This window comes from Cervus canadensis, chromosome 15 (genome assembly GCF_019320065.1).
Source record: "Cervus canadensis isolate Bull #8, Minnesota chromosome 15, ASM1932006v1, whole genome shotgun sequence".
Lineage (NCBI taxonomy): Eukaryota > Metazoa > Chordata > Mammalia > Artiodactyla > Cervidae > Cervus > Cervus canadensis.
In genome coordinates this window covers 37,707,321-37,821,189 of record NC_057400.1, presented here as the reverse complement: position 1 = coordinate 37,821,189, position 113,869 = coordinate 37,707,321, and the positions used below count along the sequence as shown (strand labels likewise).

Genomic DNA, 113,869 nt, shown 5'->3' with positions numbered 1-113,869 from the left:
CATCCCATTTGTGCTTTCATGTGCAGAGTAAACCCATGTTTAATTCATCACCTTACCAGTTTCAGGAAGTGTTATATTGATGTTTTGTAGGAAATTCAGCTTCAACAAAGTTGTAGTACTAGTTGTTGAACATACAAAGGAATCTCTCTATATAGGAAGTTTGCAAGCTTTAGTTACATATTTATGTAAATAGATACATAACAAGCTAGTGGTGTGAAAGTTGGGGAAGCAGTAACTAGAAATACACGATCTTAAAAAATGAACAATTTTCCAGGTGGGCAGAGCTCATTACGTATGTATTGGAGGGAGTGGGGAGCAGCCTTCAAGGCAGTGTTGCAGGTAAGTATGATATACTGAAAATTATGAATGTTTATGCTGCAGTGAGAATAATAGGGAGATAAACCTGAGGCTGGACTGGTAGTTTGGGGCCCAGTGTAGAGGCTACTTAGTTAATAAGATAAGGAGTTTGAATTTCATGGGGTATATGTATCAAATAATACACTTAATAACAGATCAATTTTATTTCTCTGTTACATTCCTTTTAAAAATATTTATTTATTTGTTTGGTTGCACTGGGTGTTAGTTGTGGCTTGTGGGCTCAATTGTAGCAAGGAAACTCTTAGTTGTGGCATGTGGGATCTAGTTCCCCAACCAGAGATTGAACCTGGGCACCCTGCACTGGCATTGTGGAGTCTTAGCTACTGAACCACCAGGGAAGTCCATCTTCTGTTATATTCTGTTTAGTCAGAGAAGAGTTTATGAGGGAGGGAAGTTGAGTTTTAAGTGGTATTATAATTCCCTCTGACTTTCAACATTTGTGTAAGTTGCTGAATAAGGACTGAAATGATCTCTAAGTTCCATCCAAACTGGGTTAGAGACTTCCAGAACAGACTAGAATTGTTATCTTGCATTTTTAAAACACAACAGCTTAAATCCCTTTTGATTCATCAGAAAGTCACACATTTTTAAAAAACAGCCTCTTTGGTCCAGTTAGTCATAGATAACCATATAACTTAAAATATCTAGTCTGCTGTCTAAGGAGGAATATTTAGAAATGTCATAAGTCACTTTCTATTTCTGACTTGCTGTTTTGTCACATAAAACAAAAAAGAGGTCAGAAAAAGCCTCTCCACTTCAGCAAATAGGCTTGCTCATCTGATTAATCATTTTTTAAAGTCAAATTACTTATATAAACTGCTTGGAATAATATTACTGATCTTAACTCTTTTTGTCTGCCTATAGTAATTCCATAAACATTGCAAGAGACAGGACTACTCACAATAAAGCTTTGTTTATGGCTTCTTAAAATAAGCATTTTGAATTGATACTCCCCAACTCTGGTCATCATAATGAGATTTACAGGTAATCTTTTTTGTGTGTGTTTCCTCAGCATTTAGCACATTACAGGCATTCTGATGGAGAAGGAACTGGCAACCCACTCCAGTACTCTTGCCTGGAAAATCCCATGGACGGAGGAGCCTGGTGGGCTGCAGTCCATGGGGTTGTGAAGACTCAGACAGGGCTTCACTTTCACTTTTCACTTTCATGCATTGGAGAAAGAAATGGCAACCCACTCCAGTGTTCTTGCCTGGAGAATCCCAGGGATGGGGGAGCCTGGTGGGCTGCCGTCTGTGGGGTCGCACAGAGTCGGACACGACTGAAGCGACTTAGCAGCAGCAGCAGCAGGCATTCTGAAGGATGGAGCACATTCCATTAAACAATTTGGGCAAAAATAAAAGTGTAAATAAGTGTAACACGAAGTGTAGCCAGGTGCTTTGTAGCCTGACTGGGCAAACAAAGGCTGGGACTAGCGTAAGAGCCTGGAGGAGCACAGATCTTGGCTATCTTCCTCGTTTCTGTTGCCTTCAGCGCCGCACACATAGTAGGTACTCAATAAATATCTGAGGTCTAGTGAAACAATGAATAGACTCCCTTTCCTCATGACTTTGCTTGCAGTGGTTACTTTAACGGCATAATAGATTAATAATTTCTGCATGACTACTTGGGCTCCTGAGTTAATGTTTGCAAAGCTCTTTGAACTTCTTGGGAAAAAGAATGGTGTTTTTTTTGGCACCCTTTCACGTTTGCAGCGGCACACAAATTCCTCCTCCTCTTCTTCCTTCGGCTCTGCCTTCCCCCAGCTCTGTGCCGGGCCAGGATCTCCCCGAAGGCAGCCACACCGCTCTCCGGCCGTCCTCCTGCCACCTCCAGCCCTGCCGCACAGGTAGGAGCAGAGCAAACGCCAGAAAGATTTAAGACTTTGCAAGAGACTCTGGTAAAATGGAATTTGGGTTGATCCTAATAACACTTAGAGCAACTGGTGTATAGAAGGATGCAGATTCTTCGTCAGCCATGGAAGAAACTATTGGGACAGGCGGGTTGATCTGTGAGGATACATTGATTTAGATCCTGAAGGGAGATAGGGGGTGTCATAGAGGCAATCGGGAGCACGCGCCGAAGCAGCTGATTTCTAAAGTGTGTATGATTTTAGACACACAATACAAAACCTTATCTAGTGACTGGTAGAAAATACTGTAGTTTTATAAGAAGGAACTCAATAAGACAAGATGTGTTTCTTCTCTATGGGTAGAAACTTCAACTTTTATGATTACTTTCCCTACAAGTTTTTTTTTTTAAATATTTGATGATGAAAAAAAGAGATTCTATCTCACAATAGATAATCATAGGCTGCAATGTTTTCCGAGGTGTTTATTGCTATAAAAATTGTCTTGATATATAGAAACTCAATAATTAAACAGGTCAAATGTGATTTGGGAAACAAAACTGTTTTCTATTAAGAATAGCAGTCCTTTATGAACAAATTCAAGAAAAAAGAGTTTTTTTTCTTTTTGAGGTTACAATATATGAGCTTGCAATTGATCACACACCATGAATATCTCAAGGTAATTCAGGGAAAACTGGTTACAAGCACAGAATAACTAAAATGACTATCAGTGGCAGATCTTGCCTAAAGACAGGAACAGATCTTATTTTCCACAACTTATAAAATGACTTGTTTTCCAAACCAAATCATGATGTTTTCTCTGTGTGTGGAAAATTTTTCATGATGCATATTTATATGCTACTTGCTGTATGTGTGGCAAATTTGCTCTCTCTAGAAATTGTTTCTAGGGATTGGAAATGAATGTTATGTGGATAAAAAACTAACATGGTTTTCTGTTGAAAAGACAGACCACATGAATGGTGTCTGCTTTGCTTTAAAGGGAAAACTCAGGTAAGTCTGACTTTAGTTGAACAGCATGGAGTAAACCAAAGGTCTTAAATTTTGTTTAGAATAAATTATGGAAGTTCCTTCCAATTAAACTGAACTCATTAATCTGAAAACAAAAGCAAGGGGAATAAAATTTAGAGTTAGTTTATAGTAAGTAACATTTGAAACTCTGAAACCTTAGTGTCCCCATAAAATCCACATGTGAAACATTTAGATGGGAGTGACTTCAGATAAGAAATGGTTTCTTTCTCCACTTAATTCAGTATAGAATGAAGAGCCTTGATTTTCCACTTGTACAGGGCTCAAGGATCAATAGGCATTACTGAATTTTTGCTGTTTCTTTTTGTGAGGTATTTGATACTAAACAGTTTGCCCATGTCCTGAAATAAATAAATGGGAACCCCCTTCAGGAAGAAGGAGAAGGGCAGCATGAATTAGGGTGAGATAGAATTTCCTTTTTGGAATGTCAGTGTCTTGTTGCATTGCAGGGGGTTGTAAATTCATTTAGAGCAGACCAGATTATACCTCTTACAGCTCTGGTGTGGCAACCAGGAGGGATCTCTGGCTGAGATCTACCAGCTGAACTTCTATGGTAAGTTCAACTTTGAAATATGTGCTTGACTTTCATTATGTTCTCGTCTTTGATGTGGGGGGAGGGGAGGAAGTGAACAAATTCTAGTGAAGTGTTTTATAATAAGGTAAATAAAATATGGATGGAATTATTGTTGGGAATTCTTTATTCAAAGTGTTTAATGAATAAGCTGCTTGGTTCTTTCTGGTTTAGTTCCTAAATATTTTCAGCTTCTACTTGTTTACTAGGTCTCTTTTTGGTTGATATTCTTGTAACTATGTCTCTTCTACTTTCTCTGATAGCATATGGTAAGTAGATTTGATCATAGGGATGTCTTCTTTCAGACAAATGTTGAATTTGTGACATCCAGACAATTTTGGGTGACAGTTAGAAAGGTCCAATAAAAACAGGAGTGTGATGTTACTGCAAGAAAGGAAAAATACCAATAAAATAGGCTGATTTAGAAAGTTGAAGGTTCTTGTTAAGAGAAAAGGAAAGAGGAAATTGGTGAGAAGCCAAGTTTAAATGGACTGAGCACTAGAGCTCAAATATGATATTCAAATGACGAAGACAGGATAAGGCAGCTAATGGAAATTTACTGTGTGTGTGTGTGTAAGAAAAAAGGTAGAGAAGACATTATTTTCTTATCTATATCCACATTAGCCTTTCTGAGGACAGGGACTCTGTTCTTAGCTCTGTACAATCTGCAAAGAATAGACAATCAAAAAAACGTACTGATCAAAAAAGATATTTCTTTTTGTAGCTGCTACAAAAAAAGATCACCAAATTAGGTGCTTTATGTACTTTCTGTGAGACAGGCCTGAATAAGGTAATCAGAGCTCAGCCAGAGGCAGTTGGAACTTACTCAAAAAGTTGCAGCCAGAAGGTGAGTTGGGAGCAGATCACAGTGTTCCCTCACATGCTCATCAAGGCAATCACACTTTTGGTTCAACCACCAGCGGTCAGGACATCGTCTCCAAGAAAACTTTATTAAAGGACAGTTTTGGTGTCAAAGAAGAAAGACAGAGCAGTGGATCTCAAACTTTTAGGATGCAAAGCGTTCTAGGACTAGTTCTGTAACTTCTAGTGATTGTCGTTGTTACTTCTAGTGATTCTGATTCAGGAAGTCAACAGTTTGGGGTGGGAATATGTATCCCTGGGAATCTTTACTTTGTAAAAGAGGTAGTTATTGGAGGACATCACTCTTGAGAAAGAATGTACAGAGTTTCTCTAGCTTGTTGATCTCATCAGAGGACTGTTGGTTCGGAAGCCACCAGCCACCTGGTGCTGAGAGGGACTGAGCAACCCTGATGAAGAAGCAGTGCCTGTGGCACCCAGACTTGGGTTCGAATACCCCTGTGGCTTTTTCGCAAAGTGCTTTTCCTTCTGAAATTCATATTCTTCTTTTTTGAAAGAGGAGAACCTTGTTATCTACCTCATGGATTTAAAGAAATAATACAAAGCACCTAGCAGAGTGACTGGCATATAGTAAAGCAACTAGTAAACATTTCCTCTTGTGGTGGGGAGAGAAAGAAATGTCAATGATAATTCCTCTGAAGCCAGGAAAATAGTTTGCAGCAGATACAAGGCAGGATCAACCAGGAGGCTAGTTCCTGGATCCTGGGGGTCCAGGGGCAGCGTCTGAAGATAGATCCTAGACCGGAAGATGAATAAACATGAGCTTGGGAGACACAATTTCTCACCATTGTGAATGTTTCTTGGGAATAGTAATGAACAACACAGATGGTACAGTTAATTGGAATTATAATTGATCCCCAAATAGTATTTAAGTCAATAGTTTAATGGATTTTCCTTGGGAAAACCATTATAAGAACGTCTAAAAAGGAACAAAGTGAAATGCATCAAATTCAGTGATTTGTTCATCTCTGCCACCCACCCTACATCAAAGGAATAATGAATGAAGAGAGAAACAGTCAAAGGGAGGAAGGAAACAGGAACCACAAATCAAATAGACTGTCATTAAATGAAATCGTTTTCTGGTAATTCAGTGTGATGTCAGGTTGTACTGAACTGGCTGGCTGGCTTGACGAAGGCTGCTGCCAGGTTCTCTCCCAAGGTGACACATGAAGAGAAGAGGAAATGGGACTGATCCCTTAGTTAGGTGCCTTTTTTTTAAAAAAAAAAAAAAAAAGTTTATTTCTTTGGCTATACCAGGTCTTAGTTGCAGCATGAGAACTCTTAGTTGCAGTATGTGGGATCCAGTTCCCTGACCAGGGATCGAACCCCGGCCCCATGAATTAGGAGCATGGAGACTTAGCCACTGAACCACTAGGGAAGTCCCAGTTAGGTGCTTTTCTTAAAAGACAAAGATGACATTTATCAGCACTTGAAGGTAAGCTATGGCTGAACCAGCCAACAAGTTAATAGATGAGGTGTGATATGAACAGGAAAGGGTTAGGTAGGCTCAAAGTATCTGCAGGCAAGTCATTTTGCTTCTTTGGGCCTTACTCTCCTCTCTAAATGTCCTTCTAGGCCTGATACATGGTGATAAGGCATAGATGGTAGGGCCAAATCCCAACACTTTAAACATTTCATTTTATATTTCTCTCATCTGGAAAGTAGTCCCTAACTACAGTGCCTAAGTTATCGCCAGATGAGAGCTATTTTCAGGAATTTTGTTTACCCTGAACTAGGAAATTTTTTGGCAATCCATTCCAGTATTCTTGCCTAGAGAATCCTGTGGATGGAGGAGCCTGGTGGGCTGCTGTCCATAGGGTCGCACAGAGTTGGACATGACTGCAGCGACTTAGCATGCATGCATGCATTGGAGAAGGAAATGGCAACCCACTCCAGTATTCTTGCCTGGAGAATCCCAGGGACAGAGGAACCTGGTAGGTTGCTGTCTGTGGGGTCGCACAGAGTCGGACACGACTGAAGCGACTTAGCAGCAGCAGCATGAAATTTTTAGTGTTACCCCCCCAAATTCAAATTTCAACTTAAATATGTTTTTAACAAATGCTGTTAGTTCTCTGGATAAGCAACTGTGAAATTGATAGTAATGATAAATAGTGAAGGAAATAGTGATAACAGAAGCCATTATTTTTTTGAATACCTATCAACTGACAGCTATTATGGGCTTCCCTTGTGGCTTAGCTGCTAAAGAATCCACCTGCAATGTGAGAGACCTGGACTTGATCCCTGGGTTAGGAAAATCCCCTGGAGAAGGGAAAGGCTACCCACTCCAGTCATCACATTTCATCTTTCATCCTTATGTTAACCTTGTTAAGTTAACGAGGTTAACCTTGTGGCCATTTTCCAGGAGGATTATGAGAGGTCACAGAGACAGCAAACAGCACAATCAGGATTTGAACCTAGGTCTTCCTAATTCCAAAACCCATGTTTCTACTCCTTTTGTGCCATTGTGCCAAGTTGCTTCAGCTGTGTCTGACTCTTTGCGATCTCATGGACTGTAGCCCACCAGGCTCCTCTGTCCATGGGATTCTCCGCGCAAGAATACTGGAGTGGATTGCTTTGCCTTTCTCCAGGGGATCTTCCCAACCTAGGGATCGAACCCGAATCTCTTAAATCTTCTGCATTGGCAGGCAGGTCCTTTACCACCAGCACCACCTGGATGCTAGTAATATACCTTAATCTGCTGTACAACTGCATTCATAATAATCCCATACAGTTTTTCTTTGTTTCCTAATTATTATTCATAAATATAATGCAAAGTATATTAGTGTCCTATTCTTTCACTTTCCACTTATGATCATTTTAATAGAGCACTTCTGTTCTTAATGGTAATATTATATTATTTTGTTTACTTTGAGTAATGAGTTTACTGAGAAGTCTGAACTGGCCTAGGGCATATGCATGAGAGTAACAATTTTTTTCTTCTCTAATTACTTAAGCTTTGTCAAATCTCCCTTTTTTTTGAGCAGATACCACGATGGCTTGGTCAGTTTTATTTTTCTGTAAAACAAAAACAAAACCAATTCTGTGCTGTAAAATCTCAATCTCATTCAATTGAAAACGGTGGCCTCCCATATCACAGGACCGAAGTAAGGTTTGGCGATCAGGACAGGGCTGGGTTATGTCTCTGGGATACCATCCGCTCTCACATTTCTAGGCTACTACAGTTTCATGATACCTGGGGTAGGGAGGAAGGAGAAGAAAAGAGGACAAGTCTTTCACATTTAATAGTGTACCTGTAGTTCTTCTGTGTAAGCTTTGGGCTCTTTTTCTGGTTAATGTGCATTGGCCAGCTCATCTGGCTGGTAGGCATCCATAGGAGGGTTTTCAGTGGACAGTCAGTGATATAGGAAACCCTGCTACAGGAAGGCCTGTAAGCCACTCAGCCTCCTGCTACTGAGGTCTGCTTCTTCAGCAGCCAGCCCTCACACATGGAACATGGTAAGAGAACACAAACCTGGCTCCTTCTCCTGAGTTCACTTGGCCCATGGCCACATGCTCCAGGACTGTGCCTTCTCTCTTCTCTACATCTCGATTTTTCCTTCTGTTTAAATAGGTACAGGGCGGGGTGTGGATTAGCAAGGCCACCACCTATACAGATGTCAAAGCTAGAAATGAAACGGCAGTATTCCCTTACTGTAGGCACTCCTCTCTGGTTTTAAGAGTGGCTCTCTTGGCAGCTGCTACACTTGTTCAGTGGTGAGAGGTGTAGATGAAAGACTGGCAACATCACTCCCTTCCCACCCTTACCAAGGCTACCTCACAGCTTTGACGATTTTTCTGCTTCTCTTTTCCATTTCAGTCTTCCTTTTAGACCCAGCTGGGGAAGGAAGAATCTTAAATGCATAGTACTAAGTGAAAGAAGGCTACCTGAATGACAGAGGAGAGCATCAGAGTGTTTCACCTGTGCCTTAGTGCAGGAGACACCGTTTGATTCCTGGGATGGGAAGATCCATTGGAGAAGGGATAGGCTACCCACTCCAGTATTCTTGGGCTTCCCTGGTGGCTCAGCTGGTAAAGTAAAGAATCCACCTGCAATGCAGGGGACCTGGGTTCGATCCCTGGGTTGGGAAGATCCCCTGGAGAGGGAATGGCTACCCACTCCAGTATTCTAGCCTGGAGAATTCCATGGACTGTATAGTCCATGGGGTCAGAAAGAGCCGGATATGACTAAGCGACTTTCACTTTCACTTTAGTGAGCCTTGAAGGAGATGGTGGCTTCAGTCATTAGTTATCCATCTTCTTTATCTCACTATTGGGGCTCTACAGGTCACATCTCGGGTAGGAGGAAAACTTGCCGTCCATAGCCTGTTACATTGTGCACTCTTGGGGGGCAAAAATTAATTGATATAAATTATATAACTTACCTGTGAAAGATATTGTCAAGAAAATGAAATGGCCAGACATATTGGGAGAAAATACTTATCAAAGACATATCTGATAAAAGACAGCTATACAAAATATACAAAGAAACTTGAAACTCAATGATAAAAAAACCAAACTGATTAATGAATGTACAAAAGATCCAAAATGGACACTTCTTCAAAGAAGATATACAGATAGCAGATAAACATTTATAAAGATGCCTAGCATCATCTCATTACAGAATTGCAAACTGAAATGACAATAAGATACCAGTACACACCTATTTGAATGGTGAAAATATAAAATACTGACAACACTAAATGCTAGTCAAGATGGGGAGCAACAGGAACTCTTATTAATTGCTAATGGGAATTTGAAATGATACAGTCACTCTGGAAGACAGTTTGATAGTTTCTTATAAAACTGAACATGTACTTACCATAGAATCCAGCAACTGCACTCCTTAGTATTTACCCAAATGAGCTGAAAATTTACATCCACGTTATTACCTTCACATGAATGTTTAAGCAGCTTTATTCATAATTGACCAAACTAGAAAGCAGCCAAAATGTTCTTTAGTAGGTAAATAAACTGTGTATGTCCAGACCATGGAATATTATTCAGTACTAAAAAATGAGGTAGCTATCAAGCCATGAAAGAACATGGAAGAATCTTAAATGCATAGTACTAAGTGAAAGAAGGCTACCTGAAAAGGCTACAAAATTTTTGATTCCAAAGTTCATCTATATGATATCAGGAAAAGGCAAAACTTGGAGACAACGAAAAGACCACTGATTGCTAGGGAGTGGGTTAACAGAGAGATGAACCAGTGGAGAACAAAGGATTTTGGAGCAGTGAGATTTGTCTATATGATACTACAATGGTGGATACATGTCATTATATACTTACCCAAACCCACAGAATGTACAACACACAAAGTGAACCCTAATATGAACTCTGGACTATGGGTGATAATAATATATTAGTGTAGGTTCATTAGTGGTAACAAATCCCCTGGAGTGGAATGTTGATGGTGGGGGTGGCTGTGTGTGTATGAGGACAAGGGGCATATGAGAACTCTGTACTTTCTATTCCATTTTGCTGTGATCCTAAAACTACTCTAAAAGATAGTCTACTTAAAATTAATTTATATTGAAATATTATTACATTATTATAAGCAGTCAAAATAGAGAAATCTGCTTTCTAAATAGATAATAGATTTTCCACTTTTGTATGGGACCGAATGATGTTTTGCTAATGACTCCCCTTTGACAGTGAATGGCTCCCAAATGATAGTCACAGTCTTCTGCCTCCTCTGTATTTTATAATCATTGATACTGATCCTGAGATGACTGAGCAGCAGCACAGGTGGGTAAGTAGATACACCTCTTCCTGGAAGCCTTCTCTTTGATAGTACAGTCAGCTCAAGGCCACAGAAAACTCTGCACCACAGTTACTGTTCTTAATGATGTAAGTCTACAGTGACTCATTATTACCTGAAAAAACCAAGCACTCCCCAAAAGCTGGGATCTGTTTTCCTAGAACATTCTTTTATGTTCACAATTTTTGTTGGTCTTTAAACCAGGTTAAAAGATGCAGAGAAAGACAAAATCGAAGCTGGTAAATTCAATGTAGGATGGTTCTGAGAAATATAGCCCCTTGGGCAAAACTTGCATTTGCTTATTACGTTACTCTTTCATATTTAGCTGTAGACGTCCATTCTTTGTGTGCCTTGGTCTCTCAAACAACCTTCTATCAAAATAAGAGGTTGTACCCAACTAATAAAGAGTCAATGTTTGAAAATTTCCTAGCTAAGTATTAAGAACATGTATTTTGGGTGGTGGGTGTTAAGTGATTTAAAATTATATTTATGCAATTTCTGAAAAATGTTCTTATACTGGACATACATTTTTTATTATCAGAAAATTAAAAGAAATCTATTTTCATTTGAAAATAAAGGTTATTTAAAAAAAGAAACAGATAAAGGTGGTATGAAAATTTTGAAAGATCAGGGTTGCAAGAAAGATTTGCCTTGCTAACACAGAAGGACAACACTAATAGCCAACACTGCGGTGCCTTCTATGTGCCAAACATTGTTCTAAGTTCTTTATTTTATTAATCAATGTTCTCTTCATGACAGTGTCATGATGGTAGTAATACTGATATGCCTCTTTTACAGGTAAGGAAATTGAGTCATAGAGGCCATAACTAGTCTACTGCTAGATAACTAGTAAGGGGTAGAGCTGAAATCCGAGAATAAGAACCAGTACTAGCTAAAGATCAGAGCTTTTAATTTAATAAAAATAAATAGGATAGAATAACAGAAAAGCTTAATAGGATAAATTAAGTACCATAAATCAGTGAGACAGGGCATGGGTAATTTAAAATGCTATTTGGGGAAACAGAGTATTTAGATTTAAAAAATTCAGTTTAGTGAATCCCCATAAAAATACCCATTTTATTCCAAATAGATTAAAAAGCTAAGTGTAAATAGTTAAACCAAAATAATTTGGAAGAAATACATCTGAGTATTTATCTGATCATTAGATGGAAAAATTTCTAAACTTAAAAGCAATTAAGGAAATGACAGAGGAAATGATCGATGAATAAAAAGTTAAAAGAATTTTCTGTATGTTATAAGCCAAATGAAAAGATAAACAGCTATTAACACATTAAGGAAATTGTGATTTTTTTTCATACATATCTATAAGCAAATCACGAAAGAGGAAACAGAATGACTAATAAAATGTGAAAAATCCTAACCTTCTCTTCGGAGAAGGCGATGGCACCCCACTCCAATACTCTTGTCTGGAAAATTCCATGGATGGAGGAGCCTGGTAGGCTGCAGTCCATCGGGTCGCGAAGAGTCATTTTCACTTTTCACTTTCATGCATTGGAGAAGGAAATGGCAACCCACTCCAGTGTCCTTGCCTGGAGAATCCCAGGGATGGGGGAGCCTGGTGGGCTGCCGTCTGTGGGGTCGCACAGAGTCAGACACGACTGAAGCGACTTAGCAGCAGCAGCAGCAACCTTCTCTTGTATTAAAAGAAGGGCAAATTTTCAAAAATTCAAATTAAAACAAAAATTTGATAGCAGTTTTCACAGAGCACCTTTTAGCAAAGATTTTTAACTGATAATAATCAAGTTTGTCAGGAATTCTGCAGGAGGGATGAACGATTTAATGTGCAAGCTTTCTGCCATTAATTTAGCAATATCCATTAAGAGCCTGGGCTTCCCTCATAGCTCAGTCAGTAAAGAATTTGCCTGCAGTGGTGGAGACCTGGGTTCGATTCTTGGGTCGGGAAGATCCCCTGGAGAAGTAAATGGCACTCTACTCCAGTATTCTTGACTGAAAAATCCCATGGACAGAGGCGCCTGGCGGGCTATAGTCCGTGGGGTCACAAGAGTCGGACATAACTTAGCAACTAAACCACTACCATCAAGAGCCTTAAAACCAGCCATATTTTTCAAACCAATATTTTCTCATATAAGGATTTTGTTCTACAAAAATGACTGTGTGGACAGAATTATGTTCACATTTTTGTAGCAGTCATTATTTCTAATAATGAATTATTAGAAACAATGTTTAATAAAATTGAATTAATTGGTAATAACTGGAAACTGTGGTATAGCTGGAGAAGGAAATGGCAACCCACTCCAGTATTCTTGCCTGGAAAATCCCAGGGATGGAGGAGCCTGGTGGGCTGACATCTGTGGGTTCGCACAGAGTCAGACACGACTGAAACGACTTAGCAGCAGCAGTAGTAGTGGTAAAGGCATAGGATGAACCATCACACCAAAATTAAGATCATGTGGTGAGTCGGTGAGGAAAGAAAACAGCTATTAGATTGAGCTCTAAGTGTAGTAAAAGAGGATATATATATATATATATATATATATATGCATATATATAATTATTTATGCATAACTGTTTCATCTAGTTAAAATTAATAACAATAAAAAGACTAGAAAAGTCATAACAAATGTTCACAGTGATAATTGGTGGTGGAACGGATTTTCATGTTTTACAAACTGCCTAAAACAGACATAATAATGGGGAAAATTATTTTAAATAAGAAAAAAGAAAGAAATACAGGGTGCAATACAGAGACAAAGAAAAATGGGTAGATCATTGAACATGGTGAAAGGCACATAAATATGATCTCAAATCTGAGACTGTGGCAGAGCTGGAGTGGAGTGTAGAGCAAATAAAGATACTGGAACAATTAACGCTTTTGGCTAACACTTTTAGAGCATTGGAATCAATAGAGCAACTGCAAGGACTGACCTGGGCCTCTCACTCAGCCATTGGGAAGCCAACCTCTCCCTTGGAATATGCTGATGAAAGTGTTTTCCTAAAACAAACCAGTTTTCTGCCCAAACTCATGTTTTTAGAGATGCCAAATAGATTTTCAGTTACCTTTAATGTGTCTGGTTAAGGTGTTTTCAAAGAAATGAATGTTAGAATTCAGTCTCTAGCATTTTTTCTATATTTTGTTTAAGTCCATGAACATGCTTTCCAATTCATTGTTATGTTATAAATTTTGAGAGTTTAGGAAGCAGCAGCAAATGGAGACATAATTTGTCTATTAACTGTTGCTTTAACTTCACTATAGTTTAAAAACACAAGGAGTTTCCAGTTTTTCCTACCTTCACTTCAATTGGCCTTGTCTGTCTTGGAGGTGTATGAAGGCTTATTTTCTTCAAACGCTTTTCTCCCCTGAAGTTGGATGTCCTAATCTCCTGGCTGTAGGCTCGGTTCCATAGTCAGTAGAATTTATTTCCCTGAATTTTTAGTTCTCAACTGGACCTCTTAGCTATAATCAAACCCTTCCAGAGACAGGCCCTTATGTGCTTGCTCTCAGCATGCTGAATCCCTGATCCACACACTCAAGTCTATAGGTTCAACTTCTGTCTCAGATTACTCTGGGCGTCTCATCCCGTCTTCCCTTGCACTAGCCTGCCCACCACCACCTAATCCCATATTCCAACAGTGAGTGACCACTTAGGTAGGCATGACAGAAAAGAATGCTATTTTTCTTAATTCCCTTTCAGAAGATATCAATGGTTTTTAGTTAAACTATGAACATAACTATTCATGTCAGAAGATCTTGAATAAAGTATACTTAAAGCTGTAGTTTTCCATTGAGTCATCGCTGAATTCTATTATATAGAGAGGAGCATTTTCCTTCCCCTCAGACTCAGTAAGATTCCACAGGGTTCTTCATCAGCCCAGGATGTGACATTCTGGTTGTTGGATCTCCAAAGGGTGATGTCACCGAATCTCATGGCATTAATCATTCTAGCATATGCTTTGTTTTGATGCTTTGCTCTGTTGAGCCAAGGCGATGCCTGTGAATTCATACTCCTCAGCGCTCCCTTTCTTTCATTTCCCATCTCCTCTTTCTCTCTGAAGGCAGTTTTGCCTGTCACCAAATACTGTACCCCAAATGCCAATTTTTTAAATCAAGTGGTGTTGTGCCTATTTACAGGAACATTTCATCACTTGAGCCAGCTCACCTTTCAGTGGGTATGCACCTACTGGTAGGACAGCTATTGATTTTGGCTGATGCTTTGTAAATATAAAAGTCACAACCAGAATTGTAAAATTTAAGTTGGAATGTCTATAGGTAGGCTCAAATGCATCTGGAGTCACCAAGCTTCTTTAGAAGTGTTCAGCTGTATCAGCCTGCAGTTGTACTCCATGTCAGATAAGTCCCTCTGTTCCTTCTTGGAATTCTTGTTGCTCTTAACTTCTGATGTAAACCCTTCCACCGTTGCTTCACAGTCAATCATTCTTTTAGCAAATATAGAGAGAGCGCCAACCATTGCCAGGCACTTAGCTGTGTGACAGAGATATAAGTGAAGAAAAGGAAAGTGACCTTGCCTCGAGAGAGCTTAAATCTATCAGAATTTATACAAAAGAGATAGCTGGTTACAGGATGATGTGTTAAGAAAAATCCCACATGCTGTGACAGAACACAGTGCATAAGACAGACACTCAGATGGGTGCTTGGAGAGGGTGATCATGGAAAGTGTCCTGGAGAAGCAAGCTAAAACCTGAAGGAGAGAGGCTGTGTGGGTCTGATGCTTCCAAGTCCCTCCTCATGGGAGACACATGCATGAAGCATGTGACGCAAGCATACCCTGGGACTCCAGAAGCACCAGAATGGCAGAGTAGTAAATCATCCAGACCATGCTTGTCCAGACCATTTGACAAGAGATGGAAAGTGGAAATCATTGTTTGTTTTTGGTGGTGCTATGGTTTGTTAAAACTTTGGGGTGCTTTCTCAGTACTATTTAATACATGTCACAAAGAAATTACATAAGCAGTGATGTTGTGAACAGAAATCCTGAATGTGCCTTTCTGGATTGAAGGGTTCTTCTGGTGTCTGACTGTAGATCCAACTTGCCCGGAGGTTTGTTCAAATCTAATCAAGTGACCTCTTAGAATGGACCCTTCTTGTGAATAGCCTCATTGGAGAAGATCTATGTAGCCAAAGTTGAAGTGATGCAGTCATTTTGCCAGGACGCTTTCTGTAGATTCTTCCTTGTTCTGCTTAGAAGTGGACTTCACTGACTCAAATTTCTTTAACCTTACTGTCCTTATGCCTGGCATGATGGCTCTTGAACATGATTAGCCTACAATGTCCTGGGTCTTAACTTCTCCCTTCTCATCATTCTTTCAGTAGCATTCCAGTGTCTTTACTAATGTTATTACTACTACTTTATGATTACTTCTACCTTATGACTATTGCAACAGCTACTATGACTATTTCTACCATTACCACTTTTCCTTCTCCTCTTACCACTACTACTAAGACTTTTTGAAATTTTCATTTTGTATTGGAGTATAATTGATTCACAATGTTGTATTAGTTTTAGGTGTACAGTAAAGTGATTTGGTTATACATCCTCATATATCTAATCTTCAGACTCTTTTCCCATTATAAGTTATTACGGAGTATTGAGTAGAGTTCCCTGTGCTCTCCAATAGGTCTTTGTTGATCATCTGTTTACATATAGTAGTGTGCATATACCAATCCCAATCTCTCAATTCATCCCTTTCCTCACATTTCCCCTTTGGCAACCACAAGCCTGTGTCCTCTGTCTGTGAGTCTGCTTCTGTTTTGTAAACAAAAAACCTGTTTCATTTTTTAAGATTCCACATATGAGTGGTATTATATGACATTTGTCTTTCTCTGTGTGACTTACTTCACTTAGTATGATAATCTCTAGGTTCATCCATGTTGCTGCAAATGGCATTATTTCATTCTTTTTTATGGCTGAGTAATATTCCATTGTATTATATATACCACATCTTTATCCATTTCTCTGTTGATGGACATTTATGTTGCTTCCATGTCTTAGCTGTCATAAATAGTGCTGCAGTGAGCATTGAAATGTATGTATCTTTTTGAATTACAATCTTCTCCTGAATATGCCCAGTAGTTAGACTGCTGGATCAAATGGTAGCTCTGTTTTTAGTTTTTTGTTAAAGAATCTCAGTACTGTTCTCCATAGTATTAAGCCATTTAAAATTTTGAGTTACTATATTCCAAGCCCTGCCCTAAGCATTTTTTCATCTCTCAGAATAACCCTGCAAAAAAAAATATATTATCTTCATTTTGCAGGTGAGGTTACTGAGGTTCAGAGAATTTAAGAAACTTTGGTTTACTGAATATTATCCTCAGTTTATGGAACACATTAAAATAATATATGATACTTAACAGTAAATGGTGCTTAAGCTACATTCACAATTTACTTGATCCCAAAAGCCTGTGCATCCCAGCAGTGCCTCCTTCTGTGAGACACGCTGGCAGCAACACGACCAAATAGCCTGGTAGACTTTGTGGACTGTACATTTATCACAGGTTTCAAGGCATGTTCATCTCAGACTGTTATAAAAACACCATTGACTGGATGATTTAAACAACAAATATTTATTTCTCACACTTCTGGAGTCTGGGAAGTCTAAGATCACAGGGCTAGCATGGTCAGATTCTGCCAAGAGTCAGCTTCCTTTTTGCTGTGTCCTCATGTGGTGGAGAGAGCACAGAGACAGGCAAGCCCTCTTGTCTTTTTTCTTATAAGGGCACTAATCCTGTCATTAGAGCTCCACTCCTAAGACCTAATTACCTTCTAAAGGCCTCATCTCCAACCACCATCACATTGGGCATTAGGGTTTCAATATATGAATTTGGGGCATGTATGTGCAGGCTAAGTTGCTTCAGTTGTGTCTGACTTTTTGTGACCCTGGACCGTAGCCCACCAGGTTCCTCTGTCCATGAGATTCGCCAGGAAAGAATACTGGAGTGGGTTGCCATGCCCTCCTTCAGGAGGTCTTCCTGACCCAGCAATCGAACCTGCATTGGCAGGCGAGTTCTTTACCGCTACCACCACCTGGGAAGCCCATGAATTTGGTGGGGGATGGGTGGTGGTGAACATAAACATCAGTTCAAAACACAAGATAAACAAAGGGTATTCTTGAGGGCAGGCGGGCCCCAGTGATGGAGAAACACTGTTAGAGTCAGCAGTCAGTGGGGAGGCCTGAAGAACCATCCTGGAGCAAGGTTTTATTAGGCACTGATTTTCTGTTTTGTTTTGTTTTTTATTTTTGTTCATACTATCTGCTTATCTGGTTGTTATGGGCTTGGCCCTGTTAATTCTTGGTCATAAAAAACGATCTGAAGTATTTTAGTTGAAACCACTCCACTCGGGGACAGGAAGACAACAGGTGCTTGGATTATCAGATTAAAACTATTTATATCAGCAATTGTTATGTAATGTGCAAATATATTGATGCTTTGGCATGCTATAAAAACCTTTTCAGTAAAAAACATTATTTATAAGAATATTTTTTACTTATTGTAAAAATACTTAAAATAAGGGAGAATACAAAGACAAATTTAAATTTTTACTCTCTGTGCTAGGTAAGGGGATATGAACATGTATGTCCTTTAGCTTTGGATGTATTTTTAAAAACTATAGAAATACCTTATTTTGAAGGGATGAAGTTAGAGCAGGTGTCAGATTGATTCTAATCAGATCATTGAAGAGGCATTTCTAGTGATGGAGTAAGAGGTATGACCTGGAAAGCTAAGAATAGATGTATTTAGCTGTAGGTCATGGGTTAGTGGGGCTCTATTTCTTGTTTGGAAGTACTGTCTACTTCAATAGACTTCTTTTTTTTTTTTTTAACCTCCAGCTTTACTAAGGTATAATTGACAAAACTCTAAGATATTTAAAGTGTACAGCATGATGATTTAATGTATGTATACATCATGAAAGGATCACCCACATTGAGTTAGTTAACCTATCCATCATATCACAAGTTTACTTTTTTTTTTTTTGGTGAGAACATTTAAATTCTATATTTGTACAAATTTCAATTATACAATGCAGTGTTATCAACTATCATATCATGTTATACATTAGATCACCAAAGCTTATTTATCTTATAATGAGTAGCCTTCCTATTGAAGCAACATGAGTGCTAAAGGCTTGTGATAGAAGAGTACTTAGAAGAGAATCAATGCCCATTGTTATTTTAACATGACCTTCCACTTTTTCAGAATATTGCCATAGGCAGAGACATGAAATGGAGGGGAAAATGGCCTGGAAAAGGGCTGACTGGTGTTCACATAAATCCTTTATACATTTTTTTTTTTTTTTGCTGGTTGCTAGGAACAACTTTCAGAAATCCCAGCTAAATGTTGTCACAATCTTTGTAGGTAAATTTTTCCCTTTAAAAAAAAACTTCACATAGAGCTAATTAGGGATAATTCATACCCATATTCCATTCTACCCGATGTATCAGTAAGGGTTTGAAATATGCAGTTTGTCTGGTCTATTCTCCATGTTCATTACAATTCACATTTATACATTTGTCCTTATTCACTGCACAGTGGTGGAATCAGCCAAATTTTGTTAGTCAATCTCTTGGCTTATTTGATCTCACCCCTGTTAATACTAAAAGGGATTTAAAGTGGCTAAATTTTATTAAAATGCAGTCAGTTGACTCTTTACAACCTTTAGCATCATTTCTCTTTTCTTTGGAAAGTGTTTGCTCTTCTTTTTTTGGTTTAATTCATTGTGAGTATAGAGAGTTTTCTTACAATTGAGAAGTTGGAATCATCTCTAAGTTAAAGAAACAAAAATGGAGATAAAAAATTTTCCTGAAACGCCAGAAATTTGCAAGAGGTGAAACACCTAGTTCATAAGAAAAAAAAAATTAAGTCCAGCTGTCTTTAAGGAGCTGAAATAATATTTTATCTGTTTCTAAGGTACTTGGGTAAGTTAAACCAAATAGGAAGCAGCAGAAGTTCTTGAATCAGAGAGGAACTGCTCATTACTCATTTGACTTAGCAAGCAGAGTGATGATGACATTACCCTGAAATCTACAAAACTTTAGACAACTCATTGTCAATTTTGAAATACTATGGTTGTGCTCTCACACCATGTAATCTCATGGACAATTTCATCTTCTCCATTTCCTTTAGATAACTCCAGCCCTTCAGAGCTAGGTTATATTTTCATAAACTTTTTAGAACATGGGATGTATTGGGGGAGAAGATAACCTACAACACTCCATCTTTTGGGTGACCTACGCCATCCTATATAATTTGAATGGGAAAATTATAAATAAGAACAAATGGAGGATTGGTGTTGCTTTGACATAGCTGAGATAATACCAGATTTCTCCAAACAGAAGGAGAAGCTAAACGTTAGATGCAAAATTATTGTAAACCACCTAATCTCCTTGATCTCCTATGGCTGGCAGTCATCTGTAACATGCAGACAAATCATCACCCCCAGTGAAAACTCTGAAGGGGAAGCAGAATGGGGAAGTGGGTGGAAAAATTTTAATTTAGTGGTCTTTTAACATTTTGGAAAATATAAGTCAATGTGGCATTTACAGAAGTTCTCAAATTTTATCAAAGCCATCATATATTCTCTCTTGTAATTACAGCTAAGAATGCTGGTTCCTTTATATCCTTTAAGGAGGAAAGAGATTGTCTTTCCTCCTAAAGCGGCTGTCTGATTCTGTGTCTATATGCTGTGCCAGTTCTCAGCCACTCAGGATAGCTTAGATATTTGTTTTATTTTTTAATTGGAAGATAATTGCTTTACAATGTTGTGTTGGTTTTTACTGTACAGCAATGTGAATCATAGCTATATATATATATATAAATGTATATATATCTCCTTCTTGAGCCTTCCTTCCGCTTCCCATTTCACTACTCCAGGTCATCACAAAGGGCCCTAGGTTATATAGAAGCTTCCTACTAGCTACCTATTTTAAACATGCATAGTGTATATATGTCAATGCTACTTTCTCCATTTGTCCGACTATCTCCTTCCCTGCTGTGTCCATAAGTCCATTCTCTATGTCTGTGACTCCATTCCTTCCCTGCAGATAGGTTCATCAGGACTATTTTTCTAAATTCCATATATAAGTGTTAAGATATTTGAGAATATCTTCAGTTCAGTTCAATCACTCAGTCATGTTGGACTCTTTGAGACCCCATGGACGGCAGCACTCCAGGCTTCCCTGTCCTTCATCAACTCTCAGAGCTTGCTCAAACTCATGTCCATCGAGTTGGTGATGCCATACAACTGTCTCATCCTCTGTCGTCCCCTTCTCCTCCAGCCTTCAATCTTTCTCAGGTCTAATGAGTCAATTCTTCACACCAGGTGGCCAAAGTATTGGAGTTTCAGCTTCAGCATCAGTCCTTCCAGTGAACATTCAGGACTGATTTCCTTTAGGACTGACTGGTTTGATCTCCTTGCAGTCCAAGGAACTCTCAAGAGTCTTTTCCTATACCACAGTTCAAAAGTATCAGTTCTTCGGGGCTCAGCTTTCTTTCTCGTCCAACTCTCACATCCATACATGACTACTGGAAAAACCATAGCTTTCACTATGTGGACCTTTGTCAGCAAAGTAACATCTCTACTTTTTAATTCACTTTCTAGGTTTGTCATAGCTCTCTTCCAAAGAGAAAGCGTCTTTTAGTTTCAGCCTGCAGCCACCATCTGCCGTGATTTTGGAGCCCAAGAAAATAAAGTCTCTCACTGTTTCCATTGTTTTCCCACATATTTGCCATGAAATGATGAGACCAGATGCCATGATCTTCGTTTTTTGAATGTTGAGTTTTAAGCCAGCTTTTTCACACTCCTCTTTCACTTTCACCAAGAGGCTCTTCAGTTCCTCTTTGTCTTCTGCCATAAGGGTGGTGTCATCTGCATATCTGAGGTTATTGATATTTCTCCTGGCAATCTTGATTCCAGCTTGTGCTTCATCCAGCTTAGCATTTCCCATGATGTACTCTGCATTTAAGTTAAATAAGCAGGGTGACAATATATAGCCTTGACGTACTTGTTTCTCAACTTGGAACCATTCCATTGTTCTGTGTCCAGCATACAGATTTCTCATGAGGCAGGTCAGGTGGTCTGGTATTCCCATCTCTTTAAGAATTTTCCACAGTTTGTTGTGATCCACACAGGCAAAGGCTTTAGTGTAGTCAGTGAAGCGGAAGTAGATGTCTTTCTGGGACTCTCTTGCTTTTTCCATGATCCAACAGATGTTGGCAATTTGATCTCTGGTTCCTCTGCCTTTGCTAAATCCAACTTGAATATCTGGAAGTTCATGGTTCATCTACTGTTGAAGCCTAGCTTGGAGAATTTTGAGCATTACTTTACTAGTGTGTGAGATTAATGCAATTGTGCAGTAGTTTGAACATCTTTTGGCACTGCCTTTCTTTGGGATTGGAATGAAAACTGACCTTTTCCAGTCCTGTGACCACTGCTGAGATTTCCAAATTTTCTGGTATATTGACTGAAGCACTTTCACAGCATCATCTCTTAGGATTTGAAATGACTCAACTGGAGTTCCATCACCTTCACTAACTTTGTTCATAGTGATGCTTCCTAAGACCCACTTGACTTTGCACTCCAGGATGTCTGGCTCTAGGTGAATGATCACATCATCATGGTTATGTGGGTCATTAAGGTATTTTTTTTTTTTAATAGTTCTTCTGTGTATTCTTGCCACCTCTTTTTAATATCTTCCATTAGGTTCATACCATTTCTATCCTTATTGTACCCATCTTTGCATGAAATGTTCCCTTGGTATCTCTCATTTTCTTGAAGAGATCTCTAGTCTTTCCCATTCTATTGTTTCCCTCTATTTCTTTGCAATGATCACTTAGGAAGGCTTGCTTATCTCTCCTTGCTATTCTTTGGAACTCTGCATTCAAATGGGTATATCTTTCCTTTTCTCCTTTGCTTTTAGCTTCTCTTCTTTTTTCAGCTATTTGTAAGGCCTCCTCGTATAACCATTTTGCCTTTTTTGCATTTCTTCTTCTTGGGGATGATTTTGATCACCACCTCCTGTACAATGTTACAAACCTCTGCCCATAATTCTTCAGGCACTCTTTCTATCAGATCTAATCCCTTGAATCTATTTGTCACTTCCACTGTATAATCGTAAGGGATTTGTTTTAGGTCATACCTGAATGGTCTATTGGTTTTCCCTACTTCATTTAAGTCTGAATTTGGCAATAAGGAGTTTATGATCTGAACCACAGTCAGTTCCTGGTCTTGTTTTTGCTGATTGTATAGAGCTTCTATATAGATATTTTTATTATGTTTATTGAGTGTTTGGTATTACTGTGTGAAGTTGCTACTAAATTTATATAGATGTCAAAACTGAGGCACACACAGAGAGAAAATTCAGTGATTCACAGCTGCTTGGTTGCATCCTGTCCTCATAGGGTCTGTAGTAGTCCTCATGGGGTACTCAGCGTCACTTGTTTAGCTCTTTCCCACTTTATTTTGTTTGTATTTTAGTACTTAAACTATTTTTGAAGCTACAGAAGTAAGTGCATGTATAAGGTAAGGACTAAAACATACAGAGAGGTGGGCAAACACAAAGACTTCCATTCTTTACCCCTAAGCAATACTCTACAGTGGTAACCAATATGAATTTTTTATGTATTTCAGAATTGTCTGTGCATAAATCAGGATATACACATATGTGTAAATATTCATTTTAGTTTATGGATCTCTTAAGGTACTTGTGTCGTAAATTGATGTATTATGGGTATTTGTGAACATGTTTCCCCACTGGCTCGGCAGGTAAAGAATCCACCTGCAATGCAGGAAACACAGGTGATGCAAGTTCAGTCCCTGAGTCAAGAAGATCCCCTGTAGGAGGATATGGCAACCTGCTCCAGTATTCTTGCCTGGAGAATCCCACGGACAGAGGAGCCTGGTGGGCTACAGTCCATGGGGTCACAGAGTCAGATACAACTGAGAGAATGAGCACACCACCTGTTGTGAGGTTGAACAGAGACCCTGGCAGGAGGATGGCCACTACTTAGTGAACACGTTTGTTTCCCTGAATTGACTACAAGGTCTCTGAGATTATGCTGTACGCGCTGTTACAAGTATCTTTTTACTGTAGATACATCCCTCTATTGTCCAGACCTTTATTTCCTATACTTGTATACAGTAGGTGCTCAGTTACTGTCCAGGAAATTGAATTGTGAATCCACGTTGGGAGGAGACAGCTCTTTGCACTGCTCTGGGCCATCAAGGGAGGGGAGGTAGTGGTTCATGCTTGTGAAGATGCCGTCCGTTATCTCAAAAGTAGCGTCTGGAGTGTCAAATCTCTCCAGGCACAATTTCTAAGGGTTCCTAGAAAAGGTGTTTATGAACTGATTCCCTTGGGGGTAATTAGAAGATGACTTTGAGCTGTCTTCTTTGTCCCAGAGGCTTCTGAGAAGTGCCACTGTGATTGTGAAGGGGAAACAGAGCCAGTGCTAGGCTGAGTTTTGTGGAAGCAGGTGCGCTGAAACCTTGCATCCTCTGGGACCACAGTCAGCATGGAAAGCCCTGCTCACCTGAATTGCTCAAAAGTTTTGCATATTTGGCAGTGGTTAAATTAGTATGAAGGTGAAACCCTGAGTAGGAAAGATGAGGGCCAAATGTGTCTTCTTTACTCTTAGATTTGGGGGGATGAATGTTACAGGTGCCATCAGAGCACTGACGGAATCTGTGTTGGCCTTCTGGTACTGAGACTTGTCTGTAACTCCAGCTGAGGCCTGGTTTTTGAAGAACTTATCTCTTGGCCAAGCCAAGCAAAGTAAGCTGTGCAAAACAGACTCATGAACAGGATGGAAGGTCTTGTTCACAGAATTTGTTTCAGAACCCGTTTCTGATATGTCTTATTTTGTCTTTTTTGTTTTTCTGTCTTCTTCTCTGTACTGCTGTCTCACACTTGGTTTCCTCAGTCAGCTCTCAACTCCTCTGCTCACAGGAAATTGACATATTTGTTCTCTCTTGATGTCAGTTGAACTGATAACCCTGAATCAGACCAATCTGGCTACTAGGAATAATCTCTGACCCTCCACCACATGAACAGGTCCAACTGCAATGCACATAATCGTGGTCTTCCCTCAGAGGGGTCTTAAGTGGGGCAGTCAAGCTTTAAGGGCTCTGCTCTTTTTCCCATTTTGACTTCAACAGAGTTAGAACAAACAATCATTAAGAGTCAGTGATGATGAAAGGGCTTAGAACCAGAGACACAATGTGAAAAGAGCTTGTTGTATTCATAAGTAAGTGTATTTGGAAAACTTCTGTCAGAGTCAATGTCTTTGGCTAAATATGTCTGGCTACGTGTAGAAGCTTTCTGTTATATTCCCTACTGAATTCTCCATCCAAGTGGATATCTGTAGTATTGTTTGACTCCATCTTCCCTTTTATTTAGTGCTAACAAGGAAGATGAGGTAGTGGCTTATGCTTTATTATTATTTTTAATATTCAAACTACTTGAAACCATTACTTTTGAATAGATCATTGAAGGCCAACAGTATCTTGATACTTTTTAACTTGCCAATGAAAATGGCTACTGTAGTGTCAGATAAAGAGAGAATTAGATTTCCCAGTTCAGTTCAGTTCAGTTGCTCAGTCATGTCCGACTCTTTGTGATCCTATGGACTGCAGCATGCCAGGCCTCCCTGTCCATCGCCAACTCCTGGAGTTTACTCAAACTCATGTCCATTGAGTCGGTGATGCCATCCAACAATCTCATCCTCTGTCATCCCCTTCTCCTCCTATCTTCAATCTTTCCCACCATCAGGGTCTTTTCCAATCGGTTGGTTCTTTGCCTCAGGTGGCCAAAGTATTGGAGTTTCAGCTTCAGTATCAGTCCTTCCAATGAACACTCAGACTGATTTCCTTTAGGATGGGCTAGTTGGATCTCCTTTCAGTCCAAAGGACTCTCAAGAATCTTCTCCAACACCACAGTTCAAAAGCATCAATTCTTTGGCACTCAGCTTTCTTTATAGTCCAACTCTCATATCCATACATGACGACTGGAAAAACCATAGCTTCGACTAGACAGAACTTTGTTGGCAAAGTAATGTCTCTGCTTTTTAATACACTGTCCAGGTTGGTCATAAATTTTCTTCCAAGGAGCTAGCATCTTTTAATTTCATGGCTGCAGTTACCATCAGCAGTGATTTTGGAGCCCCCCAAAATAAAGTGTGTCACTGTTTCCACTGTTTCCCCATTTATGTGCCATGAAGTGATGGAACCAGATGCCATGATCTTAGTTTTCTGAATGTTGAGTTTTAAGCCAACATTTATACTCTCCTCTTTCACTTTCATCAAGAGTTTCTTTAGTTCTTCACTTTCTGCCATAAGGGTGGTGTCATCTGCATATCTGAGGTTATTGATATTTCTCACAGCAATCTTGAGTCCAGCTGGTGCTTCATCCAGCCCAGCACTTCTCATGATGTGCTCTGCATATAAGTTAAATAAGCAGGGAGACAATATATAGCCTTGTGTACTCCTTTCCCTATTTGGAGCCAGTCTGTTCCATGTCCAGTTCCAACTGTTGCTTCCTGACCTGCATACAGGTTTCTCAAGAGGCAGGTCAGGTGGTCTGGTTTTCCCATCTCTTTCAGAATTTTCCACAGTTTATTGTGATCCACACAGTCGAAGGCTTTGGCATAGTCAATAAAGCAGAAGTAGATAGTTTTCTGGAACTCTCTTGCTTTTTTGATGATCCAATGGGTGTTGGCAATTTGATCTCTGGTTCCTCTGCCTTCTCTCAATCCAGCTTGAACATCTGGAAGTTCATGTATTGTTCATGTATTGTTGAAGTCTGGCTTGGAGAATTTTGAGTATTACTTTACTAGCGTGTGAGATGAGTGCAATTGTGTAGTAGTTTAAGCATTCTTTGGCATTGCCTTTCTTTGGGATTGGAATGAAAACTGACCTTTTCCAGTCCTGTGGTGACTGTTGAGTTTTCCAAATTTGCTGGCATATTGAGTGTAGCACTTTCACAGCATCATCTTTTAGGATTTGAAATGATACAACTGGAATTCCATAACCTCCATTAGCTTTGTCCATAGTGATGATTTAGATTTCCCAATGTGATTTTAATTTATGGATCTCAGAGATTGAGCCTTCTTTCTTGGATCTTTGGCACTCCAAAAAATTAATCATTTTGAACTGTGGTGTTGGAGAAGACTCTTGAGAGTCCCTTGGACTGCAAGGAGATCAACCAGTCATTCCTAAAGGAAATCAGTCCTGAATATTCACTGGAAGGACTGATGCTGAGGCTGAAACTCCAGTACTTTGGCCACCTGATGCGAAGAACTGACTGATTGGAAAAGACTCTGATGCTGGGAAAGATTGAAAGCATTGAAAGATGACAGAGGATGAGATGGCTGAATGGCATTATCGACTTGATGGACATGAGTTTGAGCAAAGTCTGGGAGCTGGTGATGGACAGGGAAGCCTGGCATGCTGCAGTTCATGGGATTGTAAAGAGTTGGACACAGCTGAGCGACTGAACTGAACTGCTGCATCTTGGAGTGGTGGCAATGAAATTAGCGTCAAACAGTGGAGTAGCATCCTTGCTATCACTGTTCATCATCCTTCCTGCTCCTCAGGATAGTTCAGTTATCATCTCCCTCATCCGTCGCTCCTTATATGGAAGAGGCACAAAGTCCTATTACTTATTTATTTCCAGCACTTTTGGCTTCTATTTTTTCCCCCTTTCCTCCACTGATGCTCATCTAGTTCAAGCCTTTATCATCTGTTTATAAGATTATGACATTAACTGAACTGGTCTTAAGCTTTCTTCCTTCAATTCCTGATCTAATTCCAAGTCATTTTCTTAAAACTCCTATTTAGTTATCTTATACCTCTCCTCAAACAATGAATGATTCCCTGGGGAGTTCTCTGGAGGTCCAGTGGTCAGGACTCAGTGCTTTCTTTGTTGTGGCCCTGGATTCAGTCCCTGGTTGGGGAACTAATGTCCTGTAAGCCATGTGGCACAGCCAAAAAAAAAAAAAAAAGTCATTCCGCTTTGATTGTTGAATCAAGGTTCAAATTATTTGGCACAGTTGACATCCAGCCCTAGTAAGATGCGCGGTAATTACCACTTGCTAAGCACTTTTTTATATTCCTTTTTTACTATCCTGGAAGACCAGTCTCCTCACCAGTCTCTGACCAGTTCTCTCTCTATGTGTTTTCCTTAATGATTCTCCTTCACATGGAATAGCTCATTCACATGGGTAATGTTGGTTCTTCTCTGGCCACCACTTCTAACTATTGGAATTATACTGATTCTCTAAATTTCTCTTCCTCCTTCAAAGGCAACTCCTACCCACCTCAAGAAAAATTAATCTCTCTGTTCAGTCTTCTTGAAGTGCTTTTTACCATTTTCTGTTTTGTATGCTATGGAAATGGGTAAGTTGATTTTTTACCAGACTGTAGGCTCATGCAGGACAGAGATGAGGTTTTAATAACGTTAACATTGTTTTAGACCTTTGCTAAAAGTTGTTGTTAACTGAATTTTCACCAATTCTCTCTGGGTAAAGTTATATCTAATTCAGACCATTAACTCCAGTTTTTCTGTATGTTAAGAGTGTAAAGCAAGTGGTGAAAATGTATGATTGGTTTTGGTGTCTAATTACCATGATGATATTTTGAAAATCAGAAGTTTTTAATGTGATTTATTGAAGGATATCAAAGAGATATAATTGCCCAAGGACTGTTTCCTCAAAAATTGGTGTATAGCAATTATTCTTATGTGTTAAACCTTATCAACTCTAATAACTCTTGTAGACACTAACTTCAAAGATTTCCAATGGTTGCTTACTTAATATGCTGATATGGGAAGTCTTTAAGTATTTTGATATGTATGCCTTACACTTTTATTTTCTTGATTTCCTTTTAGAGGTGAGCTCTTTTGTGTGGTAGGTTTATGAAAAGAGAGAACCTCCAATGTGTCTTTCCATCTTCAATTATACTAACAAGAGCCAACTGATGTATAGGCTAGGATGAGCATTAGGGTCACATAAAATTGCAATTAAGGTTTTAAAACTGCTCTTTTTAAAGAAAAGCTCTTTCTTGTGATTTGTTGCTTCAAATCTTTTTTCTCTTATATTCAATGTTGCAATGTTCAGAATTGGTTCTCTTTGTACCTCTTAAGAATGGTTAGCTCTCCTGTTTTCAATTTTGAAGTGTGTAATTTTTCCATCATACCTTCAGGTAATACATACATATATATTTTGGTAATGTTATTCATAATGTATCTGATTTTCAGTCCCCACCACACATTCACCTATTTCTTTTGGGCACAGAGCTTCCTTTGAGGCCAGTCAGAGCTTTGTTGATAGATGATCTGTGTGGCAGGAAGGGGGACGTTTCCCACCTTTCTTTCTCTCTGACTCTTTCATCATATGTAACAATGTTTTCCATTCCTCTGTAGATAAGAATCTTTTGTGAATTTTCTATATTTAACACCAACACTAAATGCTGTTAAGCACATCAGCCATTCTCACCACATCCACTCAGATTAAAAGTGAGTCGAAGACAATTAGGTTACTCTGGCAGGAACTGTGACCCCACAAACTGATAATTTTTGATAGTATCTTTCAGTCTTTGTAGATGCAAACACCGTGGTGTTCTGTTCTGTAAATGCTAGGAGACAGACTAAGGCAATTTCCTTTTTACCTCCTTTTTTTTTTTTTTTTGTTTTTTCCTTTTGAGGATAGAATATATTTTCTTTTTTCCATATTATTGGTCTTCCACTTGACTTGTTAGGGCTAGATAAGTACTTGATAACACTCAATTCTTACATGCTCAGTTTTATTCATTTATTTATTTTGACCATGCCCCATGACATGCAGGAGCTTAGTTCCCCAACCAGTGACTGAACCTGGACCACGGCAGTGAAAGCACCGAATACTAACCAGGGAAATCCCACATGCTCAGTTCTTATATGTAGTCACTGGGTTTCATCCAACCCTCTTCCCCAGATGTCTTGTCTTTGTAGAACTTCAGAAAAGACACTTCACAAATTCCCTTGACAGTACATGCTAATGTTGAAGGTCTTCCTTTCTGGAAAGTACCACCTCAAGTAATCATCTGAAGAGAAATAACCAGATTGTTCTTATTTGGATATCTGAGGATGTCAGTCATGTCCTTTTGTAGATAATCAAAAGACTGATATCAAGTCATTTATGCTTTATCCAAACCCTGTCATTAGAGTTTTAGCTTCTTCCTGTTTACTTCTCTGAATCATCTCCCATATATCCACAACCTATGAAATGCTAAAATTGGGGCTTTCTTTCTAAAGTTATTAGTATTTTCCATATTTAAGTTTCTTCTACATGAAATAAATTCAGTAAAGGAAGTCTGCTTTTTACCAGCTAGTTCAACTCCAACTCTTCTAGTTAAGATCCTCAAGACGCAAAATGACATACTCCTGTGAAAACTTTTAATAAAAAGTTATTCTTAGTCCTCTAACTTAAGTGTCTTCATATACATGGGATCAAACACTTGAGGACAAACAATATATCTTTCCTAAATATTCAGTTATAGGTTTTTGATGAGCTGATATAAAGGGCCATCCCACAACCTCCTGCCCAGAGTAATTTTGTTTGGAATCAATTTATTTCTTATTTTTTTCTTTAAACTTTATATTTTGTATTGGAGTATAGCCAATTTATAATGTTGTGATGGTTTCAGGTGGACAGTAAAGGGACTCGGCTATACATATACACTTATCCTTTTTCCCCTGAACTCCCTTCTCACTCAGCTGCCACATAACACTGATTAGATTTCCCTGTGCTGTACAGTAGGTCCTTTTTTTAAAAAAAAATTTGTATTTGTTTATTTTACTTTACAATATTATATTGGTTTTGCCATACATTGACTTGAATCCTCCATGGGTGTACATGTGTTCCCCATCCTGAACCCCCCTCCCACCTCCCTCCCCATCCCATCCCTCTGGGTCATCCCAGTGCACCAGCCCCGAGCACCCTGTCTCATGCATCGAACCTGGACTGGCGATTTGTTTCACATATGATAATTTACATGTTTCAATGTCATTCTCCCATATCATCCCACCCTCGCCCTCTCCCCCAGAGTCCAAAAGACTGTTCAATACATCTGTGTCTCTTTTGCTGTCTCGCATACAGGGTTATCGTTACCATCTTTCTAAATTCCATATATATGCGTTAGTATACTGTATTGGTGTTTTTCTTTCTGGCTTACTTCACTCTATATAGTAAGTCCTTGTTGGTCATCCATTTTAAATATATCAGTGTCTTCTAACTTATTTAAAACAATTTTCTATGTGTTCTTGGGCAAACTAAAGGCCATGCTTCTAAGTTTCCTTGTCTGTAAAATGAAGCACAGGAGAGGGATTATCTCAAGGATGTTTTATATTCCAATCATACTATTTGATTTTGAGATTCTAGATGAAATTCAGTGTGGATAGAAAGGTAATATGAAGTTGGACAGAAAGACATGAATCATGAAGTTAAAGAGGAGAAAGCTTAAGAGTTAAATAGGACCATCTTTCTCCTGCTGAGTCTTCACCATAACTCAGGAAATGTCCACAACTTTCTCCTCCCCCTGCTGATTTTCCCTTTTCTCCTTTTATCCCCTTATTTTCCTCCTCTTTCCCCCATGCCTTTCTTTCAACTTCTCTCTTTCTGTTTTATTCTTCTAGAGGAAAACACACACAGTTTTTCTAGGTGGCATATTTAGGATATTTTATAATGAGTACCCCAAATTTCTATTTTTATATAGACTGATATTGAACAAAAAGTGTCAATATCCGTGTGTGTTTTTAAAAACTTTATTATGTGTATCTTAAATTAACTTTTTCATTTCCCTAGCTTTCCACCTGAGATGGCAAAGCCTCAGTGGAGAGAATATATATTAGAGAGTGAGATTCCTTACGCCATGATATTTTTCCTTTCCAATATAAAAAGGTCATACTAATTCACTGTGCATATTTTGGTAAAATGGATTTTTTTGCTTTAATACATTAGTCTTATTTTCTAATGAAATTCCAGTTATTGTGATTGTATCTGTATTTGATCTCTTTTCCTTTCTACCTCAAATAATCAAGGGCAAAAAAGTCTTAGATTTACTTAATTTAAAATAACAAGTAAAAAGAAAAGCAGTTTCATTTAGAGTTGATTTATCTCGGACTTTCTCCAGGTGTTTTTTTGTTTTTGCTGTCTTATAATTATGTTTTAGTATTGAGGGTTATTTTTTGTCAAAGTATATTTCTAGCAATTTAGTATAATGTTGTAAATCAGTCAGAGTCTTTAAAAAATTTGTCCTGCCAAGACTGTGAAATGCATTCCTACATATTCATTTTTGAATTGATGGACGGATGACAGGCAGTAGGCAGCAGGATTGAGTACTAAACGATTCTTGTGTCAGGCTTCAGAAATCTTAGCAATCTGATCTGTAGCACATGAAAGGGAGTAGAACAAAAAGTAAAACCAGAAATATGTATGAGAATTTGGTCTAAAGTCAGAAAATAGCAGCAAAGAATTATTTTTACGAGGAGGAAGAGAAAGATAGTAAGGTTAAAGAGCTGGAAGGTTTGATACCAATATGAAAAAAGGACCTGATTATTTTACATTTTATTGAAAGTTTATTGTTACCTAACTGCATGTTGAAATTTTACAGATTAGTTGAAAGATTGTAAAAATGATTGAACATTTAAAAGGTTGGATTTATGAAGGTGAGAAAACAGCAAAGTGGGTTCTAACGATGATCCTCCAGGAAAAGGTAGGGTGATTTGGGCTTCCTTGATAGCTCAGTTGGTAAAGAATCCACCTGCAATGCAGAAGACCCTGGTTCAATTCCTGGGTCAGGAAGATCCACTGGAGAAGGGATAGACTACTCACTCCAATATTCTTGGACTTCTCTTGCAGCTCAGCTGGTAAAGAATCCGCCCTCAATGTAGGAGACATGGGTTCGATCCCTGGGGTGGGAAGATCCTTTGGAGAAGGGAAAGGCTACCCACTCCAGTATTCTGGCCTGGGTTGCAAAGAGTCGGACACAACTGAACAACTTTCACTTTGGCAGGAAGAGCATGGCTCTGGGAACTAGAAGTCCTTTGCCTTTTTCTACAGCTACTCCCAATGACCCAAGTCTCCAGACAAATTGCTTTACCTCTTTGTATCAGATTGTCTGCATTAGATACTGGGGGCATTGGTTGATTTTTAAGGTCTCCACAGCTCAGAATTTATAATGGCTTCTCATCTACCTGAGATATGGAATGAGAAGAAACATGCAGAGTGTACGGAATTAACCATGGAAGAAAAAAAAAATACAGCATTCTTAAAGCTAATGATGAAACATTCATAGAATTGGGAGAAATTTTCTTTAATCTATGATGTGGACATTTGGGTTCAATGTTTATCTTCTTTCCTTCCCTCTACAAAGCCCATTGTCCTGCTTATTCTTAGCAGTGTTCAAATACCAGCCGTAAAATATAATAAAAAAAGAATACAAATAAAATTAATGCCAAGTACAATTTCTTCTGTGAAGTCCATTGGTTTTACCCAGCCTGCCCTACTTTTTTTCAAACCCGGTTTGCATGCCAATTTTGTGTGTCTCTTTGCAAACTATGTTGCAAAAAAAAAAGGTTAAAAAAAGGAAATAAAAAGAAAGACAACCACAAAACTAAACATTATAAAACTAACAAACTTTCAGTACTTAAAAGCAAAATAACAGAATTGCATTTAACTCTGTACCTAAAACCTTCACAAGCCCAAGGAACTGAGAAAATAATTAACTACTATTCCCTAGGAGAATGGCAAAAGGGCTTCAGGGCTTATTGAGCAAGGACTTGCCAATTTTTAAAGTCCCATGCAGTCCAACGTTTCCCTGACTTGATTCCTGCCTCTGAGGAAATCGAATTCCAAAAGTGAAGGAAAAGGGAAGTTACCCTAAGGCAAGGTGGTTCCCTTGAAAATGATGAAGGCTATTTTACTTCCTCGTGTGTCCCTTCTGCCCCCTACACCGTCCCCCATGCTGTTTTTCCTGGAGAGTTCACCAGTGTAAGGGATTTTAGTTTTCCAGTTGCTTAAGAGATCCATGTTTCAAAAGTCAAACCATTAAGAAAAGGATAGCAAACAGCAAGCAAGGGATCCCGTGAAGAGGGACAAATTGACAATGGTATGCTCTTACGAGCTCTTTGCTATTTAAGGGAATTATTACCCTTTGAAAAAATAAAATCATCAGTTAGCAGTAGTTGGAAAACAAGTCAGTTAATTGTAGTGAACACCATTGCTCATGTTATCCCTGCGTTTTATTTATTCTTTATTTGTTAAGGTAGAATCTCTTTATTTTACGTATTTTGGACATGCCCGTGTGGCATGTGGGGTCTTAATTCTCTGACCAAGGATTGAATCAGTGATCCCTGCATCTTAACCACTGGACTTCCAGCGAAGTTCCTATCCTTGCGTTTTAGAAAGAATATTTCAAAAACATCTATTTTGAAAAATCTACTTAAAAAGTCAGTTAGTAAACTGACTCTCAAAGCCAGGGAAATAGGGGAGTCAGAAGCCTGGCAAAAAATATACCTTGCAACCCTTGGTTCTGGGAGTGAAATGTTGGGTCTGTTTTCTGGAGTCAAGAGGGAAAGAAACATTCCCTATTTGATTCTGTATTGGTGTGTAATATGTACAGAATTTTTGCAGGTGAGTGAGTGAGACAAAATATGTGACACAAACACACTTGGCCTTTCTGATAGCTATTATTTAGGAAGAGGAAATGCAGCAGTGTGTAAAAGACCTGGACTATTAATAATCTTACCAATGGTAGAGCTGAATATCATATCACGGATAGGAGTGACAGATCGATACAATCTGGCTTTTCCTTCATTCAGATTTTGAGCTCGTGGCTGGAAGCCAGGGTTATATTTTCCTCTCTTTGTTCCTCCCTCCACACGTGCTCCGAGAAGCAGTTGTTATGCTTTCCTTCCGTTACTCAGCCATGTTCAGTGTGCTTCTTTGAGGCCCTAGTGAGAATTTTAATCAGTCCTGGCCGGTAATTACTGTCTCTCTCCAGATGAATCTCTTACACAGACTTCATTTTTATTCTTCACCAGTCTTAAGAAGAAGGGTGTTGCTGAAATTCTCTGTGTTTCAGAGCTGATCCGCTGAAGTTGTATCACTAGCAAGAAAGACATAAAGTGCTTCCTTTTCTCTTCTTGTAGAATGGCATTATTTTTCCTTGCTTCTCTCTTTCCTGTAAAATGGTGATGATACTTTTTTCTTGACACTACTAATGCAAAATACTGGTATTTTGTAGATTAGCTATACCCTGGTTTTCCCCCTCCTTGACTCTGGGAATATGTAACATTTTATAATTTCTACTTTGAACATATTCTATTTGGTCTAAGAAAAACAAATTGGTTAGGGACAATGGCTATTTCACCTTCTAGTGCATTCTTAACTTCCCCAGTGTTCCTCTGCCATGCTTCTGAATGTCACACTGAATGAATGCCAGATATAGCTTGAAATAAAATTCTTAATTTCAGTAATTTTTATTTGGTCTTACTCTCCATGGCACCTCAGACACCTCCTTGTCACATCCAATCATCTAAATTATCTGTTCCAAAAACTTATTTCTTTAATATATATTCATACAACTTTTACTAAACCAAGACGCTGAAGCCTATGAGGGTTGCAAATAAATATTAATATAAATTGGGGTTCCTACCCTAATATGAGAATAGCTATGTAAATAAATAGCTGCATTATATGATGATGTGCCAAGGGCTATGTGAATGGGGCAGATAGTAAATTTTATAGAAGTTCAGTAGTGGTATTGAAACATTCTGGCTGCTGTCATCAGGGTATGCTTCACAGGGGAAGTGGCTTTTAAGCTCAGCTCTTAATGGTAGAGGGAATTTCAAATGAGTGGAAGGGAATTTTAGGAAGAGGGAATATTTTTAAAAAGATACAGAGGTATAACAATGATAGGTATGTACTCAGGAGGAAGGCTATAATATCTTGGAGCCTCTAAAGCAATTTGTTTATTTATGGCTGCACTATATGTCATGTGGGATTTTAGTTACTCAACCAAAGATCAAGACCATGCCCCTTTCAGTGGAAGTGCAGAGGCTTAACTACTGGACCACCAGGGAAGTCTCTAAACCAATTTATTTAGATTAAAAATTAATACTGGGAAATTAGTTAAGTATTAGATTGTGGGTAACTTTTAATAGAAGGCTAAGAAATCTAAACCTAATTCAGTAGGCATGGGGTAGGACATGATTAGATAGTTAGGTTTGGGAGAGTCTATACTGGGAGCCCCTTTGCCTGCTCTATTGTGTTAAGGATTGAATCCAGGACCTGAGCTTGGAAGAAGCAGGTGGTCATGGAAGGGGGGAGACAGATGTTAGACATTTTAGAGGCAGAAGTCACAAAATGTGAGGTCCAAGCAAATAGAAGGAAAGAAACCTGAGACAAACAAGATGTGAGGCTGCATTCTGCCCTGCAGGACTGGCTGGGTGAGCCTAGTTTAACATGTGTACATCCTGGGGCACAGCGGGGACCACAAGGTGGGGTGTCTATGTTGGGAGAAAAGAGCCCCAACTGTACTTCTTCATTTCTGATGCACAACTTCTTCACATTTTACATTTCTGAAATTAGGATGCTTCTTACCATCTCTGGGTACATTAAATGCGGACGTTTTCCTTGAAAAGAAATTGGTAAATCGATGGTGAATATTGCAATTGATGGCACTTTATCATCATAGAAATAAAGTATAAAATGTATATTATTACTGTATTAGATTTTCCTTTCAAACTATCAAATTATTTCACACTCATTGTTATTAAGCCAAACACCCAGTAAACATAAATTACATTTAAGCATTAAGCACACAGTAAATATTATTCATCAAACTCCTACATTGCCCAAAGGAAAGAATCACTGGGAAAATAAATCAACTGCCAGAGCTTTGGGGAGATTATGGATGTATCCATCAAATGTGTACCACACAGCTCTTGTAAGAAAGTCACTCTTTTAAGGGCTGGAGGGATACAAAGATGAACGAGAAAGAAACTCTCTTGGGGTAGGACTGGGGGAGGTGAGCTTACAAGTTATTACAAAAGAAAGGCATGTGCACAGAATTTTCATGGAACAAAGTATGATTTATCATAGAGAGATCCAGCAGACGTGCTTCAAGTGCTCTGGGGAGGGGATGCTCATATCCGCTTGGGGATACCAGGCAAGGTTTCATGAAGGAGGTAGCATTTAAGTTGGGCCAGGGAGAATGGGTAGGATTTCCACAGGTAGAGGTGAAGTAGATAAATGTGGGCTTCCCTGGTGGCTCAGTGGTAAAGAATCTGCCTGTGAGGCAGGAGACATGGGTTCAATTCCTGGGTCAGGAAGATCCCTGGATAAGGAACTGGCACTCCAATATTCTTGCCTGTGAAATCCCACGGACAGAGGAACCTGGCAGAAATAGTCCATGGGGCTGCAAGAGAGTCAAACATGACTTAGCAACTAAACCACTACCATACAATCACAAGTAAATCCAAGTCAACTATGTGTTATGGGCAAGATGAAGTTTGAAAAACCGTGCATATTCAGGGAACACAACAGTCCCAAGTAGTTGCAGGGCAAACTACAAATAATAATAATAATAACAAGAAACATTTATTGAGCAAACACTATGTACTGGCTCCTATTATGTTTTACTGGGTGATATGTAGAATGATTGATCCCATTTTAAAGCTGAAGACAGTGAGCCCAGGTCAGTTAATTTACCCAGGGGCCTAAGAGCTCAAGCCGAACCAGTTGGCATTATTCCTTGCAGAAGTTGTGTGCACATAAGGGCACACACAAAAATATACAGTAGTGAAAGAATGCTGGACTCAGGTCAGGGAAGGTTCTACAAATTATGTGATGGAGTCTGACGTTGACCCTGTAGCTGATGTGAAGGCAGTCTCTGCATTTGAAAGACTTGGCCTTTTGGTGTGTGTGTAATAGAATCAATGTGTGTAGTGGTCTTCATTTTATTTATTTATTCCTTTGGCTGTGCTAGGTCTTTGTTGCTGTGAGGGGGCTTTCTCTAGCTGGGGCAAGCAGGTGCTACACTAGTTATGGTGTGCAGGCTTCTCACGCTGGTGGCTTCTCCTATTGCAGAGCACAGGCTCTAGGGCACCTGGGCTTTAGTAGTTGTGACACAGAGGCTGAGTAGTTTTGGCTCAAGGCATTAGGGTGCAGGCTCAGTAGTTGTGGCACACAGTTTAGTTGTCCCTTATTGTGTGGGCTCTTCTTGGACCAGGGATTGAACCAGTGTCCCCTTGCAATCTGCATTGCAAGGCAGATTCTTAACCACTGGACCACCAGGGAGGCCCTATAATGATTTTTAGGAATACGGCATCAGAGGAGTACAGGCTGTGTGCCAAATTCTAGCAGCCTCTGGGAAACTTTTAAAACCCTTACATTTTTATAGGACTTTACATAATCAAAAAACCTTTTCCTCTTCCTATGTCATTTATTTTAATTCTTAGACCAGTGTGGCATGTCTCCCTGCATTGAGTATATGGGGAAATGTACCCCTCACTGGCACTAACTTCGCCTAAACAAGCCCCAGGGCTGACAGATGGTAGAGCTAGAGAAGGAAACAAGATCTTCTGGAGCTTAAATCATTGCTACTGCCTTTTTTTCAAATCTTTTTTTTTTCCTTTCACTGGTTTTACATCAACAATGCCCTCATTACATTCAAAGGTGTAAATGGGTCTGCATACAGTAACTGATGGGTTTTCTCAACACCAGAAATCAGTTCTCCTAAGTAGAGAATAGTATCTGTGCCCAACAAGAGAGAACAGAACAGTTTCTGGTTGACACCAGCAGGGCCACACTGGTCAGGTGCTTGTTCAAAAAGCAGTAGCTTCTGTACTTTTCCATTGGTGAGGAGGGAGCCGTCCTTGCTGCTCCCACTTGAAACAGTGTCCGGACTTCATGGCAATTTTCCCAGACTTCTCTTTTGGGAACTGGGCCAGCTGTCCAACTATCTTACATTAAATCATTCATCTCACAACCTTTCTAATTTCCCCTTCCCCACCTGCAGCTTATTAGTGAAACAGAATGCTCACGGTGCTTGGCTGAAGTGTCCCTATTTCCAAATTCAGCACAATTCTTTGTCATATATTTGAATATTAAATTTCAATACTTGTTATTTCAAAGACCGTCCACTGTGTTTTGAGTTAATATCCTGGCCAATGAGGTGCTGAGCAATGACCTGCTCTTGAGATTGACAGCACATTGTGCTTTTAATATTGTCATAATATCTCTAAATGTAAGGGAGAAGAATGTATGAGTTTCCTAGTTGCCATGACAAATTATCACAAATTTAGTGCCTTCAAACAACAGAATTTTTGCAGAGGCTACAGAAACTGTCATAGGGCCAGGCACCATCGAGGGCACTAGTAGAGTCCTTCCTTGTCTCTTCACAGTTTCTGGTGCAGGCTGTTGATACAGAGCCATGGCTTGCTTTACAACTGCAAAGCTTACAATCCAAACTCTGCCTTTGACATCACGTTGTGTTATTCCTGAGTGTGTTTTTCGAACATGGCATTTTCCTCTTCTTATAAGGACTTATGCCGGTCATATTGAATTGTTGTTTAGTCCCTAAGTCCTGTCTGCCTCTTCTGCAACCCTGTGGACTGTAGCTGTCTGTCCATGGCTCCTCTGTCCATGGGATTTTGCAGGCAAGAATACTAGAGTGGGTTGCCATTTCCTACTCCAAGAGATCTTCCTGACCCAGAGATCGATACTTTGTCTCCTGCTTTTTTACCATTGAGCCACTTGGGAAGCACCATGTTCGATTAGGGAAACCCTGAGACCTCATCTTAACCGCAAAGACCCTATTTCTAAAATGAGTCATATAGATACCGAGAGTTAGAGGATTTCAACATATCTTTTGGAGAGATACAGTTTAACCTATAAGGTAGTAACCAATAATTGGTACTTTTCCTTTTATTATGGTTAATGATATACAGATATAGATTATGAACTTAAGAAGTTTAAACATTTTAAGTTTACAATCTTGAACTATAGTTGAACTATAGTAGAGGAAATACTATTTTGTCCTTTTTTGGTAAATTCATAGTAGTTGTTAGAACCACTATTTTAATTGCTTCATAATGAGACATTATTTTTTCTCTGTCTTTTCTACCAGATATGAACTACATGAGGGTAAGGATCACACCTCATTCATCTTTATATCCAGACAATGTTTGCATAATTTGGGAAGGCAATATTGCACAGTGGTAACCCTGTCTTTGGAAATGGATGTTGTGAATTCTAATCCTGGCTGTGCTAGGTATTAGCTGTGTAATATTAGGCAAGTGTGTTAGCCTCAGAATCTTCACCTGGAAAAGAATGAGAACTATATTATTATTCTCATTGTTTTATGGGATTAAACTCTTTAGCCCATTGCCGAGCTGTTACTATGATTATATTCTCAGTAAATGTTTGTAGAATTGAGTTGAAGGAAGTCTAGTGATCCAGTAATTGTTCTGCCATTAAATTACTCTGACACTGGCAAAATCTAAATTTTCTAGGCCTTAATTTTTTTAATCTGAAAATTAAGGGAGTTAGATGAGATGGCTCTAAGTTTCCTACCAGTCTAACATTCTGTAAATTAAGCTAATATCTTCTGATGACTTATAGTTCTAGGTATAGTTGGCAAACATGGATTTACCAAAGAAGTATGTATTATTATTGGTTTATCTTCCATACTTACTATTTTGTGCTGCATTTTTTGGTTTTATTATTTTAACTAAATAAAGTTAAGAAATATTTACTGATGTCCATTGTTAATCAGGATCTGTGCTAGGTTATGGACATATGCAGATGATTAATATACTGTTCTTTCCTGTACTGTATTTGAATCTCAAAGAAATTGAGATTTCCTATCTTTTTTTTGAAATTATAATTAGACAGTGATAGAAAAGAAAGGATTCTGGTGTTCTAAAGTCACCCTATTCCTGTTTTGTACTTCCTTCTGGTGCACACACATCCCTCCCCCATCCCACCTTCCTAGACTCAAAACAAAAACCAAGAAGGTGTGGAACATTTCCTTAAGTTGCTTCCTGCTGGCCCTTCTCTGCTGATTCTTTACTATTGTCAAAGGCGAGTCTCCTACAGGTAGCAGGGCCAATCCAGGCATCTCTGGGTAGTGAGGGGATTGTAGGAGTGTCTGCATAGAGACTCCAAAGTGATAGCTCTTCTTGGAGCCATTCCATTTGGATGTGGCCTGTTTAACACCTTTCTCCACTCAGTTGGGAATATTTAAGGCTTCTCTATTAGATAGTATTTGAGCTGAGATTTGAAGGTGTGTATACATGTATATATATGTGTAAATATATATATGGAGAGAGATAGCAGAAACAAGACAAATGAAGGCTAATGGGGAAACAGTGATTCGGGCAGAAGGAAGTGTGAGTGTGAAAGTCCTAAAGAGAAACTGCATCTGTCAGAGGATTAGAAGTCCAGTGTAACCAGGATGTGGTTTGATATGACGTTACAGGATCTGCTGGAACATACACAACCTCAAATGACAGGCTAAAACTTTTGGATTTTACTCAAAAGCCAGGGGGAAATTATCTGCATCTCAATAAGTATTTTATTTTTCCAAGTATTACACAAAATTCCAGTCTCAGACAGGTTTATTGCTTCTAAGAAGTTATTTCTAAAGCCCTGAAGTCCTTCCCAGTTCTAATGAGGTGACTCTGTCCACACCTATTGAGCAAGTTAAGTAGAACTTGAACCCGAAGGGTGACACATGGTGTTAGATAGGGGAAGAAGAAGAAACATCGTCACTTGTTTACCTTGAATTTTGATAAAAGATGTGGATTTTGAAATGGAACTGTGTGCATGTAGTGGGGGAGGTGGAGACACTAAATGACTAATGAGAACTGAATTAGGCAACTGATAACTGTTAACTTGAGAACTGTGGCTTGTGATAGGACAAACCAATGCTCTTTGCTTGCATAAAAATTAGTGGCCCATGATTGCATTACTTTCCTTTATGATTCTATTTTATGAAAATTTTATCAGTCCTTTTTGAGGAGGAATTTTACTTGGTTGGAAGAAAATGATTAAGAAATATGAAAGAATTACCTAAAAATCCCATTAAGCAAAATAAAATCTTAGCCTATAAACAAACACCAAACCTTCAGTTGATAGAACAATAATTCTTATCACTAGCATAAACAATATGAGGACCTACAAAATCATAAGATATCACTATCATTAATATGTGATTGATTTTTAAAAATTCTCTGTGAGTTATCAATATTTTAAAAGTTGACCAACTAAAAAAGAATGCATACTTGTTTTTTTTAAAAAAGGTGCAAACCATATATAGAATAAAAATTGAAAGTCTTCCTTCATAAACTTTCATATTTTTCCCTGGTGACTCATATGTTAAAGAATCTTCCTGAAGTGCAGGAGACCTGAGTTTGATCTCTGGGTCAGGAAGATCCCCTGGAGAAGGGAATAGCAGTCCACTCCAGTATTCTTTCCTGGAGGATTCCATGGACAGAGGAGTCCTACAGTGCAGGGAGTTGCCAAGAGTTAGGTATGACTGAGTGGCTAACACTTTCACTTTCACTCTTTCCCTCAACTCCTCCAGAGGTAACCACTGTTGACAGATTAATATATGCAGATCTTCCTCTCCATGCAATGAGGTTATGTCATGATAAACCTACTGTAAACTGAAAATATTGTTAGTTGAAATACATTTGATACATCTAACCTACCAAACAGCATAGCTGAGCCCAGCTAAATTTAAATGTTCTCAGAAAAATTTATTCATCAATATTTGGGCAAACTCACTTAACATAAAGTCTATAAACTGATGAATATTTCATGTAATTTGTTGACTACTATACTGAAAGCGAGAAATAGAATGGTTGTAGGTGTATTGATTGTTTATCCTCATGATGACATGGCTGACTGGGAGCCATGTGTTGTTGCCTTGCCCAGCACCACAAGTATTATTTCCTATGTCACTAGCCTGAAAATTAAAATTCATAATTCAAAGTATCAGTCAGTTCAGTCACTCAGTCGTGTCTGACTATTTGTGACCCCATGGACTGAAGCATGTCAGGCCTCCCTGTCCATCACCAACTCCCAGAGATTACTCAAACTCATGTCCATCGACTCAGTGATGCCATCCAACCGTCTTATGCTCTGTCGTCCCCTTCGCCGCCTGCCTTCAATTTTTCCCAGCATCAGGGTCTTTTCAAATGAGTCAGTTCTTCATATTCTTCACAAAATCAGATGACCAAAGTATTGGAGTTTCAGCTTCAGTATCAGTCCTTCCAATGAATATTCAGAACTGATTTCCTTTAGGATTGACTGATTGGATCTCCTTGCAGTCCAAAGGGCTCTCAAGAGTCTTGGTTTCTTTTGAATGGCACTTTCACATCAATGTAAAGTTGACAAATTCTAAGTCAGACCATTTTAAATAGGGAACCATCCATATTATGTAATCTTTTTATGTTTATACAAGTCACTGTATGTGGCTCAGTGTTAAAAGTATCTGCCTGCAATGCAAGAGACACAGGAGAAGAGGGTGCGATCCCTGGGTTGGAAATATCCCCTGGAGGAGGAATTGGCAACCCACTTCAGTATTCTTGCAAGGAGGATCCCATGGATAGAGGAGTCTGACAGGCTACAGTCCATGGGGTAGCAAAGGGTTGGACATGAGTGAGTGACTGAGTACAAAATGATACGTGATCTTTCTTTAAGCAAAAAGAATAAATGGGATCATATTGTGTCCATCATTCTCCTTTCTCCCTACTTTATTTGTCTTAAAAATGTTTTTGCACATAATTGTCTATACTTTTCAATGAGTGCCGAGTATTCCACTGAATTAAATTATCACAAGTTATTAGCTATTTCTCAACTGATATTCATTTAAAACATCAATTTTTCACAATTACAATGTCACAAGAAGCATACTTGTTTTCTGCACATGTAAGAGTACTTTTGTAGAATAAATTCTTAAAAGTAGAATTCTTGGAATGCATTTTAAAATTTTGATACTGTTGAACTGTGTGCCTGTGTGCTTCAGTCTTGTTTGACTCTTTGAGACCCTGTGGACTGAAGGCCTCCAGGCTCCTCTGTCCATGGGATTATCCAGGCAAGAACACTGGAGAGGGTTGCCATGCCCTCCTCCATGGGCTCTTACCAACGCAGGGATTGAACCTGGTCTTCTGCCTTGGCAGGTGGGTTCTTTGGCACTAGTGTCATTTGGGAAACCCACTGTCAAATTACTCCACAAATAAAATTTTATTGATTTATATTCCTCCAAAGTTCTAAGAGCCCATTTGCTTGCAACTTCACCAGCATTGGATACTACCAGTTTAAATTTTTTGTTCATTTTTTGGTGGGCAACAGTTAGTATCTAACTGTTGTTTCAAGTTTTACTTTCCTGGTTACTTGTATGTTTGAACATCCTTTAATAAGCATATTGATGATTTGAGCTTTCTCTGTAAGTTATCTCTTCAGAGTCTTTGTTCATTTAAAAACACTTTTCTTCAAAGAATAATTTAAATATTCCTTATGTATTATGGCCTTTAACCAATTATGTATCACAAATAATTTCTTGTTGTCATTTAGCTTTAGCCTATGTATATTATAGCTTCCACTGAACAGAAGTTTTTTAACATTTATGTTATTAATGCTCTCTGAACTCTCTAATCTATTCTTACTGAAATACTATAATTTTCTGCTATTATTTTGAATATTTAAAGTTATTTTTAGGGACTTTCTTGGCTGTCCAGTGGTTAAGAGTTAGCCTTCCAATGCAGATGGTGTGGATTTGATCCCTGATTGGGGAGCTAAGATCCCACATGCTTTATGGCCAAAAAACCGAAACATAAAGCAGAAGCAATACTGTAACAAATTCAATAAAGACTTTAAAAAATGTCTATATCAAGGAAACTATATTTACATTTAGCTCCTTAAGTCATCTGGTATTATTTTTATAACTTAATAAAAGACTATAACTTAATTGTTTCCGTACAGGTACCAATCCCATTTATTGGAAAGGCTATTCTTTTCCTAATGAATTCAAATAGGTTAATAATATAATAAATTTATGAATATGCATGGATGTGTTTTGGGTTTTCTATTCATTGGCAGTATTTGATTTTTCAGTATTCTTTTCATATACCTCTCCTACTTGACCACACAATCCTAACTCTTCTATACCCAAGTAGGGTAATTTTCTCAATGTTCATCTTACCTCTATCCCCTGCCACTATTTTCAAATTCTTCTTAGTTAGTCTTGTGCACTTGCTTTTTAAGATGGGTGTAAGAATATGTGTCAAATTTTATGAACAAGCAAGCAAACAAAACCTATGTAGATTTTGAATTCAGTATATTGAATATTTTAGAAAATTTGAAGATAATAGACATCTTTACAAGAAGGACTTTCTTATATAGGAGCGTGGTATTTTTTTCCCTTACTCTGGACTTGATAATGTTCTTCATAAAATATTAAAAATGCTTGCTAAGTTCATTCCTGTTTTATGAAATTTTGGCTATTTTGTTAGTGTTTCTTTCCTCTGTTATTACAAGTTCATATCATCCCCTGCTGCTATATGAGAAATTTATATACCCTTTGAATCTTATATTTAGGAAAATTATCTTACTAAGTCTGTTCCTCAGTGGATTGTCTTGGATATTCTAGTTATGAAGCCATGTCACAAACAAATCTTATGGTTTAGTTTCTTTCTTTACAAATTCTATACCTCCTATTTGTGATATGAAGTACAGCAGTGATCATTGGTGAGAGTTATTGTCATCTCTTCTTTTCTTCTCACTGTATAGAAATACATTTCAACACTGAAGATGTTATTTGGTGTGTGTTCCTGACAGATACTTTTCATTATGTTAAGAAAGTTTCCCTTCTATTTTTAAATTCCTTAGTATTTTTCAAAGCAAGGAAATCATACCAGTCTTGGTGTCTGTTGCACTGAATGTTTTCTTTCATCCAGAGATTTAGTGATTTATGTTAATATCTTATATCCTACTGTTGAAGTATCTTTGTATTCCTGGGACACATCCTACTGTGTTGAGAAGTATTATTTTTAATACAGTATTTGGCTCAATTTGATATTTTATTAAGACATTTGTATCAGAATTAATAAGTGAGATTAGCTTAATATTCTCTCTCCTTTCTTTCCTTCCTTCATTCTTTTATGCCTTCTATATATAGTTTGTATGCTAAGTCTCTTTAGTCGTGTCTGAATCTTTGTGACCCTATGAACTATAGCCGGCCAGTCTCCTCTATTCATGGGATTCTCAGGCAGGATCAGATTAATTAGCTTTAGAGAATGCGTCTTGTTTTATGCTCTTGGACAATTAATATAAGATTTGTATTTATCTTGAAAATTTAGTATAGCACTGGTAAAATAAACTGGATCTCATCTCAAGATTTTTTGACTAGTTTGAATACTGTAAAAAATTCTGTCCACAGAATTATAGAAAATTATAGAACTTTGGAATATGGGTTAATAGCACAAAATTTTTCTGCCAGTTTAGTTTTTCTTCTTTGATGCTTTAGAACAATGTTGTTGAATTAATTTTGTTAAATATCTTCTCCTCTACCCTTTTCTTTCTATTAACAAACATTTACTGAACACCTAGGTATAGGTGTTCATATAGAAAATGAGGTGGTTAGAGGAAATTAGACAGTGTAGAAACAGACTTGTGAATAATTAGCTTTATCAGTTCAGTTGTGCAGTCATGTCTGACTCTTTGAGACCCCATGAACTCCAGCACACCAGGCCTCCCTGTCCATCACAAACTCCAGGAGTCCACCCAAACCCATGTGCATTGAGTCGGTGATGCCATCCAACCATCTCATCCTGTCATCCCCTTCTCCTCCTGCCCTCAATCTTTCCCAGCATCAGGGTCTTTTCCAATGAGTCAGCTCTTCGCATCAGGTGGCCAAAGTATTGGAGTTTCAGCTTCAACATCAGTCCTTCGAATGAACACCCAGGACTGATCTCCTTTAGGATGGACTGGTTGGATCTCGTTGCAGTCCAAGGGACTCTCAAGAGTCTTCTCCAACACCACAGTTCAAAAGCATCAATTTTTCGGTGCTCAGCTTTCTTTATAGTCCAACTCTTACATCCATACATGACCGCTGGAAAAACCATAGCCTTGACTAGATGTACCTTTGTTGGCAAAGTAATGTCTCTGCTTTTTAATATGCTATCTAGGTTGGTCATAACTTTCCTTCCAAGGAGTAAGTGTCTTTTAATTTCATGGCTGCAGTCACCATCTGCAGTGATTTTGGAGCCCCCAACAATAAAGTCTGACACTGTTTCCACTGTTTCTCCATCTATTTCCCATGAGGCGATGGGACCAGATGCCATGATCTTAGTTTTCTGAATGTTGAGCCTTAAGCCAACTTTTTCACTCTCCTCTTTCACTTTCATCAAGAGGCTTTTTAGTTCCTCTTCACTTTCTGCCATAAGGGTGGTGTCATCTGCATATCTGAGGTTATTGATATTTCTCCTGGCAATCTTGATTCCAGCTTGTTCTTCCTCCAGCCCAGCGTTTCTCATGATGTACTCTGCATATAAGTTAAACTAGCTTTATAATCTAACTGTAAAATACTAAGTCTTAAAAGAATGATCTGAAAAAAGTGATATGAGAATGAAGGCAGTCACCATGTCTTGCCCTTTGTCAGCAGCACACAGTGTCATTCCAGGACCTTGCTTCAGAGGTGTAAGACCTCCTATCCATTAAACTACCTATGTATCTTATAAAAGTGATATGACATTTCAGAGATGAAGTTAGATAAGAACTTGGAATTCTTTAATTTGTTTTATAGACAATGAGGTACTACTGAATTTTTCTGAGTAGGTAGATAACTTGATCTGGTTTCATTTTATTATGAAATAAAGGCGATGATGAAGGGAAAGATGGTTTCAGGGTATTATAATTAATAAAATGGCAATTAATACAATGGAAATCTTAATGGCAATTTTATAGAATATGAAGTAAATAGTAGAAAATCTTTGTAAATCAAGGTTTGAAGGTTGAAATCACATTTGTATGGAAACATTAGTTTTTCCCTACAGTTATCACAAAGGATACTTTGATCAGGGTAGTTATTAAAATAAAATATTTCTAACTGTGGTGCTGGAGAAGACCCTTGAGAGTCCCTTGGACAGCAAGGAGATCAAACCAGTCAATCTTAAAGGAAATTAATCCTGAATACTCACTGGCAGGATTGATGCTGAAGCTGAAACTCCAATACTTTGTCTGTCTGGTATGAAGAGCCTACTCATTGGAAGAAACCCTGATACTGGGAAAGATTGAGGGCTGGAGGAGAAGGGGGCAACAGAAGATGAGATGGTTGGATGGCATCATCGACTCAGTAGACATGAGTTTTAGCAAACTCAGGGAGGTTGTGAAGGACAGGGAAGCCTGACATGCTGCAGTCCACGGGGTCACAAAGAATTGGACACAACTGAGAGACTGAACAACAAAGTTATTAACATATTTACTAATTAGTGTGACACAGGTCCTGATAATCAGAACAGAGAACTGATCTATTTTGATCAAAATACACCAAGTCATAAACATGTAATTAACAAGGGTGACCATACTGGTATGTACTGGCTGAATGTCAAACTTCCCCTTGACTCTGATTTTACAACCATGGATCTCATAATCTAAAGTATTCTACTTGTTAAACACATTTCATAAATCTAGTAAAAATTTTATTTTCCAATTTCTGAATTTAGTATATTTCTCTAAAATCTATTCTTTCAATAGATTTCTATAATTTATATTAGCTTAAGATTAGTATCACACAACTTAATTGATACAATTTTAACATCTGTTTGTAAAACCTGATTGTTGGTTGGCTTAGTGTCCTTATATCAGACAAACATGTCATTTCTATTTGGTATCTTGAAATATTAAAATATTTACCTAATTTTATAAAATTCCCAGAAGACGGGTGGACTGCTGTCCTCAAGTAATAGTGTTAATTTATTTCATGTACCTTATAGTAACCTGGAGATACTTTAAAACTCAATCTCTCTCTCACATCTCTCTCTGTCTCTCTCTCTCTCTCTCACACACACACACCATAAATGTCTTTATAATTGACCATATTCATTAGTTGCCAAAGTCTCTACAACTCCCTTTTGTATTACACATTTATATTATTTTATCAAACTGAACCTTGGAGGCATATGTGTTTGTCATCCCTGATTTAGATCTTTATAGGGCTTCCCTGGTGCCTCAGATGGTAAAGAATCGCCTGCAATGTGGGAGACTTGGGTTCGATTCCTGGGTTAGGAAGATCCCCTGCAGAAGGGATGGCTACCCACTCCAGTATTCTGACCTGGAAAATCCCCATGGACAGAAGACCCTGGCGGGCTACAGTCCATGGGGAAGCAAAGAGTCGGACACAACTGAGTGACTTTCATTCATTCATTCAGGTCTTTGGAGACATCATTTTGTTCATGTCATTATCCAATTCCAATTGTAATGAGTCATGCTGTGATAGGGTTTTAAAAATTTCTGAGGTGACTCCATCTCTTAAGCACCGTTAACTCTGAAGATTTTACGATTTACATTTGGCAGATTTTGCTTGAGCTGAATTTGCTTTGACTTCCATTTTAAAGACTTTTTGACTCTTTAATATTCTACTGTTGAACTTCCCAATGATTTTGAAAATGACAATTCACTTTTTATACTATCCAAAACTTCTCATTTTGATTTTATTTTGAATCTTCCTTCTATTTATGTCTCCTGCTCCTCCTCTGAAACTAATTTCCTTAAAACCATTTCCCTAACTTCCACCAATAAAAGCATCAGTGAAAGTGAGTAATTCATGTTGTTGCCCTTGGTGCATGTGCATTGGCAGGGACCAACTGGAAATGTTCTTGTGCCTGTTTGGTTTGCCTGTTACTTTCATGCCCTCTCCATTCCTCCCTTGGACCAGTTGCTGATGTTGTAACTAAGTCTAGTCTAAGACATGGCCAACTTTGTGCTCTAAATGTGCTTCCCCTCCCATTGCTCTTTGTAGACATGATGGATAATTTTAGTGAGGATGACGTAGTGGAAGGACAACCAGAGGAATGTTGAATGATCACAGCCCAAGTGGCAGATATAGTGTTTTTTTCATGAACATTAATGAGCCAAGATGTTTGGCGAAAGTACATTACAAAGACTTCGTGAGAGGACATTATGACTGGACCCTGTAGGTCTTGCTTATATTCATGGGGAATCGGTATCCACACATCCTGACCTTTACACTACATTGGCCCATATTAAGTAGGAGAGTGGATGTCAAACTAATGGCAGAATTTGGGGAAATTTTTCTTTTTCCTTTACAAAAAAGGTAGACAGTGTTTTGAACACAACTTGCCATAGAACATGAAAGTGTAAGAGTTCTGGCTGTTTGAAGAGAAAAAAAATATAAATCTATTTATTTGAATGCTAAAAACTAGCCTTCTCTCAGGGGCTTAAAGAAAAAAGCCCTGAGAAATGGGAGTGGACTGCAAGATAGTGTTTGTGTAACAAGTACCTCAAACCACAGAAGTCACATGGGCTCTTTCTGCTTTGCTACTTTTGATTACTTGTCAGAGGGTTATACTTTTAGTTTCCCCCACCCTGCAAGGCCATTCAACCATGTGCTAGCTGGAGTAATCTTTACTCACAATGTCTTTACAAAAGCTCAGGAAACAGAGCAGCAATGGCAATTTCATGGAGTACTATGCTGGTCCAGGGCATAGCTCCTACTCCACACTCACAGGCAATTTTACCATGGATGATGATAACAGAAGGCTTCAAATGCTGGCAGATACTGTGGCTACTTTGCCTCGGGGAAGAAAGCAGGTATGAGGGCTATTTTTACCTTTTACAGTGTTCTTGTTCTCTTGAGAGCAGAGTGATATATTTGTCTGACTGCATGTTAAAAATGTTATTTCAGATCCTTTGAAATTAGTGGCTCAGAGTATGAGTGAAGAAAGAGGCAAGGAGCCCAGAAAACTCACACTCTAGTCATTAAGTCTTAATTTAAGATTTAAGACCATGAGAAAACATTTTTAGGGCAAACCTGAAAGAATATTATTTTCTCACTACAAGAGGTATTCTGATAAAATAAAATCATTAAGCATATCAGCTTGAAGATGGTGTATATTGTAGACACAACCAGTTTGAGAATTATTGCTCCTTTTTCCTATATGTCTCCCATTGGGAAGGAGTCCTTCCCTCCCAGGCTGTCTCCCAGTCTCTAATAGTCATGTCAGTTCATAATCCAGGGAGAAGACATATTTTTTAGTGCAAGTTTTATTGACAACATTTTCTTTAGTTCTGGGCTCTGGCATGTACCTCACACTATTGGGAATTAAGACTTTTATTGAATAAATGAGTGCAAGATCTGCCACTTAGTAGCTATGGAATCTTGAATAAGTCATTTTCTTCTCTAAGATTCAGTTTGCTTTTTTCTGAAATGAAGATAATAATAGAACCATCCTGTGGGGCTCTCCTGCGATGTAAGTGAAGAAATGCGCGGTGTTTAACAGAATGACTGATATGCAGTATGTGCTCAATAACTCAGTAATTATGTTATTATTTTAATTTTGATTGCAAAGTATTTCCCTAGAGAGGAAAACTTATTTGGGAAAATCCATGTCCAACTGGATTTATTGCGAGTTTTTTCAATTTCCAACTTGTAAAAAAGAATTAAACCAAAAAAATCTCTTCAGATTTTGGTTCGTTAGCTTGCTACAATGTCCCACATACACATCTGAATGCAAAAATATTTAGAATTGTTTTAAAGCATGAATTTTTGCCCTTAAATCTTGCATGCACATTGTATGTTCCTCTTAAGCCTTCTAATTTCAGGATTACAGAGTTATAGCATAGTGGAAGAGTCATGATCTTTTTTTAGTGATGCACATAGCTGATTCTTTGGTATTTTTCAAAAGAGATAAGGGAATAATTTGTTCTGGTTTGGATGACTGATCTTTTTCAATTCCAAAGTGCCTTTATGACATTAAGTTTAATAAAAAACATTCCTATCGAGTTATTTTCTGAAAATAAAGCCCCTGTGGGAAGTACCAAAACCTTTATTCACTTTTCAGGTGTATAGCAGTGCAGGGTGTATAAAGATGAGAAGGACAATTTCCTGGCCTTATAGGGTTTACGATTGAGCAGACAGAACAAGTAGGTGTTATACAATATAAAGTAACATACATGCTCGAACCCAAGTACATGTCTTTGAGTACAATCTTCAATGAAGGATGTACTGTATATTGAAGGGTATTCCAGCGCAAAGGAATAATTAAAATGCTGAGGTACAGATCTTGGGGCCCTTAGGGCAGTTTAAGTAATAGTACATAACTGTGTTAGATAGACCTGATAAGTGTCTGTGTGGGAGAGGAGAGGAGACCTCAGAGCTGGCCTGCTTTTCATAAGATTTGGACCTGAGGAAGTAGTAATCTGACCAGCACCCAGGGAACCAACTGAGCATGACTGAATACAAAGTTTTAGGAACCTTACTCTGGAACCTTGCTTGTTGGTAAGTGGCTAGAGACTAGTGGTGAGGGAGCAATTTTTGCAGTAGTTGGAGAAAGAGGAACTGAAGGAATGGAGAAGAGACATAAAGACTTGGCTGTGAAAAGCAGAGGAGAAGAGGGGGCCACTTTGGTTTGAAGCCTGAGTGAAGAAAGCATGAACTGAAATGAAGCAATCAGGGAGTCTATGGGAGAAGATGAGAACAGTTTAGGTATATGAGATACAGTGTGTGTGTGTGTAATCTGTATATCTATTTACACATGCACACACACTTCCACACCAATTATTTTACTAATATGTTCACATCTTTTGTAGGTCTTTTCTTCTCCCTTTCCTCATATTCTTTCCCATGGTAAGACTCCTCCTATTCAAATGGCTTTTTGTTACTGTTGTGAAATTTACTTAAGGAAAATAAAAAGCAAAACAAAACATTTGTATATGATATATTTGATTCTGTACAATTATCATCAATGAGACTTGATGCAAGTTTATTCCAACCGTTCAGAATTTTCCAAATGGGTGTTCATTTGCTTTAACTGGTCTTTAGAGAATAACTATTCATTTGGCACTGACTGAATTGCAGGCAACGAGATCCCTGTGAAGCAATCCCACAAGCAGGTGTTTTCTGCCCACTGTTATTTTCAACCCTTTCAGTGCTGACGTCAACAATTCATACTTCTTGTTATCATTGGCTTTGGTTTCTGCAAAGCTGTATCTGGTTAGCTCGTAGTTTCAGATTAATTTTCAGAATCATTTGGGTGTTTGCACTCAACATTATTTAAAAATAGATTTCTCTGTGTTTGTATTATCTCAGTACCTGTTTTTGTAGGAGGTGACATATGCCCAGTGAGGTCTCCTAGTTTTGAACACAGTTTTAGGGAAAAAAAATCCCTGCAATGGAAAATGCTGTAGGAAGGAGATGGTATGAAGTAATGTTATCTTGATGAATGTTGTGATACTAAAAGAGTAGCCATGGGCCTTACACCCATTTTCCCAAGGGCAGTAGGTCACCCTTGGAAAGTAGTTTTCACTGAATGCTCTAGTGAAAAACTGACAAACAGAGGGGAAGACTGAATATGCATTCGTGGAACCACACACTGTTTTTCTTTGTTTGGTTTTCTTTGGTTATCAAATTATTACTAAATAGACAACTTCTGAAAGGGTGATTTCAGTTATAAGTCAGATATAGAATATTGTGCTGACTTTGTATGTATTTCTGAGATGGATTCTGCCCTTCAGGAGCTTTTATTTTATTTCTGGCCACACACTCATCTGTCACCAAAATTCCTAAGTGTTCTTGATGTTAACAAGATATTTTGATCATTTAATGAATACTTTTAGTAGAAAACTGTTAACTTCATTACAAAAGAATTTGATAAGTAGTCTCTAATCCATATTGTGGTGTGCTTAGCGAATATATCCAAAAATTTTTCTTGAAAGAGATTCATGAGCCCACAATAAGAATTTCTTGAGAAGCTGCAAAGTTGTACAGTATTTACATTCCTTAAGAGCACTTATAGTTAAGAAATTGAGTTCAGCTCCATTATTTTGTTAATCTTAAAATATTTCTGCAGAACTGTGTTATTCTAAGCCGCCTGACTAAAAAAGCGGAAAAAACCTGTATTCATGGAAGAATTGGGAGGGTGAGGTAGGGTACTGGAAAGGGAGCAGAACACACAATTTGTGGACTTTTGAAACAAACAACAAAAACAAAAATATCTCATCTGTGAATAGGTATCTGCCCCTCCCCCCACTCTTGACACTTTCAGGAAATGAGTACACAGTGAGGAGAGGAAGTAGCAGGCTGTTACTTAGCAGCAGAAGTGGCTACAGTGTGAAACTACAAGCTCCTCTGCAGGGCTGACTATCTGGCTCTGCTACAGATTTTTCCTATTTTCTGCAAACTGACAGTTGAAATATTTGGTCTTGTTTCCCACTAAAGAAGGACATTGTGAATCATCTCATAGCAACAAAAATTATGTTGCATTTTTTTGGTAAGCTTTTAAATCACCTGACTAAAAACACAAGAGTTGGGATCCTCAGCCGAAACCCCAGGCATCTTTATATTAGAAGCTGAAAAAAAGTTAAAAGCATTAGTTGCTCAGTCGTTTCCGACTATTTGTGACCCCATGGACTGTAGTCCATCAGGCTCTTCTGTCCATGGAATTCTCCAGGCAAGAATACTGGAGTGGGTAGCCATTCCCTTCTCCAGAGGATCTTCCCAACCCAGGGATCAGAGGCTAGCAAGGGGTTAAGGAGTTTTGTCTTCTCAGGAGACATAATTGAATGTGTAGTTTGCAGCCCTGCCAAATTGCTAAACCTAGATTTCTCATATTAGATAATGTGTAATAAAAGACAGCTGTTGCCAGCATATGCTGTTTGTTGCATACCAGTTCCTCATTAAAGAGTTTTGGTGTCATCCCTCCAGCCCTGAGAAAAGACTCGGGTTGGGAGGGCGGTCTAGGGAGCAGAGACTCCACTGGTCAGATTCTAGAAGAAGGCTGCTCACTTCAGGGAAAGGCTGCAGACAAAACTTGTTCTAAAGTGTAAGATCTTTGATAAGACCTCAGACATACTTCTTTTCACGTAGACAGATAGTTTGGTCGAACCCTAAGAACATTCCTTTGGTTGAACCCTAAGAACATTCCACATCGCCTGAGTCTGAGAGTTCAGATAAAAAACAAGTAGGTACTGTGTCTAGATGTGGCATGTGTCAGAGAATTTGATGGTGCCTCATTTATTTAAATTTTTTTTTTTTAACTTAAATGTTAGGTGCCTATGACAGGCTCATTGCTGATCCAGAGTGGAAATTAATTTATAATTTGATTTAGTCTGATTTTTTTCTTTTTCTCACTGAACCCGAGTCAGTCCACAAGAACTGAGTTTCTTCTCTGCATCTCATGTTGTGCTAGGTAGAAAATTCCATTTTAATCTAGTCAATTAGCTAGAGTAGAACTGTTAGCCCAAGAGAGGTGGGGAAATTTCCTTTTCTGCAGACAACTTGGATTTGTCTTGTGGACTTAATTTTGTATTTGAATCTATCTAGAATGATTTTTTTTTTAATTTAGAAGGCAGGTTAATGGAGGATGAGATGAAATCTTGAGATTCTCATCAATGCTATGATTATTTGCTTAGCAAATGTGTATTTAAAATTGATGAGGAAAAAGTCTCAAAACTTTAAGAATTCATTAATTCCTGCTAAATGAATGAAAATGAACTATTCATTCATTTAGCAGTTGTGTATTTAATGTTAGGTGTCTATGATAGGCTCATTGCTGATCCAGAGTGGAAACTAATTCATAATTTGATTTAGTCTGATTTTTTTGTTTCACTGATGACCCATGTCAGTCCACAAGAGCTGAGTATCTGCTCTGCATCTCATATTGTTCTAGGCAGATATTTCCATTTTAATCAGGTCAATTAGCTAGAGTTTGACTGACTTTGTTTTCTATTAGTCCTTTTGCTATGGTTCTTGCTGTTTTAGAAGTCAGTTTTTTTTTTTTAATCCTTGTTTGTTTTCTTTCATTAAAATTTTATTTTATATTTTTAAAAGTCTACCCTTGAGCTTTTCCTATGAATATTTAATTTAATGGACAGATTTGAAGACTCATATAAATCTTTGCATCTCCCACTACCACTTACTTGCTTGTATTGTTATCTAGTAGTTTACTTTTGTTTTTCTGTTTAGCTGTTTATATGGTTCCATTCTATTCCAAACCCTGTGCTAGGTGTTGGGGTAGAAATAAAATGAATACATCCTTCAAGAGGTCCAAAGGCTACAAGTAATTATGAACAGAAGTGAGGTGTTTAATCCCATCTGCCTTCATATAAGTACACATATATGCTTCCACATATATAAATATATGCATAATCTGATGAGTATTGATAGCAAGAGTAATATTTTTAAATATAAAGACTAGTTATGATTTACAGATAGCATGATATGACCTACCTAAGTAGTTTACATCCAAAATAAGGATAAAAGCCAAGCAAATGGAAATAATGAAAATAAAAAAATATGAGTATAGTATAGTTGAGAGGTTGAGAATGTTTGGGCATATCAAGTTTATTGCTCTCTTCCACAAGAAGGCAACCCACTGCATAGCTGAATGGTCCCCACTCTTGTTAACGGCACTTATCAGGACAAAATCAGGCTGAACAAACCACACAAACTGTAATAGGCCTTCCGCAGTTAGTCCTTATAAATTAAAAATAGATTGTTGTTCACTCGCTAAGTCGTGTCTGATTCTTTGTGACCCCATGGATGGCACCATGCCCGGCTTCCCTGTCCTTCACTGTCTCCTGGAGTTTGCTCTGATTCATGTCCATTGAGTCAGTGTTGCTATCTAACCGTGTCATCCTCTGCTCCCCTCTTCTCCTTTTGCCTTCAATCTTTCCCACCATTAGGGTTTTCTTTTAAGCAAATATAGAGAAATGTGGTGTTTTTTTTTTTTTCGGTTCTGAGCCTTCTCTTGTTGTAGTCTTCAAGAGGATATAAATGATTTGCAGTCCAGAGCTAATAAAAGAGGAAAGTATAATAAGTTTATTATTATTGTAGGAAGACATCAGTTTTTCATTGGGTTAACAATACTGACCAGTGGCCAAATTCTGAACTCTGAACCATTCAAGAAAATTTGTGAGAATGCTGGCATTTTGTACTTGGTAATTCAAATTCCTTACAGTGATGTAGCTTCTCTAACAAATGCCTTAATGAAGATTTCATTTGTGCATTAATTTCTTCTGCATACTTTTCTCCTTTTGGCTGTTATCTTCTATTTTACTTTTACTTGTTTGGACTCCTGCATTACCTCCTGATATTTTCTGTAGTCATTGATATATAAGAAGCATAATAGGCTGCCACTTAAATAAACACCTTGGACTAACCAGTAGCATGAACTTCTGTTTTGGAACATTGGACCAACACTTGAGAAAGAGCTGATTAACATTTGTTAATGCCTAAGCAAAGAACCAACACAAAACACACAAAACTCACTATAATTACCTTAAAAAAAGAGATGACACCTTTTAGCAACTTTTCCTTTATTTATAATGATAGACTGTATCCTGGAAGCTTATCTCTAAATGATCTCTTCCCAAAACAGGCAGAGAAGTAAAGTGAAAGTGTTAGTTGCTCAGTCCTGTCTGACTCTTTGCAACCCCGTGGACTATAGCCTGCCAGGCTCATCTCCAGCGAAGAATACCAGAGTGGGTTGTCATTCTCATCTCCAGGGGATCTTCCCGACCCAGGGATCAAACCCCGGTCTCCCACATTGCAGGCAGATTCTTTACCGTCTGAGCTACCAGGGAAGCAAAAGGTTATGTCATTTACAACATTTATACCATTCTGAAGTTCCTTTCTTTTCTTGGCTGAAATCTCACTGTACTCTTTTAAAATCATTGCAAAAATAAATCATAAAAATAATTGAGGTTTTGAGTCCCTCATTTTATCCAAATTATGCTTCTAGGTATTAGATGATTTTATCCTTCTAAAAACAGTAACATATTGAACTATTACAATAAACAGTCATTTCAACAGTATCTCCCCAAACTATAAACTATTTGGGTTTTATATGCCATTCTATGGGTGTTATTTTTTCTTTGGATTTCAGTGTGATTATAAACTGTTGTGGTTAAACTTTCAGAGGCTATTTCAGGTACAGATTAGATATGAAGTTCTTTTTGGAAGCTTTGGAATTTTGCCACATTACATTAACTCTTTTGCCATAAGGTGTTATTATCGAAGCCTCTTTTAATCTTTCAAATGTAATACCTGAATGGTTCCTTTCCCAGCTCTCCTTTGCTATCACTGGAGAATGGAAATCACTGCCTTTCTGTAACAATTTCCCAGGAGTGGGGCCAAAGAAGAGTCCTTTGTGATTTAGAACATTTTACAGATGTGTCTTAAGGATCTTTCAATAACTGTGTACTTGTATTTTTCAGCTTGCTCTGACAAGATCGAGTTCTGTGGGTGACTTTTCCTGGTCTCAAAGGTAAAGAATTTCATCTGTTTTTTGGTGTCTCACGAAGATGTTTAGAAACACAGCTTTCCAGGCTGTTGATATCTCTCTCTTTCTCTCTCTCTCACACACACACACACACACACACACAGGGACAGTCATATATACTACAATTTATACAAACATCAGCTATTTTTTATTGACAGTTATTTTTAATGATAGATATGTGCCAAATGTGATACTTTGATCTTCATTCCTTTTTTTTTTTTTTAACAGAAAGCTTGTTACTGTGGAAAAACAAGATAATGGAACATTTGGATTTGAAATTCAGGTGGGCAGTTTTCAAATTTTCCAGACTTTTAATTAAGAAAGTGGCACCGGCAATGTCATGGTATTTACAAAGAAAGAATGAAGTCGGGCTTAGGGATTGATAGAGGCTGTGACTTGTGCTCTATGTGTGGCTGTTTTTGGTAGTTTTTCAGTGTGTAGGGTACCATCAAGGAAAGAAAACATTCAAGCAGATAAAATAATCACCCTGAGATTTACTCAACTTCTTGTTTCTCTTTGCTTTATTCTTCTTGTCGGTCTGAGACTGATCAGAAACTCTTGCTATCAGTCAGCTCATAAATAAGAGAATGACATGCTCTTTATAGGTGAATCTTATATATTTGCATTAGTGATGGGTTTTGCATAATAATTTCTTATACTGTGCATCAGATTTTGTCTACACTTCAGTATTCAGAGATACTTGAAAGAAATGCATTTGTGTATATGGACTGGATCTATTCATTTATAGTTACTATTACATTTGAAAATACTAAAGCTTTCATATTGGACTTTATGAGAAGTTTGTACTCTTCCTTAGTGATAACATTTTATAACTATTATTTGAAAATACTTAAGAATATTTGGCTCTATGCGTGTATTGCCTCATGCTGTTGGAAATTTTAAGTCTTTATGGATTTCTATTTAATAGCCTAAGAATTTAATTTCTTATTTGCTGTCTGCTTCTTCATGGCTATATTTGTAAATATAATGCATTAGGTCAAACAAAGGCTTGTCTAATTAACCACAACAGAAGTAGTTTAAGTATTACTGTGTTCTTTTTCCATTACACTTTGCATTTCTTTTAGTAGCATTCTGCATAATCATATCCTCATGCCAAACATCAGTTTTTATATCTTAACTTTGGTGCTGGCTTCAGAAAACTTTGGTGACTAATTATCAGGGCAACAATTGGAAACTCAGTGTGTTTTAAGATTAGGAACAGGAAGCTGCTCTATAAGACACATTTTAAGAATAAACAAAACGGAACCTTAGCTGCAATGAGCAGGGAGAAGGCTCTCAGAGAAAAGAAGAGACCTTTTCCTTTCTGAATTCTACTTTTGAATTTGGTGAAATCTCTAGTTCTTTCACTGGGCTTCAGAAACATAGTACTCTCTCTTATTCTTCATTGTCATGGAACACTCCCTATTCTGTATTGTAGAGACACTGTGCTTTTTGTGACCACTTCTTTTCAAATGAGAATTATGCCCAAGGATGTGCAGTGATTGCTACTGAAAACAGGAACAGACTGCTCATTTATCCTTACTTAATGTGACCAAGGAGACTCTCTTCTCATCTTTCTATAGACATATCACTGCTTCCGCCACATTTCTCCTTCATACCATAAACACTACATGGAGCAAGAATCAAAACTGTCATTAGTAGACAGCAGGTTATAGTGGCCTGAACCTTTGTGGATTCACATGAATGATGGCTTCACCTCTGGACTGTAGCATGTTATTTTAGTGATGCAAGTGTCCATTCCTCTGCAAATTCCCTATGGGTGTATGCTTTCCATTACTAGCTCTATGCATTACCTATTACCTAGTACTCACAAGGTTTATAGTGATTGTCAAATAGGGGGCATGCCCTGAGAACATTTTAAAGGCCAAGTAGAACCTCACATACCCTTATTGTGCCTCCAGGACATGTATTTGGGTCCTGGTCAGTGGGGCACAGGGCATGCTGGGAGAGAATAAGTCCAAGTCCTCTGGTTTCCATGGATGTTAGCGTTCTGCTGATATGGAGAGACCAGAACACAAACCTTAGATTCATTTACAACTGAATTTGTGTTCTTTCAGTGCTACTTTAGTAGGCTCTTAGGCATTTCAAATGAGATAACATATGTGAAGTACTTAGTACTTAGTAATGTGCCTGGTTCCAATAGAAGGTCAGCAAATGACAAGGTAGAATCAAGGCTATTGGGCATGAGAAAGTAGTGTAATTTTGTGTCTCTAGGAAATGACTGAACAAAAGAAAAATATCCAACTGATTAGTTCTTTCTAAAGTTTTGGGACCTCTGCCTATCTCTAACCACAAATTTTACACCTGTGGCAAACATATACGCAAGTGCATGCTACATCAATTAAAGTTTCCCCTTCACTGTACTTACTTTGCTTCCTGGACATGGAGCGTAAATTCTCACTGCTAATGAGAATCATTATAACAGTGGTTTCCCAAAGGAAATTCTCTTATAGCTTTGGTCCATGTGTTGCGTGAACCAGACCATGCTTCATTTCTGGAAGGGCCTAGGCGGTGGCAAAAAATTCCCTGGCCAAAAAAAAACTCTATTAAAGGAATCTCTGATATTGATGGAAAGTAAATTCAGTTCAGTTCAGTTCAGTTCAGTCGCCCAGTCATGTCCGACTCTTTGCGACTCCATAGACTGCAGCATGTCAGGCTTCCCTGTCCATCACCAACTCCTGGAGCTTGCTCAAACTCATGTCCATTGAGTCAGTGACACCATCCAACCATCTCATCCTCTGTTGTCCCCTTCTCCTCCTGCCTTCAATCTTTCCTAGCATCAGGGTCTTGAGAGTAGATTACATGATCTCTAAAAGTCTCATCTGCCTTTAAGATATGGGGATTCTAAATGCCTTTCAGAGTGAATAGAAATCCCTTCAAGGTTAACAAAGTCAAGTTTCTAGAAGTTTCTTGCATTGATTGACTTCTGGTTCTGCTGGTTCTGGAAATTGTATGTCTAAAATATAAAGGAATGGACATCAGACATTAGTTTTTCCACAAGGACGCAGTACTGGAATGTGGTTTAATTTTAGGAAACAGATATTAGGAAGACCTACTCAACTCAGAATGCTGATTTTGACTCTAAATGGAACTAGGCCTCATAACTTAAATATGTGAAAAAGAAGAATATAGATCACTGGGGCACTCTATTCATCAAACACTGATGCTGTGTTCTTGGTACAAATCGAAAGGAAAAACAAAACCAAGTTGCTTTTGCCAAATTGAGGCAAGAGGTGAAGCATAACTTTTTCTCTTTTAGTCGAGTGGCTAATGAATTGGTGAGTATTCAGGGCAGGTGTACCAACGAGCATTCAGGAATGAAGATAATTGAGTCAATTATAATGCTTTCGAATTAATGAAGGGCAGATTGTCATTATTTGCAGAACTCTGATTTAATATAATTACTGTTGGCATATCTCCCTTGCTGGATGTGTAATGTTTCATACGCTCCTGTAATGAGTACTTTAGCTTGGGAGAACCACATAGAGATTTTTCTCTCTGCTCTTGGCTACTGTTGTTTTATCCTACTGGGGAAAGAGAAACTGAATTTTTCTTGTTAAATATACAATAGCATCAAGTGGTCTCTTAGGCATGAAAGTCTTAAATCTTAAACCAGTCTTACACTACTTGCTTTCTTAAGCCAGATGTGTTTTCTTTTAACATTTGTTTATTTATTGTTTGGTTGTGCTGGTTCTTTGTTGCTGAGTTGCTTTTCTCTAGTTGTAGTGAGTGGGGACTACTCTCTAGTCGCAGTGAGGGGGCTTCTCATTGCAGTGGCCTCTCTTTTAACAAAGCACAGGCTCTAGAGCGTGTGGGCTTCAGTAGTTGTGACTCACAGGCTCAGTAGTTGTGGCACATGGGCTTAGTTGCCCCCTGGCATGCAGCGTAATACTGGACCAGGGATCCAACATTGTGTCTCCTGCATTGGCAGGCAGGTTCTTTACCACTGAGCCACCAGGGAAGCCCTAGATGTGTTTTTTTTTTTAATGAATGGGGTCAGCTACAGAATGTGTGGAAGTGTCAGATTGGTCCTTAGATTCAGTTTATACTCAGAAAAGCTTCCCAAATTGTTATTTGTACTTATGTTATGTAAGGTAACTGATACTGCTTAATTTTTTTGACAAATAGATTTTGAGTTTTTTAATAGTAATTATGTATCTTTCTCATTTTACAGACTTACAGGCTCTCAAACCAGAACACCTGCTCCACAGATATATGCACCCTGATCTGCAAAATCCAGGAGGACAGCCCCGCACACTGCGCTGGCCTGCAAGCTGGTAAGTCAGAACTATGCTCATGCTTGGGATTATTTAAATAGCAAGAAATTTTATTTTTTTTGCTGGTGAAGGTCAGGATGTGATTGTTGCTTTGAATTTCCTCAGCTCCTTTATGTTGCCAAGGTTTGGGGCTTGTGTGTTTTGTTTCATTTGTGGGTCAGGAAAGATTATTTAACCAACCATTTTAACACTTGTTTTTCTTGGCATCTCCCAGGTGATGTCCTTGCAAACATCAATGGTGTGAGCACAGAAGGCTTTACCCACAAACAAGTTGTTGACCTGATCAGATCGTCAGGAAACCTGTTAACGTAACTATCTGGCGGCTTCCTGTGGGGCTTAAAAAGTTGTTACGGTCTCTCATAATGCCAGTCGAGTGAATGAATAGGCTTTTTGTTCAGGATCACAAGAAGGGGGGCAGTGCGCCATAGCTTGGGGACTGGGTACAGACGTTTCTATCAGTTCCTTTTGTTTCTCAAGGTTTCCTCAAACTTGAACATGTTGTCAACATCTGAAGTCAGAGGGCATCAGGAGCCCAAACGTCTGCGTGGGAAGGATAACATTTAAAAAATTTATTTTTGATTCAAATTCAATTAAACTGGCCCACATTCTCTTTAGACAGAGAGGAATGGATCCAGTTTCCGTGGTTGACATAATCCTGTGGTTAGAGCAAATGAAAGTTCAGAAGGGCCGAGCTTTTTCTTCTTGTAACACCAGCCAGTTGTTTTTCTCTCCTGGTGTTCTGTCTGAAAGAAGAGTCTGCTCAGCCCTCCTGCCCTGCAACACATACACTGACTCTGCTACTATTCCCGATTTACTAATGGGATGTGCGTTTCCCCAATAGAGATTCAACTGATGTTTCCACCCTTAGACCCTAATAAGACAAAGATGGAATTCACCCATTCATTAAAATAATATTTATTGAGCAAATACTGTATTTCCAGCTCTGTGACAGGCTCAGGGAGACAAAGACTCTTCTATTGCTTTATTTATTAAGGAAAGAGATAGGTAAGAAAAGCCCACAAAAATAAGTAACTTTGATATTTAAATTATGATAACTATTATGGAGAAAGTAGAAAAAGGGATGGGATAAAACACTGAGGGAGAGGGCTGCATTTTTCGTTTAAGTGTTAAAAGTGGTCCTTTCTGAGAAGGTGAATTTTGAGCTGAGAGCGAAATGATGAAAAGGGATGGTTCGATGAACTCCTGGTAAGAACATATCAGGTGAAAAAGAGAGGTTTGAGTTATCAAAGTAGGCTTGGCATGTTCAAGGGATAGAGAGATAGCCAGTATAATTAATTGGTGGCTGGTGAATTAAGAAGAATAGAGTAAGAAATGAAGACAGAGCATTCTCCAGGACACAAAGCATGGGTCTCACCAGTCAGGTTTAATAGTTTAGAATTTATTCTGATTATCTTTTATTCTTTATAGTCATCTCGTGAAGTTGATTTTATTCCTATTTATAAACAAAGTGACTCAGGCTGAAATGAGGTTTAGTTAAAACCAACCACCTAGTAAGTGCCCGCACTGGGATCTGACCATCTGCTCTGGATGACAGGATCCTTTCTCGAGCTATCCCACAGCTGTTCCTTGCAAGCTGCCAATAAAAAAATTCCCTGGACACTCTTTTGTGATTCTAGTCTAAAACTTCAAAGGATGCTTTTTTTTGGGGGAGGGGGCAGTTGTGTGAGAGTAATTTCGAAAGATGACTTGTGGTGGAAGAGGACCGTGTCCAACTCTATGGTTCCTATGAGTTCAGGATAAAGGGTGAGGACCACTCTAGCTCCAGAGAAACTTCAATCTATGAAGTAGGAACATGTTCAAGGGAACATGCTGGTGGTTAGAATCAGAAACCTGTATTCCAAATGGGTGAAGTGGGCAGACCTCAGGTGTATACTTAAAGAGTAGTGGGTGGAGACAAGTGGAAATCCAGAGGTCAGGGAAATGAGAGACAATTTGTACAAATACTGAAGACAGCGGCCAGTCTATGCCTACAATTCTGCCCACAGATATCTGTTGCTTGGGTAGATCAGATCAACAGTAAGGTACCAAACAGATTCACATGGATCCTCCCTATCATCTAGAGTCAAGAGCCTATAATGAGAAAGCTGATGTGTTGGCTTGCTATGATCTCATTGTCTTGGGTATAATGCTATTGGAAACAGCATTATACCCAATAGACTGCATTTAATATTATTATTTTACCTTGACAAATTTCTTGCATCTTTATAGAGTTACAGCTTATTTATCAGAATGACTTTGAACGAATCCTTAAAAAGATGCTTAGTTTTGTAACTCATACGTCATATTTATCTTATTCAGAATGATGCTTTAGTAGTCAAAATAAAGGCTTCTAACTTGAGCCCACAAAACAAATAAATCACTCAGGATAGAACAAGTCTCTTTATTTTCAGAAAGGCATTTGGTATAGGGAGAAAGAACACCATTAAATTGATAATTCTAGGATTAAAGTTTGTACACTTAAAAGTTTTGAGATGAGTCATTTGAAAGTTAATATCTCAGTAGTTCTGACCCGATTTGTTCTAGTTCTAAGGTTCGGGCAATTTACAGAGGTAAAATTTTCTAGAATCTTAAGGAAGAAAAGATTTTCCCATTTTAAGAAGTAGTTTTTTGATTTCATTGTTTGAAAGTCCCTAATGCGGGTTTTCAATTGCTGTATTCCTCATGCTTAGCACAATGTCTAGAGTCTGGCTCATAGTAGATGCCCAATGAATAGTCACCAAATGAGAGGTGGTTCAGCCAGACCACACAACACGTTCTAGTAGAGAACAACCATCATTGCCCTAGAGTGGCTTCTATAAAATGAGCTACAGTTTACAAATAAACCAGAGTCTTTTCTTCTAGTCACCCTCTCAAAGGGTGTATTTTTTTTTTTTTTTCCATATTCTTTCTTTGAATGTTGTCAGAAGGTTTGGCTTAGGTCCAGATACTTGAAGTGCCATGAGAATGGTGACATTTATGTTGCTTTTTGAGGACAGTCTGTGCTCAAAGTATAGTACTCCGTAAGGGATGGTGCTTGTTTGAGAGAATCACTCATGTTATTTCCCGCTCCCCTCCTTTTTTTCTTAAAACAGGATAGAGACTCTTAATGGAACAATGATTCTCAAAAGAACAGAGCTTGAGGCAAAGCTGCAAGTTTTAAAGGTAATTTAATTTAATACAGTGAGGCAAATTTTTCATCCTTGAATGTGTGAGTGGAAGAATAAAGATCTATTTGAAGAATTGAGATAGCCCTTGAAGGTGATGAGTCTAAACTGCTGAATTATCAAGAGCCATACAATTACATTTGCAGGAATATTAAATTCTACAAACCAGGGCAAATCACTTCCTTCCTTCCTCCTTCTGTCTATGGGGCTCAGAAAGGCAACAGGAAAGCACATCACCTGAAGAAGTTTTCATTAATGCACCTGTGATCTCTTTTGATTTACATTCTGTTTGGGAAAAAACAAAGATGGAGGAGCTGTCAATTTTCCTAAGTGCTGTATGTGTGTGCAGGAAGGCCTAGGATTTTTGTTTTCTGTTGTCCTTCCATTTTGCCTCCTTCTTACTACAAAGATCAAGTTCCTCTACTCCTGTGGATGTCCTTGAATCTACTTTTGCTGGCAAATACACTGTCAACTTTGGAGAAGAAATTGAAGTTTTCAGGAGATAGTGCACAATGCAGGATGTTCAGTGAAAATTCTCTGGGCTCTTTGAGGGCCTTAAAAATCTCAGTTTTTTAGAATGTGGAAGTTCTGGCAGGCCATGAAATCTAGGTCCTCACTCATGTGCATCTTAATTATTTGGCCCAAGAGGGTAGAGTTACCATATTTTTGTTTTATCTTGTATTCCTCCTTTCTCCCACATCTGATTTATCAACAAGCCCTGTTTTATTCTTTGTCAACATTAGTTTTATATTCTTGTCATTTTGCTTATCCCTCTGATCTTTTGAATCAATTTATAAAATTCCTTGAAAAAAATATCCTCTGTTAGATTTTGATAAGAATTGAATTGTCTTTACAGAATAAATAAGATCAATGAACATTTTTATGATTTTTGCTTTCCTTACTTCAAACACAGGGTCTGTGTCTTTCTATTCAAGTCTTTTATGTACTTCAAAAAATTCTGTATTTTCTTCATCCATTTTATATTTACACTGATTATACATTACATATTATATAATGTACATTACATATACACTGATAGATTTATTCCTATATAATAAATAAATTTAAATTGTAGTTTTAATTAATAAATATAATTATTTCTAAATTTTTCTTGCTGTAATTAATGTAGTTTTTTAATTTTTCAAATGCTTATTGCTATTGATATTTATGTAAATTTTAGATCCAAGAGTCTTGCTGAACTCCCTTTATTCTAGCTATATGTTTGCAGATTCCCTTGGATTTTTTATGTAAACATATTATCTGCATATAATAAAAGTTTGCCCCTTTACTCCCAATTGTTCAACTAGTTTATTTTTTTCTTCTCTTATAATATTGGTTAGGACCTTCAGGATATTGCAAATAATGACTGTTAGTTTTCAAGTTAAAAGAAGTGTCTCTAATATTTTATCATTAAAGTTTTGTAAGGAGTAAATAGCTCATCATATTATTTTTAGGTTTTTTAAAACTGTCAAAAGCTAATTTGCTTCTGCAGAAGAGAGTCTTAGTGAAAATCTTTTTTGAAAAAGTAAAACTGGCTGTTTCAGCCTTTTGTAAAAAAAAAAAAAAAAAAAAGAAATGTAGAATATAAGCTAGTAATGTTATTTAAAATATAAGTGAAAAATAGGTTTATGTTTCACGGAATAAAGAACTCTCTTGCACGACACATTTGCATGTTTATAAGCATTTTCTGTGCTTTGAACATTTTCTCTTAAAGTTGTAATATACATACTTTATTGTTTTTCTAACCTAGAACATTTTCAACACCTCCATCGTCTCCCAAAACATCACGAATCTTAACATCTTTAAACGTCCATTTAAACCTCCATCTTCTTTATTATTGCTTACTTTAGAAAATTCTATTTTTAAAATAAAAAAGACAGGTTTTTATTCCTAACAGCTGGTAATGAGCAAGTATACCAACCTGTGAACTGATTGGCTTGCCCCGTTTCTTATATTCTGTTCTTTACTTTTGGGTTTACTTTCCTTCTTGCCATAGTGTTTCTTTTAGTGAGGGTGGGTGGGTCTTTATTGAAAAATATTTATTTCACTGCTGCTATTGAAAGAGTTTTATAGGTAATTGGATTATTCTAAGCTGATGTTTGTCTCCTTAGCACTTTGATTGTATTGTTCTTTGATATTTTGTTTATGAGGGCTCTCCTAATTGTTTATCTTTTGTAGGTAATTTGCATTTTCTATATTTTCTTCTAAAAGTTTAAAGTGTTTTTTTTTAATATTGAAGTCTTTAATTCACTTAAAATTAATTTTTTATGTAGTATAAGATAGGATTCCAATTTTATTTTATTTTTTCTCTTTGGAAACTCAGTTCTCCCAGTACCATTTATTTTATACAGTCTTTCCTTTTCCCCAGTGGATCTGAAATGAAACTTCTGTTTTTACACTAGTTCCATATATGAATGAATCTTATAGGCTTCTAATTCTGATCCATTGATTAATTTGTTTCTCTCAGACTCAGCTATTCCACATTTGTAATAAATATTGATGTCTGATTGGGCAAGATTTTTAGGTTATTCTTGGCCCTTTAATTGTGCACATTTTAGAATCAGATTGTCAAATTCTATAATTTTGGAGTTTTGATAGGTATCATTGTTTTATACAGATCAATTTGAGGAACCTGCTATCTGTATGCTATTGAGCTTTCTTACTGACAAGACTATCTCACTAGATAATTTTTAATTATTTTTTGTATTTCAATAAGGTCCTATATTTTTATGCAGATAGACCTTATGCATCTTTTATTAGATTTATTCCTTTGTAAAATGATTTTTCTTCTTATATACTTTATTAAAAATATTGTTTTGAGGTTTATTCATAGATGTGTGAAATAAATTTTCCTATGCTGTTATTATACTCAAACACTTTGCCAGACTATATAATTTCTAATTATCTATAGATTATTTTGAGTTTCTCATGAAGATAGTAACTATCTATTAGGAATGATATTCAGCTCTTATTTTGCTATATCAGGTAAGGTCTACAATACAGTGATGAATAGAAACTAAACTAGTAGGCATCCTAACTTTGCTCTTGACCATAAAGGGAGTTCTTTTAACTCTTTCTTATCTCTAGGGATATACTTTTTATGTTAAGAAGGCTCCCTTCTATACCAAGTTTGCTAGTCGTTTTTACAGTGCTTGTATATTATCTTGTAGCAGGTACATTGTTTTTCTGTAAGTGTTGAGATGGTCTTCTCATTTATTTTTAAAAATCTGTCAGTTTGGTGAATAACCTTTAAAGATTTCTAATGTAAAAACACCCTTGCATTTCTATAATATATCCATAATTTACATAATTATAATAAGTATAACATAATTATGTAAATTGTGGTCATAATTTATACTTTTTATATACTTGTAGATTTGGCCTGCTGACATTTTCTTTAGAATTGTTGAAGGTAACTTCATTTTACAGATAGAATGGTCTGTAATTTTCTTCTCTCAGACTATCTTTTTTTTAATCTTCTTTTTTAGTTTTGGTATCGAATTTACTAGGCTCTTAACATGAGCTGAGGAATCTCTTCCCCTTTTTGTCCTCTGGCAGAATTCTTGTAACACTATCTGAATCACCTGGACTTGGGGCTCTTTTTGATGTGAATACTTCTAAACTCGGTTTTGGTTTCTTTATAAGACTGCTCAAGGTTTCTGCTGTTGTTTGTTTGTTTGCTTGAGCCAGCTTTATTGAATGATGTTTTTGCTAGTAAAGTTTTGAAATTTTCAAATTTAATGCACGAAGTTGATAATAAACATTCTATTTTCATCTTTTTCTTTCCTAACAAGCTGTGCTTATGTCCCCATTTTCATTTGTACTACTTTTTATGGCTTTTTTTCCCCCTTGGTAATTCTCTCTAGAGGATTTCCCATTTGGGGATCTTTTCAAAACCCAGTATTTCAATTTTGGTCAATTATTCATCTTTTTCCTGGTTGCTTTTAAGGTGTTCTTTTGTCTTTACTGATCTAGTTTCACCACAGTCTGATTAGGCTTGGATTCATTTCTAAATTTATCCTGCTGGGAACTTGCAGTGTCCTCAGTTTTTGTGACTTTCTTTGGTTTGGGGTAATTATCAGCTTGACCTCTGTGAATATACCTTCCTCATCGTTCCCTGGATAGTCTTCTGAAACTCCTGCTAGGCACATTTCAGAGTCTTTTGATTTAACTTCCATGCTTCTTAACCACCCTTTCAGATTTTGTATCACAATATGTTTTTGTTTAATTTTTTAATTGAAGTACAATTGATTTACAGTCAATTATGTTAGTTTTAGGTGTACAGCAGTGATTCACTTATACATATATATGTGTATGTATCTACGTTCTTTTTTCAATTCTTTTCATTGTTATGTTATTTTTTAATTCCTTCATATTATCTTTAGTAATGTTGTCTGTGTTCTGTATAGAATGTGTTCTTTCTGTTGAGTTTTAAAAATTAATTTTTTATTTTCAAATAATTCGTTTTCATGCTTATGTTTTCTTTTCTTCCTTTGTTTCAAATTTCTTATTCTTAGGAACATCACATTTCTCTCTCAGAGGACTGAAAATACTCTTTATTTTAGTCTTTGAACACTTTTCTATTTTTATTTTGTTTGGAGAGAATTCATGTACTGATTATCAGTTTTGTTGTCTTTCTTATCATCAAACTTCTGTGGCGTTCTGGAGTGTGGATTGCCTGCTTCCCCTGGCCTCTCGGTGCCACGCAGTGTGAACTGGGCAGTGGTCTCTGCTCTGCAACTCAAGACCTCCAGCACACAGCCAGGCCTGGCAGCTTGGATGCCTTCCCCGGGGGCCAGTATGCAGCTTGGGTCGTGAGGCTGCATTCATGTGCTTCTGCCCCTGTGGGTACAAGCTTTCCATGAGCTATAGTCACCCTTAGCAGCTTTGTTCAGCCTCCTTTTCATGGTGGTAGAGCTTAACCAAGTTTCTTCTCTCAAGCAGGAAACCTTTCTTTGTCTCTGCCTCACACAGGGTCTAATTTTCTCCTGACTTCTTTCTTTTTCTCCAGGTCTAGTAGAACTTTGGGTTCATTCCTATTCATCATCTTTCGTTTCTATTGCCTTTCCAATCTTGTAATTGTGAGATTTCCAGCTCATCACTTGGGCTGGAAATGTCTGGGTCTGACCTATTAACCAGAGTCAGATTGGCTTCCCCTTCACGCGATGACATTTAGTTTGTGCATCCTGCTACGTCAGTGTGCATTGTCTCACAAAGACTCCTTGTGTGGCCACGACCTCTTCTTCAGAAGCAATGGTCCCTTCTGAGCTAAATTTTCAGGGATTCCCTTTCTTGTGACCTATGATTCAAATGTTTGACATGAAAACAGCACATCTAGTGGGATAACTGAGGGAACTATTCTCTGATATTTACTGAGTTTGTGGCCCTTGGGAAACATTTTGCTACATTGAACTTTTATTTTTTAATCTAGAACTTTTAGGACAGTTATCTATGAAAGCACTATAAAAGTAGTAAGTGTTAGTTGCTCAGTCATGTCTTATCCTTTGTGACCCCACAGACCATAGCCCATTAGGCTCCTCTGGCCATGGAATTCTCCAGGCAAGAATACTGGAGTGGGTAGACATTCCATTCTCCAGGGGATCTTCCCGACCCAGGGTTCAAACCCAGGGTCTCCTGCATTGCATTGCAGGCAGATTGTTTTCTGTCTGAGCCACCAGGGCAGCCCAGGTGGCATATAAGTAGTAAAGTGCCATGGAAATGTTTATCTATAAGTCTCATGGAGAATGAAAACTTTGGAGACATATTCAACCAAATATCCAGTCTGTGACAGCAGAGTGTTTTTTTCAGAGAGCCACCCTTTCATGTATTCATTTAGCCAACATTTAAGGAGCAGCTTCAGTATGACAGGCACTGAACTAGGCACAGTGAGTTGAGCTGATGTGGCCTAGTAGGGTTAGATCTCGCCTACGCTTCAATTTTCTTCTAATAACGAGAGGTTAGATTGGTCCAAATACACCACTGTGATGTTAACAGTAGACTGAAACAGACTCTGAGGAAAATAGGGAAGCTTCAATGCAAACTAAAAGCTCTTAGTCACTTTGACACAGCTGCTCTTTACACTGGTATTTTCTTGGTTTAAGTGATGACATACTGAGATGACTGGGACAAACCAACAGATTTGATACTTAAAAACCTTTATTTTCACAGAAACTATTTGGCAAGCCCTGACTTTGTATTTATAGGTAGTAAGTACAGAAATACATCTTCCTCTTCTGCCTATAATTAGTTTTGAGTGTTGGTCTTATGCTCCCCAATTGGACTCTATCCTCTTGTAAGAGATAAACCTCTTTAAGAAGGAAAAAAGGGCTTAGTGTACATGCCAGATCCCTGCTGGTTCTGTACTTCCTGGTTTCCTGACTCTGACCTTCACATGACCTCAGATTTACAAGAGCTATAATTCAGGTAGCCCAGCAGTCTTTGAGCCAGGTAGACTATGTTTTAGTATCGAAAAAACAAGGAATTAACTGAGCGAGGTATTTTATGTCTTTGACTTGTTGGTCACATATTACATTGACAGGCATAAGGAGTGCCACTATATGTTACTGTATCAAGGCTGAGAAAATCCGGCCCAGTGATTGTTCATTCCCTGAACCAGCCAGAGTCCCCCTTAAACATGTAATGACATTCTTGTAATATTTCCTTTTCCTTTAGTCTTCCCCTTCCGAATGTACTTTCCCCCCACTCTCCCATTTTAGCCTTCGTCTACCCCTTCCAGACTGATTTGTACAAAGGACCACTTGTTTCTAACTAGGCTGCCTTTCCTTCCTGATAAATGTCCACAGGCAAATCTGAGTGGTGGGGGACCTAAACCTGGGGGCTTGCGGTGGGGACCTGAAGTGGCAAAGGAAGGGGTAGAGTAAAAAGCAGAGAGAAGGGAGAAGGAGCCTTTTTGCCTTGCCGGGTGCCTTCTGCTTCATTGACTTTCGATTCCCATCCACAGCCTGGCTGTGGGCTAGGCCAGGCCTCATGTGCAGTTGTGACCATTACAACAGCCACTTCATCCCTCCCTGGGCCACTGTTCTCATGCACAGGGCAGCCAAGGAAGGAAGCAGCTAAGAAGTCAAGAACTGTTAAGAAATGTTCTAAGTTTAGCCCTCCAAGGATATCTTTTAGAGCTGGTCAGCTTCCCTTTTTGTGTATAGAAAATAAATAGATTTCCCGCAGAAAAGACAGTGTTAATGACCCAGGCCTATAGAATGATGGTGGTATTTCTTTTAATCGAAATACAGTTGATTTATAATATTGTGTTAGTTTCGGATGTACAGCAAAGTGATCCAGTTATACATTTTTTTTTCAGATTTCTTTCTATTACATGTTACTATAAGATACTGAATGTAGGTCTCTGTGGTGTACGATAAATTCTTGTTGTTTATCTATTTTATGTATAGTGGTATGTATGTCTTAATCCTATACTCCTAATTTATCCCTCCCCTGCCCTGTTCCCCCTTTGATAAGCATGTTTGTTTTCTATGTCTGTGAATCTGTTTCTGTTTTATAAATAAGCTTATTGGTATCAATTTTTTAGGTTCCACATATTAGTGGTATCATATAGTATTTGTCTTTCTCTTTCTGACTTGCTTTTTTCTTAGTGTGATAATCTCTAAGCCCATCCATACTGCTGCAAATGGCATTATTTCATTCTTTTTCATGGCTGAGTAATATTTCATTGTATATATGTACCACATCTTCTGTGTCCATTCAAAATGATCATGGCATTTTTTTGAACATTTACTAAGCTGTATCCACCGTTCCACCCATTTTCATCTACTAATGCTTATAATCCTCATGAAAATCCCAGGGTTTAGGTTCTGTTGTCCTCATGTTAAAGATGAGAGAAGCCTAGAGTTTAAAGTCATGCTGAATCAGCTAGTAAATGGACACAAACCCAAGCAATCTGCTTTTCCAAGAATTTAAAATAAAAAAAACCCTAAGTATCATTGTTTCTATTATCTGTCATCTCTATTGAAACAATGTCATTGTTTCAATTTGTTGGTGCTTCTAGACTATTTCTTGAGAAATTGGTGTTTCCAATATTCCCCTATTACACAGAAAAAAAAATCTTTCAAATGAATGAGAGGGATTGTTAGTGCTAGAAAGAAATGAAAAAAATGAATTGAAAAATCTGAACATCTGAAAGTACATTGCTATCTTCTCTGGGGTTTCCTAATAATTAGCACTTTTTTTCTTCTTTCTCAGCAAACCTTGAAAAAGAAATGGGTGGAGTTCAGATCTCTGCAGTTACAGGAACAGCGCCTGCTTCATGGTAAATGTGATTTCCGGTTCAGAAACCACACTTACATTTCATCCTTTCAGTACTTCTGTGTCTAACTTGTTTTAAGATTGGCATCATTACAAGGAAAAAATTGTCTAGCATGGGTCAAAAATAGTTTGTATTCCTTTGGCTTGGCTTTTGGAGTGACCAGTGTATTTGGAGGAGAGGTAAGTCCAATGACGTCCCCTCTTCCATACATATAACACATGCACATGAAAACATGGACATGCATGCATGCATGCACACACTCGCAAGAAGCACCTGGGGATTTTAGAAGAGCAATATGAATGATTGCCTCATTTTCCTATTTGGCAGATGAATTAAATTCCTGAGAATACCTATGGCTCAGGGGCTGCGTAGTTCTGAGAAACTCTTGAAGCTGGAATGGTAGCGTGCTTCTTGGGTGGAGCTTGTATTATTTGTTCAAATTGTGTGAGTTACAATAATACAGAGGTATTCTCCTTCATGGCCCTCAAACCAAAGAAATGTTAAGGATCTTTAAAACAGTAAATACATGCTTCTTGCCATTGTATGCATTCTGAGAAGAAGGGTTGAGTTTAAAATTTGTTGACTTGGTACTTGCTGTGTGACTGGTATAACCTGAGGAATGAGCTTATGTGTACAAACAATGCACTGAAACCACTAGCTATGTGGGTGTGAAATATAGGTTATATCTTTGTTGGATAATATTGACCTAAAGTCTCTACTTGTAACCTTACAATATCTGTTAGTTAAAGTGATCATCTGTTTATAGAAAAAAGATACATTAAATTCTTAATTTGGCACTAATATATGACAGAAGTTTGTGTTCAAGTTCTTTCTTTTCAGGAAATGAAACACGTATGAGTTACTTCTCTATTTGTGTTTATAAAGTAATAGTCTTAAAAATATATAACAGGGTTTTTCTGAGGGATCTAAAATTTGCTAACAAGTTAGAGGCACAAATATATGACCGCTTCCTGGATTTCTGTAGACTTCAGGGTGTTTGGGATATCTTTGCCTCCACTTGCAGAGGAGCATCCTGAAGGTGAGATGGGGTTTGATCTGATAAGTGTAGGCAGTCCTGTGGTTCTATGGGCATGGCCTTGTATAGGCAAGGTCCTTATTTCAGGATCAAGGAGATTGGCTCCTCATAAGGCCATTGTCTATATTTTTTTGAGAGATTAAAAGAGTTCTTTAGTTTACTTTTTATAGACCTAGAATAAACATCCAGGGCATGAGATTCTACAAGCCAAATGCTCTCCAATCAAAAGACATTCATCAACTTGTTGCCAGATGAAATAAAGTAGGTTTTGTTAACAAAAAAGAATGCATTTTAACTGGTCACCACAGGGCTGACCCTACTCAACCTTGCAGATCAAATGGAAAAATAAACAAACAGTCTCTTTTAATATTGTCAACCAAGGGCAAAGGAGAGCAGCAGTAGAGACAATCAGCATGAGGTTAAAAAAACACATCTCTGAGTGTGTAATGTTCTATTACTTTTCAGGAAGCAAAGTCACCTTCAAATGATTTTTTTTTTCTGGCTAGTATTACAAATAATCTCCTTTCTTTTAGCAGCATACCAAACAACTCAGATAGTACAGAAGCAAGTGGGATATGAACAGGCTGTTGGTGTGAGATTAAAATTTGAGTTTGGAGAGCCCAGATGTAGGTTATAAAAGGTGGATGACGAAATTCAGCCAAGCAGATAACATTCAATATTTTCAAATGATTATTTATTTTAGGACAGGGATGTTTTCTGGATACACTACCATTTCAAAGAATTTAAGCATTTAAGTATTCTACGAATAAACTGGGAATATCGAGGCTCTAAGATATCCTTTCTGTTCTAAACATCTTTGAATTCTCTAATAATCAGTCCATAAGGTGCAGGTTTTATAACTGTGCTTTCCATACATTTCAAGTGATGTTATAATAATAAAAAATGCAGTAAATAAAAATCAGAGGAACTAAAACAGAGAAAATCCATAAGAGGGCATTTCTCCAAGTATATTCTTTGGAACCCATTTCTATGATGATTTTAACAAAAAGTGGCAGGATCACTTCAATGTAAGAAATGATTCTTTTGGAAATTCTAAAGTTGCACTGGAATGCTGTTAGTTGAGTTGAATTGTTTTCATGTGAAGAATTTTATTTCAATTTATTTAATCTAGACTATTTTTGTGACCATGGAATCCTTTACATGAAACTAATCCATCAACAAGGGTTTCCCAGGTGGCACAGTGCTAAATTATCCACCTACCAATGCAGGAGATGCAAGAGATGGAGGTTTGGTCCCTGGGTCAGGAAGATTCTCTGGAGTAGGAAATGGCAACCTAATCCAGTGTCCTTGCCTGGAAAACTCCATGGACAGAAGAGCCTGGCAGCCTACAGTCACAGGGTCACAAAGAGTCAAACACAACTGAGTAACTGAGCACACACAGTCTATGGACGAATAGCTTGAAAAATCATACTCTTAAACTTATCAAATGATCTCCTAGACAGTCACTTATTTGTGCAAGCTTGGTGAAAAGAATTATTTACCCTTACTCTTTCTTCTGCCTTTCAAAGAGAAATTTTGATGTATTTACTTATAAGAAGTGATGTTTAGATCTATTTCACAGTAGACTTTCTTTTCTGCATTCTAGGCGATGCAACTAACTGCCCAAGTTTGGATAATATGGACATAGATGAATCCACATTGCTTGGACTCCTGCCTGGCCCAGCCCTCCTGGACCGGAATCGATTATCCAGTGCAAGCAGTTGTAAGAGCTGGCTGAGCTCCATGACGATAGACAGTGAGGATGGATACCAGACCTGTGCGTCTGAAGACTCCAGTCGGGAAGCCTTCAGCCGCCAGACAAGCACAGATGATGAGTGCTTTGTCCCCAAGGAAGGAGATGATTTTCTGAAGAGGTCTTCTTCGAGGAGGAATCGGAGCATTAGTTCTGCCAGCAGTGGGTCCATGTCTCCTTTGTGCGAAGGCAACTTCTCAGGCATGTATGGGACCCTGCCCAGGAAAAGCAGAAGGGGAAGTGTCCGGAAACAGCTCTTGAAATTCATCCCAGGCCTTCACCGCGCTGTGGAAGAGGAAGAGAGTCGCTTTTAATGGATTGTCATGCCCTTTCATATTAGCTTATTTTGTAAACATCTTCAGATTCCTTTAGATCAACTCCACCCAACTTAGTGGGAAAGTGCAGATGGATTGCAAAACTGACATCACATTTCATAGCGGTAGTGAACTTTATTTAAACGTTTGTACCATTATGTATGCTTCTGCAATTGTTTTTTAACCAGAACGGTTCAAGTTCTAAGCAGGCAGTAGGAAAATTAAATAATAATAAATTACAAAATATAACAAATTAACTCAAGTGCCTGCTTATTTTAATGCTGCCTGTGAAAGCAAGGGTAATATTTATTTTCTAGATTAGTCATGTGAGAAGTTGAGAAATTTTAGAATCAAGTGTAAATAAGAAAGTGACAGAATGTAATTATTTGGAATATCTTCTGTAGATTAATTGGTAAGGTACAAAACTTCATATTTGCTTAAGCTCAGTAGACTATGGGGAGGCTTATTAATAGGTGATTTTGAATGTTCCTTGTCAAGTTTATGAAAGATTAGAAGTGAAGGTGATCATCAGCCCTTTTTTACATCCACAGTGACAATGAAGCAGGAAGTAGATTTAATAGGATGATTTAAGCTTTATAAAATCCATTGAAAGATGTTTTCTAAGATGGGTGCTAAAGAAGACTATAATAAGGTCTTTTTTATTGGTGGCCTAAACAAAATGAATGAGGATGTCTTTCTTACCTGATTCAACTTTTGCTCTTCCTAAACGTTGATGACAAGTCTGGAACTCTCAAGATCCTACAGCCTTGTGATTTTTTTGAACAAATATCTAAAATTTGAAAAATTAGAGTTAGGAAAAAGATCTTCCTCCTGTGGAATTTTTTTTGCATTACTCCTCACTTTATATTATATATTCTTAATAGTTATTGCCTCAACACTCTCTTGTCTATTAGTTATGTTGGTATCACTTTACTCCTCACCTTTCAATCACATTTTTATTCAATGCCCATTAAAGTTCATGATTTCTCTGTTCTGGTGATATAGCTGCTTATTACCTGTATTCTAGGATAGATAATCTGGACAACGCAATAAACAGTCCCTACTGATTGTGAATGCTGTGTGTGCATGTGTGTGTGTATGTGTGAGAGATAACTGATACAATTAAACTGAGTAAAGAGTGACTCATTTTGAGAAAAAAAGAGATGAGGGCAAGGAAGCTTGTAGGGTAAGAAATAAATGATAAAATAAAATAGGAAAATATTTCTAATGGGACATGCTGCTGCTGCTGCTGCTGCTAAGTCTCTTCAATTATGTCCAACTCTGTGCGACCTCATAGATGGCAGCCCACCAGGCTCTCCTGTCCCTGGAATTCTCCAGGCAAGAACACTGGAGTGGGCTGCCATTTCCTTCCCCAGTGCATGAAAGTGAAAAGTGAAAGCGAAGTCGCTCAGTTGTGTCTAACTCTTCGCGACCCCACGGACTGCAGCCCACCAGGCTCCTCCGCCCATGGGATTTTCCAGGCAAGAGTACTGGAGTGGGTTGCCCTTGCCTTCTCCGCTAATGGGACATACTTTCTATTAATTCTTTGAATTCAGGAGTGTCCAGTGGGCTCTGCGTAAGAATCATTCATGTGAAAATTAGAGCTTTCACAGGAACAACAGCAGTCTTGTCTGTCATTTACTGAATGCATAATAGGTGAAAGATGTTGTCCATGTGATCCCAGAAATAAACCTGTAGAGAGACGTTAGGCATATAGATAAGGAAGCAGGTGTTCAGAGAACCTCCCATGGTCACTGGTAGGGCTAATAATGGAAGCCAGTTTTTCCCAGCTCTAGCTTACCTGCTTAGTCTCTCTGGATGTTGTTCACTTCTTTGCTTGTTCTGTGTAGTTATCACCACAGGACTACCATTTGCCCCAACCCCAATGTTTAAAATGTACAATTGTAGATATTGCATGAATAAGGATATTGTAAATAGGAGAAAAAACTCTATTTGGTACATAGGAAGGCAAACATATATAAGGTGACTCTTCTCAGGTCTACAAGCAAGTGTTCAGACATAAGCACATAACTTATAATAGCTACACGGTTAGCAATACATTTATTTTCAACAGGGGCTTGCAAATCAACTGTGATTTGACAGATATTGCTTATTTCTCACCACAGACTAGAATTGTCATGTTAAAGATCTGCTTACATGAATGTAGCATTTTCTGTTAATCCTCTTTCACCAAGTCCAGGGGCAAAAATACCACATTTATTTTAGGAAAGATGATTTTAAAGTATTCTACGTGAACAATGTTTTAAGAACTACCACAGTTCATCTGGAAAAGCAGACAACATGTCATTTGCTTTTCTGTGGTTTGAAGTGTTAAATATTGTATGATACCATCTTACAGTAAGCATCAAACCCAAAATGGTAGAGGGAAGAAGCACAGCGTGTTGCGCCGTCGTCTGTGATAAGAAGCGTGAGAGTCAAGTTAGATATGTTCGGGAAAAAAGTTAAGCATTTTTTAACCAAAGTACAGGAAGGAAGGGCATCTCATGTTTTGCGTGTTCACTGGTTGTAAGAAACCTCTTGTTGAGTGGAAATGTGGGTAAATTTCTCATAGCATAGTTTTTTCAGCCTGAATCTGACCTCAGTGGGGCTTTAGAAGATGTCATTTCTCTAATTTTCTGGTGCACAATGACCACGGTGACTTACTTTGATATAATTTACTGGGAAAAGAAAAGTGAAGAGTTTTTTTTTTTTTTAACCCCAGAGTTGTCAAATATGTAATATAGGTGAATTTATTAACTGACAATTTGTTATGAAAATGCATTTTTCTAATATGGCTTTGACTGATAAATCAAATTTGAATCAAACTTATTAGGAATCACTCTTGTCATGTGACTATAGGAACACCACCATGTCAAACAGGTTGGAACTATATTTTTTGAAATGACTTTTATTTATCATTTCTACTTTTTAATGCTTTTCCATCTTAGTGCATGATACAAACAATATTAAAAATCCCAGTCTGAACTGAAGATCAAACTTGGAAACAGCTTGTGTATACTAATCATAAAGTATAAATATCTGTGGATGTATACAGTCTAAGCATAGTAAATAATACATAACAACTATACTATACTTTGGATTACAAAATTATTGGTGCTTTATATCCAATTCCTTATAGAACTATGGGCAATAAAATAAAATTTTGACACCTTTATGAAATAAAGAATGCTACTCTTCAATTACAGAAATTTGTGCTGTCTCTCTCTGCCTTTACTTACTTTAAATGAAATGAAATTTAAAAAAATCTAGAGTGACCTATTAACACCTACCTCTTTGAGGTTCTTAAAATATATTACCTATTTAATTGAGGCTTTGCACTTGTATTAGCTTTCTGTTGTTGTTTGACAAATTGCTGCAAATGGAGGTTGAAAACATATTTATTATCTCAAAGGTTTGTGGGTCAGGAGTATGGGCAATGTTTAGCTGGGTCTCCTTGAAACGAAGCAGGACCCTGTGGTCCTTGACCCTCAACCCCACAACATCCACTGCCTGCTTTTGTCTGTGGAAAACTTCAGTCAAAGAATAAGTTTAATCAGAGAAATGAAAATGTAGAAACAAAGGAAAACAGTCAAAGGAGATTAAATAATAATAGTAATGTAGTAATTAAACATAGTTAAGGACATTTATTTCCTTCTCAAGGAGTATAGATAATATTCTGAACCATATCCCAGGAACTGTCTTATAGATACTAAAACACCAGGTGAAAAAATTAACTACATGATGACCAGACTATGCCCATGACATGAGCTGCCACAGTTCCAAGAATTGGCCTCAAAGAAATGGGAGGAAACACCCTGGAACTGAAAATTAACTGTACCTAAAACAACCAAGTTGACATTGGTTAGACCACTGATGACCAGTTTGAAGATGACTGTCAAAGATGACTGTGCTGTTTCTGTATGTAACCCCACTTCTGTCTCTAAAAGCTCTTGCCCCTCTGGTTGTGGGGGGTGCTCTGCCAGTTGGGGGTGGGTACGGCCTTTTGACAGATGTCTGCCCACCATCCCCCTAGTTGCTGGCATCTGAAATAAAGCAAGCTTTCCTTTCCACCAAACTGGCCTGTTTATTGGCTTTTGAACTGTGGGCAGCCTGACCCTACACTCTTTGTAACATCCTCAGAGTTTCACAGAGCAGCAATCATGATGTCACCCAGGACTGAGTTCTTATCTACAGGCTTGACTGGGGAAGGATTTCCTATCACAATTCCTCAGGGTTGTTGTCAGAAGCATTCCTTGTAGACATAGGTTTCATGGCAACTTGCTTATCAAAACCCAACAATAGAGAGCAAGAGATACTACAAGCATTAGTTGCTCAATCATGTCCAACTCTTTGTGACCCCATGGACCGTAGCCTGCCAGGCTCTTCTGTCCATCAAATTCTCCAGGCAAGATACTGGAGAGGATAGCCATTCCCTTCTCCAGAAGATTTTCCCCAACTCAAGGATTGAACCTGAGTCTCCCACATTGCAGGCAGATTCTTTACCCTCTGAGCCACCAGGGAAGTGAGACAGAGTCCTAAATAATGCAATGCAACCAGACTGACATCCCAGTACCTTTGCCATAGAACAGAACATAATCACAAGAGTGAAATTCTATCAATTGTGCCATCTATTTTTTAGATAAAAGTCACAGGACCCACCCACATTCACAAAGCTGGGCTTACACAAAGGCATGAACATCAGGAGAAGGGGATTGGGAGCTATGTTAGAAGCTAGTCACAACACTATTCAGGGAGTTCATAAATTGATAATTTAAGATATTGAATCTTCTCTAAACTTCTATGAGCAAAAAGAAAGTGTGAATGTCACAATTTTTAATTTTTAAATAGAGAAATGTTAAGATTAATGACTTTTTAAATTAAAGAAATTGGCCAAGATTGTATAACCAGACAAAAAGCTGACGAGGAAACTATCCAGCTCTATTATAGACCTCCCAGCTTTGTCCCCCAACTGCATGAAATGACAAGATTTTAAAAGAATGTTAAAGAGTGAACCAGTTACTTGCTTCTAAATTCTGCTCAGGGAATCTGAATGTATTTAAATGAATTCACTGATTGATATGCTGGACTTTTTCACATCTATGTGGGTACATCTTTGTGAGCAGATGAAAGGAATTCCACAGAAAAACAAAACTTTCATAATCAAAACTCTAAAACACAAAATGATATGATTAACTATGAGCAAATTGTCAGGTGATCTTGCAAATACCACATTTATTAGAACTTGGGAAAATAAGACAGTTTGAAGAATAGAAAGCATGTATATCTTAGGAATAGAGGATAAGCCCCACAACTTGATAAAGAACATCTATTAAAACCCTACAGCTAGCTAATATTACGATGTGAGAAACTGGATGCTTTCCCTCTAAGATGAGGTACAAATGAAGGATATCCCCTCACCACTTCTATTTACCACTATACTGAAGATCTTAGTTAGTTCATTAAGACAAGGAAAGGAAATAAAAGATATACAAATTGGGAAGGAAGACATGAAACTGCCTTTGTTTTCAGATAATATGATTGTCAGTGTGGAAAATCCCCCTAAATCAACAACAAACATTCTGCAACTAATAAGTGAGTATAGCAAGGTTACAGGAAACAAATCACTATACAAAAATATGGTAACTGATTTCCTGTATACAAGAAATGGACAACTAGGATTTTAAACTCAACCATCAATACTGGTCACAACAGCACCAAAAAATGAAACACTTAGGTATAAACTTGACAAAATATGTACAGATCTATACAGATCTATTTATATCTCAATGCTGATGAAATAAATCCGAGAACATCTAAATAGATATTCTGTGTTCATGGACTGAAAGACTCAATAGTATTGCTATTAGTTCTTCCTAACTTAATCTATAGATTCGCTGACATCCCAATCAACATTCCTGCAAGCTATTTTGTAATCATTGAGAAACAGATTTTAAAATTTCTATGAAAAAGTAAAATATAGAATAGCCAATGTAACACCAAAGAAGAAGTATAAGAAGAAGGAGGAGGAAGAGAAGAAGAAGAAAATTAGAGGAATCATAATAAACTATTTCTAGATGTCCTATAAATCTATAATGATTGAGACAACATGGTTTTGGCAAAAGAATAAACTTGCAGATCAAAATAGATTAAAGTGCCCAGACACAGACCTGCACGAATATAGTCACTGATCTTTGACAAAGAAGTAAATGTAGTTTCATGGAGAAAGGACAGTATTTTCAAAAATGGTTCTTGAACAATTGGACATCCATATGCAAGACTTTACACATTTCATGAAATTAACTTAAATGAATCATAGACCTAGATGCAGAACATAAAAGTATAAAATTTCTGGATGATGACATAAGAGAACATCTAGGTAACCTTGGGTTTGATGATAATTTTTTACATACACCAAAAAGGTGATTTGTAAAAGCAAAACCAATATATATTAGATTTTATTAAAATTAAGTACTTCCACTTTAGGAAATATACTGTTAAAAGGATCAAAAGAAAAACCTTACACCGGGAGAAAATATTTGCAAAACACATATTTGAAAAAGAACTTGCATCCAAAATATAAAAAGAATTTTTAAAATTCAAAAATAAGAATGCAAACAACCCAATTAAAGCATGCTCAAAAGATGTGAGCAAGCACATCTCCAAAGATGGTATGTAGGTGGCAAATAAGCACATTAAAAGAGCTCAATATCACTTATCACTTGGGATTTACAAATTAAATTTAATTTACAAATTAAATACCAAGTAGTAACAAGATACTACTCCATGGTTGTTAGGATGACTAAAATCCAGATAAATGACAATATAAATTGCTGGCAACGATGTGGACTAACAGGAATATTCCTTCATTGCTGATGGAAATACAAACTAGTATAGTGCTTTGGAAGACAGTTTGGCAGTATTTTTATGAAGCTAAACATAATTTTACCATATGATCTAGCATTTGCACTTTTAGGTACAGACATACCTTGCTTAGTTGCACTATATTTTGTTATACTTCACCGATAATGCTTTTTTTTTTTTGCAAATTGAAGGTATTTAAAAAAATTGAAGGCAACCCCACATTTAGCAAGTCGATCAGCAAACTGCGTTTGCTCACTTCATATCTTGGTGTCACATTTTGTGAATTCTTGCAATATTTAAATTTTTTTCATTACTATTATATTTTATATTTGTTATGATGATCTGTGATCAGTGATCTTTGATGTTATTACTATAGTTGTTTTGAGCTGCCACAAACTGTGTTCATATAAGATGGCAAACTTAATTGATAAATGTTATGTGTATTCTGACTGTTCCACCAACCAACTGTTCCCCCAACTCTCCCCATTGCCTCAGGCCTCCCTATTCTCTGAAATACACAATATTGAAATTAGGCCAGTGAATAACTCCACTATGGGCCTCTAAGTGTTCAAGTGAAAGGAAGAGTCACACACCTACCTTAAATCAAAAGCTAGAAATGATAGAGCTTAGTGAGGAAGCCATGCTGAAAGTTGAGATAGGTCAAAAGTTGGGTCCTTTTCCTGAATAGTTAGCTGAGTTGTGAATGCAAAGGAAAAAAAAAATAATGAGGGAAATTAAAGGTGCCACTAGAGTGAACACATGAATAAGAGAGTGAAACAGTGTTATTGATGATATGGGAAAAGTTTGAGTGGTCTGGATAGAAGCTCAAACTAGCCACAATATTTCCTTAAGCCAAAGTCTAATCCAGAGCATTCATTAATTCTATGAAGGCCAAGAGATGTGAGGAAGCTGCAGAAGAAATGTTTGAAGGTAGTAGAAGCTGATTTCTGAAATTTTAGGAAAGAAGTCATCTCTGTAACATCAAAGTGCAAGGTGAAGAAGCAATGCTGATGCAGAAGCTGCAGTAAGTTATTCAGAAGATCTAGCTAAGATCATTAACGAAGGTGATTACACTAACCAATAGATTTTCCATGTAGATGAACAGCTTTATTGGAAGAAGACGCCATATAGGACTTTCATAGCTAGAGAGGAGAAGTCAATGCCTGGCTTCAAAGCTTCAAATGACAGGCTGACTCTCTTGTTAGAGGCTCATGCAGCAACTGACTTTAAGTTGAAACCATTCTGAAAATCCTAGAGCCCTTCAGAAACATGTTAAACTACTTTGCCTGTACTCTATCAATGGAAAAATACAGAGCTTACATGACAGAACATCTGCTTACAACATGGATTACTAACTACTTTAAACTCACTATTAGACCTACTTTTCAGAAAAAAAAAAAAACCAGATTCCTTTCAGAATATTACTGCTCACTGACAATGTGTCTGATCACCCAAGAGCTCTGTTGGAGATATCCAATGAGATTCATGCTGTTTTCATGCCTGCTAATGCAACCTTCATTGTGCAACTCATGGATCAAGGAATAATTTTGACTTCTAAATTGTATTGTTTAAGAAATACATCTTGGAAGGCTGTAGCTGCCATAGATAGTGATTCTTCTAATGGACCTGGGCAAAGTAATTTTAGCAAAACATTTGCCATTCTAAATGCCATTAAGAACAACTGTGATACATGGGACGAGGCCAAAATATGAACATCAGCAAGAGGTTGGAAGAAGTTAATTCCATCCCCTGTAGGTGATTTTGAGGGGCTCAAAACTTCAGTAGAGGAGACCGCTGCAGATTTGGTGGAAACAGCAAGAAAATCTGAAGTAGAAATGGAGCCTGAAGATGTGTCTGTAATGCTGCAATCTCATGATAACATTTTAATTGATGAGGAGTTACTTCTTAGAGATGAGCAAAGAAAGTGATTTACCGAGGTGGAATCTACTCCTGGTCATGTTGCTGTGAAGATTGTTGAAATGATCACAAAGAATTTAGAATATTACATGAACTTATTTGATAAAGCGGCAGTAGGGTTTGAGAGGACTGACTTCAATTATGAAAGAAGTCCTACTATCGGTAGAATGCTATCAGATAGCATTGCATGTTATAGAGAAATCATTCCAAAAAGGAAGAGTCAATTGATGTGGCAAACTTTATTTTTGTCTTATTTTAAAAAATTCCACAGCTATCCTAACTTTCGACAATCACCACCATGATCAGTCACCAGCCATCAACATTAAGGTAAGACACCCCACCTACGAAAGCATTACAACACACTGAAGGCACAGATGATGCTTAGCATTTTTTGGCAATAAAGTATTTTTAAATTAAGACAAATACATTGGTGGGTATTTTCAATCCTATTCTTTTTTGTTAACTAATTAGCTTATTTATTCATTTTTGGTTGCACTGGGCCTTTGTTACTGCATGTGGGCTTTCTCTAGTTGAGGTGACCTGGGGCTAGCCTTCAATGCAGTGCATGGGCTTCTCATAATGGTGACTTCACTTATAGTAGAGCATGGGCTCTAACTGCACGGGCTTTAGTAATTACAGCATGTGGACTCAGTTCTGCTGCACGTAAAATCTTCCCTGACCAGGGAATCAAGCCTGTGTCCCCTGCATTGGCGGGCATATTCTTCTCCACTGTACCACCAGGGATGTCCCATTGGCCATTGTTTTAAATAATGATATTGCGCAATTAATAGACAGCCGTATAGTTTAAATATAACTTATATGGACTGGGAAACCAAAAAAATCATGTAACTCTATTTATTGTGCTGTTTACTTTATTAGGGCTTCCCAAATGGTGCTAGTGGTAAAGAACACACCTACCAATGCAGGAGACATAAGAGTCGCAGGTTCAATCCTTGGGTCGGAAAGATCCCCTGGAGAAGGAAATAGCCACCCACTCCAGTATTCTTGCCCGGAGAATCCCATGGAAGGAGAAGCCTGGCAGGCTGCAGTCCATAGGGTTGCAAAGAGTCGGACACAACTGAAGTGACTTAGCCTGCACCCGTTTACTTTATTTCAGAGTCTGGAACTGAACCTGCAGGATTTCCTAAGTATGCCTATATTTGGGGCTTCTATGGTACTCAGATAGTTAGAATCTGCCTGCAGAGCGGCAGACCCGGGTTCAATCCCTGGGTCAGGAAGATACCCTGGAGAAGGCAACCTGCCCCTGTTTTCTCACCTGGTAGAGGAGCCTGGCAGGCTACATACAGTCCATGAGGTCGTAAGCAGTTGGACACAACTGAGCGACTAACACTTTCACTTTTTTCATGTTTATTTATATTTACCTGATTGACTTGAAAACTTACGTCCTCACACAAAAACCCCAAAACAAATATTTCTGGCAGTTTTATTCTCAATCACAGAAAAAATTGGAATGATCTGAAATGTCCTTTAAAAGGTTAATGGATAAGCAGTGGAATATTATTCAACTATTGTAAAAATGAGCTCAAGCCAGGAAAAGTCTTGATGAATCTTAAATACATGTTGATTAGTGAAAGAAGCTAGTCTGAAAGAGTTGCATACTGTATAGTTCCACTTATATGACATTCTGGAAGAGACAATACTGTAGTGATTGTGAAAAGATCAGTGGTTTGCAGGGGTTTTGGAGGGTGGTGTGGGGTGTTTGGGTACGTGGAGAAGGTTGAATAGATGGGGTACTCACGAGTTTTATAGCATTCTCTTAGTCTACCTGGGCTATTGAAATAAAATACCACTAGGGGGTGAAACAACAGATATCTATTTTCTCAAAGTTCTGGAGGCTGACTGCCTAGCAGAGCCTTGGGGTAGGGATGCTGCCTGAGGACAAAGCCACTTGCAAGCCAAGAAAGAGCTCTAAACAAAAACTGAACCCTCCCAAAATTGATCTTGGACTAGATCTGGAACCAGCATCCAGAACAAAGAGAAAAGTTTCTGTTGCATATGCTACCCCATCTATGGAATTTTGTTGTGGGAGCTGAGCAGACTAAGAACAGCAAACAACTCTGTTTGACATTATAATTATGAATATATGACACTATGCATTTGTCAATACCCATAGAGTTTTCAGCTCAAAAATGACTCAATGTATGCAAATTAATAAAAACCCACTGAGAAGTTTGGGGGATCCCAGAATTGAGAATGTGACAAGTCAATCTAACTGTATTAGTAATGTATGAAACAACTTACTTAAGAAAGTGGAAGGAAAAGAAGCTGACCTAAGTAACTCTGGAAATGATTTAAGTCTATAATATTCAAGGCAAGAAAAAAATGACACATCAACATTATATTCTAACTGAAACAATTGTTTCCCATGGGGGTGCTAGTTAAACATTCTGATACTGGTATACATGTATATTGTAATTAAACTATTAATAAATAAATGGCTGATTATGGGAACCAGGCTTTTCACTGTTAGAGTGATAATTTACAGATAAGCAACAGAAGAGGCTAGAATGATTCATACCAAAAAAGTAGTTAGAGTTGGAGACGTCAGAATTTACCCATTATAATATCAATATAGATATAGATGATTATACAGAGAAATACTTATAGATATGTTTATATACATGGGTTAATATACAGACATATATTAACTTGCTCTGTCAGCTGAGACAGAGCCCAGAAACAAAGATATCCTGGTAGCAATGAGCACACCTAATACTAAGATTTTGGTTTTTAATACCACCCTCCAATAAAAGAAACCAGCATTCCCTGGAAAAACAACTGATTCTAGGATTGGCGCAAGAAATGTACAAAAAGATCCTTAAGTGTTTTATAGTGCTAGAAAATAAGGAAGTATTAAAGAAAAAGAAGAAAATTTCTCACAGTGATGGAATATATCAGAGACACAGAAACCAACTGAATGAGCTTCCGATTACCAAATATAGAACACTTTGAGCAACAAAATAAAAGAATAGTAGATTGTAACCCAAAATACAAAATAAATATCCTTGTATGAGTCCATCCATACTGATATAAATAGATGACTGAATAAATAATAAATGGGGTAAAGAGACAAATCTCCTGTATGAAAGGATTCCATGTAATTAATGTACTCTACTTTCAAGCTTCCCTGGTTGCTCAGAGGTTAAAGCATCTGCCTGTAATGTGGGAGACCCAGGTTCTATCCCTGGGTCGGGAAGATCCCCTGGAGAAGGAAATGGCAAACCCACTCCAGTATTCTTGCCTGGAGAATCCCATGGAGGGAGGAGCCTGGTAGGCTATAGTCCACGGGGTCGCAAAGAGTCGGGCACCACTGAACCACTTCACTTTCACTTTCAAGGAAGTGGAGCAGAAGTCCTATTCCTTAAGCATGGTGACTTACTTCCAAAGAGTATAATGTAGAAAGGGGAGGGGAAAAAGTAACTCTACAGTAGAGATTCTCGATAAACACTATTTCAGTCAGATGCTCAAGATCAGCATCAGTAATGACAAAGCATTTTGATAATATGTATACTTGATATGATGACTATACAGTGGAAATGAGAAAAAGATTTAAGGGACTAGATCTGATAGAGTGCCTGATGAACTATGGACGGAGGTTCATGACATTGTACAAGAGACAGGGATTAAGACCATCCCCATGGAAGAGAAATGCAAAAACGCAAAATGGTTGTCTGAGGAGGCCTTACAAATAGCTGTGAAAAGAAGAGAAGTGCAAAGTAAAGGAGAAAGGGAAAGATATTCCTGTTTGAATGCAGAGTTCCAAAGAAGAGCAAGGAGAGATAAGAAAGCCTTCCTCAGCGATCAATGCAAAGAAATAGAGGAAAACAACAGAATGGGAAAGACTAGAGATCTCTTCAAGAAAATGAGAGATACCAAGGGAACGTTTCATGCAAAGATGAGTTTGATAACGGACAGAAATTGTATGGACCTAACAGAAGCAGAATATATTAAGAAGAGGTGGCAAGAATACACAGAAGAACTGTACAAAAAAGATCTTCACGACCTAGATAATCATGATGGTGTGATCGTTCACCTAGAGCCAGACATCCCGGAATGTGAAGTCAAGTGGGCCTTAGAAAGCATCACTACGAACAAAGCTAGTGGAGATGATGGAATCCCAGTTGAGCTATTTCAAATCCTAAAAGATGATGCTGTGAAAGTGCTACACTCAATATACCAGCAAATTTGGAAAACTCAGCAGTGGCCACAGGACTGGAAAAGGTCAGTTTTCATTCCAATCCCAAAGAAAGGCAATGCCCAAGAATGCTCAAACTACTGCACAATTACACTCATCTCACACGCTAGTAAATTAATGCTCAAAATTCTCCAAGCCGGGCTTCAGCAATATTTGAACCGTGAACTACCAGATGTTCAAGCTGGTTTTAGAAAAGGCAGAGGAACCAGAGATCAAATTTCCAACATCTGTTGGATCATCGAAAAAACAAGAGAGTTCCAGAAAGACATCTACTTCTGTTTTATTGACTATGCCAAAGCCTTTGACTGTGTAGATCACAATAAACTGTAGAAAATTCTGAAAGAGATGGGCATACCAGACCACCTGACCTGCCTCTTGAGAAACCTGTATGCAGGTCAGGAAGCAACAGTTAGAACTGGACGTGGAACAACAGACTGGTTCCAAATCGGCAAAGGAGTATGTCAAGGCTGTATATTGTCACCCTGCTTATTTAACTTATATGCAGAGTACATCATGAGAAACCCTGGGCTGGAAGAAGTACAAGCTGGAATCAAGATTGCCGGGAGAAATATCAGTAACCTCAGATATGCAGATGACACCACCCTTATGCCAGAAAGTGAAGAGGAACTAAAAAGCCTCTTGATGAAAGTGAAAGAGGAGAGTGAAAAAGTTGGCTTAAAGCTCAACATTCAGAAAACTAAGATCATGGCATCTGGTCCCATCGCTTCATGGGAAATAGATGGAGAAGCAGTGGAAACAGTGTCAGACTTTATTTTTTTGGGTTCCAAAATCACTGCAGATGGTGATTGCAGCCATGAAATTAAAAGACACTTACTCCTCGGAAGGAAAGTTGTGACCAATCTAGACAGCATATTAAAAAGCAGAGACATTACTTTGCCAACAAAGGTCCATCTAGTCAAGGCTATGGTTTTTCCAGTGGTCATGTATGGATGTGAGAGCTGGACTGTGAAGAAAGCTGAGCGCTGAAGAATTGATGCTTTTGAACTGTAGTGTTGGAGAAGACTCTTGAGAGTCCCTTGGACTGCAAGGAGATCCAACCAATCCATCCTAAAGGAGATCAGTCCTGGGTGTTCATTGGAAGGACTGGTGCTGAAGCTGAAACTCCAATACTTTGGCCACCTCATGCGAAGAGTTGACTCATTTGAAAAGACCCTGATGTTGGGAGGGATTGGGGGCAGGAGGAGAAGGGGACGACAGACGATGAGATGGCTGGATTGTATCACCGACTCAATGGACATGAGTTTGAGTAAACTCCGGGAGTTGGTGGACAGGGAGGCCCTGCATGCTGCAATTCATGGGGTCTCAAAGAGTCAGACACGACTGAGCGACTGAACTGAACTGAACTGATACTTGATATGACATGGTGCAAATGGCACTCTATCTCTGTGTTCTTCATCCCCTAAATCTATACCCTGATTCTAATAGCAAGAAAAACATAAAAAAAAATTATAGTTAAAAGACATTCTACAAAATGCCAACTGGTACTTCTCAAAACTATCAAGGTTATCAAAACAAGTAAAGTCTGAGAAACTGTCATTGCCAAGAGTAGCCTATGTAGATATGATGAATAAATATAATGTGATATCGAAATAGCATCCTGGAACAGAAAAGGACATTAGGTAAAAGAAATTCTGAATAAATTATGGACATTAGTTAATGTCCATTAAATCCCATTTATGTACTTACTGTAATAATATATTAATAATGGTTCATTAAATATAAGAAATGTACCATACTAATGTACGATGTCAGTAAGAGGTGAAACTGGGTGCAAGGTATAGAGGAACTCTGTATACAATCTTCACAGTTTTTCTGTAGATATACAACTGTTCTAAAAATAAAGTTTATTAAATATAAGGATTTTGAAATCGATTAAAGAGAATAAAAAGAATAAAAATCATCTTGGAATAAAAATAGCAACATTAATTGAGAAGATATAAATAAATATAAGCACATTTCATGTCTAAAAATATTGCCACTGAAATTAAATCTTCACAATGGATGAAACAGCATATCACACATGGAAACAGAGAATTTATGAACTGAACGATGAAGGAAATTGCATTAATGTAGAGAGAGAGATAAAGAGATTGAAAGTATCAAAAACAAGTTAAAGCCAAGGCAAAGAGAATGAAAAACTCCAATATACATCTAATAGATATTTGGAAAGACGAAATAGAGAAAATGAGAGGGGGGCAATATTTGAAGATCTGAGAATTTAGCAGAATTGGTAAACACCCAAGAACAACTTGAGGGGAGTAAATAAAAATAAACCCACCCTCACACATTAGAGTAGAACCATGGAACACTTAAGCCAATGAGAAAAAATTTAAAAGCAACCAAAAAGACAAGACAAATCACAAGGAACAATAATGATGCTGACACAATCAAGTTTCTACATCTGTAACAGGGAAGAGACCTACCTACAAATTCTGATCGTAAAGAAAGCCACTTCATGATATCTTTTGTGAGATTTTTCACTAACGTTTCCTAGGCGCACAACTTAACTTACAAGGATGGCATGTACACTTTTCCTTTTTTCTTATATTTCTGCAGATACTAGATGAAGAAAATATTTACTAAAGACACAAGTCTTAGGGTAGAGGTCTGTTAGAAGACATATATTTATATCATAGAATGATACATTCTTCTTCTTTTTTTTTTTTAACCACACCATGTGGCATGCAGGATCTTTGTTCTCCAACCAGGGAAGCGTGGAGTCCCCTGCAGTGGAAGTGTGGAGTTCCAGCCAGTGGACCATCAGGGAATTCCTCATGATAAATTCTAAGGTAAAGATATGTAATGGGCATCTAGGTTGCTTCCATGTCCTGGCTATTATAAACAGTGCTGCGATGAACATTGGGGTACACGTGTCTCTTTCAGATCTGGTTTCCTTGGTGTGTAAGCCTGAGAGTGGGATGCTGGGTCATAGTCCAGGTTGGATGCATGAGACAAATGCTCAGGGCTGGAGCACTAGGATGATCCAGAGGGATGGGATGGGGAGGGAGGTGGGAGGGGGATTCAGGATGGGGAACACATGTAAATCCATGGCTGATTCATGTCAATGTATGGCAAAAACCACTACAATATTGTAAAATAATTAGCCTCCAACTAATAAAAATAAATGGAAATAAACAAAAAAACAAAAACAAAAAGATATGTAATGTACTTTAAGAACTTATACTAGGGCCACTAAATTCAGACTGGAGTTAGAAATGTGATTATTATTTTACACAAATCCTTCAGAAGAGGAGAACAAAGAACTTCACTTATGTTTTGACATTAAGTCAGATGGATTTCCCAGGTGGCTCTAGTGGTAAAGAACCCACTTGCCAACCCAGGAGACATAGGAGATGTGGGTTTGATCCCTGAGTCAGGAAGATTCCCCTGGAGGAGGGCATGGCAACCTACTCTGCTATCCTTGCCTGGAGAATCCCATGGACAGAGGACCCTGGAGGGTTACAGTCTATAGGGTTGCAAAGAGCTGGACATAACTGAAGCCATTTAGCATGCATGAGAGTCAGACATATGAGAAAGGAAACTACAAAGTTTTTCATGTAAGTGCATCACTTGAATTTGAAGTGAGCTTTCCTTTTCTCCACAACAGTGTCAATTTGGTACTGTTGACATGAGAGCATTCTGCCCAGATCAGAAATTCATTACTGATGAAAGTGTCTGAAGAGCAGAGAAGGTGGAATGGTACCCACCTTCCTTCTCAATGGCCAACACAAAGTGCCTTCCATTTTTGCCACACTTGTTTCCTACTTGAATCTCCAAGTACCAGTGAACCAGTTAAACCAGAGAGGAAATGAACAGAGGAATGGTGTTTGCACTGTTTGGAGAGTAAAATTCTGTGATTGTCTTGTCCCCAAAAGCCCAGAATTAAGTAACTAGGTTGATACATCTTCAAATCTAATTGACTAAACAATGCAGCTTACTATTATAATTATGCTTCAATATTGTAATTCTACCATTCTTGACCATCCATAAATAAGTGGATTTTAAACTATTTTTTTAAAAATAAAAAATAACAAAATCATAGAAGATGAGCTTGGGTTTGAGTCTGATCCTAGCTAGCTGCACTTGAAGGCACAGTTGCCATTTCCTCACCACAATGTGTGACACTTTTATTTTAGTTTTAAAACTGTAGACTCAGCCACTGATTAAAAACAGGATGTGGGTGAATAGTCATGCATAGGACTTGCAGGACTAGACATGAGCTAAGATAGTGGTTCTGAAATAGCATCATCAGACTAGTGCTGGCTTGCTGTGCAAGAAATCACCTGAGAAACTTGTTAGGATGCAGATTCCCAGGCACCAGATCCCAGATAATCTGTCAGATAGGTCTGGGCCGGGTCCAGAAATCTTCCTTTTAAACAAGCTCCCCAAGAGAGTCTCAGACAGATAGTCAAGAAACACTGTTCTAAAATCTTACTATTTGTTTGCCAGTTCTGGATGTGTTAAAGGGTTGGATTCTGAGTTATAAGAAGAGAAGTCTCACGTGTCTTCTCTCGCCGACGCCGTTCATCCAGAGGGTACCCCTGTATCCTGCCGAGGCTGGACCCCGGCAACAAAGATTATTAAAAGAGTCTTTAGAAAATAAGCTGAATTTCTCCTATGAATTTCCTATTTGATTTCCCATCATGGCTGAGTGAAATCTTTACACTTTCCATCCTCTATTTCTCCTCATTTTTGGTGTGTAACACTAACCCCTACTTCACTGCAGTGGAAGTCACCTGAATGGAGTTTCTTTAATTCCCTTCTTCTAACAACTGTCTCTCTTTCCCTTTGTCCCGGTTCAGAGACAAGGTACTGACAGAAGTGAAACCATGTTTTTCCCATCTTTCACAGCTTTTTAATTTAACCATTGATGTCTTCCATCAAGCCTATACATTTAAAAAAAAAAAAAACTTTTTCTTATTCTGATTTTGAACAGTTAGACCTGCTTTTCCAGCATGAAATTAAATAAAATCATATCTCTTCAATATTTAATTTTATGAATCCACAATGTGCTCAGCTTTGAAGGAGGGGACTTTGATTCATGGGTCCTGTTTCACCTTCATTTCTAAATTCCCTGAGAATCATGGGACCTTCCTTACTTGATAGTGCTTCCAAACTTCCTGAAAAAAGAAGTGGAGAATTTGAAATGCCACTAGCGGGCCCAGATTCTGTTACTGTTGCTTTTTCTACGGTCTCAAAACATCATTACTGAAATCCTGCCCTGTAGAGTTCAAGGGACTGACATCATCCCTTGTCCTGAGACTTCAGGATCTTGGTATTTGTTTGGAAAGGGGCCAGTCTAGGTATTTAAAGCAGCCAAAAGAATGTGAGTTTCCAAGATTTCAGTTCTCTTAATTTTCATTCATATGTTGTATCTATTTTTAAACTAGATATACACATTTTTAATTAAAAATATAATTTATATATACTCCATCTTTTGTCTTCAAGACACCGTTCTTAATTGGATGGCTGAATTGGAAGGAGTTGTCTAATTTTGCACACTGGAGCAACCCCTCTTTGCGTACAGAGCAAGGTTCTGGTATTAAGCTAAACCCACCAGCTGAGACTGCTCCTTCCCCTGTGGTGAAATCTCTTTGTGATATTTTCCTGTTAGTGGACTTCATTAAGGACAATTTCAATTCATGAAAGGTCTTAAAGAGCTGGCTTTAGAGTCTAGAGAGAGGGAACCAGTGTTTCTTTTCTGACTTCTTGATTCTCCTCCAATGATATCCAACTTCACATACCAAAGATACTCCTTGTTTGCTGATGAAAAGTCCTGTTTTTTTACACCTGGTAGGGTAGGCTGTGACTTGTGTTACAACTACTTCATTAAAAAGCCAAGCTAGTGATTCTTCCCTTGTTAACAAAATCATAGTCCAAGATTACTTGCTGTCTCCACTTCCAAACTTAGAGAAATTTGTCATAACATATTTCCCTTAAATATATGTGTATATATACAGATACATGTATATATCTGTGTATATATGTATATATACATACATACATATGTATACATCTGTATATATCCATCTTCTCTTGACTGATTTCTCCTTGCATCTGTTGCTGTATCTTTTCCCTTCTGTTAACAGCTAGTCTTGGAAAAGTGTCATTGACAACCTTCTAAAGAACAAGGCTGTGGTTCTTTCAATTAAACTTTATCTTCCTCAACCACTTTGTAACATTTGATACCTGCAGTCAGCCTCTTTCCTTTATGAAACACTACTGCCTTCTTGATTATTCCTTTTCTGATTTCTCTTTCAGCCACTTAAGTGAGCTATTCCTTAGGTTCTCTCCTCTTTATATTCTTTTCTTGGGGTTCTCATCTTCTGTTATAATTTCACATACCACTGCTGTGTACCTCAGCAGTTTTCCCAGACATAATTCCTTGCTCTTAATCTGTCTGACCCTATCTTATCCTGCTTATCCTATATATCCTGTATTTCAGTTATACCGAATGAACAGCGATTCTCTATGATTACAGAGATTAGGGAGAATATATAAATGAGTGATATGGGCTGGGTCACAAATCATTTTGAACAGACAGTCTCTCTCTGAGTGTCAGGACAGCAGGGAAAGGTAGGTGAGACTCAGGAGGTCATGGCCAGGAAGCCAGATGCTGCTCAGCCCTGCTGAATTATTTTCCAGACTTCCCTCCCTCCTTCCCTCTTTCTTTCTTTTTCTCTTCCTTCCTCCCTTCCCCTCTTTCTTTCTTTCTGCATGGTCTACTGGTTTCTAAATGTTCAAAACTAAAATTTAAATTTTAGAAAACACATTGCAAACCAACCAGAATATATTTTCCAGCTGTTAGTAGCCTGATGAAAAGCAGTTTGCAACTTCTGGCCTCAACCTAGATTATTGCCAAAACTCCCTGCCCAATCCATGCCCTAACTCCAGTCTGTCTATTCCACTCACCGTACGAAGTTGCTAGATCTATCTTCCAAAGGTTGAAGTGAACTGAAAGTCATTTTCCAGTAAAACATTCTGTTGTTGGTCAAACCAATCATAAAACCTTAGCAGAACTCTAAACGTTCTTCTCACATGGTCACAATTTTCCTGTCCAGCCTTATTTGCCCTGCTTCTCTGCCTGTGTCTGTGGCTTAGTGACTTTCTCAACAGACGTCTGCTTAACTGCCCCACCAGAGTGACTCAAGTTCTCTGTTCCTACCTTCACCCACCTATGGTATGTTCACGCACTTCTGCTCCTGCTAGTGGGGATATGCCATTCAAGGTTTCTTTGTTTTTGTTCTCATCTGGGCTTGTAATTTTAAATCTGTTGTTGAAATTTGGCTGGACAATATAAAAAGTTAGAAGAAAATAGCAAAACTCCAAAATTCTGCAATTAGATTTCTTCACAAGGGTCTTCTAATTTTCCTTTCATTTTAAAGAAGCTAAGACTGAATGTTCTGGGTAACGCTTTATACAAGAAGGATAACATTGGAGTGCCAGGTAGTGGATCTATACTGAAAGAAGAGTACAAGGCCTTAGGTCAAAATGGTGATGAGTGAATCTATACCCGTATGCATGCATGTGAAGTCACTTTAGTCATGTCTGACTCTTTGTAACCCTATGGACTATAGGCCACCAGGTTCCTCTGTTCATGGGATTCTCTAGGCAAGAATACTGGAGTGAGTAGCCATTCCTTTCTCTAGGGGATATTTTGGACCCTGGGATTGAAACCGGATATCTTATTTCTTCTGCATTGGCAGATGGGTTCTTTACCACTAGTGCCTTTTGGGAAGCCCCTATACATGTATATTTTAGGTTAAAATAAATGCATGCCATTTCATGATTATCTGCTTTAATAGACTTTGTAGATTGATCCACTATGTGTCAAAATTACCTCAGATTGTATTTGGTAGTCTGCAACCTCCCTCCCTCTGAAAGGAGAGTGAAAAAGCTGGTTTAAAACTCAACATTCAAAAAACAAAGATTGTGGTATCTGGTCCCATCACTTCATGGAAAATAGATAGGGGAACAATGGAAACAGTAACAGAATTAATTTTATTGAGCTCCAAAATCACTGCAGATTGTGACTGTAGCCATGAAATTAAAAGATTCTTGCTTCTGGGAAGAAAAGCTATGACCAACCTAGACAGCATATTAAAAAGCAGAGACATTACTTTGCTGACAGAGGTCCATCTAGTCTAAGCTATGGTTTTTCCAGTAGGCATGTATTGATGTGAGAGCTGGACCATAAAGAAATCTGAATGCCAAAGAATTGATGCTTTTGAACTGTGGTGTTGGAGAAGACTCTTGAGAGTCTCTTGGACTTCAAGGAGATCAAACCATTCATTTATAAAGGAAATCAGTCCTGAATATTCATTGGAAGGACTGATGCTGAAGCTGAAGCTCAAATACTTTGGCAACCTGATGTGAAGAACTAACTCATTGGAAAAGACCCTGATCCTGGGAAAGATTGAAGGCAGGAGAAGAAGGGGACAACAGAGGACGAGATGGTTGGATGGCATCACTGACTCAATGGACATGAGTTTGAGCAAGCTCCAGGAGTTGGTGATGGACAGGGAAGCCTGACGTGTTGCTGTCCATGTGGTCCCAAAGAGTCAGACACACACACAGACACACACACACAAAGAGTGACTGAACTGAACTGAATTGAACCTCCCTTCACCCAAACTTCCTTGACATTATTGTTTTATTTACTCTGCTCCCTCAGCCTATAGGTCCCCCTCTTCATGTCTAATTTTCTGAAATTCATTATTTGTAAATTGGCTCAAATGTCACGCTCATCACTCTACATGTGTGCAAGTATACATATGCATGCATATCCAGACCACACCCACAATTTTCCATTTGAATTTTCTGCTTGAAATGAACTCTGTCTTTTCCCTATCTTTGATCTTTTTGCTTCTCTTTCCTGATATTAATAGTACTGATTCTCTTCTTTGTTATACTGAATAGTGACTTGTGTTTTTATCTTATGCCTTATTCTTTGAAGGCAGATTTATTTATGTATTCATTTCTATGTTTCCCACTGTACCAACCATTGTATATACACATAGGAAGCATCTAGACTGGTTTGGTTTCTTACACCCCAAAACTCTTCTTGCTCCTTTTACTTAAGAGCAAAGGGGCTGTCAGTTTTATCTGGGCCTCTAATGGGTGCTCAAATCTGTTGAACGATTGTATTTAAATACCCAAGAGACTAAAATCTTTCACAGGATTTGCAGGCCTGTAATAATGAATTTCTTCCCTTTCTCTGTCATCAGAGTTGACAACTCAGGGAAAAAGATACACTGAGTTTAGAAGTGGTATATTGCCAGGCCAATACTGAGTTGATATTCACTGCTTTTAGCAAAATCTTTGGATTTAATGCATGTTCATGTTTGCAGTATGTATGTTGATTTTTTAAATTTGAGATTGTATGTAAATCCACATACTTTACTTCTGTGCAATTGGAGGTTTTTGATTGTCGCTATTTTAAGGGGAAGAATTTCACATTCAAAGTGGTCCAAAAGGTATCTATTGATGTTTTTGCCTTAAAAACAAAAAACAACAACAGCAAAAAATATTGTGTATGCATTGCTAGCCATGGAACAGATAAAAACTTGGCAGTCCTTTTAAACTGATAACAACAGATACTATACTTTATCTTAGCCAAAAGGCCGAGAAGTGATGACAATCATTTTAGAAAGGCAATAGAAATATGTGTCCCCACTGGGCTTATTTTGGAAACAAAAAAAAATTTGAAAATGTCAAGTTTACAAGAGCAGAATCCCTTTGTGAGGCGCCAGAACATGGAACATGCTTAACAGGAATCAAGCATGGATTATTGACATTCCTCAAATTGTTAGGGGAAGCACACTGACTGAAACCGCTCACCCTGGCCAGGCACCATAGTAACCATTTGCATGAGCTGTTTTACGACAGGAGATAAAACAACTGAAAAGGTGGAACATGGAACTAATAAGCCACCACCACCCGGGAGAGTTCAGGAAAGGTCAAAATACGACACCATGTGTCCAACCTCCTCCCAGAATCCTTCTCACTGGCATCCATCTTGGCTGAACAAGGGGTGCACCACCAGGAAGGACTCTGAGTTAGAATGATTGGCTGAAGACAACCCAGAAACTAATCCCATCACCATAAAACCTGAGACTGTGAGCCACGTAGCCGAGCAGTTCTCCTGGGTTCCCTTACCCTGTTCTATTGCTCTCTGCCTGGGCACCCCTTCCCAATAAAATCTCTTGCTTTGTCAACACATGTGTCTCCTTGGATGATTCATTTCCAAGTGTTAGACAAAAGCCCACTTTCAGGCCCTGAAAGGGGTCCCCCCTCCTGCAATAAAATGAGAATATTCATGAGCATATTTACCTGGCAGTGAGAAAACAATTTTGTGTTTTTATGAAATCATATTAAAAATATTCACAGTTAACTCCTACTCACTTCCTCAGAGGAGTTTTTGTCAACACTTTAGTGAGCTTTCTTACAGGCCTTTGTCTGGGCATTGATATATTAAATTGTGGCTTAAAAAACATATATGTATATATATGTGTGTGCGTGTGCGTGTGTGTGTATGTATAATTGTAGTTTTTAATATACCTCAAACGGAAAACATAATATATTTATATAAATGAGTTATATCATATATAATGCTCAATAACTTGATGTTTTAAATTTCATCAGAGTCTATTTATTTTTGTAAAATTTAGAATCAAGTTTTTAACATCTAAGCCTTTTAAAATTTATTTCACCCTGAAATTTCTTATTAAGTTAAAAAAATTTTTTCCTTCTTATTAGCATTTAAACTATTTTAATGAATCCCTTTCTTATGCTAATGATTTCCTGATTTTCTTCTTCTTTGTGTGTGCTGGTTACAGATATCCAATCACCCCACTCCCACCCCATCCTCCTTATACTATTGGAAGTTTGCTGTTATTGTTCAGTCCCTAAGTGGTATCCTGACTCTTTGTGACCCCATGGACTGTAGCATGCAGCGCGCCAGTCTTTCCTGTCCTTCACTATCTCCCAGAGTTTGCCCAAATTCACGTCCATTGAGCTGGTGATGCCATCTAACCACTTCATATTCTGCTGCCCCCTTCTTTTGCCTTCAGTCTTTCCCAGCATCAGGGTCTTTTCTGATGAGCTGGCTCTTTGCATCAGGTGGACAAAGTATTGGAGCTTCAACTTCAGCATAAGTGCTTCCAATGAATAGTCAGGATTGATTTCCTTTAGGATTGATGGGTTTGATTTCCTTGCTTTTTAAGGGACTCTCAAGAATCTTCTCCAGCACCACAATTCAAAAGCATCAATTCTATGGCGCTCTTTATGGTCCAACTGTCAACATCAGTAGCATCTTCCCAAGTGGCACAGTGGTAACAAATCTGCCTGCCATCGCAGGAAGTGCAAAGAGACACAGGTTCAATTCCTGGGTCGGGGAGATGCTTTGGAGTAGGAAATGGCAACCCACTCTGTATTCTTGCCTGGAAAATTCTATGGACAGAGGAGCCTGGTGGGCTACAGTCCATGGGGCAACAAAGAGTCAGATATGACAGAGGGAATGCCCACACACATTGTCACATCCCTACACGACTACTGGAAAAACCATAGCTTTGACTATAGGGATCTTTGTTGGCAAAGTCATGTCTTTGCTTTTTAATACACTCCAAAATCACTGCAGATGGTGATTGCAGCCATGAAATTAAAAGACGCTTACTCCTTGGAAGGAAAGCTATGACCAATCTAGATAGCATATTAAAAATCAGAGACATTACTTTGCCAACAAAGGTCTGTCTAGTCAAGGCTATGGTTTTTCCAGTGGTTATGTATAGATGTGAGAGTTGGACTATAAAGAAAGCTGAGTGCAGAAAAATTGATGCTTTTGAACTGTGGTGTTGGAGAAGACTCTTGAGAGTCCCTTGGACTGCAAGGAGATCCAACCAGTCCATCCTAAAGGAGATCAGTCCCGGGTGTTCATTGGAGGGACTGATGCTGAAGCTGAAACTCCAATACTTTGGCCACCTAATGCAAAGAGTTGACTCATTTGAAAAGACCATGAAGCTGGAAAAGATTGAAGGCAGGAGGAGAAGGAGATGACAGAGGATGGGATGGTTGGATGGCATCATAACTTGATGGACATGGGTTTGGGTGGATTCCGGGAGTTGGTGATGGACAGGGAGGCCTGGCGTGCTGTGGTTCATGGGGTCACAGAGAGTTGGACACGACTGAGTGACTGAACTGAACTGAACTAGGTTTGTCATAGCTTTCCTTCAAAGGAGCAAACATCTTTTAATTTCATGGCTGTAGTCACCTTCCACATTGATTTTGGAGCCCAAGAAAGTAAAATCTGTCACTGCTTCCACTTTTTCCCCTTTTATTTGCCATGAACTGATGGGACCAGACGCCATGATTTTAGTTTTGAAAATGTTGAATTTTAAGCCAGCTTTTTCACTCTGCCCCTTCAATCTCATCAAGAGGCTCTTTAGTTCCTCTTCACTTTCTGCCTTTAGAGTGGTGTCATCTGCATATCTGAGGCTGTTTATACTGCTTTGTCTATGATCCAACAAATATTTGAGGTTTAAGATTATACAAAACTTTCTAGTACTGACTCTTGACTGAACTATTTTCCTCATTGTGGCCCTGTGGACTATCAAGGTAATTCTAGAGTTAGAATGAACTGAGCAATGTTTGTCTTTTTCTGTTCTCCCAGAGAGTTTCTGAAAGGCTGGCATAGTCTTGTCCTCAAAGGATTGATAGAACTCAACTTTAAAATCCCCTAGGTCTACTATTTGCTTTGCAGAAAATCATTAAAATTTTGTTTTGATTTTTCTCTACTATTTTTAGGATTATTCCAGAATTGTTTCTTCTTGAGAACTTTTTAATAATTTATTTCTAGAACTCTTCATTTTGTATCACTTTTTAAAGTCTTTAGCATAATATTTTTCACAGTATCATTTTATTTTCTATCTACCTTTTTGGTTGTGCATATGTGTGTAAGTCACTTCAGTCATTTGACTCTCTGTGACTCCATGGACTGTAGATCTCCAGGCTCTTCTGTTGATGGGATTCTCCAGGCAAGAATACTGGAGTGGGTTGCCATGCCCTTCTCCAGGGAATCTTCCTGGCCCAGAGATTGAACCCAGATCTCTTATTTCTCCTGCATTCATAGGCAGATTCTTTACCACTGGTGCCACCTGGGAAGCCCACTTTTTATTGGTTACATTACCTTAAAAAAAAAAAATCTTAATATTATTTATTTGTCTCTTTTCATTTTCCTCCTTCAATCTTGGTAGAAGCTTGTCTATTTTATTAGTCTTTAAAGAATAAACTTGTATCTTTGTTGAATTTATTGTATTTTTGTTTGATTGATTTTTGGGCTTACCAGGTGATGCTAGTGGTAAAGAATCCATCTGCCAACGCAGGTGATTTGGGTTTGATCCTTGGGTTGGGAAGATTCCCTGGAGTAGAAAATAGCTACCCACTCCAGTTATTCTTGCCTGGAAAATTCCATAGGCAATGGAGACTGGGGCCGCAAAGAGGCGGACATGACTGAGCATACAGCACATTAATTTTAGCGCTTCTAAAATTTTCTTCTTCCTACCACTTTCTTCAAACTTAGCCTACTGTTATATTTCTAATTTCTTATAATGGATTTGTATTTTCTAAAGTAATAATTTAAGATCATAGATTTCTTTCTCATGATTAGTTTGGATGCATCCCATAGGTTTTATCCCATATTTGATATTTTTATTTTTTATTGTTGTTTAGTACTAAATATTTTAACTTTGCATTATTATTATTTTACAATTATGGAATTGTGTTTTATATCTCCAAATGTATGGGATGCTTTATTTAACTTTTTGTTATTTATTTCTTAATTAAAGTGAAAGTTGCTCAGTTGTGTCCAACTCTTTGCAACCCCGTGGACTATACAGGCCATGGAATTCTCCAGGCCAGAATACTGGAGTGGGTAGCCTTACTTTTCTCCAGGGGATCTTCCCAACCCAGGGATCAAACCCAGGTCTCCCACATTGCAAGTGGATTCTTTACCAGCTGAGCCACAAGGGAAGCCCATTTCTTAATTAACTACACTGAAAATAAAATGGCTTGTATCATGTATTTTGTTTAACATTAACTGAGATTTTTAAATCTTGTTATAGATCAAAATTTTCTTGTTCCACATGTACCAGAGCAGATGTATATTCTCTAATTTCTGCCTACAAAATTATATATAATTCACGTTTCTGTGCTTGGTCAATGAGGCATGTATTTGGGTCTTCCACTTTGCTTTATGTATTCTGAAGTTATCTTATTAGATGTAAAAAAGTTTGGAATTAATACATCTTTCTGATGGCTGGCAACATTCATCACTTTGTAGAGATGTCTTTGTCCCCACAGTAATTTTTGTATTAAAGTCCATATTTCTGATATTAATATAGGCATTTCAGGATTTTTAATTTGTTATTTGCCTGGTGTATCATTTTCCATGCTTTCAATGTCTTTGGATCTTTAACTTTCAGATGTCTCTTATAAACAGAATATAGATCAATTTTTAGAAGAGTTTATCCTTAAAAAGTCTACTTTTTTGTTGTAATATTTAGTTTCATTTTATTTATTTTGATAAGTGAATTTTTTGTCCTAGTATTTTATATGTGCTGGAGCTATTGATTTGTTTTTTCTATGCTTCTGAAAATGCTCCATTTTAAGTGAATGAATTTTTTTTTTGTTTTCCATCTATCAGGTTGAACTGGAGAGTATACCTTCTATTTTAACTCTTTTAATGGGCACCCTTAAACTTGTACCTTGTGCACTTAATAACCTAGCAAAGTCTGAAGTTTATAAAAACAGTTAACCTCCTCTTTTGATGAAATAAAGAATATTATCCAAAATATTATCCATTAACTCTGATCATCCTCTTGGCTTGCACTCTATTATTTTCTAGTATTTCAATTCTGTCTTCTAATTATACAAATTAAATACAATAACTATTATTTTGTAAAGACAATCTTTATTACCCTTATCTTGATTAATTTTTACTATTTCTTGAATCTCAGGCAGTTCTGAGACCATTTTCTCAGGACTGATCCAGAAAAAGATCTTTTAGTAAAAATCTAGTGGTGAATCCTCTTTTTTTAATATAAAAGCAATCTTCATTTCACATTTTTAAAAATAAAGATTTTTATAGATTCATAATTTTAGGTATGTAGCATATTCTCTCAACACATTAAAGATTTTATTTTACAGCTTTATTAAGTTTTTGCCACTCAGAAATCTGCTATCAGTTTATTTTACTTTCTAGTTTTTTTTCTAAGTGAATAATTTTAGTATCTTCTTCTTGTCTATTATTATTACCCTTTTTACTGCTATATGTCTAGGTATTGATTTCTTTTGTTTATCTTGATTGGTCTATACTTTGCTTTCTATATCTAGGACTTCTTATTTTTTATCAGTTCTGGAAATTTTTTAGCTATATCTCTTGAATATCACCTTGCCTCCATTTTATTTTTCTCCTTTTGCATATTTAATTAGATGTGTGTTAGATAATGCCATTCTATGCTTCTGTGTTTTTACCTCTATTTTGCATTTTCCATCTCCTAGTTTCACTATGTTTCCATCCTGATTTATTCACATTTAACTAATTCTGGGTAATTTCTTCAGATTGTTCTTTCATCTGGACCTAAACTCTTATTTAATCCATCCACTGAATGTTTAATTTCAGTACTTATTTTCTCTAAATGTTCTACTTGGTTCTTTTTAAAATTTTCATCATTACTTAGTACTCTTTTGTCCCTTGCTCATTTTAAAAACGCAATATTTTTATTTTAAAAAATATGTAGTACATAGTTATTTTTTATTCTGTACCTAATAGTTTCAACTGAAGACCTTGATGATACAATCTATTGTTTCTGGTTACTCTTAACCAGGGTGATTTGTTTCTTTGGTGTGTTCTTGATCACTGTAGCTCTTCATTGAATCCCTTTTCAGAGTTCATAATCCTTTTAATTTTATAAGAGTGTAGGGTAGTAGAGTTTAATTTTTTTCCATTTCATAGGGTTCTCTTAGATTTTTTGCTGTTCTTATCTTTTTATTCATTTAAAAAAAAAATTGTGGCTTTCGGTTGAGGTTCCCATGTTGGGATCTTTGTTTCTTATTCCTCTTCTTGAATGAGGAAGTTAATGTGCACCTGTGCTTTAATTAAGAGTAGTGTGGACCATGCACCCCAGGTCTGAGTTGGAGTCATGAACAGCTTCAGATTAGGAATGTTGCCTCACAAGTCCTCATCAATTCAACATAGTTTTCTGACCTGATAGCATGTTTCCTTTCTATGCGAGCAGGTGAACTAGGTGGAGATCATATTGGGTTTCAGTAGAGCATATTGGCTTACCATGGTCTTGAAAGTGATCATTCTGGATTTATTTCTGCTCAGTTGCATTCATCCTTAACTGCAAATCTGGGTTTTGTTCCTCTTTTGTCCTCCTCCTCATGTTACCTCCAGATGGTAGTTAGAGGTCAGATATCCCAGCCTTGGTGGCAGTTTCTCCTGTTCTATTTGCATGGTGTTGGCTTTGACTTTCTTAGGACTGTACCATGAGTCTTCTTCAGAAGCCATGCCCTTAATCCTCCTTACATTGTATAAAATGCCATTGGCAGAGTCTTTGAGTGATCCTTTGGCTTACTTCAAGATGCTTAAGTTTATATCTTCCTCCCTCATTTTTGGCTACATTTTACCAAACTGAACTCAGTAGATTTTATGTGTTTGTCCCCCTTGATTTTTTTTTTTTTTTTATGTTTGTTTGCTAGCTGTTTTCTGAACTTGTGAGTGTAATGTTCCTCCTCATTTAAACTTCTTGGGCGCTTTTGGTAGATTTTAAGGAAAACTATAGAATAAATGTAACTTTGACATATTTTCTTGAAATTCCAAACCAAATGATTTTAGAAAGATGGGGTTAAATTCAAGGCCTGCTTCTTTTTCAGTGTAAGCCTGCAGGATGGTCCTTTGATGTGGTTTGATATGAGATACCATCTAAGGAGGCAAGCCCAAACAACAAAGCAAGAGGAAGGGTTTAAACACTCTGAACTTCTTCCCAGAAAAACATTTTTAAGGGACTCTGTCTTTCCTCCATGTTACTTTGATCATAGAGAGTGACACTTGCATTTCTGTTTTTTCCCACCAGGGTCTTACAGATACTTTGGGTCACAAAAATACTGTGGGAGCTTTTACTTATAGCCTCTCCTCTCCTTAGGACTTGGATAGTAACTCACATGGAGAGTGAGGTTTAAGCCAAAAGACAAGTCCAAGCAAGATTAACCAACACCAACAGTAGCATTTTAACAGTACATAATTAGACAGAAGTCTTTCCAGGAAGCTTCTCTGTCCTGCCATTATTGAATCTTGGTGTTCATAAAATCTGAGATACACCCGAACATATTTGTATAGAGTTTATCATTTCTTTTCAAAAACACTGCTGGGTAGAATTAAAATTTTAGTGTGTATTTATTTAATACTTACTACATATGTTCTAGTGCTCTTTAAGCTAACACACGTACATTATTTCGTATTTACTGGTCATAATCTAAGAGCTAGTTATTAGGTTGGCCAAAAAGTTCATTTGGGTTTTTCATAAGATATTACAGAAAGCCCGAGCAAACTTTTTGGCCAACCCAATATATCATCGTTCCCATTTTTAATATGAGGAGATTGTAGGTCATTAAAGTTTTCTGTCTTGTCCAAGGCACACTCAGCTAATAAAAAGTGACATTAACCCAACTTTATAATGACTAAAAGTTTGAACTTGTAGTCCCATGGCTCTGGGATCAAACCCTGTCTCACTCTGCAAGCTTTATAATGTTGGACAAGACACTTAACTTCTTTGAGTCTCAATTTCTTCAGACATAACACAGAGATAATAGCAACATCTATCTATAGAGGTTTGTGAGGATTAAATTGAGTAAATTATACATAGAGCTTAGCATTTTAGCTGACACATACTTAGACTCAATAAATGCTACCGATAAAAAGAAAGAATTTATATCTTCATTGAAAGCAAGAGGTTACATAAGAGGAGGGGATTCCTGCAAATCAACCTAATAAATCAGAATTTACTGAAATTCATACCTACTGATATTTTCAAGAGGAAAAGAAAATGGAAGTTTTAAAAATGACTTCACTTGGAAAAACACATAGGCTCAATCTGGCGACTTTCACAAGCTCTTGAAGAAAATGAGCACAAATTGTCAGACTGTGTCCAATATTATGCTGCTCATTTTGAAGACTTTGATCCTGTAAGTTATGGTTAAACACCAGGAGGCTGTTATTGGTAAGTGGAAATGTTTGAGCAGAAGCTCATGAGATCTACTGGTCTTGTTAAAGAGAATAGTGAAAGGGTTGAGAGCTTGGACTTTGGAATCAGATGCTAGTGTTTCTGTCTCATAATTGTATAATCTTGGCCTATTCCTTATCTTTAAAATCAAGGTCAAAATTTATTACACAAATCACAAAGCTGTTGGGTGATGAAATGAGATTGTTAATGTAAGCTCTCAGTTTAGTGCCTGGTCTATAAGGAAGATTCACTAAATGTTAATTATGTTTAAAAACTGCCACACTTTGGCTTTTATCTCCCCAACTCTTTTAAAAGTGTGAAAGTTGGAAAATTCTTTATTGATTCTAGAATTTCTCTTTATTTATAAATAACCCTACTTGAGTTTTATAACGTAGACCATTACTTTCCAAATATGTTCACCTTAAATAACCACACACTTGGTGCTCTTCTCTAGATACTCTCTTTTAAAATGCCTTTGAATGAGAAGAAATTGTCTATTTTGGTAGCCTTTTACTTTTACTTATTCCATTTATCCCTAAGTCTGTAAAAAAAGGCAAGTTTCTCACTATCCTTTGTCCTGAGCTTCTAAGCTAAAAAGATGTGTATTTGTGTAAAGAGATGGTTAATTCATAGCTAAGGACTGAGCACACACAACTCATTGCTCCTTCTCCAGGAGATCTTCCTGACCCAGATATTGAACCCAGGTCTCCCGCATTGTAGGCAGACGCTTTACCATCTGAGCCACGAGGGAAGCCTCAATAATAAAGTGCCTCAGTATAATTACAGAGTAGCATTCAGTACTTTAAGGGAAATAAAATTATGGGACTCGTTTAATTTTCATTTCTTGAATAGGTGCTATTCTCCTATAAGTACAAACTGATATAGTTTTGCCAACTATAGTAGTGATGATACAGTGAATTAGATGTGAAGGTATTCTAAGCATTGTGTTTGTGTGTGTGTGTGTGTGTGTGTTAGTTTCTCAGTTGTGTCCGATTCTTTGCGACCCCATGGGCTACAGGGTAGCCCACCAGGCTCCTCTGTCCAAGGGATTATCCAGGCAAGAATACTGGAATAGCCAGTAGCCATTCCCTTCCGCAGGAGATCTTCCCGACCCAGGGATTGAACCAAGATCTACTGCATTGCAGGCAGATTCTTTACCACCTGAGCCCCAGGGAAGCCCCGAAGCACTACATATCATGAGTAAAATGCTTCCAAGTTGATGTCTCATTTACATCTTTGAGCAACTCCAATGAGGTTTCTGAGTCTTAATTTTACAATTAAGGACTTTGGGGCTCAGAAAAGTAAAGCAACTGGCCTGAGATGACCTGGCTGGTTAGTGATGGAGCACGGAGGCAAACTTGTCTTTCTTACTATATACTCTGTGCTCTTTTGGCAGTAGGGCATGCTTCCCAATAAAGTGGCTTGTGCATGTGTGTGCTAAGTTACTTCAGTCAAGTCTGACGCTTTGCGACCCTATGGACTGTAGCGTGCCAGGCTCCTCTGTCCATGGGGATTCTCCTGGCAAGAATACTGGAGTGGGTTGTCATTTCCTCCTCCAGGGGATCTTCTCAGGGACTGAGCCCATGTCTCTTATTTCTCTTGCACTGGTAGGTAGGTTATTTATCACTAGCATCACCTGGGAAACCCCAAGACGTTTAAAGCAGCTTAAACATGTGAATTTAGCTTTAGATTTTGACATTTTTTCCCAGGGTTACTTTAACCATCTAGATATACTAGTTATTTTCCCCCACTGATGGAAAATATTTTTTTCCAGAGGGGCACACTGATATTTGCTGATGACCAATAAAAAGGAAAAGTTGTTCTCTATTTTAATATCACTACTTTTATATTTTATATAAAATTAATGTGTATCTCTCCAACTGACTCCATTTACCATAGCCATTTCACTATGATAAGTTCTATATAAATACTCCATTTTTAACTCAAGTACCACTTTATTTTACTTACTTATGTTGACAAAATATTTTCTGTAACTGTTTGAAAAACTGGGTTAGAAGAGTTTAGAGCTTTGAAACTTTAAATTTCTCGTACTCTTTATCCATGGTTAAAAGGAGCTCACTGTTTCCCAGATTAATGAGGTGGTAAAATCAGATGCTTTGGAGAAGGAAATGGCAACCCACTCTAGTGTTCTTGCCTGGAGAATCCCAGGGACGGGGGAGCCTGGTGGGCTGCCGTCTATGGGATCACAGAATCGGACACGACTGAAGCGACTTAGCAGCAGCAGCAAAATCAGATGCTTACAATTACCCTGAGTCTTTTTTTTTTTTTAATTTTTATTTATTTATTTTTTTGTCATACATTGATATGAATCAGCCATAGATTTACACGTATTCCCCATCCCGATCCCCCCTCCCACCTCCCTCTCCACCCGATTCCTCTGGGTCTTCCCAGTGCACCAGGCCCGAGCATTTGTCTCATGCATCTCACCTGGGCTGGTGATCTGTTTCACCATAAATAGTATACATGCTGTTCTTTCGAAATATCCCACCCTCACATTCTCCCACAGAGTTCAAAAGTCTGTTCTGTATTTCTGTGTCTCTTTTTCCATTTTGCATATAGGGTTATCGTTACCTTCTTTCTAAATTCCATATATATGTGTTAGTATGCTGTAATGTTCTTTATCTTTCTGGCTTACTTCACTCTCTATAAGGGGCTCCAGTTTCATCCATCTCATTAGAACTGATTCAAATGAATTCTTTTTAACGGCTGAGTAATATTCCATGGTGTATATGTACCACAGCTTCCTTATCCATTCATCTGCTGATGGGCATCTAGGTTGCTTCCATGTCCTGGCTATTATAAACAGTGCTGCAATGAACATTGGGGTGCATGTGTCTCTTGCAGATCTGGTTTCCTCAGTGTGTATGCCCAGAAGTGGGATTGCTGGGTCATATGGCAGTTCTATTTCCAGTTTTTTAAGAAATCTCCACACTGTTTTCCATAGCGGCTGTACTAGTTTGCATTCCCACCAACAGTGTAAGAGGGTTCCCTTTTCTCCACACCCTCTCCAGCATTTATTGCTTGTAGACTTTTGGATAGCAGCCATCCTGACTGGCGTGTAATGGTACCTCATTGTGGTTTTGATTTGCATTTCTCTGATAATGAGTGATGTTGAGCATCTTTTCATGTGTTTGTTAGCCATCTGTATGTCTTCTTTGGAGAAATGTCTGTTTAGTTCTTTGGCCCATTTTTTGATTGGGTCATTTATTTTTCTGGAATTGAGCTTCAGGAGTTGCTTGTATATTTTTGAGATTAATCCTTTGTCTGTTTCTTCATTTGCTATTATTTTCTCCCAATCTGAGGGCTGTCTTTTCACCTTACTTATAGTTTCCTTTGTAGTGCAAAAGCTTTTAAGTTTCATTAGGTCCCATTTGTTTAGTTTTGCTTTTATTTCCAATATTCTGGGAGGTGGGTCATAGAGGATCTTGCTGTGATTTATGTCGGAGAGTGTTTTGCCTATGTTCTCCTCTAGGAGTTTTATAGTTTCTGGTCTTACATTTAGATCTTTAATCCATTTTGAGTTTATTTTTGTGTATGGTGTTAGAAAGTGTTCTAGTTTCATTCTTTTACAAGTGGTTGACCAGTTTTCCCAGCACCACTTGTTAAAGAGGTTGTCTTTTTTCCATTGTATATCCTTGCCTCCTTTGTCAAAGATAAGGTGTCCATAGGTTCGTGGATTTATCTCTGGGCTTTCTATTCTGTTCCATTGATCTATATTTCTGTCTTTGTGCCAGTACCATACTGTCTTGATGACTGTGGCTTTGTAGTAGAGTCTGAAGTCAGGCAGGTTGATTCCTCCAGTTCCATTCTTCTTTCTCAAGATTACTTTGGCTATTCGAGGTTTTTTGTATTTCCATACAAATTGTGAAATTCTTTGGTCTAGTTCTGTGAAAAATACCGTTGGTAGCTTGATAGGGATTGCATTGAATCTATAGATTGCTTTGGGTAGAATAGCCATTTTGACAATATTGATTCTTCCAATCCATGAACACGGTATGTTTCTCCATCTGTTTGTGTCCTCTTTGATTTCTTTCATCAGTGTTTTATAGTTTTCTATGTATAGGTCTTTTGTTTCTTTAGGTAGATATACTCCTAAGTATTTTATTCTTTTTGTTGCAATGGTGAATGGTATTGTTTCCTTAATTTCTCTTTGTTTTTTCATTGTTAGTATATAGGAATGCAAGGGATTTCTGTGTGTTAATTTTATATCCTGCAACTTTACTATATTCATTGATTAGCTCTAGTAATTTTCTGGTAGAGTCTTTAGGGTTTTCTATATAGAGGATCATGTCATCTGCAAACAGTGAGAGTTTTACTTCTTCTTTCCCTATCTGGATTCCTTTTACTTCTTTTTCTGCTCTGATTGCTGTGGCCAAAACTTCCAACACTATGTTGAATAGTAGTGGTGAGAGTGGGCACCCTTGTCTTGTTCCTGATTTCAGGGGAAATTGCTTTCAATTTTCACCATGAGGGTGGATGTTTTGCTGTGTTGTCATATATAGGCTTTATTATGTTGAGTATGTTTCTTCTATTCCTGCTTTTTGGAGAGTTTTAAAATCAATAAAATGAGTGTTGAATTTTGTTCAAAAGGCTTTCTCTGGCATCTATTGAGATAATCAATATGGTTTTTATCTTCAATTTGTTTAATGTGGTGTATACATTGATTGATTTGCGATATTAAAGAATCCTTGCATTCCGGATAAAGCCCACTTGGTCATGGTGTAATGATTTTTTTAATATGTTGTTGATTCTGTTTGCTTAGAAATTTTTGTTAAAGTGATTTTGCATCTAATGTTCATCAGTGATATTGGCTGTAGTTTTTTTTTTGTGGCACTTTGTCTGGTTTTGGAATTAGGTGATGGTGGCCTCATAGAATGAGTTTGGAAGTTTACCTTCTTCTGCAATTTTTCTGGAAGAGTTTGAGTAAGATAGGTGTTAGCTCTTCTCTAAATTTTTGGTAGAATTCAGCTGTGAAGCCATCTGGTCCTGGGCTTTTGTTTGCTGGAAGATTTTTGATTACAGTTTCGATTTCCTTGCTTGTGATGGGTCTGTTAAGATCTTCTATTTCTTCCTGGTTCAGTTTTGGAAAGTTATACTTTTCTAAGAATTTGTCCATTTCATCCAAGTTGTCCATTTTATTGGCATAGAGCTGCTGGTAGTAGTCTCTTATGATCCTTTGTATTTCACTGTTGTCTGTTGTGATCTCTCCATTTTCATTTCTAATTTTGTTAATTTGGTTCTTCTCTCTGTTTCTTAATGAGTCTTGCTAATGGTTTGTCAATTTTGTTTATTTTTTCAAAAAACCAGCTTTTAGCTTTGTTGATTTTTGCTATGGTCTCTTTAGTTTCTTTTGCATTTATTTCTGCCCATTTTTAAGATTTCTTTCCTTCTACTAACCCTGGGGTTCTTCATTTCTTCCTTCTCTAGTTGCTTTAGGTGTAGAGTTAGGTTATTTATTTGACTTTTTTCTTGTTTCTTGAGGTAGGCCTGTAATGCTATGAATCTTCCCCTTAGCACTGCTTTTACAGTGTCCCATAGGTTTTGGGTTGTTGTGTTTTCATTTTCATTCATTTCTATGCATATTTTTTTTTAATTTCTTCTATGATTTGTTGGTTATTCAGAAGCGTGTTAATTAGCCTCCATATGTTTGAATTTTTAATAATTTTTTTCC

At 37.8% G+C, this 113,869-nt stretch overlaps 1 protein-coding gene and 1 non-coding gene across 6 annotated transcripts; one reads left to right on the top strand and one right to left on the bottom strand.

Annotated features, from left to right (window-relative positions):
- The first annotated feature begins 2,122 nt into the window (after window positions 1-2,122).
- On the top strand, window positions 2,123-77,884 carry LOC122453764 (cytohesin 1 interacting protein). Of its 5 annotated transcripts, XM_043487927.1 has the most exons (11): window positions 2,140-2,224; window positions 3,189-3,235; window positions 3,721-3,824; window positions 10,377-10,473; window positions 57,974-58,023; window positions 58,267-58,321; window positions 62,234-62,336; window positions 62,551-62,644; window positions 65,429-65,498; window positions 73,718-73,784; window positions 76,424-77,884. In XM_043487927.1, the coding sequence occupies exons 4-11, from the start codon at window positions 10,450-10,452 to the stop codon at window positions 76,882-76,884; spliced, it is 924 nt and encodes a 307-aa protein (XP_043343862.1). In that variant the 5' UTR covers window positions 2,140-2,224; window positions 3,189-3,235; window positions 3,721-3,824; window positions 10,377-10,449; the 3' UTR covers window positions 76,885-77,884. The 5 variants fall into 5 exon arrangements, with proteins under 5 accessions (XP_043343864.1, XP_043343863.1, XP_043343862.1 ...); XM_043487928.1 differs by lacking the exon at window positions 10,377-10,473 and having other exon boundaries at window positions 2,132-2,224; window positions 3,767-3,824; XM_043487930.1 differs by lacking the exon at window positions 10,377-10,473 and having other exon boundaries at window positions 2,141-2,224.
- Window positions 77,885-99,338: 21,454 nt separating this feature from the next.
- On the bottom strand, window positions 99,339-99,534 carry LOC122454100. Its single transcript, XR_006273314.1, has one exon. It is a non-coding gene; the product is annotated as a U2 spliceosomal RNA (small nuclear RNA).
- Window positions 99,535-113,869: the final 14,335 nt, after the last annotated feature.

Coding starts and splice junctions, on each gene's coding strand:
- LOC122453764 (XM_043487926.1), top strand. CDS start 50,174: ATGTCTTTACAAAAGCTCAGGAAACAGAGCAGCAATGGCAATTTCATG. Junction 50,351..57,973: donor TGCCTCGGGGAAGAAAGCAG/GTATGAGGGCTA, acceptor TGTATTTTTCAG/CTTGCTCTGACAAGATCGAG. Junction 58,024..58,266: donor GACTTTTCCTGGTCTCAAAG/GTAAAGAATTTC, acceptor TTTTTTTAACAG/AAAGCTTGTTACTGTGGAAA.